Below are 144179 nucleotides of genomic sequence, written 5' to 3' on the forward strand. Positions count from 1 at the left end.
CCAAACCTGTGCTATCTTAAATTTAAATTCTTCATCTGCATCAGATGATTTTTAAGAGGTAAATTTTACTATTTTATTAAAGAACACAAAAGAAAGTATGAATAAAACAAAATTTTTGTACACTAGGACTAGACTATATCAATAAGTTAATTAAACTTAAATAAGATCTATCTTGTATAAGTGTAACTTTGTTAAAGAATACAAAAAAAAAACTTTAAATAAAATCAAGCAAAAAAAAATCAAAGTATGAGGGTAAAAAATTATAGTAAACATAATGAAACTAAAATGCTTGTAAAATCTTAAACTTTCTGTGCAGTAAAAACTAAAATTATGCAGAGTTTATGCATTTTTAATAAATAAATTTACAAAAATTTATTTTGCTATCAAAACGTATTTCAACCAAGTATATTGGGTACTGTTTACGATCATACAAATATTTTATCCTTTTAACTAGCACAGAGCTAATGCTAAATATATGCATTTGTTTTCTGAAATATATTACTTAAGCTATTACTTATATAATAGTTATTTTTACAGGTACTTTAATTTTAAAATACCAGGTCCAAATAAAAAATATCAGTCTTAATGGGAGCATTCAAAAGTTAACATTTACAACTAGATTTGTCAGAATTCCATACATAAATAGTTCTAAATTCTGAATAAAAATTTTGTTTTAATTTTAAAATTTCATACTGGAGTATTTGTGTAGGTATTTGCTATCAGACATTATGCAAGTTTGATTATAACTTTAAACAAACTTAAAAAGCTCTGTAACGCAGTTCCATCATTTTAGCTAATTTAAAACTTAAAGACTTACATTAAATTAACAAAACTCAATAAATCCAACATGAACGTTTATTCATAATTCTATAACTTTTGAAGACAGAAAATAGAAGTAAAACTTCAAACTGCTAGTATGTCTACGAGAATACAGTAAATAATAACCTTGCAGTAAGTAACCAAAAAAAAATTAAGTGAAAATTAGTGGATTAGACATACAAGTTTGCGTACAGTACAATAATATATTTACCATTATTGTTTTGTAGACTAATTTAGTAAAATTTATACTAAATTTAAACATTGCTTGTTTCATTTAAACTTTCTTTTGTATACTATTCCCATCTAAGTTGAAAGAGTAAAAATTAACTTATCAAAAATAAAAATGATTTTAAATTGTGCTACTTTAGGACATCCAGAAATTAGTTTATTTTTGTGCAGTGTTACAGAAAATGAAGTTTTACTTAGCTTATATTATAAATTTTAATAAAAAACTTAACAGACACTTGTTGCTTGGATAATTATGTTTGTTCGGTTGATATTACATACTTAGTGTTTCTTAAATTTATTCTGTTCAGAAGATTAGTTTTGTCTAAATAAAATACTTTTATAAGTTGTAAAACAGGTTGTAAAATATTTTAATTCATATGTGTTGTAGGATAATAATAAGTTACAAACCAAAATTGTGTAAATAGTTTCGGACAACCTTACAAGTAAACTAAATTCTATGTTGTTTAAAATATCAGTCAGTAAACTTTTATTAGATGAAGCGCTTAGTTTAAAATGCTTTTTAACTTACTTTTTTGTTTTTTCTATGGTTTAAAAACATAATTTAATTAACACCATAATATTTATAGCATCTAAAAACACAATTGTTAGTCTATGTTAATCGCTTTATTAAAAGAAGGCAAAGTTATTTATTTTATAATTAGTATGGAATTTCAAAGCCTAGTTTACCTATCAAAACTAATTACCTAACATTAAATAATTATGCTTTTTATAATAAATAAGTAAACATATTTTCCATCTTACGTTATCAATACTAAAATACTTAAGAATTATATAATTTTTTTTTAGAACTTATTCAAGTTATCAAAAAACCAGCAGAAAAAATTACTCATCAAATCTACACATTTATTGTTGTATAGCGTTGCTTGTTAACGTTGTAATTTGTTTAGGTTACATTAGAAAAAAAACTTATTTATGAAAAGATTACTTTTCAATATATTACTGAAGTAATGGGTTTTAATGCTTAACTGAAAATTAAGTTTTGATTTTAATTAAATAAAATATCACATAAAAAACTTATGGTTTAATATGTAAATAGGTTTAGTAAACCAGCCTGTTTATCAGTTTTATGAGAAAGCTGTTAAAATTTAAAAACCATTTAGTACAGCGGTTCTTAACTTTTTTTCATGTTTCACCCTTTTTTGGACTGTAGTTTACCCCTATTTGAAAAAAAGAAACTATATTTTTTTGAATATTAGACTTAAAAAATGTAAAATTCAACAAATTTATTTAACTATAAAATATATAGTCAAATACTATCTTACAAATTAAAAAGACACTTAATAAACATTAGTTTACATAACTTGTAATAAAGAAAATATACCCCCTAAAACAAAGAAATTTATCCCCAGATTAAAAATCACTGATTTAGTATATTGTATTCGAAAAATAACAACAACTGAAGTTATTTAAACAACGCTATTTATAGAGTTAAGTAAAATATATATAAGCATTTAATTTATTTCTAACAATATAAGGTTGTTAAACTAAATCTAAAAATTTTACGTCAATTGTTCTTTCAGTTATTTTCACATAGCATAAGTGTTTAATATGTGTTGTGTTTTTTTTTATAAAACAAGGGAAATTCTTCAACTATATAAATGCCAAACTAAAATTTAACACATCACTTTTTCGCAGGATAAAAGGAAATTCTAATTAAATTAGTGAATTACTGCATTATTTTAAGTAAGAATAATTAGTAGATCAGTCAACATGCACATACTTACTTCATAACCGTAAAAACTGTTTGGTAAATGCTAGGAATTAAAAGCCATACATATCTAAGGTTAAAAAAATTAATATAAACATTTTCATTTAGCTAGCAAGTTTATTGAAGAAAGAAAACGAAAGTTTAAAAATATCAACATATTTATAAATACTAACTAAGTTTCAAATTTCCTAAAATACATAAAGTAATTATCCTAAAAAAACATGTGCTCAATGGAATTAAAGTAGCAAAAACGTTATAAGACTCAGCAACGCCATCGAGCAGATAAAATTTGAAGCTTTTAATCGACTTCTTCCATGCGGCCGGCGTCTTCCTCGGCGTCTCCCTCCAGTGGTGGCATCTCGACTTCTTCTTCAGTTTCCTCCACCTCCATGTCAATTCCTAAAGAAAATTTTAATGATGAAACTCAACAAACACGCACAAATAAACGAGCTTAGATAGATTATTGTATATAAATAATACTCCTAAATATTAAACCTAAACTCCTCCATAGTAAAACGTAAAACCTGTTAACATACTAAACACTAGCATTTAAAAAAGAGAGAGAAAAGAATTTGAAAAGACTTCGATTACGTCTCGTAATTTTTTTTATATAATTATCAAAATTTTCTTACCAAGACCGAGTTGGATCATCCTGTGAACTGAAGAGGCGTGTTTTGAAGGATCTTGAAGTGAAAATCCGGATGCGAGAAGAGAAGTTTCGAACAAAAGCATCACCAAGTCTTTAACTGATCTGTTTTTGATTTATTAATAATATGTCAATAAACTTAAAAGTACCTTAGTTATATACTAAAACAACAATAATAAATTTTCAAGCAAAAATCTTTTTTTTAATTTAGGTAATGAATATATGCTTTTATGATAAACTACACACATACGCTTACTTTTTGTTTAGAAGTCTATGATGAACAGATTTTAAAAAGTTTTGAAATCACTTAAAATGAGCAGCAATTCATGTTTAGAGTATTGAAAAAAATATATAATAAACAAACTTGTCGTTCTTGTCAGCTTCGGCATTCACTCTCAACTGTTCCATGATGGGATGATCGTGATTTATTTCCAAATTCTTCTTAGCTGCCATGTACGCCATCGAGCTTGAATCTTTCAACGCCTGAGCCCTCATGATCCGTTCCATGTTGGCAGAATATCCGTGTTGTGACGTAACAATGCAGCAAGGCGATTGCACGAGACGGTTTGATACCACCACCTGTGAAGAATAGGAAAATAATTGTATAGACTAATAGGAAATGAAAATATAAAAAGGAGTAAGTAGATTACCATAATATTATTTCAAATTGTCGCTTTTCAATATCTTGTCATATTTTAAAACAATCCAATCACTATTAGCTTGAAATTACTTTAAATAACGATTTCTATTTTTATTTTACTTTTATGATCTGATGATGTAGCCACCAGTTTATTTTAAATATCAATATATTTATTTAATTATAATTTAAAAGTCGTAAAATTTACGCTTTATAACGTTAAATAGTATTCAAATATACTATCATTGTAATAAACTGATTTAGAGTTAATACCGATAATTAACCTTTTCAACTTTTTTGTCCAAGATTTCCTTCATGACGGTGCAGAGAGGCTCGAACTTCTTGGTGGCTTCTTCGAATTTTTTCTTCTCTTCTTCATCTTCTGGCAGTTCGAGTCCTTCTTTTGTGATGCTGACAAGATTCTTGCCTTCATATTCTTTCAACTGCTGCACGCAATACTCATCAATCGGCTCCGTCATGTAGAGAACCTAAATTGGTATCATTTATTTAATACAATTGGTTTGTTTATGATTTTTATTTTGAGATGCTAATGCTACTTTTGTTATTTTTTGACATTTTGTTAAACTTAATAAATAACTTTATTCATTTTAATTATTTTTTTTATTTTTTAAGTCATTATTTAGTAGCTACCTCGAATCCTCTCTTGACAACTCTTTCGACAAAGACAGAGTTTTGAACTTGTTCTTTCGATTCACCGGTGATGTAATATATGTCCTTCTGATTCTCCTTCATCCTAGTGACGTAATCAGCTAGTGACGTCATCTCTTCAGCTGTAAAAAAAGTTTTATTATTTCTACTTGATGTTGCACGCATTTAAAAAACTTTTAAAACTTGTGTTAATAATTATTTGATTTCAAGTTTCGTGTTACACAACTTTTTTAAATTTTAATGAACAATCAAGTTACTGAAAGGAAAACAGAAAACAATAATCAATAAGTAACATATACAAACTTGTTTGAGAAGAGTGATATCTGAGGAATCCTGACAATTTCTTCCTGTTTTGCGAATCCTCGTGGATTCCCAACTTCAAGTTCTTTCCAAAATGCTCATAAAATTTCTTGAATTGCTCCTGATCTTCGCTGATCTCAGTGAACAATTCCATGCATTTCTTCACAATGTTCTTGCGGATGACCTTCAATATCTTCGATTGCTGAAGAGTCTCTCTTGAGATGTTCAAAGGAAGATCTTCGCTATCGACAACACCTTTGACGAAGTCTGTGAAAATTGAGTTGTTAATAATAAATATTTTACAAAATACCTGTTACCTAATTTATGCGTCAAAAATTAGTTTAGATGAGTTCATATCGTTTAGTATAATTTATTAAATTATATTGTAAGTCTTAAATTTCCTTCCAATTTAATGCATATAGTTAATTTAAACACTAGTTTAATGAGCTATATTTTTACATACCATATTTATTTTAGATAAATGTTTTAATAAGTTTTTTTACTAGAAACTAACTGAGGTATTCAGGAATGAGTTCTTCACAGTTGTCCATGATGAATACCCTACGAACGTACAATTTGATGTTGTTCTTGCTGTTTTTGTTCTCGAAAAGATCCATTGGCGCGCGTTTTGGCACAAACAGAAGAGCACGGAACTCGAGTTGTCCTTCTACTGAGAAGTGCTTTGAAAAGAAGAGAGTGTTTAACAAGGTTTAAATTGTTTGTTTATTTATTTTAAGTTTATCAGAAACTGCTCAGACATCCAAGGAAGATTTTCGCTGTCATTTACAAAAAGTATTCAGTGGAAACTGCGAACGTGGAAACATCATCATTGTAGTTTTTTTTTTGTATAATTATCTTGAGTTTAAAACAATAATTATAACTAACCTTTACAGCAAGATGATCTTCCCAGTCGTTGGTCAGACTCTTGTAAAATTCTCCATACTCGTCACCTGAAATATCAGCAGGGTTGCGAGTCCAAAGAGGTTTGGTCTTATTGAGTTCCTCTTGATCAATGTATTTCTCCTATTTCATAACAAGGTATCATAAAAGTGTTGAGGTTATTTTAAAATGTGGCAGTTATAACAAGTTGTAATATAACACTCCAAGTTGAAACATTTGTTAGAATTTTTTGTATTAAATTTGATAAACTATTCGTATTTAAATATAAAAAGACAAGAAAATTCTATTACATTAGACTTTGTTAAGAATTTAAGAATATTGATTTGAACTACAATTAACTTATGTATAAAATTTCAAACTTCTTAGAAACATAAGAGCCAAAAAATTTACTATATGATATTATCTAGGTACCTTGATTTTTTTCGTCTTTTTCTTCTTGTCAGCAGATTCTGACTCTTCGTTCTCGTCGAGATCTTCCACTTTGGGCTGATCATCTCCAGCTCCTTCCTCCTGTACCTCTTCTTCTTCGTCGTCGCTCACTTCCATTTCCCTCTCCTTTTCAACGTGCATGATGATCGGGTAGCCGATGAACTGGGAATGCTTCTTCACGATGTCTTTCAGCTTCTTCTCCTCAAGGTACTCCTTCTGATCTTCTTTGATGTGAAGGATGATTTTGGTTCCTCTGGTAAGATCGTCTTCGCATTCCCTGATGGTAAAGGAACCTCCGGCTGAAGATTCCCAGCAGTAGAGTTCATCGTCGTTGTTCTTAGAAATAACCTGAACCTTGTTGGCCACCAGGAAAGCTGAGTAGAAACCCACACCAAACTGACCAATCATTGAAATATCAGCTCCTGACTGTAATATTATTTGTGCATTACTTTGTGTTTACTGAGAAATTAATATTTATTACTTAAAACTAAACATAAACTTAAATAACTGCGTTTTAATCTTCTTTCAAAACAAAATTGAAAATTAATAAAATAGATTAGTTTCTTAGTAATTACAATCAATATTTAAATGAAACTTACATTGAGAGCTTCCATGAAAGCCTTGGTTCCAGATTTGGCAATTGTACCAAGGTTGTTGATCAAGTCAGACTTGGTCATACCAATACCCGTGTCAATCAAAGTGATGGTCTGGTTCTCCTTGTCTGGAATCACCTCAATCTTCAAATCCTTGCCAGAGTCTAACTTGCTGGCATCCGTGAGACTCTCATATCTGATCTTGTCAAGAGCCTGTGAAATTTGTGATTATATATATTTTTTTTAATTAAAAAATTATCATATAATTTAAAAAAATTATTAGATTAAGTATACAAATAAGGTATTTTTGTTATATTATTACAAATTAGTATGGCTTCCTTATTTTAGAATGTTTAATAAAGCATGTTGTTCTTATATATTCAATTTGATTTTTTTTTTTAATTACATATAAATTGAGGGTTTTAATTTGTACATAACCATATTAAAAGTTTTATTCTGAAAAACTTGTTAACTTGTCATACTTATTTAAACAAAATGATTTACACATTTCTTGCTCAAAATATTTAGTCGTTTAATGTTAGAGTCATTTATAAAACTAAATGAATAACAAACATCAGAAGAGTTGGAGATAAGTTCTCTAAGGAAAATTTCCTTGTTGCTGTAGAAAGTGTTGATGATGAGACTCATCAATTGGGCAATTTCTGCCTGGAAGGCAAAAGTTTCTGTATCTTCTATGTTGGACACTAGAAAATATAAAATTTTCTGACTACTAATTATAAAACTTATATGTTTTATCTCAAATTAAATACTAGATAATTATAATAATTTGAACAACTATATTCAGCTGGATAAGTACAGGTTTCAAGCAAATTTTCTCCAGGTTTTGAAAATTTTCTCCAGATTTTTAAGAATACACTTTTTTGGGCCTATTTTTAGTTTAATGTTAAGTTCAAGGTAACAAACTGTGTTAAATAGTATAAAATATTGAAAAGATACTTTTAAGCTACTTTTAATGTATTTTTTAATAAAAAAGCTTTTGATGATGACAATTTTTTTTTATCTATATGATTAAATTTTTGTGTCAAATTGAAACTTTTCTACTTAACATCTAAACAACTATTTAAATTCCAGGTTTTAAAGTTTTTTTTTTGGTGGTGATTGTACAAAATTCCAGATTTAGATTGTTCCAGGTTTTTTAGCTTAAACTGTCAAATTCTAGGTTTTTCTAGAGATACAGGTTTTTTGGTCAACCTTTAAGTAGTTGTACTATTTAATATTTATATCTTTAAAAATTGAAAACCTTATTTATGGAAAATTACTAAAGTACTAAACCAAAACTTTTTAGCAGTAAAATATTTAACTAACTTACTTTTGTTTTTTTGTTTACTGGATGAATTTTAACTAGATCTGAAAGATAAATATAATGGTTAACTCTTAGATAATAATATTCTAAGCTATATCAAAATTGGCTAATTAATAGGAGCTAAACAGTAAAAATAGATAGAAAACTAATTCTTAAAACATTCTACAAAAAAACATTAATCATTATCCAATATAAAGGTATTTTTTGTATGCAATCATTATCTGTATGAGTATTAAGCTTTTAAAAGACTAACATCAACAGCTTTTGATTTTTACAGGTCATTATAAAACAGAGACAATTTAATTTAAATGCTCTCAAAAATACACACATGCAACTTATATCACACATATTAAATATAAAAATATTTATTCTTTTAAACTTATAAACCACACAGACAACAATATCAACTGGTAAAAATATAAAATATAGCTTATGGTGTTATGGATTTTTTGGTTTTTTTACCTCTGAGAAATGAAAACAAAGTACAGAATGAATATAATAATACTAAGTATCTTAATAAATGTCACTACACCCATCTTAGCATGTTTAAAAACTCTTAGCATTAATTATTCATTAAATATTCAAATACTTTACTGTACTTGGTTTTATAAATTACTTATACTTTAAATCAGTGCCTTTTACAGATTAAAACAATTCAAAATAGTTTTTGAGATATAGCCGGTCAAAGTTAGAGGCAACAATAGGATCCTTATGGGAGGCGCAACTAAAACAGCAAATAACTAGAAATCACTAAAAATCTATCTTCTCCTACGTTTTTTGGGATAACTACCACAAATTTTCAGGAAATGTTCCTTGCAATATTTAGAAAATTCTGTTGGAACAGATTTTAAAAAAATTAAAAAATAAAAGTTTTATAACAAAAAAACAAAAAAAAACATTTTTTTTTTGTTTTTTTTTTAAATAAAATATTTATTTTTTAATTTTTTAAAAATTCCTTCCGACAGAATTTTCTAATTATATCAAGGAACATTTCCTGGAAATTTGAGGAAGTTATCTTAAAAAATGTAGGAGAAGATAGATTTTTAGTGAAATAGTCTATTTTTGCCGTTTTAGTTTGCGCCTCCCATAAGGATCCTATTGTTGCCTCTGACTTTGACCGGCTATATCGCAAAAACTATTTTGAATTTTTTTAATCTGTAAAAAGCATTTTGTAGCTTAGTAAAAACTAAATAAAATAAGATCAAAAATCAAAAAAGGGTGTTTACCCCCCCTATGCCCTTAAATATTTAAATACTTTACTTTACTTGGTTTTATAAATTACTTATACTTTAAATCAGTTTTACATCTTAAGCTGTTACTCCAAACTCTCTTAGCCACAACTGACTTTATTTGAAACCATCTGCTTTAATAGTTTTACTGTTAAAATAATTCAGATTTAACCTTCTAACTTGTTCCAATAAATATATATTTATTTTCACTTAACAAAGCTTAGTAGCTTTATAGTGCTTCTTTAGATTTAATTGAAGTTACTACTCTTTGAGAAAAAAAACACAACCTAATTAATTTTTTTCAGTAAAAGCCAAAGTACAGATGAAATACTGTAAATTAAACTTTAATAAAAAAAAAATTTACTAACAATTAAGAAAAACTTAAGAATATCCTGTTAAATCCTGAGATTTTCAAAAATTTAAAAATGTATTGAGTTATTTTTAGTATACAGAGTATCCTAAGTGAGTAGCAACCCTAATATATACCATCAGTAATACTTACAGATATACAGTATTACTTACAGTAATACTTGAAGAAAAAACTAGAAATAGCTTGAAAATACATGTTTGGAAAAATGTTATATTTAGCCCGAATTTTGCACAAAACTTCAATCAAGCTTGATTTTTAAAATAGCCCTAAAAATATAAAACATGTACTGATAATTTCTTGAACTACAAACAGTGTTTCTTAATCTTATGTGACTCTTAAGAACAAAAAATTTTTCATAAGTTTAAAATTTAGTAGATTACCATTTATAAAATATTTTAATAACATTTTAAGTAATTTTTTCCTACCAAGGTACTAAAAAGTTCAATTAAATTTTATTTATGATGTAAAGAATATGTCCTGATACCTTTAAAAATCTTAAAACTACCCTGAGTTATTTATAAAAAACAGAACTATATTAAGTCAGCTGGAGTTTAATAAAAAAATCCCAATACCCTGAGATTTTCAAAAACTTCAAGTTATCTTGAGTGAACTTAAGTATACTGAGTATCCTAAGTAAGTGGCAACCCTTATATATATCATCATTAAAACTAACAGAGACTTATGGAAAAATCTAGATATAGCTTGAAAATATTTCAACATTAGGAGAAATGTTATATATAGCCTACATTTTAAACAAAACTTTAAACAAGATTGAGTTTTTAAAACAGCCTTAAAAATATGAAATAGGTACTAATAATTTCTTTGAGTATATCACATGTATTTTATGTAACTTTTTTGAAAAAATAAATTTTTCCATAATGAGTAGAATACCATTAAATAAAGAATTTCATTTGAAGGATTTAAGTTTATTTTCCTGAAAAGATAGAAAAAAGTTCAATTAAACCTTATTTAAGATCTAATAAATCTGGCCTGAGACTTTTTAAAAAATTTAAAAGTACCCTGGGTTTTTATAAAAAACAAAACTATCACAATTCAGCCTAAATAAAAAAAACATAAATCTTGTTTTATCCTGAGACTTTAAAAAATTTCAAGTTATTTTGAGTATAGAGAGTATCTTGAGTGGCAACCCTAATATATACCAAGAATAAAATTTATAGAAAACCTATAAAAAGATTTTGAGAAGTGTTACACATATAGCCTGAACTTAAAGCAAAAATTTAAACAAACTTGAGTTTTTAAAACAGCTTTAAAAATGTCAATTAGGTACTGGTAACTTTGTTAACTAAATCCAATGTTTCTTATATAACCAAAAAAAATATAAGTATAAAATCTAGTAGATTAGCATTATATAAAATATCTTAATTGGAAGGATTCAAGTAATTTTTTCTTACAAAGGTACAAAAAAGTTCAATAAAATCTCATTTATGATATAAAGAATCTGTCAAAGAGAGTAAAATTAATTTCAGTTTCAGAAAAAAAAAAATATATTATGTCAGCCAGAGTTGAAAATTTATATTATCTTAAAATTAAAAAAAAATTGAAAATTTCTCGAGTAATCTTGACTACACTGAGTGTATAAGTGAGTAGCAACCCTTATATATATATATCATTATTAAAACTTCTGGAAACTTCTAGAAAAATCTAGAAATTCCTAGAAAGTACTTAAATATTCATGAAAAATCTAATCTTTTTTAAGCCCAGCTTAAGTTCTTCAATTACTTAAACTTTAAAACTGAAGTTTGAACTTTCTTTTTTAATATATTTTTAAAGATTTAGTTAAAACATTTCTCAATAAGTTTAAAGAATAAAAAATAAACTTATTAAGAAATGTTTTAACTAACAATTCTAAAGAAAATATTTTTTCATATACAAGATACTAACAAAAACACTTTAACAGTTAAACTAGACTGATTAATTTAAAATGTTTTTTTTTTGCAAGAATTTTAAGCAATAACTTTCTAATAACATACTAATAGTTTTGTTATTTTTTGTTACTAACTTTTACATTGTATCTATGATTGCATCTAACTGCTCTTTTAAGAAGTACATTAACTTTATTAAGTTTAATGTGTCTTACCACGACAAAATCAACAATATCTAGTTTGATTAATTAATAGTGAACTAAAGACTATTAAATTTAAACATTTCTCATCTAAATTTTACATCCTCTTAATATTAAGATGTTTACTAGATATTTAACTGATATCTGTAACAACTTAGATTAGCAAATTTTTGCTCAAGTTTTAAGCTAAAACTTATTGTATAAACCTTTACAGTAGTCTTCTGTTATTCAACAGGACTAGAATCCATCAAATTGTTTCGTTTTGTTCTTTTTGATCAAATTATTGTTTTTTGAGTTTGCAAACCTCCTCAAATTGTAATGTTTTATAATTCCCAGACCATTAATTGTTCAAGATCCACACAGTTTATTGCTTTGTCTTCCATATGCATCATTAACAAGTTTATTTTTAAAATTAAACATTGTTGTTTACAAATCTGTTTTATGTATTTATCTACCTCATAAGTCTATACACTTAAGAACAAAGTCAACCAGCTTTAATTGAGATTGTTCTTAAAAATCTTGAACTTTGACAATCAAAAACCATTGTTTAACATATTTGTAATCTAAAACAATTAAAATATAAATTAATTTAGTTTTAATTAAACAGTAATATAATTAAGTAGAAAAATCCTTATTTTAATCTATATTAATGAAATTTTAGTAAAAGTACTAATCTAAATCAGTATGGTAAGGTAAGATTTTATAACAGTTTCTTTCTATTTTTATAACTTATGTTAACTGTAATGAAAATAATTGCAAAAATTTAAAACATTAAAAGAATAAATAAGTATTTAACACCCATACTGTAAAATACATAAATAAAGGTTTGTTAAATGATTTCTGGAAAAGTTAATATTGCAAAATGATTTTTTCTAACACACTAATTTTTACTTGTATATTACATACACTTTCAGTATACCTTTGTAATGATTGTAAACACCTGTTCTACAAATTAGTATGTACATTAATTTTATTAGTTGTATATTTAAGATTACCACAACAAAACAGTTTGTGTCTTTTGTTGTATACAAAAAGTGAATTTGAAGTTATATAACTAATGTAAATACTTATAGTTTTTCATTATATAAAGTTTATTCAGTTTATACAATCTTTACTCATTAAAAATACACCTAAATGAACTTTTCAAATGCATATACGTGAATACTATTTTTAGGTTTTTGTAAACCTAGTATTTGTAAATGCTATGGTTTCCTAGTTTTTTGATTATTAGAATCAAATTTTACTATTTAACTGCAAATAAGACCAATTTTAGAATTACTGGACTAAGAGAAGTTTTATTGTGAACTACTCTATTTATTAAAAAACTTTGATTTCTAGTGTTAAGATTTAGATTTAACCTTGTGAGTGTTTGTCAAATTATGTGTCAAAAAGGATTTTTCAATTAAATAGATAATTTTCAATTTGGTGTTATTTGTTTTTTAAGAAGTAGTAGAATTAGAGGTAATGGAACTTACTTGCCTTTCATAAATGATATCATTGTAGAAGGCTAAGTTTCTGATACAACTTATAGTTTTTTTTTGAAATAAATTAAGAGTGGTATATTTAAGATTGTCTGTTAGTTTTTTATTTAGCTTGAATATTCGGCTGAAGCTTATACTTTATAATATTGTTTATCTAATGCGCTCAAAAAATTAGTCTAAATACCTGGTGTAAGATCAAACCTTTTAATTATCAAGTCGTACACAACATGCTTATACAACTTATTATGATCTAGTAAAATAAGTTTGTTTTTTATCTTCAACAAATAACACAAACAAAAATTAAACTAAGAAATAGAAAATTCTGAATAGTATGGTAAGGTAAAGATGTATATTATAAACAAAATGTATAAAAAAAGTTTTCTAACAACATTAAAATTAAAAAAGAGTTAAAAAAACAGTCGTGCCAAATAGGTGTATATATTGTTTGATTACAGTTAAGTATGTGTGCACCGACTGGAGTCTTAATACAGATGTACAGTTAAATATGTTTAAGCTTATTCTTTACTGGTTTAAAACATATATTAAAACTATTAATGAAGTTAATATCAATACCTATTAATAGATTAACCTGTTTATTTCAATCAAATATATTCTATACTAGTTTACTTTTACACTTTTTAATAATTTTTAGTTGAGTTTTATATTAAAAAACTAGCTTTTTCATATAGAGCATAAGTTGGTCTTAATCTTGGTCAAAAGAGTCAAAAAATCAAAACTTTATGTTAACTTGAGCTGGTCTCTCAGCCAACAAAAATCCAGATTTCGGCAATGAAATATAATTTTTGCTGATTTTTTTTTGATTTAAATTGTTAACATTTGAAAGAATATAACTGAAAGAATTCTAAACAATTTATGCTACATATAATTGTTATTTTTGTTTAATTTCACTTGTTTTATGATCCTGTGGTTAAAATGGTAAAACCTTAATTGTGTAAAAACAAAAAACAATAATCAAACTCATTTTGTGTTAATATAAAAATACTTATGTTAAATAAACTTGTGTTTATATATTTGATTAGTTGTTATATTATAGTTGTTTAGTGAAATCTTGTACCGCTTTGATTAAGGTTTTTCCTGACAAAAATTTATGAATCAATTTTGAAAATTAAATTCAAGTTGTTTACTTATTTAATTAAAAAAATGGTCTGTAGTTAAAACTTAAAAAGTTGTTATACTTTATTTAAGTTTGATAAATTGTAGAGTTTCATTTCTTTTAAATATTTGCATTTTTATCTACTGATGAGTATAATTAATTTTATATTTAAAACAGTTCTAGTACGAGTTTGACTAAACTAATTTAAACTTATTATTAAACTTTTTTTTTTGATTTTATTTGGTTTTAATCAAGCACATGTTTCATAAAAACAATATTTCTTATTTTTTTGACAATAAAGTTTTAATATAGTAAAAATGTCAGACGTAGTTGAAATGTTGCTAGTAGTAACAGTTATCTATCTTTGCTTTAAATAGCTTGTCTTCGTCTCTGATAACACGTGTAAAAAGTTTATAAATATTTAGTTTTAAATAAGTATATCATACCAATTATAAGTAGTTAAAAAAAATAAAACAAATATTGCGTACCTTAGCGGGTGCGTACCTCTAAAAGTGCGTACCTTACCAATGTCTTTACTTTTTAAAAGGTACATATTAGAAGTTTGGACCTGTTAGTAAATATATATTGAATATCATAAAAAGTAGAAAAAAGTTCCTGCAAATAATGCTGTGCCCTGATTTGTATGTAAAACCGAAACTTCATTACTTGATTAAATTTTAATAGTCTTGGGTAAGTTGGGTTAGGGAAAGGGTAGAAATAAATAAAAAAATGAAAAATCTTAAAATAAAAATTGCTTATTAAGCATATATGCAAACGATTTGTTGCATTATGCTAATGATTTGTAAAATTATCAAGCTATCCTGACCAACAAATCTAAATAAAATGTTTGCTGTAAAATTTGTTAATCATTTTGAATTAGTTTCAAGCTATAAAAACTCCCTAAAATAAAACCTTAACTAAAAAAATCACATATATGGTCAATAGTCAATAAACTCTAGGGTGCTATTATTACAGCTACTTCTGATTTACCGGCTCGAAAAAGTTTTATGTTACAGAAATATCATGAAAATAATTTAAGATGGTTTGAAGAAATTTTTACTTTGGTACCAACCGATTTTCTAAAAACCAACCCCAATGCATAATGTATGGGATCCAAAAAATGCGACCTCAAATTTTTTTGTTGAATTTCTTATTATGTTACCAATTATTACACAAATACATTGTGAACAATTTAAAACGATTTATAGAAAGTTTTGTGGTTGCATTTATTGATTTAATATGTTTTTTATCACTATTTGTAAGTTTTCTTGAGTTTCGAACTTTTTTTCAAGTTTTAAAGTTGAAATTTTTAGATTCCATTCATTTTGCATTGGGTTTTAGTCCTGACGAGGGTTTTCTAAAATGGGCCATTTCGAATTTTAGGAATCCATTAGCTGCAAAGGGGCTAAAGAGGGGGGCGTAGAGTGGCTTAATGCCATAATTTGAAACTTACACTAGATAATTTATGTTGATGATATAGAGCAAAAATAAAGGTTTTACGTGTTTTAAATGGTAGTTTTTAACTTACACTAGATATTCTGGAGATAATGATGAAAAGAAAAAAAAAGTCTCAGACGTGTTTAAGGTAGTCTAACTAAAGCTTATACTACATATTAGGCGACAATTTAAGAAATTTAGTTGGTATAAAAGGCATTTGGGGAGACAAGGTCATAAATTGAAACTTACCTATTAAATATTCTGGATGTTATGATGAAGAAAAAAAAATTAAAAGGGTTTTATACGTAATTGAGTTGTTTTTTAATTTTTTCGAAGAAGGCCATAGCTTTTTAATTTCTTCGAAGGGTCCTTATGAAAAAAAGTTTATGAAACCCTGGTCTAGACAGTCAAAATAAATATATTTTAAATCGTTAGGAATATATCATATTTGAGTTTTATAAAAATATATTTTTTGTAAATTTCCTGTTGTCATACCTTCATAAGAAAAAAAATTAATTGTGTTTACATCTAGTTAATAAAGTTCACTACAACAAACTAATCATAATTGATTTTGTGGGCTAGAAATTTGGTTTTTATCATATTTTCTTTACTGTATATCTCGGCATGCGATAAAATTGATTAATTTTTGTTTTAAAATCTATATATTTATGTTTGACACACTAATAATTAAATTTAAAACATTTTTTTATGCTTGTTATTTAAATTCAAAAAAAAAAGTTGTTTTTGGTTTTAGTTTATATAGTATTTCTTCATATTTGTTCAACTCTTATTGTAGTCATTTAGTTTACAGTCTAAGAGTAGTATAACTATAAAAATACCTTATACAATTTCGAGGATGTCAGACTAATACAAGAATATTATATTTAAAACAAAACACTGGTAAATTAAAACGGATTAAAAGTTTGAGAAAAATGCTAAGTTTTTATGAATTAAACGCCACAATTACGATTAAATAAAGAAAAGCACATAATTACAAATGCAAAAAGAAAGAGAAAATTAGCCATTTTTTTACTAAACTAGTATATTTCTACCATTGTGCCTTTATGTTTTTATTAAGTTACCACTTTAGTCTGACATAGCGATAGTTCTTATAAAAGGTGTGTAACTAGCATGCACTTAACGGTATTTAGGTCGTCCCTTAAGAACATTCTTAAGAAAAAAAAGCAGTCTGCATTGCAATTAAGTCGGCTCCGTAAACTGAACCGCTAAGCTACCCATGCCTAAATTTGAGTGTAAAAACAGTTTTCAGTACTAATTTTGAAAATTGTATTATTAAACTTTAAAACACTTTGTTAAAAACTAAAAAGCCATGGCAAGCATTGTCTTTTGAATAATCAAAATGAAATTAATAAAAAAAAAAGGTATTGAGTTTTTCTAACATAAATTCTAAAATTTAAACATTTTAGCAAAGTTTGTGACAAAACTGAAGTAGTCTTATAAAGAAAACAAACGAAAAGGTTTGTCAAAAGAAGGCCTCGGCGAGCGTTAAAGCTAATTAGGAAAATACTACATAAGTTTTAGTTACAAAAAAAAACAGTTCTCAAGCGTAATTTTTATGAAGATGTATTACAAACCTTGAAAAAAAAAAGAGGATCTGCTTAGATAACTATTTAGTACTTAATTTTAGTTAGTCATACCAAAAAAAAAAGAAATATTTTAAGTTAAAAAGTATAAAAGATTTATGTTTTCATAAGTAACAATTAGTGTTACTTTGCCTTATTCAACAAGATATTGTACACTTATTAGTTTAATTTATAACTACCTTAAATTATTCTTTATAAAGTTTATATTGTAAATGATGCTTTTTCTCACTTGCTAAGTCATTAAGTTGTTAGTTTGACTTTAGATAGAAAACACTTTTAAAGCCTAGTACTGTTTTAGTTTATGCAAAAGTTAAATACTTTTCTTTAATGTGCCTGCCAGAAATTTCTCAGGTCATATTTCTCTACCATGGTAGGTAGGTAAAAAAAGAGTGTGGTAAATCTTAATGGCTAAAATTATTACAATCGTTGCAAGAATTCTATACAAAAAAATTATAACACAATTACTCGAGCATCACATTTAAATTTAAACAATTAAGCGTAAACTTTATATTCAAAACGATAAGTTAATAAAAATTTTACAACTTTTATTGGTAAACTTAAGCTCGAAGCTTCTAATTTTATTAACACATAAGAATTGAATTTGATACTAATAGTGAGGCTAACTTTTTAGGTTTAAATTTTATACCCTAAAAACTAATGAATTCTTAGACAAATTACAGCAACCAGTTTACTTCAATGTTCTTTTAAAAATAAGCCTAAGCCATTAAGTTAATTTTAATAAAAGTAAGAAGTATAAGCATAAAAATAATTCAAAAGTTATACCATTAATGTTTTAGTTATCAATAAACGAAATTAATTTTTACAGTGTATTAGTTAATAAAGTTATAGTAAAAGAGAGGCGGCTCGAGGTACTCTTATTTTACTTACTGAAAAATGATATACGAGTTGTAAGTAAGTAAAATAAAAGTTACTACTTTTTTAACTTTAGCTAATGTCTATAAAGAAAAGCATTCAATTTGTGGTTCAAAAAGAAACTTGATATTATGTGCTATCCTAAATTAAGTACGTAGGACCTTACCTGGTTGAAAAAATATACAAAGAAAAGCAAACTCAAGATCCTTTTTCAAGTTTTTTGAACAGTACAGTGGATACAAATCAGACAGCAAACATGAAAGTTCAGACTCACTTTTACCAAGTGCTCACTTCACACAACTACTGAGATACAAGTACCAACTAACTTCTTTCTTTTCTGCATAAATAAATAACTGTGATGTGATAGTTGTGTCGTTGCGATCTACTGTGATGTGGTAGTTGTATCGTTCGGATCTACTGTGATGTGATAGTTGTAGTGTTGCGGAATACTGTGATGTGATAGTTGTAATTTTGCGGTCTACTGTGATGTAATAGTTGTATCGTTCGTATCTACTGTAATGTGATAGTTGTAGTGTTGCGATCTACTGTGATGTGATAGTTGTAGTGTTGCGGTCTACTGTGATGTAATAGTTGTATCGTTCGGATCTACTGTAATGTGATAGTTGTAGTGTTGCGATCAAATGTGATGTGATAATTGTATTGTTGAAGTCATAATTTGAAACTTTTGAAACTTATATTACTTATTCTGAAATTCACAGTGAAAAGTAGAAAAAAAGGTTTTACGCTAATTTAATGGCAGTTTTAAAAGACTTGTACAGATATTATAAGAAAATTCAGAAATTTAGTTGGCAATAATTTGCAAAAGGGGTAGCCACAAGGCCATAATCTAAAATTTACACAAGATATTCTGGAGTTGATGATGAAGATCAAAAAAGTTCTTAGGCGTATATAATGATAGTTTTTCTGAAAAACCTTGTCGGAGGGAGCCACAGCTATTTTTATTTCTTTAAAGGGGGCCTTATGACAAAAAAATTTGGGAAACCCTGATCTAGAAGTTAGAACATTGTAGTTATGACTTTAGATCTTATAACTTATAATTCTGCTTAACTTTTAAATACTTTATAACAATGTTTGTCCTGATTTTTTACTTAGTTTATAACTTCATTGATTTGATGCGTCATGCTTTCTAAGACAAACTATAAAACTGTTATTTTTATACTTTTTTTATCATTTATTTTTATTGAAATAATCTTCAATCACTGTAAATTACTAACATTTCTACACCTAATATGGTTTCAAACTAAAATAGGCGAAATCTAGCTATCAAAAACTTTTAGTAGCTTTTACAAGAACATCACAGTGGTAGTTTTGAAACTATATCTGATAATTTTGTATTCAATGTTAAAAGTTCTAAAATCAGTTCGGAAAAATAGTTTATACTTATCTGTAACTTCCAATTTAGAAACAAGCACTGTGCAAGCTTAGTGTTTAAAAGTTGCTCGTATCAAGATCAACAAAAAAATCGGCGAAAGTCTGCTTAGAAGAAGCCTGGACTTTAGTTTGCCGTGAGACAAGCTCAAGTTTAACAAAGGATTGATCGTACCAATTCAATATTGATACGAGCGTACCGGTGTCTTGCATAGTGGACAGCATCTTAAACGTTGCACGGCAAAAGAAAATGCTAACGTCACTGATCATTGCAAATGGTTGCTTCGCTGGAAAGTTTCATAAACCGTTTGTAGATTGACGACTGCAAGTTTTCCGGTTGTGACTGACTGATAAGTCCTAATAAGGACGAAACCGGTCTCAGTCTACCGGAAGCTTTTGGTCTGATGATCGAATGGGCATGATCAACCCTTTGCTTACCTAATAGTCAAATAAGTTTTTTATCTTATAAAACTATATCAAACAGTTCTAGGTAGTGGTAAAGTACAGTAGGAATATCGATAAAGTATGCACCCGAAAAAGTTACGCACTAAATCTCGAAAATAAGTGGGATCTTTATAAAATATTATTAAACGAACGAACTTAAACGTAAAAAAAACATTATTTTAAAACTAATAATTCTTATATCAAACAATTGTTTTTTTTTAACTAAGTAAATCTAAAAACAACTATACTAGACCTTATTTGTAACTAGAATATGTAGGTTATATCTACTATTCGGTGTGAAAAGAGCTAAATTCCTTTCAAAACTTTAAGGTACGCATTTCATGTAATAAAGACACTTTTGCCTTGGTTCAAGGTACGTACTTTACAGATTTTCCAACTGTAGTTATTTCTGCAAAATATTTTTCTTCAAAATTATTTTAAATTATGGTAATATGCTTTTAATAGTTTATAGTATTGTAAATATTAAACATCATACACGTTTGTTTTTACAAAAGTATTTCAAGTTTTCAAACTTTTAATACATGCTTTGTATCTTTTCTTGAAAAACAATTTCCAACACTTTTTAAGACTTTAAACCAGGGTTTATTAAAGTGGGCGATTTTAATAAGTCGAGAGCAACAACTAGTAAAACGGCGGAAGGGGGTGTTTTCAAATTTCTGACAGTCATAAAATTTTGAAACTTATACTAGATATTCTTAAGTTGCAGATGAAGCGCAAAAAAAAGGTTATAGTAGTTTTTATTAGTAATTTTGAAACTGACACTAGATATTCTTGGGGTTGTTTTTAGTCTTAGGTGTTTTTAAACCGTAGTTTTTTGAGTAGTCTTATTGAAGGGGGCCATTTAAAAAAAAAATCTTGGAAACCCTGCTTTAAACAAACAAAAATAAAATCAGCTAATTGATACAACTTTTAATAAAAATGACTTAATTTTCTTAAGAAGGTTAAGAAAAAGGTTATCCATAGTAAGCTTACAAATAAGTGTTTAATTATTTTTATCTTAAGCTTAAATTTTGTTTTGTGGTGTACGACTTGAGGTCTTTTCGTACACCAGGTCTTTAGACTAAATGTTTTTGAGCTTCTTGTTTTTTTTTGTTTTTTGCACGTGTTCACGCAAACTTACACAAACGAGGCCAACTTGGCCCGGCAGGACATCGATCTTCAGCACTTCAAGTCCGCACTGCTCAAGTTCTTCTTCATATTTACATCGGTGGTACTGGCTGCATTGTTCGCCAACAGCCTGCAAGGTTACATGAACCTGCAGCTTTACACCATGAACGTTTGAATGGAATTTTTGTGTGCAAAAGAGTTTTTTGAATGATAAAGTATTGTTTTACCTGGTTATTGTTTTTCTTTTTAGTTTATATGACAAACTTTATTTTTTTTTAAATGCATTAGTAATTGCGAAGTTTTCTGTTCGATCTTAAGCTAGTTATTCTTTAAAAATTCAAGTGTTTATTGTTACTTATAAGTGTTTTAGTTCTAAGAAAAACTTTCAATAGTTTTTGTTTAAACTGATTAATGTTTAATTAGTTATTTTTATTTTTGTCATTAAAGCCAAGATTTTATTTATAAATGTTTTAAATAAAAACAATTCTAACAAACTTAACCAAAAACATAACACTATGGTACTAAATAAATGGACAAAGGTTCTTCTTTTATTAAACTCAAAATATAAGATTATAACTCAACAGAATTTACAGAGTTGTTAACGTAATACTTGCTTTTTTTATGCATTAAAACGCGAATAGCTAGTTAAAAAAAAATTGCAAACTGGCTATACTATTATTAAACACGTCCTTATTTTTAAAATATTTAATTTCTTAAATAGTTTAGTTAGTTTACTTTTATGGCTCTTGAAATCTGAAAAATTATATTAACATAATACTTGAAATACAAGTCCATACAAAATGTTATAATTATATTTTTTAAAATTATATGTTTGTGCTAAGTTTTGACATTAACTTAGTTATTTTGTAATATATTACGAAAAATTAAAGCTATAAATTATTGTGCAACAATTTTTATTGACATAGAATAAGAAGTTTACGAATACTAATTACCTTGGTATGCATAGAAAACTGCTTAAATAACAATTAAAAAAAGTTATTATTATCATACTAGACAATCACCAAACCAACTAATATGAGATACCTTTAAAAATTTAAAAATTAGATCTTTAAAACTTCAAAATTAACAAGATTTTATAATTTAATTATTAGGAAATACCCTAAAAACATTAGTAATTGTAAAACAAATTAATCGTTAGTGGATATAAAATTACAATAAAACAATAAAAAATCAACAATTAACACAACAAAACACAAAATATATTTTTGACGAAAAAATAAAGAGTAAATGTGTAAATTTTTTTAAAAGTTCTTTATATTTAAAAGAAGCACTAAGAGTAAAAAAGTGAAACCTTATGCATTTTAAAAAGTGTTTCAGTATTTAGTTGTAAAGTACAACTAAGATATGAGTTTCTAGAATTATCTATGTTGTATATGTATATTTATTTACTAGATAAAAAAAGATAGTCTAAGAGTCCTAGAGCCAATGTTACAAATTCCTCTATTTAAGTTCATTTTAATATGTTTTGTTCATTGTAAAATATTTTGTAGAAGCAAAACGAATCAAAATAAGATCATCTTCTTGTTTTAAACTTTCTGAAATGTTGTTAAAACTTTCATAATTTTCACTTTGAAAGATCTTAAAAACTATTCTGTATTTTCCACTATTGAAATCTAATCTAATTGAAGAGTTAGAACAAATTATCAATTTAAGGTGTTTAATTGTTTTTTCAGTTTCTTCACTTGAAATATATAAACGCATGTTTATGATGAGTTTAGCAGGTAAATTCAAGAGCATTACCGTGTCATTTTCTTCAACCAGCAAATCGTAGCATGAGCACCAACATTCTTTACCCTCATCTAAAGCACACCAGGGATCAGTAAGATCAACCAAAGTTTTTATTTGCGGCATTTCAAACACCTTGTTGTCAAAATAACAAATTTCAAAATATTTCAACAGATGAAAGAAAAAATCTTTGTACACGAGTTCAATTTTACCGCTTACGTCATACACTTTTACAAAATCCTTGCTCATGTCAATAACAGTGTACGACACCCCAGCTCTTAATTCAACTTCACTTGATCCCTCTCTAAAAGTAACGCACATCAATGAACCAGTGTTCAACCCGTGTCTGATGACATCGTGGATTTTATAAACAGAACTGTGGTAACCCACAAACAACTCGTACAAAAAATTAGTCAAGCTCGTTAAAACAAAAGCTTGGCAAACTCCCTCGGCAGGTTGGTAGTTCCCGTCAAAATGCAATTGAACCAACGCTTTTTCCAGCAACGGACCTACATAATTTTCATCCGAACTTCGGGAGTAAATCAGCTCGTTGTGGGAAAACGCCAAGTTGTCGTTGACAACAACGTTGCAAACTTTTCCGCTTTTAAAAAGACTGAAGAGAACATGCAATTTATTTTCAACTTTAATCTTTACAACTCTTTTGTACACTTCAATGTTTGTTGCCAGCGAAGCCATGGCGGCTATCATAGCAGAGTTTTCTAATTGTCCTTGTATGAAGTTGCATACTGTTACATCGTTACTGACTTTGGCGTCTTTGTAAATATTTCCTAATTTTTTCGTGCACAAGTTTTGATCCTCTAGTTTACAACTTGAATTTAGAAGTTGTTGCTTTGTTTGGTTTTTCTTTTTGAAAATATTTTTTATGAAGCTCATGTTATTAAGTAATTTATGTAGTGTATCTAAAATTTAAAATTGTTTTAAATAGTTGTAAACTTATTTTATCAAAAAGTAATTTACATTGGTCGGATTTAATCTGATAAAATTAAAAATGGTTTCAGGATATTATTTAACAAGTATTACAAAATCATTTTAAGTTTTATTCTTATTCGTCGCGTTTAAACAACTTTAATGTTTTTGAAAAAGGTACATCTACTAGTTTATATAGAGTTTTGGTATAAGAATAAATAAGTTAAATTTAAATTTAGTAATCTGACTGCAAATTACGTTAGTCAGCTATTGAAGTAGTATAAGACACACTGCGCCAAAACTTAAACTTATAATTTGGTTTATAAAATTCATTATAATTAAAAAAAAAATTAACAGTTAAATTTACTCTGGATTTTGATAGATAAATTTATCTCAGTTTATAAATATTTTTACTAGCCTGAATAACAACTCTGTATTGTAAGTATTCTTTTATTATAATATATATTAAAATTAGTGGTGTACCGGACCCGGTCCCGGACTTTTTTTTCAAATTAGAATCCGGCCGGACCCGGATCCGGACTTTTTTTTCAAATTAGAATCCGGCGGGAACCGGATCCGGATTTTTTTTTTTAAATTAAGATCCGGCCGGAACCGGACCCGGATATTTTTTACAAATTAAAATCCGGCCGGATCCGGATTCTTAATACTCTAAGTTATTTGTAATGTAAGTATTATAGAAACTACTATGTACGATAATGCAAAATATATATATATATAACTAACTACTAACTAAGTATAATTGAGTGAAGTTTATCTTTTATGTGTTATATCTAACTATATACTTTTGAATTGTAAAAATTATCATTTGAAAAAAATTAGACTAAAACATATAGATGTGCTGCTAAAATGATTAAATAATAAGAAAGTTTATGATATGTTATTAAGGTCTAGTAAAGATTAACAGTTAAAAATAGTAGCTGGTATGTTTGCTAATTTTCTGAACAATATTTACATTTAAATTTTATTAAGATTGAAAGAACAAAAGAAAAACTTGAAATTGATAGAACAGTAAAAAAAAACTTCTAATTGAAAGAACAATAAAAAACACTAAAATATCTTTTTTGCTAAACTTATAAGCTTTCCATGATTTTTGGCAACCAGAATATCACCTAATTTTAGCAAATATCAGGGTTGTTACTCTTTGATTCAAAAAAAACTAACCTGAGTGATTATAAACTTTCCTGAGTCAGAATGAGATTTTGAAAACCAAAATAATAATTTATGTAAGCTAATAATCGGTAGAACAGCTAGCCACAAGGTTGAACATTTTAAGTAATGTTTACAATTAAGGCTATAGGGGGGTTAAACACTTTTTTTACAAGTTGATCTTATCTAATAGAATACTATCTTAGCTACCAGATGATTTTTATAGCTTTACAAAACTCAAAGTAGCTTTTGATATATAAGCGGTCAAAGCCGAGGAGTTCCATAGGGACCTAATGGAAGGCGCAAGCTAAAAACGCGGAAATATCCATTTCACTAAAAATCTATTTCCTCCTAGGTTTTTTAAGCTAGGTACCTCAAATTTTTAGAAAAATATTTCTTACACATTTTAAAAGCTTTTGAGTGTTGGAATTTCAAATAATTGAAATTTACAAATTTAAGGTCTAAAATTCAAAAAAAAAAAAAACCTTTTTTGAAAAAAAGGGACTTTTTCTAAAAATAAAAAAAAATTCTACACTAAAATGATAAAAATTTAATAGAGTTAACTGTGAAAATTTGAATAAGGGAGGAAAACTGGGAGAAAGAGATAGATTTTTAATGAAATGGTTTTTTTTTCGACTTTTTAGTTTGCATAAGGAAGCTATTGAGCTGGCCGGCTTTGACCCCTTGTATCTCGAAAACTACTTTGAATTTTGTTAAGCTGTAAAAAATATCTGGTAGCTAAGGTTAAATTCTATCAAATAAGATCAACTTTGAAAAATCAAGGTGGACCCCCTTATAGCCTTACCAATCTAAAATCAATTAAAATCAAGTTCTTGAACAAAACTAACTAGAAAATCACAAAATATTGAAAACTGGATCATCTCAAACTCATTCAAAATCTAAAAAACTAAACTAGCCTGAGGCAGCCTTAGATTTTCAAAAATTCCCAAAAATTTTCAAACTAGCAGGGTTGCCACTGTTTAAGTCAAAAAAAAAAAACTAGCTAGAGTGAGTATAAACTAGCCTGAGTCTAAAATTACTTTAATCAAATAATCAGTAGAACAGCTAGCCATAAGGTTGACAATTTGGTAGTAAATTTTTTAATTTTACAACAGAGGTAAAGAGTTGCATTTCTGAAATGTTTGTTTCATAGTTTAAATGTAAACAAATGTATATTAGTCACGTGTACGAAATGAGCCAATCACGGTAGGTGTTTAATTTTCTGACAAAAATGGCTCCTTTTAATTTACACAGGGTTTGTTTTTGAAAAAATTCTTTTCTGTATGCTCTTTTTTACTAACTAGATCCGAACCGGCCGGATCTCTGTTAGGATCCGGCCGGACCCGGATCCGGACTTTTTTTTTCAAATTAGGATTCGGCCGGACCCGGATAGTGAGTCCGGTACATCACTAATTATAATATATGTTCTATTATTATTTTACACATTGTTTTTATATTTAAAACTGAGAATCGAGTGTCATTTAATTTTATACTAAACTAAACAAATAATGCTAAATTATTCGCTCAAGTTCACGTTTTAATTAACAATGGTTAGTACTTGTTGTTTTTTTGATTGATTTTTTCTAGTGGTGTAGGTAAGATTATTGAACAAAAACTAATTTGCTCAAACTTGTATAACTAAAACGTATGAATCAATGACTGAGAGACCTTTTTGTACACCAGGTCCTTCTACCAAATGTCTTGAACATTTCTTCTTTTTCGATTCTATTTAATATACTTATTACTATGAAGCATAAAACAGTAATTTAAACCTTTTTTTATAATGAAAAAAGTTCTTAAATATTAGATTTTGAATCTTTTTGAAGGGCGGTTCAAAGCTATGTTTCTGGAGTCTGTGTTACCCGTAAAAAAGTTTAAAAAAGACTAATAACTGAAAATATTTAGATATACAAAATAATTAATTTTGTTTTAAATTGTTTTTTTTTGTAAAAACACTTAATGTTGAACATACAAAGTATTAAAATTATTTTAAGTGTTGAAAGTTAATTAAAAAATTATTTTAACAACAGAGGATAACTACAGATTATGAATTTTAGGTTAAAGGAGCCTTTTTGATCAGTTCTCTTTGGTATCTTGCATTTATTTTTTTTCGAGAACAAAAACTGTTTGAAAAAATTATGAAATTGATCTAATGTAAAACTAAACTGTACTTCATCGAACTTACTATGTTTTTTTTTGTGTATTTAATATATTATATCTACAGGCATTTTCTAAACCAGTGTTTTCTTTACTTATTTTTATAGTCTCCTGTTTTGGAGAAATTTAAATAATAGTCATCCCTTTTCCAATTGTCTATTCATTAGTTTCTTATGCCCCTGATAGCTAAAATCTTCTTCCTTGGAAAACCAAGACCTAAACAGACTTTGATGAAATAATCTTTCAAGCTATACTTAAAAAAATCATAATAATTTTTATTATCAAAGTAGACTAACTTCTTTTTCAAATAATATTTTTAGCTTTTTTTAACTTAAAAGCAATAAAAATATAAACTTTAAAATACAAATAAAATTATTAAGTTAATTTTGTATAATTTTATAGTTATTGCTTAACTATTATTTACAAAACTAGTAGCACTAGGATAATTACAGTCTGTTTTGCAATTGTTATCAATATGTAACAACATTGTGTATAAAATTAAATGTGTTTCAACTAAAGCAAAATAATATATGTTAGTAAAATCAAATAAATTTTTAAGAAAAAAAAAATTAATAAGAAAGTAGACAAGTTTACAATGAGTTGAGTAAAACTGTTTGTTACCACCCTACCTGTTTCTTTAATGGTTATAAGGAATCTTCAGTTCAAACTAATCTTTTTTAAAGTATTTAAGTATTATTTTTATTCAATATTAGTTTATCACCAAACCTGTGCTATCTTAAATTTAAATTCTTCATCTGCATCAGATGATTTTTAAGAGGTAAATTTTAATATTTTATTAAAGAACACAAAAGAAAGTATGAATAAAACAAAATTTTTGTACACTAGGACTAGACTATATCAATAAGTTAATTAAACTTAAATAAGATCTATCTTGTATAAGTGTAACTTTGTTAAAGAATACAAAAAAAAAACTTTAAATAAAATCAAGCAAAAAAAAATCAAAGTATGAGGGTAAAAAATTATAGTAAACATAATGAAACTAAAATGCTTGTAAAATCTTAAACTTTCTGTGCAGTAAAAACTAAAATTATGCAGAGTTTATGCATTTTTAATAAATAAATTTACAAAAATTTATTTTGCTATCAAAACGTATTTCAACCAAGTATATTGGGTACTGTTTACGGTCATACAAATATTTTATCCTTTTAACTAGCACAGAGCTAATGCTAAATATATGCATTTGTTTTCTGAAATATATTACTTAAGCTATTACTTATGTAATAGTTATTTTTACAGGTACTTTAATTTTAAAATACCAGGTCCAAATAAAAAATATCAGTCTTAATGGGAGCATTCAAAAGTTAACATTTACAACTAGATTTGTCAGAATTCCATACATAAATAGTTCTAAATTCTGAATAAAAATTTTGTTTTAATTTTAAAATTTCATACTGGAGTATTTGTGTAGGTATTTGCTATCAGACATTATGCAAGTTTGATTATAACTTTAAACAAACTTAAAAAGCTCTGTAACGCAGTTCCATCATTTTAGCTAATTTAAAACTTAAAGACTTACATTAAATTAACAAAACTCAATAAATCCAACATGAACGTTTATTCATAATTCTATAACTTTTGAAGACAGAAAATAGAAGTAAAACTTCAAACTGCTAGTATGTCTACGAGAATACAGTAAATAATAACCTTGCAGTAAGTAACCAAAAAAAAATTAAGTGAAAATTAGTGGATTAGACATACAAGTTTGCGTACAGTACAATAATATATTTACCATTATTGTTTTGTAGACTAATTTAGTAAAATTTATACTAAATTTAAACATTGCTTGTTTCATTTAAACTTTCTTTTGTATACTATTCCCATCTAAGTTGAAAGAGTAAAAAATAACTTATCAAAAATAAAAATGATTTTAAATTGTGCTACTTTAGGACATCCAGAAATTAGTTTATTTTTGTGCAGTGTTACAGAAAATGAAGTTTTACTTAGCTTATATTATAAATTTTAATAAAAAACTTAACAGACACTTGTTGCTTGGATAATTATGTTTGTTCGGTTGATATTACATACTTAGTGTTTCTTAAATTTATTCTGTTCAGAAGATTAGTTTTGTCTAAATAAAATACTTTTATAAGTTGTAAAACAGGTTGTAAAATATTTTAATTCATATGTGTTGTAGGATAATAATAAGTTACAAACCAAAATTGTGTAAATAGTTTCGGACAACCTTACAAGTAAACTAAATTCTATGTTGTTTAAAATATCAGTCAGTAAACTTTTATTAGATGAAGCGCTTAGTTTAAAATGCTTTTTAACTTACTTTTTTGTTTTTTCTATGGTTTAAAAACATAATTTAATTAACACCATAATATTTATAGCATCTAAAAACACAATTGTTAGTCTATGTTAATCGCTTTATTAAAAGAAGGCAAAGTTATTTATTTTATAATTAGTATGGAATTTCAAAGCCTAGTTGACCTATCAAAACTAATTACCTAACATTAAATAATTATGCTTTTTATAATAAATAAGTAAACATATTTTCCATCTTACGTTATCAATATTAAAATACTAAAGAATTATATAATTTTTTTTTAGAACTTATTCAAGTTATCAAAAAACCAGCAGAAAAAATTACTCATCAAATCTACACATTTATTGTTGTATAGCGTTGCTTGTTAACGTTGTAATATGTTTAGGTTACATTAGAAAAAAAACTTATTTATGAAAATATTACTTTTCAATATATTACTGAAGTAATGGGTTTTAATGCTTAACTGAAAATTAAGTTTTGATTTTAACTAAATAAAATATCACATAAAAAACTTATGGTTTAATACGTAGTTAGGTTTAGTAAACCAGCCTGTTTATCAGTTTTATGAGAAAGCTGTTAAAATTTAAAAACCATTTAGTACAGCGGTTCTTAACTTTTTTTCATGTTTCACCCTTTTTTGGACTGTAGTTTACCCCTATTTGAAAAAAAGAAACTATATTTTTTTGAATATTAGACTTAAAAAATGTAAAATTCAACAAATTTATTTAACTATAAAATATATAGTCAAATACTATCTTACAAATTAAAAAGACACTTAATAAACATTAGTTTACATAACTTGTAATAAAGAAAATATACCCCCTAAAACAAAGAAATTTATCCCCAGATTAAAAATCACTGATTTAGTATATTGTATTCGAAAAATAACAACAACTGAAGTTATTTAAACAACGCTATTTATAGAGTTAAGTAAAATATATATAAGCATTTAATTTATTTCTAACAATATAAGGTTGTTAAACTAAATCTAAAAATTTTACGTCAATTGTTCTTTCAGTTATTTTCACATAGCATAAGTGTTTAATATGTGTTGTGTTTTTTTTTATAAAACAAGGGAAATTCTTCAACTATATAAATGCCAAACTAAAATTTAACACATCACTTTTTCGCAGGATAAAAGGAAATTCTAATTAAATTAGTGAATTACTGCATTATTTTAAGTAAGAATAATTAGTAGATCAGTCAACATGCACATACTTACTTCATAACCGTAAAAACTGTTTGGTAAATGCTAGGAATTAAAAGCCATACATATCTAAGGTTAAAAAAATTAATATAAACATTTTCATTTAGCTAGCAAGTTTATTGAAGAAAGAAAACGAAAGTTTAAAAATATCAACATATTTATAAATACTAACTAAGTTTCAAATTTCCTAAAATACATAAAGTAATTATCCTAAAAAAACATGTGCTCAATGGAATTAAAGTAGCAAAAACGTTATAAGACTCTGCAACGCCATCGAGCGGATAAAATTTGAAGCTTTTAATCGACTTCTTCCATGCGGCCGGCGTCTTCCTCGGCGTCTCCCTCCAGTGGTGGCATCTCGACTTCTTCTTCAGTTTCCTCCACCTCCATGTCAATTCCTAAAGAAAATTTTAATGATGAAACTCAACAAACACGCACAAATAAACGAGCTTAGATAGTTTATTGTATATAAATAATACTCCTAAATATTAAACCTAAACTCCTCCATAGTAAAACGTAAAACCTGTTAACATACTAAACACTAGCATTTAAAAAAGAGAGAGAAAAGAATTTGAAAAGACTTCGATTACGTCTCGTAATTTTTTTTATATAATTATCAAAATTGTCTTACCAAGACCGAGTTGGATCATCCTGTGAACTGAAGAAGCGTGTTTTGAAGGATGTTGCAGTGAAAATCCGGATGCGAGAAGTGAAGTTTCGAACAAAAGCATCACCAAGTCTTTCACTGATCTGTTATTGATTTATTAACAATATATCAATAAACTTAAAAGTACCTTAGTTATATACTAAAACAACAGTAATAAATTATCAAGCAAAAATCTTTTTAATAAATTTTGGTAATGAATATATGCTTTTATGATAAACTACACACATACGCTTACTTTTTGTTTAGAAGTCTATGATGAACAGATTTTAAAAAGTTTTGAAATCACTTAAAATGAGCAGCAATTCATGTTTAGAGTATTGAAAAAAATATATAATAAACAAACTTGTCGTTCTTGTCAGCTTCAACCTTCACTCTCAACTGTTCCATGATGGGATGATCGTGATTTATTTCCAAATTCTTCTTCGCTGCCATGTACGCCATCGAGCTTGAATCTTTCAACGCCTGAGCCCTCATGATCCGTTCCATGTTGGCCGAATATCCGTGTTGTGACGTAACAATGCAGCAAGGCGATTGCACGAGACGGTTAGATACCAACACCTGTGAAGAATAGGAAAATAATTTTAAAGACTATGAGCATGGTTGCCACTCATCAAGCTGAGAAAAATTTCCTGACTTTTCCTGACTTTTTACCAAAATTTTCCTGACTTTTCTAAATCCAACTCTTAAATTAAACTTATTTTAAAATACATAATCTAACACTTTAAACTATATAAAGCTTCCAATCTAATTTTTATACAGGTTAAAAACAACAGTTTTTTGCTGAATTCTATCATCAAACTTCCAGTAAATCACTTAAACCATCTGTGTATGATTGATGTTTGTAATAAACAGCTCTATCAACAAAATACTTGTATTATTACCTTATAAACACAGCTTGTCTGAAAAAATAAACATTTTTTTAGCAAACCCTAGCATAAATGTATCTAGGTAAACGAACAACATATAAGGAACTTTTACAATTTAAACCTTGAATTAATAACGAACTTTCCCAATTAAAATCTTGAAACAATAACAAGTTTTTACAGTTGAAACCTTAAAACAATAAAGAACACAATTTTTTACAATTTCCAGGTATAAATGTATCTAAATAAACGAAACGACATATAACGAACTTTTACAATTAAAACCTTGAATTAATAACGAACTTTCACAACTCAAACCTTTAAACAATAACGAACTTTTACAATTAAAACCTTGAATTAATAACGAACTTTCACAACTCAAACCTTTAAACAATAACGAACTTTTACAGTTAAAACATTAAAACAATAAAGAACTTAATCAAATACTGTTTTTTTTAAATGTATGTACTAAAATTTATTTTCTTAGTTTTTTTATTAGCACTTCAACCTCTTCATCTAATACTAAACTAGTATAAAATTTGTAACAAATAGATATACTCTTATTTAATTTAAAAACTTGAGTTACTCTACAAAAAATACAAATAATAAGTAAACTTAATCTTTGCATATACCTCTCTTATAACTTATTTTATAAATTTAAACAAATTTGGAAAAATTAAAAAGAGGTAAAGTATACACACTAACTTGTTACATAAAATACTAAACTAACTGCTTAGTTATAAAGAACTCAATTGTTTACTTAATCAAAAAACTCTTTGATTCTAAAATTATGCTAGATAAACTTTTGTGTATATATCACAGTTTCACTATGGAAGTGTCCTTGCTACAGATCATCAAAACTAAAAAGCTTACAAAATCTGCTTGTTCAAGTAGGGTACTTGTTCAATATTTAATAGAAAATTTTTGGAGTTTAATAAAGGATATTTTACTAATTTATACGAGCTTGAAGGCATTGGAAATAAAATTAAATATTTTTGTAAATTTCTAGGAAAATTTTGGAATTTTTTTCTGACTTTAAAGGACTTTTAATTGACTTTTACCATTTGAAGGCTTTGGAAAACAAGGAATTTTGTAAATTTAAACTGACAAAATCTGATATTTTATTTTTATCAAATTTCCTGACTTTTACTGACTTTTTTTCAAAACCCCCCATTTTTTCCTGACTTTTGTAATTTTTTCAAATTTTTCCTGACTTTTCCTGACCGAGTGGCAACCCTGTATGAGTATATATAATAATAAACAATGAACTTTACCGCAAGATCAACAACAACAGCATCCGAGACAATCCTACGACCGGTTTCGTCCTTATTAGGACTCATCAGGCAGGAATAGTCGCGAGAAACCGCTATTGTGATCTTAAACAAGCGGGCTTAAGTACTAAGCACTGAAGCGAACGTTTGTGGGTAAAGTTGAAAAAATGACACAGCCATATCATTCACAGCTCAACGTCTCAGACATTGTCAGCTTGTTGTGAGATTGTAGTCTGCGCTCGTTTGATCAGTTTTAGCCAATATTTATTTCGGCCATCATCAACAATGTTGAGGAAATGAAAATATGAGGAAATTTTACTACTATGAGGAAATGAAAATATAAAAATGAGTAAGTAGATTGCCATAATACTATTTCAAATATCGCTTTTTAACTTCTGGTAAATTTTCTTTAAACAATCAGTATTAGCTTTAAATTACTTCAAATAACGATTTCTATTTTAATTTTACTTTTATGATCTGATGGTGTAGCCACCAGTTTTTTTTAAATATCAATATATTTATTTAATTATAATTTAAAAGTCGTAAAAGTTACGCTTTAATACTTTAAAAAGTATTTAAATTTACTATCATTGTAATAAACTGATTAAAAGTGAATACCGATAACTAACCTTTTCGACTTTTTTGTCCAAGATTTCCTTCATGACGGTGCAGAGAGGCTCGAACTTCTTTGTGGCTTCTTCGAATTTTTTCTTCTCTTCTTCATCTTCTGGCAGTTCGAGTCCTTCTTTTGTGATGCTGACAAGATTCTTGCCTTCATATTCTTTCAACTGCTGCACGCAATACTCATCAATTGGCTTCGTCATGTAGAGAACCTAAATTGGTATCATTTATTTAATACAATTGGTTTGTTTATGATTTTTATTTTGAAATGCTAATGCTACTTATGTTATTTTTTGAAATTTTGTTAAACTTAATAAATAACTTTATTCATTTTATTATTTTTTTTTATTTTTAAGTTATTATTTAGTAGCTACCTCGAATCCTCTCTTGACAACTCTTTCGACAAAGACAGAGTTTTGAACTTGTTCTTTCGATTCACCGGTGATGTAATAGATGTCCTTCTGATTCTCCTTCATCCTCGTGACGTAATCAGCTAGTGACGTCATCTCTTCAGCTGTAAAAAGAGAGAGTTTTATTATTTCTACTTGATGTTGCACGCATTTAAAAAACTTTTAAAACTTGTGTTATTAATTATTTGATTTCAAGTTTCGTATTACATAACTTTTTAAAATTTTAATGAACAATCAAATTACTGAAAGAAAAACAGCAAAGAATAATCAATAAGTAACAAATACAAACTTGTTTGAGAAGAGTGGTATCTGAGGAATCCTGACAATTTCTTCCTGTTTTGCGAATCCTCGTGGATTCCCAACTTCAAGTTCTTTCCGAAATGCTCGTAAAATTTCTTGAATTGTTCCTGGTCTTCGCTGATCTCAGTGAACAATTCCATACATTTCTTCACAATGTTCTTGCGGATGACCTTCAAAATCTTAGATTGCTGAAGAGTCTCTCTTGAGATGTTCAAAGGAAGATCTTCGCTATCGACAACACCCTTGACGAAGTCTGTAGGAATTAAATTGTTAAAATAAAGTATCTTACAAAACTCTGTTTCGTAATATATGCGTCAAAACAATTTTAATTGAGTTTATAATTTTGAGAATAATTTACAAAATTATATTTTAAGTCTTAAATTTCCTTCCAATTTAATGTATAAAGTCAATTTAAACATTAATCTAACTATTTAAATTTTTACTTACCATATTTATTTTAGATAAATACTATGTAACAACTTTTATTAGAAACTAACTGAGGTATTCAGGAATGAGTTCTTCACAATTGTCCATGATGAATACCCTACGAACGTACAATTTGATGTTGTTCTTGCTGTTTTTGTTCTCGAAAAGATCCATTGGCGCGCGTTTTGGCACAAACAGAAGAGCACGGAACTCGAGTTGTCCTTCCACTGAGAAGTGCTGTTAAAAGAAGAGAGTGTTTAACTAAATTTAATTTTTTTTTATTTATTTTAATTCAACTAGAAACTGCTCAGACATCCAAGGAAGATTTTCGCTGTCATTTACAAAAAGTATTCAGTGGAAACTGCGAACGTGGAAACATCATCATTGCAGTTTTATGTTTTTTGTATAATTATCTTGAGTTTAATAAAATAATTATAACTAACCTTCACAGCAAGATGATCTTCCCAGTCGTTGGTCAGACTCTTGTAAAATTCTCCATACTCATAACCTGAAATATCGGCAGGGTTGCGAGTCCAAAGAGGTTTGGTCTTATTGAGTTCCTCTTGATCAATGTATTTCTCCTGTTACATAATAAGGTATTATAAAAGTGATGTGGTTATTTTAAAATGAGGTAGTTATAACGAATTGTAATATAAAATGCCACGTTAAGAAAACATTTGTTAGAATTTTTTGTATTAAATTTGATGAATTATTCGTATTTAAACTTATCAAGACAATAAAAATTAATTATATTAAACTTTGTGAGAATTTAAGAATATTGATTGGAACTACAATAAACTTTATGTATAAAATGTTATTCTTCTTAGAATAATAAGAAGCAAAAAATTTACTATATGATATTAATTAAGTACCTTGATTTTTTTTGTCTTTTTCTTCTTATCAGCAGATTCTGACTCTTCGTTCTCGTCGAGATCTTCCACTTTGGGCTGATCATCTCCAGCTCCTTCCTCCTGCACCTCTTCTTCTTCGTCGTCGCTCACTTCAATTTCCCTCTCCTTTTCAACGTGCATGATGATCGGGTAGCCGATGAACTGGGAATGCTTCTTCACGATGTCTTTCAGCTTCTTCTCCTCAAGGTACTCCTCCTGATCTTCTTTGATGTGAAGGATGATTTTGGTTCCTCTGGTAAGATCGTCTTCGCATTCCCTGATGGTGAAGGAACCTCCGGCTGAAGATTCCCAGCAGTAGAGTTCATCGTCGTTGTTCTTAGAAATAACCTGAACCTTGTTGGCCACCAGGAAAGCAGAGTAGAAACCCACACCAAACTGACCAATCATTGAAATATCAGCTCCTGACTGTAATATTATTTGTGCATTACTTTATGTTTACTGACAAATTAATATTTTTTACTAAAACTAAATATAAACTTAAATAACTTAGTTTTAATGTTCTTTTAAAACAAAATTGAAAATTAATTAAATAGATTAGTTTCTTAGTAATTTCAATGAATATTTAAATGAAACTTACATTGAGAGCTTCCATGAAAGCCTTGGTTCCAGATTTGGCAATTGTACCAAGGTTGTTGATCAAGTCAGACTTGGTCATACCAATACCCGTGTCAATCAAAGTGATGGTCTGGTTCTCCTTGTCTGGAATCACCTCAATCTTCAACTCCTTACCAGAGTCTAACTTGCTGGCATCCGTGAGACTCTCATACCTGATCTTGTCAAGAGCCTGTAAAATTTGTCATAAAAAGTTGTGTTTATTTTCATTTAAAAAAAATTATCATATGAATAAAAAAATTCTTAGATAAATTATACTAGATAGGTATTTTTGTTATCTTATAACAAATTAGTATAGCTTCCTTATTTTAGTATGCTTAATAAAGCCTGTTGTTTTTTATATATTCAATTTGAATTTTTTTTTAAATTTTAAATTACATATAAACTGAGGTTTTTTGATTTGTAAAAAACCATATTTAAAGTTTTATTCTGAAAAAATTTGTTAACTTGTCATACTTATTTAAACTAAATGATTTACACATTTCTTGCTAAAAAAATTTAGTCATTTATAAAACTAAATGAATAACAAACATCAGAAGAGTTGGAGATAAGTTCTCTAAGGAAAATTTCCTTGTTGCTGTAAAAAGTGTTGATGATGAGACTCATCAATTGGGCAATTTCTGCCTGGAAGGCAAAAGTTTCTGTATCTTCTATGTTGGACACTAAAAAATATAAAATATTTTGATTAGTAATTATAAAACTTTTATGTTTTATCTCAAATTAAATACTAGATAAATATATTCATTTGATTAACTATATCCAGCTGGATAAGTACAGGTTTTTAGCAAATTTTCTCCAGGTTTTGAAAATTTTTCTCCAGGTTTTCAAAAATACACTTTTTTGGGCCTATTTTTAGTTTAAAGTTAAGTTCAAGGTAAAAAACTGTGTTAAATAGAACATTGAAAGGATACTATAAGCTATTTTTAATTTATTTTTTTTTAAAAGCTTTTGATGATGACAAAAAATTTTATCTATATGATTAAATTTTTGTGTCAAATTGAAACTTCTCTACTTAACATCTAAACAACTATTCAAATTCCAGGTATTCCTGGTTTTTTTTTTTGGTAGTGATTGTTCAAAATTCCAGATACAGATTGTTCCAGGTTTTTTAGCTTAAACTATCAAACTCTAGGTTTTTCTAGAGATACAGTATTTTTGGCAACCCTGTAAGTAGTTGTACTATTTAATATTTATATCTTTAAAAACTGAAAACCTTATTTCTGGAAAATTACTAAAGTACTAAACCAAAACTTTTTAGCAGTAAAATATTTAACTAGCTTACTTTTGTTTTTTTGTTTACTGGATGAATTTTAACTAGATCTGAAAGAAAAATATAATGGATAATAATGATATAATATAATAATAGATAATAATGTTCTAAGCTATACCTATATCAAAATTGGCTAATTAGTTCGAGCTAAATAGTAAAAATAGATAGAAAACTAGATTTTAATAACATTCTACAAAAAAACATTAAGCATTATCCTATATAAAGGTATTTTTTTATATGCAATCATTATCTGTATGAGTATTAAGCTTTTAAAAGACTAACATCAACAGCTTTTGATTTTTACAGGTCATTATAAAACAGATACAATTTACTTTAAATGCTCTCAAAAATACACACATGCAATTTATAACCCACATAACAAATATAAAAATATTTATTCTTTTAAACCACACAGACAACAATATCAACTGGTAAAAATAAAAAATAAAGCTTATGGTGTTATGGATTTTTTTGTTTTTTTTACCTCTGAGAAATGAAAACAAAATACAGAAAGAATATAATAATATTAAATATCTTAATAAATGTCACTTTACCCATCTTAACATTTTTAAAAACTTTTAGCATTAATTATTCATTCAATATTTAAATACTTTACTGTACTTGGTTTTATAAGTTACTTATACTTTAAATCAGTTTTACATCTTAAGCTGTAACTCCAAACTCTCTTAGTCACAACTGCCTTTATTTGAAACCATCTGCTTACATAGTTTTACTGTTAAAATAATTCTGATTTAACCTTCTAACTTGTTCTAATAAATATATATTTATTTTCACTTAACAAAGCTTAGTAGCTTTATAGTGCTTTTTTAGATTTAATTGAAGTTACTACTCTTTGAGAGAAAAAACACAGCCTAATTAATTTTTTTCAGTAAAAGCCAAAGTACAGATGAAATACTGTTAATCAAACTTTAATAAAGAAAATAATTTACAAACAATAAAGAAAAACTATAAGAACATCCTGTTATATCCTGAGATTTTCAAAAATTTAAAAATGTATAGAGTTATTTTGAGTATACAGAGTATCCTAAGTGAGTAGCAACCCTAATATATACCATCATTAATACTTCTAGAAACTTCTAGAAAAAACTAGAAATAGCTTGAAAATACATGTTTGGAGAAATGTTATATTTAGCCTGAATTTTGTACAAAACTTCAAACAACCTTGAGATTTAAAAATAGCCTTAAAAATATCAAACATGTACTGATAATTTCTTGACTAACAAACAGTGTTTCTTAATCTTATGTGACTCTTAAGAACAAACATTTTTTCATAAGTTTAAAATTTAGTAGATTATCATTTATAAAATATTTTAATTTGAAAGAATTAAGTAATTTTTTCCTACCAAGGTACTAAAAAGTTCAATTAAATTTTATTTATGATCTAAAGAATATGTCCTGAGACCTTTTTAACATCTTAAAACTACCCTGAGTTAATTATAAAAAACAAAACTATATTAAGTCAGCTAGATAAAAAAAAAATTCTAATACCCTGAGATTTAAAAAAAATTCAAAATATCTTGAGTGAACTTGAGTATACTGAGTATCCTAAGTGAGTGGCAACCCTTATATATATCATCATTAAAACTAACAGAGACTTATGGAAAAATCTAGATATAGCTTGAAAATATTTCAACATTAGGAGAAATATTATATATAGCCTGCTTTTTGAACAAAACTTTAAACAAGATTTAAAAACAGGCTTAAAAATATGAAACAGGTACTAATAATTTCTTTAAGTATATCACATGTTTCTTGTGTAACTTTTTTGAAAAAATAATTTTTTCCATAATGAGTAGAATACCATTTAATAAAAAATTTCATTGGAAGGATTTAAGTTTATTTTCCTGAAATAGTAGAAAAAAGTTCAATAAAACCTAATTTAATAATTAAGAAATTTGGCCTGAGACTTTTTAAAAATCTTATAACTACCCTGGGTTTATATAAAAAACAAAACTATCACAATTCAGCCTGAATAAAAAAAAAACATAATATTTTGTTATTTCATGAGACTTTCAAAAATATCAAGTTATTTTGAGTTTAGAGAGTATCTTGAGTGGCAACCCTAATATATACCAAGAATAAAATTTACAGAAACCTATAGAAAACCTAGAAATAGGTTTTGAGAAGTGTTATATACAGCCTGAACTTTGAAAAAAAATCAAACAAGCTTGAGTTTTTAAAACAGCTTTAAAAATGTCAATCAGGTACTGGTAACTTTGTTAACTAAATCCAATGTTTCTAATATAACTATAAAAAAAAAGAGTTTAACAACTTGTAGAATGGCATTATATAAAATAACTTAATTGGAAGGATTCAAGTAACTTTTTCTTACAAAGGTACAAAAAAGTTCTATTAAATTTCATTTATGATCTAAAAAATCTGTCCTGAGAGTTTTAAAAAATCTTAAATTATTTTCAGTTATCAAAGAAACATACAATTATATCTTAAGTCAGCCAGAGTTTAAAAAATTATAATATCCTAAAGTTAAAAAAACTTAAACACATCTTGAGTAATCTTGACTACACTGAGTGTATAAGTGAGTAGCAACCCTTATATATATCATCATTAAAACTTCTAGAAACTTATAGAAAAATCTAGAAATTCCTAGAAAGTACTTAAATATTCATGAAAAATCTAATCTTTTTTAAGCCCAGCTTAAGTTCTTCAATTCCTTAAACTTCAAAACTGAAGTTTGAACTTTCTTTTTTAATACATTTTTATTTTTTATTCTTTAAACTCATTGAGAAATGTTTTAAATAACAATTATAAAAGAAAAATATTTTTTAAATACAGGATGCTAAACAATAATTATTATAATAATATCATACAATGCTTTTAAAAAACTAAATAGAAAGATAAAATTAATCACTTAAATAGTAAATTACAAACTTAAAAAACTCTAGTTTAGTTGCTGTTAATGTATTAATTGAAACTAAACAGATGAAGAGCTTTTTGTATTAAGGTTTCTTTTAAATAAAAAAACTTGAACAGTTAAAATACACTGATTTATTTAAAATGTATTTTTTGCAAGATTTTTAAGCAGTAACTTTCTAACAACATACTACTAGTTTTGTTATTTTTTGTTACTAACTTTTACATTATTTATGTTTGCATCTAACAGCTCTTTTAAGAAGTACATTAACTTTATTAAGTTTAATGTGTCCTACCACAACAAAATCAACAATATCTATTTTGATTAATTAATAGTGAAATAAAGATTATTAAACATAAACATTTCTCATCTAAGTTTTACATCCTCTTAATATTAAGAAGTTTATTGGATATTTAACTGATATCTATAACAACTTAAATTAGCAAATATGTGCTCAAATTTTTAAGCTAAAACTTATTGTATAAACCTTTACAGTAGTCTTCTGTTGTTCAACAGGACTAGAATCCATTGTTTCGTTTCGTTCTTTTTGATCAAATTATTGTTTTTTTGAGCCAGCAAACCTCCTCGAATTATAGTGTTTTATCATTTCCAGACCATTATTCAAGATCCACACAGTTTTTTTCTTTATCTATCATATGCATCATATACAAGTTTATTTTAAAATTAAACAATGCTGTTTACGAACCTTTTTTATGTACTTGTCTACCTTATAAGTCTATACACTTAAGAACAAAGTCAACCAGCTTTAATGAGATTGTTCTTAAAAGTCTTGAACTTTGACAATCGAAAACTATTGTTTAACATATGTATTTGTAATCTAAAACAATAAAAATATAAATTAATCTAGTTTTAATTTAACAATAACTTTATAAAGTACAAAAATCCTTATTTCAATATATATTAATGAAATTTTAGTAAAAGTATTAATCTAAATCGTATACTAAATAGTATCTTGTGAGAGGGTAGAATAATTTCGTTTAAAGCTAAAAAGATTTGATTTAAATACAATAAATACCAGTAAAATTCACTAATTTTCCACTAAAAACAAAAGAAAAAATATTTGTTTCCCTACGCCTCCCCCCTACAAACTAACAGTTTACTTATTTATTTTGTAATTATGAATGTTGTTTTATAAGCGATGATTTTAGACAAACTTCTTTATTGTGTGTACTAAGTAATATATAAGTTTAAATTTTTTGAATTGAATTTTTTATTTAGTTCATTTGTATATCATATTGTGTTTAACTTTGTTTTTTCATTTAAGTTGTGTTTATATATATGTATATAATTTATCTTAAAGTTTTGAATATAAGTTAATTTTCTTTTTCTCTTTTTGTGTGTCCTGTTTAAGTGGCTCAGGTTTTGATGCCTGAGTCCAACATTGCATAATAAACAATATAATAATAATAATAATAATATAATAATAAATCAGTATGGTAAAGTAAATTTTATAACAGTTTCTTTCCTTTTTCTAACTTATGTTAACCGTAAAGAAAATAACTGCAACAATTTAAAACTTTAAAAAAATCAACAAGTATTTAACACCAATACTGTAAAATACATAAATAAAAGTTTCTTAAATGATTTCTGGAAAAGTTAATATGGTAAAATGATTTTTTCTAACACACTAACTTTTACTTGTATGTTACATACACTTTTAGTATACCTTTGTAATGATTGTAAACATCTGTTCTACAAACTATTATGTACATTAATTTTATTAGTTGTATATTTAAGATTAGACCACAAAAAAACAGTTAGTGTATTTTGTTGTATACAAAAAGTTAATTTGAAATTATATACAGACAATTAGTGAAAATACTTTTAGAATTTTATTATTTGAAGTTTATTCACTAGCATGAAGTTTTTGTGATATTCGATATCAAAAAAATTAGATTTTCTATAAAACCTAATACAAAACATTCAATTCTAAATTTAAAAAAAGTCGATACTTATACTTTTCTGAAAACATTGAAACTTTGTATTTAAGTTCTTAAAGGTATTATTTATATTGAATATTTTTTAATTTTTGCTATTTGACCGTTTTTTATCAGCAGTAACATTTTTAATACAGTGATTTTTCATTGTACGTTAAAATGTTTATACACAGCTTCATACATAAAAATTTAAAAAAAAGTCGATACTTAAACTTTTCTGACAACATTTAAACTTTATATTCAAGTTCTTAAAGGTATTATTCAAAATGAGTATTTATAATTTTTGCTATTTGACCGTTTTTTATCAGCAGTGACATTTTTAATACAGTGATTTTTCATTGTACGTTAAAATGTTTATACACAGCTTCATACATAAAAATTTAAAAAAAAGTCAATACTTATACTTTTCTGACAACATTGAAACTTTATATTTAAGTTCTTAAAGGTATTATTTTAATTTTTCATTTCTTAATTTTTGTTATTTGACTGATATTTATGAGCAGTGATATTTCTAATATAATACATTTTAACTAAAACTTTCTTCGTTGGATTAAAACTTTTCATTTTAGTATACTAAGTTTGACATGTTTTTAGCTATTTTTTAGCCGTTTAGATGTAGTAATTTAATGAAACTACTTAAATCACATCTACTATAATGTTTATTCTTAAGAAAATTAGAAAGCCTAATTAAGCGATTTAACTTTTAAACGCAGTTTATGTTAATTTGCACTGCATACTGCACCCCGTGACTTCACTGATAACATCTATCAAAGTTTATACTAAATATAAGTAAACTGAAAAGTAAGTAAACTAGGTTTAAAAAACATTGGTGTTAAACTTTAACAAAGTTTTTTATTTTACCATACATAAGATACAAGTATTTTATTATTTTATTGCTAAATTAAAGAAAAAAAAGAAAAAACTAATAATGAAATTTGAAAATATTTGTTATATAAAAATGAATTTTTGTAATTCATGATATGTTTGGCAAAACTAGTGTTTCTTGGAAAAATAAAAAGTTTTACCTAATTTAAAAATATTATTGTTAAACAAACGAAAAGCATATAAAGTAATTACAATTATGTTTATAGCAACTTTGGTTATACACATCTTTAAACTAAATAAAAAAATAAAACAAAGAAATTACAGTTGTTAATAAAAACTTTTCATAGAAATTAAAACAATAAATAATGGAGAAATATGATGATTTTTCAAACCAAGCTTAAAACTCTTCACAACTTCTCACAAAAATTCATTTTTATTAACCAAATATTTTCAAATTTCATTATTAATTTTTTCTTTTTTTTTTTCAATTTAGCAATAAAATAGTAAAATACTTATATCTTTTGTAAGGTAAAATAAAAAACTTTGTTAAAGTTTAACACCAATGTGTTTTAAACCTAGTTTACTTACTTTTCAGTTTACTTATATTTAGTCTAAATTTTGATAGATGTTATCAGTGAAGTCACGGGGTGCAGTATGCAAAGCAAAGCAACATAAACTGCTTTAAAAAGTTAAATCGCTTAATTAGGCCTTCTAATTTTCTTAAGAATAAATATTATAGTAGATGTGATTTAAGTAGTTTTATTAAATTATTACATCTAAACGGCTAAAAAATAGCTAAAAACATGTCAAACTTAGTATACTAAAATGAAAAGTTTTAATCCAACGAAGAAAGTTTTAGTTAAAATGTATTGTATTAGAAATATCACTGCTCATAAATATCAGTCAAATAACAAAAATTAAGAAATACTTAATTTAAATAACACCTTTAAGAACTTAAATACAAAGTTTCAATGTTGTCAGAAAAGTTTAAGTATCGACTTTTTTAAAATTCTAATGTATGAAGCTGTGTATAAACATTTTAACATACAATGAAAAATCACTGTATTAGAAATGTCACTGCTGATAAAAAGCGGCCAAATAGCAAAAATTTAAAAATTACTCATTTTAAATAATACCTTTAAGAACTTAAATACAAAGTTTAAATGTTGTCAAAAAAGTATAAGTATCGACTTTTTTAATTTAGAATTGAATGTTTTGTATTAGGTTTTATAGAATATCTAATTATTTTGATATCAAATATCACGAAAACTTCATGCTAGTAGTTTATTCAGTTTATACAATCTTTAATCATTAAAATTACACCCAAGTGTACTTTTCAAATGCATATACGTGAATACTATGTTTAGGTTTTTGTAAACTTAATAGTTGTAAATGCTATGGTTTCCTAGTTTTTATGATTATTAGAATCAAATTTTACTATTTAACTGCAAACAACACAAATTTTAGAATCACTGGACTAAGATAAGTTTTATTGTGAACTACTCTATTTATTATAAAGTTTGATTTTTAGTGTTAAGAATCAACCTTGTGAGCGTTTGTCAAATAATGTGTCAACAAGGATTTTTCACTTAAAATAGATATTTTTCAATTTGGTGTAATATATTTTTAAGGAGTAGTAGAATTAGAGATAATGGAACTTACTTGCATGACTTGTAAAATTGTTATCGTTGTAGAGGGAAAAGTGAGACTTATGTTTTGAACTACACATAAGAACATGCTTACCAAATTGTAGGTATGATCTAGGTGTAAATGATCTAATTTGTTGTTAAAATCTATTTTTACACTAGTAATCAACTTGTATGGTCTGATTGCTTTGATTACTCTCTGCTGAGTCATATGAGGTCAAAACCTTGTGACCAACGAGTAGCTTGAGAATTGTGCAATCATAAGTATAATGTAGTAATTAATTTTTGTAGAGACAGCATAAAAAAGTTTTTTTTTATGTAAATTTTTATCATTAAAACTATTTGAATTAATTTTAATATTTTTGGGTAAGGTGGGTTAGGGGTAAGGGATTGAATAAATAAAAAATCTTAAAAAGAAAATAGCTGATTCAATAATTGTGCAAACAATTTGCTACATTATGCCTACAATTTGCAAGTTATCATGCTATCCTGACCATCACATCTAAATAAAATTTTGCATGGTAAATAGTAAATGTTTTTGAATTAGTTTCAAGTTATAAAAACTCCCTAAAACAAAAGCTTAGCTAAAAAATCACATCTATGGTCATTAGGCAATGAACCTTAGGGTGCTATTTTTACAGCTACAGTAACCTCTCGCATATTTACGCACATTGTGTCCACAGAAAAACTGCGTAAAGATACGAGAGATCGTAAAGATACGAGATACACCAAATATAGAGTCATTTTGTATAAATTCCGGAAATCCCCTATTATCATAAGTTGATTAAAATATAATTTCAGGGACAAAACAAGCTCAAAAAATTCAAATCAGTGACAAAACTTCAAATGTTTAAATAGTAAATTATAACTGAACAATCAGAGACAAAAAAATAATTATTATCTATTGCAATTTTTATCATCATATTGCAAAATCTAATCTGAAAACCGCTTATCTACCGAGAAAAAAAATAAATTCGAAAGGTTAAATATACAAACCGATAGTACACTCAGTTTGCATATTTCACTTATATCAAGTTCATACTATGATACAAAAGTATTTACTATTTTATTAGGGTTAAATTTTTAAAATAAGTTTAACTTAAACTAAAAAAATATATATATAACTAAACAAAATTATATATTAATAGTTTGATCAGATAATAAGGATGAGTAAAAATTATATTTTAGTTTTAAAGTAAAATTGCAATTGACAAACAAATTTTAAATCAACGATAATTTTTTAAAGCAAATATTATAACATAGACTTAACATTTCTATTAAAGATATAAACTGACGTTTAGAAATTAAAATTATTGGTATTTACGTTATAAAATCGATTTTCATCAATAAATACTTTTTTATAGTAAGAACTTAAGAATTAAGATTAAATTTATTTTTAATTATAAAGCTAATTAAATCAAGTTTGTAGTAATTTAAACAAAAATCTTAAAATTTAATATACAGTCTGAAATTTAATAAAATTTAGACTTTTATTATTATTTTACTTATTTTCTATAACTAAAACTGTATAGTTTATGAAATAAATAGCCAAGTCAACTTAAGCATATAAAAATACAAGCCAGGCTAACTATTGAACATCTAAATTATCATAAAACTACAAATTTTTAGTATTTTTTTATAGAATTTGTAAAATTTGTTTTAATTATTTTTAAAATCGTTATAATACTTAAAATATACTTAACATTTACACTTTTTACACTATGACTATACTATATATTTTTTACATAAACAACTTTATATTAAGTTTATTTTAATATATTAATAAAAGGAAAAGTTTAGGTTTCATTTTGGCCGTAATAATTGTATAATGATTAAAATTTTTAATTTATAGCTTGCAGCTTGATAGAAAGAAAAGCATTTAATTTTTAAATACTCCTAACCGGTTTTTTTTTTGGAATTTTGACACCAAGATCAATGGTTATCGATCGATTTACATTGTAAAAGGTTAAAATTTTGTCTTCCTTTTTCCAAAAGCTAGTTTTTTGTTAACATGAAAAATTTATAACATTAATTTTGAAAGAAGTAACTAGCAAATATAAATTATTAAATTTTTTAAATGTTATAGGCATAAGGGGTTCTAACATTTTAAATAAATAAATAAGCCTTACATTTCAAAGCTTAAGTTATATACTATAAGATAGTTTTTTTAAAACTAATAACTAATTACTTTTGAGATATAACAATTTTTGTAAAATAATTCGGATACAACCATATAGAATTTAAAATTTTAAGGGCAATTTTCTCATAAATAAAACAAATTCATTGAAAACCTATCTCGTCCTTCATTTTAAAGGCAATATAATTTAAAATATCATGAAATGTATTTTAGAACAAACTTGGTTAAAATTTGATCAATAATTTTTTTGGTTTAATGACATGGATAGCAAAAATACCTCTCGGTCATCGAGTTGCATATCCAAACTTAATAAAAATTAAAATGAGCTAAAAATGAAAAAGAAATTTAAACTCTAAAACGAAGAGCTCTATGAAAAATGAGACTATTAAACTTTACAACCAACATTTAATAATTTTCTCAAAAAGAAAAAAATAAAATAAAATAAAAATAATTGATGTTTTTATTTTTTTTATGTTTGTTTAAGAATTTCGACTCTACTACCAACTTATTTTAAATTATCGAAAAATAATTAACAGTAAATTAAAGCTATAACATTTAAAAAAATAATATTAAAAATAAAGCTGAAATACTTAAAAAAAAGTAAAATAAAGGTGTTTTCATAAAAAAAAAATTAAACTAAAAAATAGTATAAAACAAATATATCATTTTTATTTTTTTTTTTACAAACTTGAATAAATGTATAAATATATGAGTTTGACTATACCAAAATAATAATGTAAACAACCACAAAAAAACACTGAAAATAGTAAATAACTTTTTCCTTTTTGAAAAAAAAATAAATAAATAGTAAAAATATATAAATAACAATATTATTAAGATAAAAAACAATAATAATCATAAAATAAGTCAACTTATTACTAGTTTAAAATTTTATCAGTGATTTTAGCTCATAATTTAAATTTTTAATTTTCTTTGTTTAAAACAAAATGGCATTAAAAATTTTATGATAGAAATTATTAAAAAAAAATATTTATTATTAAAAAAAAAATTATAAGTCTGTTTCTAACAAGTTGTTTAAAATTTATAAAAAACTACTCTGAATCTAACTTTGGTCCCTTATATCTTCTTAGCTATTTTTAATCCAACAAGCGGTAAAGTGTAAAAAGTATATTATCTGATTATAAACAAAAAAAGACAAAATTTGAAAAAAAAATGTAGTCCCCCTATGCCCTTAAATTAGTTTACTGGAAAATTTATAAAATATTTGATAATATTTTTTAATTCTATGAGTCTATTATACAATTCGGTTTTGTTTAACATAAAAATGTAACAAGGTTGAAAAGTACCCTTTAAAAATATGAATCATATTTTTTAAATTAAAACAGTAGGGGTGGGGGATCCACCAATAGTTTATCAAATTTTAAGAGTTTCAACTTAGCTACCAGAAGTTTTTAAAAACTTAAGAAAATTCAAAGTAACTTTTGGTTTATGAGCGATCAAAGCTAGTGAACTCAATAGGTTCTAATAGAGTTAATACCATCCAACTTTAAATTAAGGAAAAAATGTAGTACTCCAATTCAAGAAAAAATATAACAAAAATCACAAACATAATAACTTAAAAAAAAAGTAATTCATATTAAAAAAATACAGAAAATCTTTTCAGTTAAATAAATATGCGCTGTAGTTTATAGTTGAATTTTGCATATTATAACTATTATTATTTTATATTAAATAAATGTTAGACTACTCTATGACCATAAGAAAAGCTTGCTTTACAAGTTTAAAAATTAAGACAAAAAATTTTATTAAATATTGTAAGTTATTAATCAAGTGTACGAGAAAAATTTATAGAAAATATATAACATGCATAGTCTTTTCAAATAAATATAATTTTTTGATTAAATTAAAATTAATCAAGACCATTGTTTTGATTAAAATTATGTTAAAACAAAATTGTATTTACAAAATGAATGAAAAATTTTGTTAAGTAATCTCAACTGTTCATTTGTTCAGAAAAATAACTATAAATTTTTTTTATAAATATTTGATGAACTACAACTTAGTAAGTTTTTCAAAATAAAACATAAATAAACAAAATTATAATTCTTAAAATTTTAGATGACAAACATCCTTTTTTAGTCTTTTGTACTTTAGTTGTTTCGCTGCTACAAGGAGGAGCGACCATAGAGATGGTCAAAGATTTGCTTCTATAGTCTCCCTGCCAAATTGTGATTACAAATGCTGACTGTACTCTGTATTCCTCGACTTGCTTTGGTGTTTTAGTCATGTCCATTTGTTTTATACTACAATTAATTAGTATAAATCTGAAAAACATTGAAGTATAAAATATGGTGCAAGTTATTACTTTTTTTTGAAAAATCCCATGGTGGGAACGTTATTCTGTAGATAATCCTTGGTTAAAATTTCAAAATTAAAATCTACTAAGTGTGGGAAAATCATTAAGCCCAGAACTAAAAGTCAAAATAGAATTTTGGTAGAAAGACATCAGTCTCATTGTTCCTTCTACAACGATAAACGTATTTTGAAGTGAGTTGTCATCACCTGTAATTCTACCTTCCCCTTTAAAATTAACATTAAACTAACCAAAAAAAAAACTATCTATTTGAATGAAATAAAAATCCCTTGGTGACACGTCATTTGGCAAACACCCACAAGGTTATAAACTCAACATTAAAACCACAAAGCGTGGGAAAATCATGAAGATTAAATTCCCAAGCAAGTATATGCCGACACTGAAACAAAAAATACATCAACAATCCAATTGTGTGGTCACTGCCACCAATGTGAACTCACAATCAGCTGTTGCAACTTTAAACCACCAAATATCTAACTAAAACTATTTAAAACTCTACAAAAATATTTTTAAATTCTAAAATACTAACAAAAATCAAAATTTGTTTTTATTTTTAACAAATAAATATAAGAAATAAAATAGAGTGCAGCAAAATTTTTGAGTGCAGCAAATACAGGTCACATTCTATTTGAATCAGATTTAAAAATAAGGACTCAACAAATAGCTTGTACCTACTTAATTTGGACCTGAGACTTTTATTTTAAATGGACCTAGACCGCTCCTACCTAAAGCATTCAGTGGCTCAAAGACATTAAAAGAGTTGACTAAATTTGGTACCAACCCTTTCTTAACCAAAATTGGCCCTGGGAAATTTATTTGACTATTTGATGTACCTAGAACCCTCTTACCCAGAATATTCAGTGGTTCAAAAACTTTAGAAGAGGTTGGAAAATTTGGTACCATCCCTTTTTTAACCAATTTTAATGGACCTGAAACATGACCACCATGTGTACTAGGTAAACTATTTGTTGAGTCCTGGTGAAGGAAAAATGAATAATCTTTAGTAAAATCTAAATGATGTGTATTTTCAAGATTTTTAACTATTTTTTTTATAAAAAGAAAAGATTCATTATTTTTTAACAATAATTTTTCAAAATCATTATTTGAAATACCATCTGGAAAATTTTCTTTAATTTCAATAATAAATTTAATGAAGTTGTTGGATATTTTTAATTCTAAACAAAATCTGAAAATAAACAAAGCTATGATAAAATTTTCTATTTAATCATAGCTTAAAAATATAAATGTACAATCTTGTATAGAAGATAAATAGTATGAGGGTCAATCTCACATTTATATTTGTTTGATTAGTGTTTATTTTTTAATTTTTCATTATATCACTCTGTTGTTACTAGGATGACTAGTTAATACTTCTTGTTTTTTATTTTTGTTTATATTATTTTGTTGTTACTAGGAACAATTTGTTGAAAGTTTTAAAGTTGAAAGTCGAAAGTCAGCAAAAAACTGGGAATTCCGGAACATGTACAATCGGACCCCCAAATATACTTACTATAATGGCTGTTTTTTTATATTGCTTCTAATTAAAACCAGACTGGGGACTTTCTCACTTTATAAAAATTTTTTTGCTCTATTCATAAATATGAAAACCAAAGATAAAACTATACATATATTAAAATAAAAGTATTTAAATTTATATAAAATAATGGTACTTTTATAAAATGTTTAACTATTTCAATAATAAGTAAATTTTTTCTTTAAATATATGTGATCTATTTGATACTAAACATTTATATTATATTCTATTTAGCAAATTCAATTTATAATTAAGCATTTGTGTTAAATGTAAACTCTATATTTATTAAGTATCATTACTACTTTTTGCTAGGAAGTTTCATAAGATTTCTTTTTTAGATGTTAGTTCATATATAGGGCAAGAGTGCTGTATTGTTGGTTTGTGTTTTAAACTTTCATTATTTCATTATACTTCCATTATTTAACACAGTCATATTTATTTCAGAATTTTAATTTAAACTCCTATTGTTAACAAAACTTCTGATATACTGAGGTATAACTAAGTGTTTATCAATTAGTCAAGGAACATAAGTTTTCAAAGTCTAAAGATATAGTGAAGTAAGTTAGCATTTAAAAACATATTTTACATTAAAAATATAAAATAAACCTAATTTGTGCAATATTAAAAAATATTAAAACTTCTTTTTTGAATTTTTTTGAATTCTAAAATGCGTAACTAAACGAGAGTGCGTAACGTCACGAGTGCGTAAAGATGCGAGAGGTTACTATACTTCTGATTTTCCGGCTCGAAAAAGTTTTATGTTACGGAAGTATCATAAAAACAAAACTTCAGATGATTTTAAGAATTTTTCACTTTGGTATCAACGTGTTTTCTAAAAACCATCCTAATGCTAAATGTTTGAGATCCGAAAAGTACAACTACAACCATACATTTTTTTGCTGAATTTTTCTTATTATTTCGCCGAAATTTACACAAACTTATTGTGAACAATTTAAAATAATCTATAGAAAGTTATATGGTTCCAGGTATTATTTTATGTATTTTTTATCACTTTTTGCAAGTTTTCTTGAATTTCGAGTTCATGATATTAGATAGGTATCTTTTTTCATTCATTAATAATACGGTTTACAAAAAAGGTTTGTTTATTTTCGTTGTTTTAGTTTGTTTACTTAAGTGTCAGATAAGTAATTTTTATGTAAATAGTATGATATATCTGATTAAATTATCAAAGTTACGAGCTTTGTTTCTTTATCGTAACTTTAGTTTAAAATAAATACAAACTTTCATACTAAGAATTACATGTCTTGCAAGTAAAATATCAAAAGTAGTTGAAAAGTCAGCAGAAGTTGCAGCATTCCATTTTTTTTTTTATTTTTTCAAAGGTAGCAATTTTGCTCTAAATAGCTTGTCTTCATTTTTATCTGTATATAACAAAAGTTATTTTGTATTTAGTAGATGTCCTAAACACAACACTAGATACAAATAATAATTGTGCGTGCCGAACATGTTAAAAAGCATAGCTTTGTGTGCTCGAGCGTGCAACTACTAACTTAAAATACAAAGTTTATACGCTTTATTGCTGAATTACCAGTAACTCTTAGCATTTTCACAAGTCTGGTGCGTGCATTATTTTAATCTTTGAAGTAAATAAAATTTTATTCACAAAAATAAAATAAAAACTTAAAATAAAAAAGAAATAGTGCGTACCTTGCGCGGGTGCGTACGTTAAGCTGATAGGTACTTCATTAATTTCTTATCGATGTGTTTATTTTGTTATAAGCACATTCTAAAATTAGGTAGTTTAGATTTAGACCTTTTCAATATCAAAGTAAAACTATTTTTCATTTTGATATTGTTGCGACATCATCCTAGCTAGGATCAAGGTAATTACCAATTTTTGTATGAAATTTTGTTTTTGAATAATAAAAAATAAATAAATCTTTTTTTGCTTTTTGGAAAAGTGCATACTTAAGCGGCAAGCTACTGTAGTTAAAAACTTAAATACTTACCTTAAATTAACAAAACTCAACAAATCTAACTGAAAAGTTTATTCATAGTTCTATAACTTTTGAAGACAGAAAATATAAAACTACAAACTGCTAGTATGTCTTCGAGATTACAGTAAATAATAACCTTGCAGTAAGTAACCAAAAAAATTCAGTGAAAATTAGTGGATTAGACATACAAGTTTGCGTACAGTACAATAATATTTATACTCTTATTGTTTTGTAGACTAATTTAGTAAATTTTATACTAAATTTAAACATTGCTTGTTTCATTTAAACTTTCTTTTGTATACTATTCCCAATCCAAGTTAAAAGGAGTAAAAATTAACTTATCAAAAATAAACATGGTTTTAGATTGTGCTACTTTAGGACATCCAGAAATTAGTTTATTTTTGTCCAGTATATACAGAAAGTGAAGTTTTACTTGGTTTATATTTTAATAAAAACTTGTTGCTTGGATAAGTATGTTTGCTTGGTTGATATTACGTATTTAGCGTTTCTTAAATTTATTCTGTTCAGAAGATTAGTCTCGTCGAAATAAAATACTTTTATAAGTTGTAAAACAGATTGTAAAATATTTTTAATCTTCATACGTGTTGTAGGATAATAATAATAACTAATTACAAATCAATATTGTATAAATAGTTTCGGACAACCTTACAAATAAACTAATTTCTATGTTGTTTAAAATATCAGTCAGTAAACTTTTATTAGATGAAGCGCTTAGTACAAAATGTTTTTTTAACTTACTTCTTTGGTTTTTCTATGGTTTAAAAACATAATTAAATAAACACCATAATAATTTTTAGCATCTAAAAACACAATTGTTAGTTTATGTTAATCGCTTTATTGAAAGGAGGCAAAGTTACTAATTTTATAACCAGTATGGAATTTCAAAGCTTAGTTTACCTATCAAAACTAATTACCAAATATTAAATAACTATGTTTTTTTATAGTAAATAAATAAACAATTTTTCCATCTTACGTTATCAATACTAAAATACTTAAGAACTATATAACTTTTTTAGAACTTATTTAAGTTATTATAACACCAGCAGAAAAAATTACTCATCAAATCTATACATTTATTGTTGTATAACGTTGCTTGTTAAGGCTGTAATTTGTTTAGGTTATATTAAAAAAAAAAACATTTTTAAATTTATGAAAAGATTACTTTTCAAAATATTACTTGAAGTAATGGGATTTTATGCTTGATTGAAAATTACGTTTCAATTTTAATTAAATAAAATGTCACATAAAAACTTCTGGTTTAATACATAAATTGATTTAGTAAACCAGCCTGTTTATCAGTTTTATGAGAAAGCTGTTAAAATTTAAAAACCATTTAATACAGCGGTTCTTAACTTTTTTTCATGTTTCACCCTTTTTGGAAAGTAATTAACAAATCTAACCTTAATTGAAAAAAAAAATTATTGAACTTTATGCTTATAAAACGTAAAAAATTGTAAAACTCAAAGAGTTTATTTAACTATAGAAAAAATATTAGTTAAATACTTACAAATTAAAACACTATTAATAAAAATTAGTTTACATAACTTGTAGTAAGGAAAATATACCCTTTAAAACAAAGAAATTTACCCCCATGGGAGTTTTAAAAAGCACATAAAAAAACGTTCCTTTTTGACCTGCCGACCCCTGATTTAGTATATTATATTGGAAAAATAACAACAATTTAAGTTATTTAAACAAATTTATAGAGTTAGGTAAAATATATATAAATGCATTTAATTTATTTCTAACAATATAAGGTGGTTAAATTAAACCTATAAATTTTACGTCAATTGTTATATCAGTTATTTTCACAAAACAAAAGTGTTTAATATGCGTTGTGTTTATTTTATAAAATAATGGAAATTCTTCAACTATATTAATGTCAAACTAAAATTCAACACATAACTTTTGCAGGATAAAAGGAAATTCTAATTAACTTAGTGAATTACTGCATTATTTTAAGTGAGAATTAGTAGATCAGTCAACATACAAATACTTACTTCATAACCGTAAAAACTTTTTGTTAAATGCTAGGAATTAAAAGTCATACATATCTAAGGATTAAAAAAAAATTAACACAAACATTTTTATTTAGCTATCAAATTTATTGAAGAAAGAAAACGAAAGTTTAAAAATATCAACAAATTTATAAATACTAACTAAGTTTCAAATTTCCTAAAAAACATAAGTAAGTATCCTAAAAAATAGACATGTGCTCAATGGAATTAAAGAAGCAAAAAATTTTTACGACTCTTCAACACCATCGAGCGGATAAAATTTGAAGCTTTTAATCGACTTCTTCCATGCGGCCGGCGTCTTCCTCGGCGTCTCCCTCCAGTGGTGGCATCTCGACTTCTTCTTCAGCTTCCTCCACCTCCATATCAATTCCTAAAGTGAGGGGAAAATTTTAATGATGAAACTCAACAAACATGAACAAATAAACGAGGTTAGATGGATTTTTGTATAGTAAAAATACTCTTAAATATTAAACCAAAACTCCTCAATAGTAAAACTTCTTAAAATACTAAACATTAACATCTAAAAATGAGAGAAAAGAATTTGAATAGAGTCCGATTACACCTCGTAAAATTTTTATGTATTTATCAAAATTTTCTTACCAAGACCGAGTTGGATCATCCTGTGAACTGAAGAAGCGTGTTTTGAAGGATCTTGCAGTGAAAATCCGGATGCGAGAAGTGAAGTTTCGAACAAAAGCATCACCAAGTCTTTCACTGATCTGTTTTTGATTTTTTGATAGTTTGTAATCAATTTAAAAGTAGTTTTGTTATATACTAAAACAACAATAATAAATTTTCAAGCCAAACTTTTTTTTAATAAATATTGTTGATGTATATATGCTTTTAAGATAAAACTACACAAATACACTTTTTGTTTAGAAATCTAAGATGAACAGATTTTGTAAAATTTTGAAATTACTAACCACGAGCTGCAATTCATACTTTTAGTATTGAAAAAAATATATAATAAACAAACTTGTCGTTCTTGTCAGCTTCGGCATTCACTCTCAACTGTTCCATGATGGGATGATCGTGATTTATTTCCAAATTCTTCTTAGCTGCCATGTACGCCATCGAGCTTGAATCTTTCAACGCCTGAGCCCTCATGATCCGTTCCATGTTGGCCGAATATCCGTGTTGTGACGTAACAATGCAGCAAGGCGATTGCACGAGACGGTTCGATACCAACACCTGTGAAGAATAGGAAAATAATTTTATAGACTATGAGGAAATGAAAATATAAAAATGAGTAAGTAGATTGCCTTAATACTATTTCAAATGTCGCTTTTTAGCTTCTGGTAAATTTTCTTTAAACTATCAGTATTAGCTTTAAATTACTTAAAATAACGATTTCTATTTTAATTTTACTTTTATGATCTGATGGTGTAGCCACCAGTTTTTTTAAAATATCAATATATTTATTTAATTATAATTTAAAAGTCGTAAAAGTTACGCTTTAACACTTTAAAAAGTGTTTAAATATACTATCATTGTAATAAACTGATTTAGAGTTAATACCGATAATTAACCTTTTCAACTTTTTTGTCCAAGATTTCCTTCATGACGGTGCAGAGAGGCTCGAACTTCTTTGTGGCTTCTTCGAATTTTTTCTTCTCTTCTTCATCTTCTGGCAGTTCGAGTCCTTCTTTTGTGATGCTGACAAGATTTTTGCCTTCATATTCTTTCAACTGCTGCACGCAATACTCGTCAATCGGCTCCGTCATGTAGAGAACCTAAATTGATATTGAATTTATTTAATACTTATTGGTTTGTTTATGATTTATTTGGAATGCTAGTGTTATTTTTGTTATTGTTTGAGAATTTGTTAAATTTAATAACCAACTTTGTTCATTTTAATTATGTTTTTTATATTTTAAGTCATTATTTACCTCGAATCCTCTCTTGACAACTCTTTCGACAAAGACAGAGTTTTGAACTTGTTCTTTCGATTCACCGGTGATGTAATAGATGTCCTTCTGATTCTCCTTCATCCTGGTGACGTAATCAGCTAAAGACGTCATCTCTTCAGCTGTAAAAAGGGAGAGTTTTATTATTTATACTTGATGTTGCACGCATTTAAAAAACTTTTAAAACTTTTGTTATTAATTATTTGACTTCAAGTTTCGTATTACACAACTTTTTAAAATTTTAATGAACAATCAAATTACTGAAAGAAAAACAGAAAAGAATAATCGATAAGTAACAAATACAAACTTGTTTGAGAAGAGTGGTATCTGAGGAATCCTGACAATTTCTTTCTGTTTTGCGAATCTTCATGGATTCCTAATTTCAAGTTCTTTCCGAAATGCTCATAAAATTTCTTGAATTGTTCCTGGTCTTCGCTGATCTCAGTGAACAATTCCATGCACTTCTTCACAATGTTCTTGCGGATGACCTTCAAGATCTTCGATTGCTGAAGAGTCTCTCTTGAGATGTTCAAAGGAAGATCTTCGCTATCGACAACACCTTTGACGAAGTCTGTGAGAATTAAATTTTTAATATAAAATATTTTACAAAAACTCTTTTACCTAATTTATGCGTCAAAAATAAGTTTAAATGAGTGAAATGAGTTTTTTAATGAGTTAAAAACTTTTAAAAATTATTTATTTAAATATAATTAAATTCTTAAACTTCCTTCCAACTTAATGCATATAGTTAATTTAACAATAGTTTAATGAGCTATATTTTTACATACCATATTCATTTTAGATAAATGTTTTTAATAGTTTTTTTTTACTAGAAACTAACTGAGGTATTCAGGAATGAGTTCTTCACAGTTGTCCATGATGAATACCCTACGAACGTACAATTTGATGTTGTTCTTGCTGTTTTTGTTCTCGAAAAGATCCATTGGGGCGCGTTTTGGCACAAACAGAAGAGCACGGAACTCGAGTTGTCCTTCCACTGAGAAGTGCTGTTAAAATAAGAGAGTTTAATAAGATTTAAATTGTTTTTATTTTTTTATCTTAATTCAATTAGAAACTGCTCAGACATCCAAGGAAGATTTTCGCTGTCATTTACAAAAAGTATTCAGTGGAAACTGCGAACGTGGAAACATCATCATTGCAGTTTTATGTTTTTTGTATAACTATCTAGAGTTTAAAAAAATAATTATAACTAACCTTCACAGCAAGATGATCTTCCCAGTCGTTGGTCAAACTCTTGTAAAATTCTCCATACTCGTCACCTGAAATATCGGCAGGGTTGCGAGTCCAAAGAGGTTTGGTCTTATTCAGTTCCTCTTGATCAATGTATTTCTCCTGTTGGCAAAACAAGGCATTATAAAAGTGGTGAGTTTATTTTTAAATGTGGTAGTTATAAAAAGTTGTAATATAAAACTCCAAGTTAAAACATTTGTTAGAAATTTTTCTATTAAACTTGGTAAACTATATTTTTTTAAACTTATTATGACAAGAAAATTTTATCATATTGGACTTTGATAAGAATTAAAAAATATTGATTGGAACTACAATTAACTTAATGTATAAAACTTCATTCTTTTTAAATTGTAAGAGCCAAAAAATTTACTATATGATATTATTTAAGTACCTTGATTTTTTTCGTCTTTTTCTTCTTGTCAGCAGATTCTGACTCTTCGTTCTCGTCGAGATCTTCCACTTTGGGCTGATCATCTCCAGCTCCTTCCTCCTGCAACTCTTCCTCTTCGTCGTCGCTGACTTCCGTTTCCCTCTCCTTTTCAACATGCATGATGATCGGGTAGCCGATGAACTGGGAGTGCTTCTTCACGATGTCTTTGAGCTTCTTCTCCTCGAGGTACTCCTTCTGATCTTCTTTGATGTGAAGGATGATTTTGGTTCCTCTGGTAAGATCGTCTTCACATTCCCTGATGGTAAAGGAACCTCCAGCTGAAGATTCCCAGCAGTAGAGCTCATCGTCGTTGTTTTTGGAAATAACCTGAACCTTGTTGGCCACCAGGAAAGCTGAGTAGAAACCCACACCAAACTGACCGATCATTGAAATATCAGCTCCTGACTGTAATATTATTTGTGCATTACTTTATGTTTACTGACCAATTAATATTTATTACTTAAAACTAAATATAAATTTATATTACTGCATTTTGATCTTCTTCCAAAACAAAATTGAAATTAATAAAATATATTAGTTTGTTAATAAATACAATCAATATTTAAATGAAACTTACATTGAGAGCTTCCATGAAAGCCTTGGTTCCAGACTTGGCAATTGTACCAAGGTTGTTGATCAAGTCAGACTTGGTCATACCAATACCCGTGTCAATCAAAGTGATGGTCTGGTTCTCCTTGTCTGGAATCACCTCAATCTTCAACTCCTTGCCAGAGTCTAACTTGCTGGCATCCGTAAGACTCTCATACCTGATCTTGTCAAGAGCCTGTGAAATTTGTCATAAAAAGTTGTGCTTATTTTCATCAAAAAAATGTTATCACATAACTTTAAAAATTCTTAGATAAAGTATACAAATAAGGTTTTTTTGTTATACTAATTTTTGTTAATAAAGTCTGTTGTTTTTTATATATTCAATTTGATTTTTTTTTAAACTTAACTTACATATAAATTAAGGTTTTTTCATTTGTACAAAACCATATTAAAAGATTTGTTCTGTAAAATTTGTTAACTTGTCATACTTATTTAAACAAAATAATTTACAGATTTCTTGCTCAATAAATTTAGTCATTTAATGTTAGAGTCATTTTTAAAACTAAATGAATAACAAACATCAGAAGAGTTGGAGATAAGTTCTCTAAGGAAAATTTCTTTGTTGCTGTAGAAAGTGTTGATGATGAGACTCATCAATTGGGCAATTTCTGCCTGGAAGGCAAAAGTTTCTGCATCTTCTATGTTGGACACTAGAAAATACAAAATAATTTGATTAGTAATTATAAAATTTTTATGTTTTATCTATAATTAAATACAAGATAATTATATTCATTTGATTAACTATATCCAGCTGGATAAGTACAGATTTTTAGCAAATTTTCTCCAGGTTTTTAAAAATACACACTTTTGGGCCTATCTTTAGTTTAAAGTTAAGTTCAAGGTATAAAACTGTGTTAAATAGAACATTGAAAACATACTATAAAGCTACTTTTAATTTTTTTTTATAAAAAAGTTTTTGATGATGACAAAAAATTTTATCTATATGATTAAATTTTTGTGTCAAACTGAAACTTCTCTACTTAACATCTAAACAACTATTCAAATTCCAGGTTTTTCAGGTTTTTTTGGTGGTGATTGTTAAAAATTCCAGATTCAGATTGTTCCAGGTTTTTTAGCTTAAACTGTCAAATTCTAGGTTTTTCTAGAGATACAGGTTTTTTGGCAACCCTGTAAGTAGTTGTACTATTTAATATGTATATATCTTTAAAAACTGAAAACCTTATTTGTGGAAAATTACTTAAGTACTAAACCAAAACTTTTTAGCAGTAAAATATTTAACTAACTTACTTTTGTTTTTTTGTTTACTGGATGAATTTTAACTAGATCTGAAAGAAAAATATAATGGTTAACTCTTAGATAATAATATTCTAAGCTATACATATATGAAAATAGGCTAATTAGTAGGAGCTAAATAGTAAAAACAGATAGAAAACTAGATTTTAATAACATTCTACAAAAAAACATTAAGCATTATCCAATATAAAGGTATTTTTTTGTATGCAATCATTATCTGTATGAGTATTAAGCTTTTAAAAGACTAACATCAACAGCTTTTGATTTTTACAGGTCATTATAAAACAGAGACAATTTACTTTAAATGCTCTCAAAAATACACACATGCAACTTATATCCCACATATTAAATATAAAAATATTTATTCTTTTTAACTTATAAACCACACAGACAACAATATCAATTGGTAAAAATAGAAAATATAGCTTATGGTGTTATGGATTTTTTGGTTTTTTTACCTCTGAGAAATGAAACGAAGTACAGAATAAATATAATAATACTAAGTATCTTAATAAATGTCACTACACCCATCTTAGCATGTTTAAAAACTCTTAGTATTAATTATTCATTCGATATTTAAATACTTTACTGTACTTGGATTTATAAATTATTTAAACTTTAAATCAGTTTTACATCTTAAGCTGTTACTCCAAACTCTCTTAGCCACAACTGACTTTTTTTGAAACCATCTGCTTTAATAGTTTTACTGTTAAAAGAATTCAGATTTTACCTTCTAACTTGTTCCAATAAATATATATTTATTTTCACTTAACAAAGCTTAGTAGCTTTGTAGTGTTTTTCTTAGATTTAATTGAAGTTACTACTCTTTGAGACAAAAAACACAACCTAATTAATTTTTTTCAGTAAAAGCCAAAGTACAGATGAAATACTGTAAATTAAACTTTAATAAAAAAAAAATTACAAACAATTAAGAAAAACTTAAGAATATCCTGTTATATCCTGAGATTTGCAAAAATTTAAAAATGTATTGAGTTATTTTTAGTATACAGAGTATCCTAAGTGAGTAGCAACCCTAATATATACCATCATTAATATTTACAGAAACTTGAAGAAAAAACTAGAAATAGCTTGAAAATACATGTTTGGAGAAATGTTATATTTAGCCTGAATTTTGTACAAAACTTCAAACAACCTTGAGATTTAAAAATAGCCTTAAAAATATCAAACATGTACTGATAATTTCTTGACTAACAAACAGTGTTTCTTAATCTTATGTGACTCTTAAGAACAAACATTTTTTCATAAGTTTAAAATTTAGTAGATTACCATTTATAAAATATTTTAATAACATCTTAAGTAATTTTTTCCTACTAAGGTACTAAAAAGTTCAATTAAATTTTATTTATGATGTAAAGAATATGTCCTGATACCTTTTAAAAATCTTAAAACTGACCCGAGTTATTTATAAAAAACAGAACTATATTAAGTCAGCTGGAGTTTAATAAAAAAATCCCAATACCCTAAGATTTTCAAAAACTTCAAGTTATCTTGAGTTAACTTGAGTATACTGAGTATCCTAAGTAAGTGGCAACCCTTATATATATCATCATTAAAACTAACAGAGACTTATGGAAAAATCTAGATATAGCTTGAAAATATTTCAACATTAGGAGAAATGTTATATATAGCCTGCATTTTGAACAAAACTTTAAACAAGATTCAGTTTTTAAAACAGCCTTAAAAATATGAAACAGGTATTAATAATTTCTTTAAGTATATCACATGTATTTTATGTAACTTTTTTGAAAAAATAAACTTTTCCATAATGAGTAGAATACCATTAAATAAAAATTTCATTTGAAGGATTTAAGTTTATTTTCCTGAAAAGGTAGAAAAAAGTTCAATTAAACCTTATTTAAGATCTAATAAATCTGGCCTGAGACTTTTTAAAAAATTTATAAGTACCCTGGGTTTTTATAAAAAACAAAACTATCACAATTCAGCCTAAATAAAAAAACATAAATCTTGTTTTATCCTGAGACTTTCAAAAATTTCAAGTTATTTTGAGTATAGAGAGTATCTTGAGTGGCAACCCTAATATACACCAAGAATAAAATTTATAGAAAACCTAGAAAAAAATTTTGAGAAGTGTTATATATATATATAGCCTGAACTTAGAGCAAAAATTCAAACAAGCTTGAGTTTTTAAAACAGCTTTAAAATGTCAATCAGGTACTGGTAACTTTGTTAATAAAATCCAATGTTTCTTATATAACCAAAAAAAATATAAGTATAAAATCTAGTAGATTAGAATTATATAAAATATCTTAATTGGAAGGATTCAAGTGTTTTTTTCTAACAATGGTACAAAAAAGTTCAATAAAATGTCATTTATGATATAAAGAATCTGTCCTGAGAGTTTTAAAAAATCTTAAAATTATTTTCAGTTATTAAAAAAAACTATATTCTGTAAGCCAGAGTTAAAAAACTTATATTATCTTGTAATTTAAAAAAAATTGAAAATTTCTCGACTAATCTTGACTACACTTAGTATCCTACACTAAGTGTATAAGTGAGTAGCAACCTTTATATATATCATTAATAAAACTTCTGGAAACTTCTAGAAAAGTCTAGAAATTCCTAGAAAGTACTTAAATATTCATGAAAAATCTAATCTTTTTTAAGCCCAGCTTAAGTTCTTCAACTACTTCAACTTTAAAACTGAAGTTTGAACTTTCTTTTTTAATATATTTTTAAAGATTTAGTTAAAAAATTTCTCAATAAGTTTAAAGAATAAAAAATAAACTTATTGAGAAATGTTTAAACCAACATTCTAAAGAATTTTTTTTTCAAATACAGGATACTAAATAATAATTATTTTAATAAAATTATACAATATTTTTAATATATTAAATAGAAAGATAAAATTAATCACTTTAATAGTAAATAACAAACTTTAAAAACTCTAGTTTAGTTGCTGTTAATGTATTATTTGAAACTAAACAGATGAAGACCTTTTTGTATATTAGGTTTCTTTTAAACAAAAAAAACTTGAACAGTTAAACTAGACTGATTTATTTAAAAAGTAGTTTTTTGCAAGAACTTTAAGCAATAACTTTCTAATAACATACTACTAGTTATGTTATTTTTGTTCCTAACTTTTTCATTATTTATGATTGCATCAAACTGCTCTTTTAAGAAGTACATTAACTTTATTAAGTTTAATGTGTCTTACCACATCAAAATCAACATTATCTAATTTGATTAATTAATAGTGAACTAAAGACTATTAAATTTAAACATTTCTCATCTAAATTTTACATTCTCTTAGTATTAAGATGTTTACTGGATATTTATCTGATATCTGTAACAAATTAAATTAGCAAATTTTTGCTCAAGTTTTAAGCTAAAACTTATTGTATTAACCTTTACAGTAGTCTTCTGTTATTCGACAGGACTAGAATCCATCAAATTGTTTCGTTTTGTTCTTTTTGATCAAATTATTGTTTTTTGAGTATGCTAACCTCCTCAAATTATAATGTTTTATAATTCCCAGACCATTAACTATTCAAGATCCACACAGTTTATTTCTTTATCTATCATACAAGTTTGTTTTTAAATTTAAACATTGTTGTTTACATTTTTTTTTTATGTATTTATCTACCTCATAAGTCTATACACTTAAGAATTGTTTCGTTTTCAACCAGCTTTAATTGAGATTGTTCTTAAAAATCTTGAACTTTGACAATCGAAAACCATTGTTTAACATATGTATTTGTAATCTAAAACAATAAAATATATTAATTTAGTTTTAATTAAACAATAATATAAGTACAAAAATCCTTATATTAATCTATATTAATGAAATTTTAGATTGAGATCTTAATTGGCTAAGATTTTTTTCTGGCTAAGATTTAAAAAAAGTCTGAAAACGTTCTGCTTAAATAACTTCATCGCGGCTAATGTTGGCTAAAGTAAAACTTGGCTAAGATTGGCTAATTTTGGCTAAAGTAAGAATTCGAATAAGTAAGAATAAACTAAAAAAACCAAAATAAAAATTAATAAACTCAAGTTCAAAAGTTAACAAAAAAAAACAAAATCAAAAAAATCAAGAAAATACTCTTGATTGTTAATATTTATTAAACAAAAAAAACGCTTATAAAGTATGTTTTAAGAATCTCTTACATAAATCAAAAATCTTTAAGATATCGAGTAATACATCATCATACTACAATACATTTTATTACAATATACTTAAAAAGCTAATAACAATTTAAATTAATTAGAATAATAATAAAAACGTTATAGTCACGTACAAATTAAATGAAAAACCTTCTATTTAAACTGCGCGTTATTTGTAAAAGTATTTGTTTTAGAGCTTAAAACTATTCTTGCATAAAAATCTCCACAGTTAAACACAAATTTATTTAAAACTTTATACAAATATGTTGGATTAAAAAAATTAGAACTTTAAACAAATCACTTTTATATATTAGGTAAAGTTGGCAAAAGTATAAACTTTCAATAAAAATTAAACATTAATAACATTTTATTCATAAAATTAATCAGTTTAATTTGAAAGATGTTATTACTCAATGTAAACCTCAGTGAAAGAGGTAATCATGGTGTTAAAAATAGAGAGAGTAGCTCTTTAACGCTGTATCCTAAAATGGTTTGGAATTTGAAGTATCAGCAGAACAACAACCTAGAAAATATTATATTTTAAGTTGGTGAAACAGAATATAATTTGGTAAAGAATTTTAATAAGTAAAATAAATAAGTAATATGTATTAGAATTTTAATTTAAAAAAATAAATTAAACTAATATAATTTATATACATTTAAAGTACTGTAACAGTAAAATTATAATTAATTTATACTGTTAAAAAAAAAACTTTATAATAGTCTCATAACCGAAACAGAATAACTCTAGACCATTTCAAACGTTACATTAAAAGAGTTATAGAGTTAAAAAAGTACTAAGAGAATAAAAGATAGACTATGTCCTTGCCATAATCATTACCTTATCAGTTTTATTTAAAATCTTGTCAAACGTTGTAAAATCCTTTTTAAATGTTAACAAAACATCCCATTTAAACAAAATTTGTATATATCATGTACTTAAAAAGTTATTGTCTTTTTAAAATTACCTTTTTTACGTGAATGATCTGCTATTAAACTTAGCGCTGTAACAAAAAGCATATATTTAAGAACTTAACACTTTGTTTCTAGGGCTCATAACTTCTATGTTTTTACTTAAAATGTTGTCAAACTTTGTGAAATCGTTTTTAAATGTTAACAAAACAACCCATTTAAACAAAATTTGTATATATCATGTACTTGAAAAGTTATGGTCTTTTTAAAATTACCTTTTTTACGTGAATGATCTGCTATTAAACTTAGCGCTGTAACAAAAAGCATATATTTAAGAACTTAACACTTTGTTTCTAGGGTTCCTAACTTCTATGTTTTTACTTGAAATCTTGTCAAACTTTGTAAAATCGTTATTAAATGTTAACAAAACAACCCATTTAAACAAAATTTGTATATTTATTGTACTTTAAAAGTTAAGGTCTTTTTAAAATTACCTTTTTACGTGAATGATCTGCTATTAACTTAGCGCTGTAACAAAAAGCATGTATTTAAGAACTTAACACTTTGTTTCTAGGGTTCATAAGTTCTATGTTTTTACTTGAAATCTTGTCAAACTTTGTAAAATTCTTTTTAAATGTTAACAAAACAACCCATTTAAACAAAATTTGTATATATCATGTACTTGAAAAGTTATGGTCTTTTTAAAATTACCTTTTTTTCGTGAATGATCTGCTATTAAACTTAGCGCTGTAACAAAAAGCATATATTTAAGAACTTACACTTTGTTTCTAGGGTTCATAACTTCTATGTTTTTACTTGAAATATTGTCAAACATTGTAAAATCGTTTCTAAATGTTAACAAAACATCTCATTTAAACAAAATTTGTATATTTATTGTACTTGAAAAGTTATGGTCTTTTTAAAATTACCTTTTTACGTGAATGATCTACTATTAAACTTAGCGCTGTAACAAAAAGCATGTATTTAAGAACTTAACACTTTGTTTCTAGGGTTCATAACTTCTATGTTTTTACTTGAAATCTTGTCAAACTTTGTAAAATTCTTTTTAAATGTTAACAAAACAACCCATTTAAACAAAATTTGTATATATCATGTACTTGAAAAGTTATGGTCTTTTTAAAATTACCTTTTTACGTGAATGATCTGCTATTAAACTTAGCGCTGTAACAAAAAGCATATATTTAAGAACTTACACTTTGTTTCTAGGGTTCATAACTTCTATGTTTTTACTTGAAATATTGTCAAACTTTGTAAAATTCTTTTCAAATGTTAACAAAACTTCTCATTTAAACAAAATTTGTATATATATTGTACTTAAAAAGTTATGGTCTTTTTAAAATTACCTTTTTACGTGAATGATCTGCTATTAAACTTAGCGCTGTAACAAAAAGCATATATTTAAGAACTTAACACTTTGTTTCTAGGGTTCATAACTTCTATGTTTTCACTTGAAATATTGTCAAACTTTGTAAAATCGTTTTATTTAATATATTTTTGTGTTTATTTTTGTGATACTTTTAAAGTCTTCATAGCTTGTTAATATTTACAACTTCTTAAGATAAAGATTTTGTTTATTTTAAACAAAATCTTTTTAAAACAAGCTTAGTAGCGCAAGTAAGTGGAATTAGGCGGAGTTGTGCTCTTAAGCATAGCTATCACAATATAAGTTATTATGCATAAATAATTTTGAAAAACCAAAATTTTACACAAAAATCCTCATTCGAATAGTCTGAATAAAGTATTCAATTTTGCGAAAATGTTTTAGTTTAGGAACTGTTAGGAAGTAAAGTTTTGGTTACATGACAATCCGAATTCTACTCAAGAGGTCATAGGTCAAAAATTATATATTTTTTAAAAGACAGTTCAGATGTGATAAATAAGATTTAAAAAAAAAACATTCGAAAAAAAAACATTGAACTATAATTTTTTAAATTAGTATATTTTAAACCTTATTTTGGACATATCTTAATAAGTATATAAGACTTTGCAAAAGAAAAACTTTAAGAACATTAAGAAAACATTAAGAAACTTTTGTTTTTCAGCTAATAATTTGTATTTTAAATTAAAAACTTTATTTACGCTAATAGTTTTGCAAAATTTTACAGTATGTCAACAAAAACCTGAAGTCTTTAACCATTCTCAATCCTTTTGCTAACGAAGAACCAAACGAGGAAAGAACAAAGTATATAGGAGATTTAGTTGGCATCAAAAACATAATCAAATAAAACGTTTCATCAAGAATACTTGTTTAAGGATAGAGTTAATGACTCTGAATTAGCTATATTGAAAGTGAGTCTTCTACATATATTAAACGTGACAAAAAAGTATTATATATATTAAAACGATTTCAATTATTATACTTAGTACGCCTAGCAACTTATGAAAAATGAAGAGGCTGGGCAATTGCAAGTTTACGAAAACTCTAGAGAGTACAGACAAGAAGTCGCCTTTGATATTTTATTATGCGGTGGACCGTCAAACTCTCTAGAGGACAGAAATGTTTGTTTTGATTGTGGAAGAAAAACTGTCGAAGAAAGCAAAAAGTTAAAAAATTCAAAAACAGACACTTGGGTAATTTTTGTTAAGCTTTATTATTAAAATATAGAAATTGATAATTTTTTGACAAATATAAAAGTTGTCTATGAAAAGCATAGAATAATATTTAATTAAAAAATATCAATAACCTTACGATACGTTTACTGCGGTTCAACAAATATCTACTGCTGTTGTTTTCTTGCTAAAAAAATTAGCTTACACAGAAGTTGTTTTTTAAAGGAGGTCCCTAAGTTTATTCAACTTAATTTGATATTCAAAATGTGTAATTTTATTTTGCTTAAAAACTTGCTAATAATCAACCTTATTGTTTTGATTATTTGTTCAACACTTTAAAACTGCAGTAAACATACCGATAACTTATTTTTTGGTATTATAAATAAATGTATACAATATACTCTGGTTATTTAATATTGAAATTACATTAAGATCTTCTGCGAAAGAAAAGAATGTAGGCGTTGGTTTCATTTTGAATGCTTAGGTTTAAGAAAGAACCCACCTAAGACTAAAAGGTGGATTTGCAATATGTGCAAAACGAGAAGATAGTACTATTTTTAAACATTTTTCTGTTTTTTATTTCGTTAAAATAGCATAAATTATAACTTAAAGTTTGTATCAGGTTTATAGTAATCTATGTTTATTTGGTTGATGATCAAGAGTTTTTTGCAATTTTGTGTTTTTATTTTTGTGTTTTAAATAAAAAAAAATTTCTCAAAGAGTGTTCTACAAAAGTATTATTTTATTTATGAAAGACTTTGCAAAGCTAGATAAAAACACAAAGGTTATTCAAAATAATCAATAATGTTACATGATATACAAAAAATTTAAGTTTCTAAAACTACTATTTATGCAAACAGAGCTAAGTTTTAAACGCAGATCATTCATGTAAAAAAGGTTGTTAACATTTAAAAACGATTTTACCAAGTTTGACAAGATTTCAAGTAAAAACATAGAAGTTATGAACCCTATAATAAAAAAGTGTTAAGTTCTTAAATATATGCTTTTTGTTACAGCGCTAAGTTTAATAGCAGATCATTCACGTAAAAAAGGTAATTTTAAAAAGACCATAACTTTTTTAGTACAATATATATACAAATTTTGTTTAAATGGGTTGTTTTGTTAATATTTAATAAGAATTTTACAAAGTTTGACAATATTTCAAGTAAAAACATAGAAGTTATGAACCTTAGAAAAAAAGTGTTAAGTTCTTAAATATATGCTTTTTGTTACAGCGCTAAGTTTAATAGCAGATCATTAACGTAAAAAAGGTAATTTTAAAAAGACCATAACTTTTTAAGTACATGATATATACAAATTTTGTTTTAATGGGTTGTTTTGTTAACATTTAAAAACGATTTTACAAAGTTTGACAAGATTTCAAGTAAAAACATAGAAGTTATGAACCCTAGAAACAAAGTGTTAAGTTCTTAAAAATATGCTTTTTGTTACAGCGCTAAGTTTAATAGCAGATCATTCACGTAAAAAGGTAATTTTAAAAAGACCATAACTTTTAAAGTACATGATATATACAAATTTTATTTAAATGGGTTGTTTTGTTAACATTGAGAAACGATTTTACAAAGTTTGACAAGATTTCAAGTAAAAACATAGAAGTTATGAACCCTAGAAACAAAGTGTTAAGTTCTTAAATATATGCTTTTTGTTACAGCGCTAAGTTTAATAGTAGATCATTCACGTAAAAAGGTAATTTTAAAAAGACCATAACTTTTCAAGTACATGATATATACAAATTTTGTTTAAATGGGTTGTTTTGTTAACATTTAAAAACGATTTTACAAAGTTGACAAGATTTCAAGTAAAAACATAGAAGTTATGAACCCTAGAGACAAAGTGTTAAGTTCTTAAATATATGCTTTTTGTTACAGCGCTAAGTTTAATAGCAGATCATTCACGTAAAAAAGGTAATTTTAAAAAGACCATAACTTTTCAAGTACATGATATATACAAATTTTGTTTAAATGGGTTGTTTTGTTAACATTTAAAAACGATTTTACAATGTTTGACAAGATTTTAAGTAAAAACATAGAAGTTATGAACCCTAGAAACAAAGTGTTAAGTTCTTAAATATATGCTTTTTGTTACAGCGCTAAGTTTAATAGCAGATCATTTACGTAAAAAAGGTAATTTTAAAAAGACAATAACTTTTTAAGTACATTATATATACAAATTTTGATTAAATGGGATGTTTTGTTAACATTTAAAAAGGATTTTACAACGTTTGACAAGATTTTAAATAAAACTGTTAAAGTTATGATTATGGCAAGGACATAGTCTATCTTTTATTCTCTTAGTACTTTTTTAACTCTATAACTCTTTTAATGTAACGTTTGAAATGGTCTAGAGTTATTCTGTTTCGGTTATGAGACTATTATAAAGTTTTTTTTTTAACAGTATAAATTAATTATAATTTTACTGTTACAGTACTTTAAATGTATATAAATTATATTAGTTTAATTTATTGTTTTAAATTAAAATTCTAATATCTTTGATTACTTTCTACTGAGTGATACGAGATCAAAACTTTGTGACCAACTGGTAACTTGGGAATTGTGCAATTATAAGCAAAATTAAGCACAACCTCAAAAAGATTTGAGGTCTCATTTTTGGATCCCACATATTATGCATTGGGATTGGTTTTTATAAAATTGGTTAGTAACAAAGTAAAAATTTCTTCAAACCAACTAAAATTTTGTTTTTATGATATTTCCGTAACATAAAACTTTTTCGAGCCGGAAAATCAGAGGTATCTGTAATAACAGCACCCTAAGGTTTATTGACTATTGACCATAGATGTGTTTTTTTTTAGTCAAGCTTTCATTTTAGGGAGTTTTTATAACTTGAAACTAATTCAAAAATACTTACAACTTTTAAAGAGCTTTACCTTGACTCAAATAGAAATTTAATAAAAAAATTATATACAAAAATGCTATTCGAGCCAAAGTAACACTCGTAATTTCTAATGCTAAATTTTTATTTAGATGTGTTGGTCAGGATAGCTTGAGAATTTTACAAATCATTAACATAATGCAGCAAATTGTTTGCATATATTCTGTATCAGCAATATTTTTTTGCTTTTTAAGATTTTTTATTTATTTATACCCTTATCCCTAACCCAACATACCCAAAAGTATTAAAATTAAATCTATAATGAAGTTTTAATGATTAAAATTAGTAATTATTATGTAAAAAAACTATATTTGCTAACTAAACATAAATACATTATGATTATAATTGCACTATTCTTAAGCTACACTGGCCACAAGGTTTTGATCTCATATCACTCAGTAGAGAGTAATCAAAGCCATCAGGCCATACAAACTGGTTATTAGTGTAAAAATGAATGCTAAAGCCTTATTTAGGTCTTTTGCCCACAATTTGGTAAGCATGTTCTTTTGTATAGTTCAAAACATTAGTCTTACTTCTCCCTCTACAATGATAACATTTTTGAAAGTCATGCAAGTAAGTTCCATTACCTCTAATTTTACTACTTCTTAAAAAATATATTACACCAATTGAAAATTATCAGTTTAACTGGAAATCCTTTTTGACACATTATTTGACAAACACTCCCAAGTTTAAATTTAAATCTTAACACTAGAAATCAAAGTTTTTTAATAAATAGAGTAGTTCACAATAAAACTTGTCTTAGTCCAGTGATTCTAAAATTGGTTTTACTTGCAATTAAATAGTAAAATATTATTCTAATAATCAAAAAACTAGGAAACCATAGCATTTACAAATACTAGGTTTACAAAAACCTAAATTTAGTATTCACCTATTTGCATTTAAAAAGTACATTTAAGTGTAATTTTAATGAGTAAAGATTGTATAAACTGAATAAACTTTATATAATGAAAAACTTTAAGTATTTACATTAGTTATATAACTTCAAACTCACTTTTTGTGTACAACAAAAGACACTAACTGTTTTGTTGTGGTTCAATCTTAAATATACAACTAATAAAATTAGTGTACATACTAATTTCGAGAACAGGTGTATACAATCACTACATAGGTATACTGAAAGTGTATGTAACATACAGGTAAAAATTAGTGTGTTAGAAAAAATCATTTTACCATATTAACTTTTCCAGAAATCATTTAACAAACCTTTATTTATGTATTTTACAGTATGGGTGTTAAATACTTATTGATTATTTTAAAATTTTAATTTGTTGCAGTTATTTTCTTTACAGTTAACATAAGTTATAAAAATAGAAAGAAACTGTTATAAAATCTTACCTTACCATACTGATTTAGATTAGTACTTTTACTAAAATTTCATTAATATAGATTAAAATAAGGATTTTTGTACTTATATTATTGTTTAATTAAAATTAAATTAATATATTTTAATTGTTTTAGATTACAAATACATATGTTAAACAATGGTTTTCGATTGTCAAAGTTCAAGATTTTTAAGAACAATCTCAATTAAAGCTGGTTGAAAACGAAACAATTCTTAAGTGTATAGACTTATGAGGTAGATAAATACATAAAAAAAAATTGTAAACAACAATGTTTAAATTTAAAAATAAACTTGTATGATAGATAAAGAAATAAACTGTGTGGATCTTGAATAATTAATGGTCAGGGAATTATAAAACATTATAATTTGAGGAGGTTTGCATACTCAAAAAACAATAATTTGATCAAAAAGAACAAAACGAAACAATTTGATGGATTCTAGTCCTGTCGAATAACAGAAGACTACTGTAAAGGTTTATACAATAAGTTTTAGCTTAAAACTTGAGCAAAAATTTGCTAATTTAATTTGTTACAGATATCAGATAAATATCCAGTAAACATCTTAATACTAAGAGAATGTAAAATTTAGATGAGAAATGTTTAAATTTAATAGTCTTTAGTTCACTATTAATTAATCAAACTAGATAATGTTGATTTTGATGTGGTAAGACACATTAAACTTAATAAAGTTAATGTACTTCTTAAAAGAGCAGTTAGATGCAATCATAAATAATGAAAAAGTTAGGAACAAAAATAACATAACTAGTAGTATGTTATTAGAAAGTTATTGCTTAAAGTTCTTGCAAAAAACTACTTTTTAAATAAATCAGTCTAGTTTAACTGTTCAAGTTTTTTTTGTTTAAAAGAAACCTAATATACAAAAAGGTCTTCATCTGTTTAGTTTCAAATAATACATTAACAGCAACTAAACTAGAGTTTTTAAAGTTTGTTATTTACTATTGAAGTGATTAATTTTATCTTTCTATTTAATATATTAAAAATATTGTATAATTTTATTAAAATAATTATTATTTAGTATCCTGTATTTGAAAAAAAAATTCTTTAGAATGTTGGTTTAAACATTTCTCAATAAGTTTATTTTTTATTCTTTAAACTTATTGAGAAATTTTTTAACTAAATCTTTAAAAATATATTAAAAAAGAAAGTTCAAACTTCAGTTTTAAAGTTGAAGTAGTTGAAGAACTTAAGCTGGGCTTAAAAAAGATTAGATTTTTCATGAATATTTAAGTACTTTCTAGGAATTTCTAGATTTTTCTAGAAGTTTCTAGAAGTTTTATTAATGATATATATAAGGGTTGCTACTCACTTATACACTTAGTGTAGGATACTAAGTGTAGTCAAGATTAGTCGAGAAATTTTCAATTTTTTTTAAATTATAAGATAATATAAGTTTTTTAACTCTGGCTTACAGAATATAGTTTTTTTTAATAACTGAAAATAATTTTAAGATTTTTTAAAACTCTCAGGACAGATTCTTTATATCATAAATGACATTTTATTGAACTTTTTTGTACCATTGTTAGAAAAAAACACTTGAATCCTTCCAATTAAGATATTTTATATAATTCTAATCTACTAGATTTTATACTTATATTTTTTTTGGTTATATAAGAAACATTGGATTTTATTAACAAAGTTACCAGTACCTGATTGACATTTTAAAGCTGTTTTAAAAACTCAAGCTTGTTTGAATTTTTGCTCTAAGTTCAGGCTATATATATATATAACACTTCTCAAAATTTTTTTCTAGGTTTTCTATAAATTTTATTCTTGGTGTATATTAGGGTTGCCACTCAAGATACTCTCTATACTCAAAATAACTTGAAATTTTTGAAAGTCTCAGGATAAAACAAGATTTATGTTTTTTTATTTAGGCTGAATTGTGATAGTTTTGTTTTTTATAAAAACCCAGGGTACTTATAAATTTTTTAAAAAGTCTCAGGCCAGATTTATTAGATCTTAAATAAGGTTTAATTGAACTTTTTTCTACCTTTTCAGGAAAATAAACTTAAATCCTTCAAATGAAATTTTTATTTAATGGTATTCTACTCATTATGGAAAAGTTTATTTTTTCAAAAAAGTTACATAAAATACATGTGATATACTTAAAGAAATTATTAATACCTGTTTCATATTTTTAAGGCTGTTTTAAAAACTGAATCTTGTTTAAAGTTTTGTTCAAAATGCAGGCTATATATAACATTTCTCCTAATGTTGAAATATTTTCAAGCTATATCTAGATTTTTCCATAAGTCTCTGTTAGTTTTAATGATGATATATATAAGGGTTGCCACTTACTTAGGATACTCAGTATACTCAAGTTAACTCAAGATAACTTGAAGTTTTTGAAAATCTTAGGGTATTGGGATTTTTTTATTAAACTCCAGCTGACTTAATATAGTTCTGTTTTTTATAAATAACTCGGGTCAGTTTTAAGATTTTTAAAAGGTATCAGGACATATTCTTTACATCATAAATAAAATTTAATTGAACTTTTTAGTACCTTAGTAGGAAAAAATTACTTAAGATGTTATTAAAATATTTTATAAATGGTAATCTACTAAATTTTAAACTTATGAAAAAATGTTTGTTCTTAAGAGTCACATAAGATTAAGAAACACTGTTTGTTAGTCAAGAAATTATCAGTACATGTTTGATATTTTTAAGGCTATTTTTAAATCTCAAGGTTGTTTGAAGTTTTGTGCAAAATTCAGGCTAAATATAACATTTCTCCAAACATGTATTTTCAAGCTATTTCTAGTTTTTTCTTCAAGTTTCTGTAAATATTAATGATGGTATATATTAGGGTTGCTACTCACTTAGGATACTCTGTATACTAAAAATAACTCAATACATTTTTAAATTTTTGCAAATCTCAGGATATAACAGGATATTCTTAAGTTTTTCTTAATTGTTTGTAATTTTTTTTTTATTAAAGTTTAATTTACAGTATTTCATCTGTACTTTGGCTTTTACTGAAAAAAATTAATTAGGTTGTGTTTTTTGTCTCAAAGAGTAGTAACTTCAATTAAATCTAAGAAAAACACTACAAAGCTACTAAGCTTTGTTAAGTGAAAATAAATATATATTTATTGGAACAAGTTAGAAGGTAAAATCTGAATTCTTTTAACAGTAAAACTATTAAAGCAGATGGTTTCAAATAAAGTCAGTTGTGGCTAAGAGAGTTTGGAGTAACAGCTTAAGATGTAAAACTGATTTAAAGTTTAAATAATTTATAAATCCAAGTACAGTAAAGTATTTAAATATCAAATGAATAATTAATACTAAGAGTTTTTAAACATGCTAAGATGGGTGTAGTGACATTTATTAAGATACTTAGTATTATTATATTTATTCTGTACTTTGTTTTCATTTCTCAGAGGTAAAAAAACCAAAAAATCCATAACACCATAAGCTATATTTTCTATTTTTACTAATTGATATTGTTGTCTGTGTGGTTTATAAGTTTAAAAGAATAAATATTTTTATATTTAATATGTGGGATATAAGTTGCATGTGTGTATTTTTGAGAGCATTTAAAGTAAATTGTCTCTGTTTTATAATGACCTGTAAAAATCAAAAGCTGTTGATGTTAGTCTTTTAAAAGCTTAATACTCATACAGATAATGATTGCATACAAAAAAATACCTTTATATTGGATAATGCTTAATGTTTTTTTGTAGAATGTTATTAAAATCTAGTTTTCTATCTGTTTTTACTATTTAGCTCCTACTAATTAGCCTATTTTCATATATGTATAGCTTAGAATATTATTATCTAAGAGTTAACCATTATATTTTTCTTTCAGATCTAGTTAAAATTCATCCAGTAAACAAAAAAACAAAAGTAAGTTAGTTAAATATTTTACTGCTAAAAAGTTTTGGTTTAGTACTTAAGTAATTTTCCACAAATAAGGTTTTCAGTTTTTAAAGATATATACATATTAAATAGTACAACTACTTACAGGGTTGCCAAAAAACCTGTATCTCTAGAAAAACCTAGAATTTGACAGTTTAAGCTAAAAAACCTGGAACAATCTGAATCTGGAATTTTTAACAATCACCACCAAAAAAACCTGAAAAACCTGGAATTTGAATAGTTGTTTAGATGTTAAGTAGAGAAGTTTCAGTTTGACACAAAAATTTAATCATATAGATAAAATTTTTTGTCATCATCAAAAACTTTTTTATAAAAAAAAATTAAAAGTAGCTTTATAGTATGTTTTCAATGTTCTATTTAACACAGTTTTATACCTTGAACTTAACTTTAAACTAAAGATAGGCCCAAAAGTGTGTATTTTTAAAAACCTGGAGAAAATTTGCTAAAAATCTGTACTTATCCAGCTGGATATAGTTAATCAAATGAATATAATTATCTTGTATTTAGTTAGAGATAAAACATAAAAATTTTATAATTACTAATCAAATTATTTTATATTTTCTAGTGTCCAACATAGAAGATGCAGAAACTTTTGCCTTCCAGGCAGAAATTGCCCAATTGATGAGTCTCATCATCAACACTTTCTACAGCAACAAAGAAATTTTCCTTAGAGAACTTATCTCCAACTCTTCTGATGTTTGTTATTCATTTAGTTTTAAAAATGACTCTAACATTAAATGACTAAATTTATTGAGCAAGAAATGTGTAAATTATTTTGTTTAAATAAGTATGACAAGTTAACAAATTTTACAGAACAAATCTTTAAATATGGTTTTGTACAAATGAAAAAACCTAAATTTATATGTAAGTTAAGTTTAAAAAAAAATCAAATTGAATATATAAAAAACAACAGACTTTATTAACAAAAATTAGTATAACAAAAAAACCTTATTTGTATACTTTATCTAAGAATTTTTAAAATTATGTGATAACTTTTTTTTGATGAAAATAAGCACAACTTTTTATGACAAATTTCACAGGCTCTTGACAAGATCAGGTATGAGAGTCTCACGGATGCCAGCAAGTTAGACTCTGGCAAGGAGTTGAAGATTGAGGTGATTCCAGACAAGGAGAACCAGACCATCACTTTGATTGACACGGGTATCGGTATGACCAAGTCTGACTTGATCAACAACCTTGGTACAATTGCCAAGTCTGGAACCAAGGCTTTCATGGAAGCTCTCAATGTAAGTTTCATTTAAATATTAATTGTATTTATTAACAAACTAATCTATTTTATTAATTTTCAATTTTGTTTTGAAAGAAGATCAAAATGCAGTAACATAAATTTATATTTAGTTTTAAGTAATAAATATTAATTGGTCAGTAAACATAAAGTAATGCACAAATAATATTACAGTCAGGAGCTGATATTTCAATGATCGGTCAGTTTGGTGTGGGTTTCTACTCAGCTTTCCTGGTGGCCAACAAGGTTCAGGTTATTTCCAAAAACAACGACGATGAGCTCTACTGCTGGGAATCTTCAGCTGGAGGTTCCTTTACCATCAGGGAATGTGAAGACGATCTTACCAGAGGAACCAAAATCATCCTTCACATCAAAGAAGATCAGAAGGAGTACCTCGAGGAGAAGAAGCTCAAAGACATCGTGAAGAAGCACTCCCAGTTCATTGGCTACCCGATCATCATGCACGTTGAAAAGGAGAGGGAAACGGAAGTCAGCGACGACGAAGAGGAAGAGGTGCAGGAGGAAGGAGCTGGAGATGATCAGCCCAAAGTGGAAGATCTCGACGAGAACGAAGAGTCAGAATCTGCTGACAAGAAGAAAAAGACGAAAAAAATCAAGGTACTTAAATAATATCATATAGTAAATTTTTTTGCTCTTACAATTTAAAAAGAATGAAATTTTATACATTAAGTTAATTGTAGTTCCAATCAATATTTTTTAATTCTTATCAAAGTCCAATATGATAAATTTTTTTTGTCATAATAAGTTTAAAAAAATATAGTTCACCAAGTTTAATAGAAAAATTTCTAACAAATGTTTTAACTTGGAGTTTTGTATTACAACTTTTTATAACTACCACATATAAAAATAAACTCACCACTTTTATAATACCTTGTTATGAAACAGGAGAAATACATTGATCAAGAGGAACTCAATAAGACCAAACCACTTTGGACTCGCAACCCTGCCGATATTTCAGGTGACGAGTATGGAGAATTTTACAAGAGTCTGACCAACGACTGGGAAGATCATCTTGCTGTGAAGGTTAGTTATAATTATTTTTTTAAACTCTAGATAATTATACAAAAAACATAAAACTGCAATGATGATGTTTCCACGTTCGCAGTTTCCACTGAATACTTTTTGTAAATGACAGCGAAAATCTTCCTTGGATGTCTGAGCAGTTTCTAATTGACTTAAGATAAAAAAATAAAAACAACTTAAATCTTATTAAACACTCTCTTGTTTTAACAGCACTTCTCAGTGGAAGGACAACTCGAGTTCCGTGCTCTTCTGTTTGTGCCAAAACGCGCCCCAATGGATCTTTTCGAGAACAAAAACAGCAAGAACAACATCAAATTGTACGTTCGTAGGGTATTCATCATGGACAACTGTGAAGAACTCATTCCTGAATACCTCAGTTAGTTTCTAATAAAAGTTGTTACAAAGTATTTATCTAAAATAAATATGGTAAGTAAAAATTTAAATAGTTAAATTGACTTTATACATTAAATTGGAAGGAACTTTAAGACTTTAAATATGGTTTAATAAATTATACTAAACGATATGAACTCATCTAAACTAATTTTTGACGCATAAATTAGGTAACAAAGTTATTGTAAAATATTTAATATTAATTATTCAATTCTCACAGACTTCGTCAAAGGTGTTGTGGATAGCGAAGATCTTCCTTTGAACATCTCAAGAGAGACTCTTCAGCAATCGAAGATCTTGAAGGTCATCCGCAAGAACATTGTGAAGAAATGCATGGAATTGTTCACTGAGATCAGCGAAGACCAGGAACAGTTCAAAAAATTTTACGAGCATTTCGGCAAGAACTTGAAGTTGGGAATCCATGAGGATTCGCAAAACCGTAAGAAATTGTCAGGATTCCTCAGATACCACTCTTCTCAAACAAGTTTATATTTCTTACTTATTGATTATTCTTTTCTGTTTTTCTTTCAGTAAGTTGATTGTTCATTAAAATTTTTTAAAGTTGTGTAACACAAAACTTGAAGTCAAATAATTAATAACACAAGTTTTAAAAGTTTTTTAAATGCGTGCAACATCAAATAGAAATAATAAAACTTTTTTTTACAGCTGAAGAGATGACGTCACTAGCTGATTACGTCACCAGGATGAAGGAGAATCAGAAAGACATCTATTACATCACCGGTGAATCGAAAGAACAAGTTCAAAACTCTGTCTTTGTCGAAAGAGTTGTCAAGAGAGGATTCGAGGTAGCTACTAAATAATGACTTAAAAAATTTTAAAAAAATAGTTAAAAAGAACTAAGTTATTTATTAAGTTCAACAAAATGTCAAAAAATAACAAAAGTAGCATTAGCATTTCAAAATAAAAATCATAAACGAACCAATTGTATTAATTAAATAAATGATACCAATTTAGGTTCTCTACATGACTGAGCCGATTGATGAGTATTGCGTGCAGCAGTTGAAAGAATATGAAGGCAAGAATCTTGTCAGCATCACAAAAGAAGGACTCGAACTGCCAGAAGACGAAGAAGAGAAGAAAAAATTCGAAGAAGCCACAAAGAAGTTCGAGCCTCTCTGCACCGTCATGAAGGAAATCTTGGACAAAAAAGTCGAAAAGGTTAATTATCAGTATTCTATTTTAATCAGTTTATTACAACAATAGTAAATTTAAACACTTTTAAAGTAGTATGTCGTAACTTGTACGACTTTTAAATTATAATTAAAAAATATATTGGTAAATTAAAAAAGCTCGTGTCTAATCATCAGGTCATAAAATAAAAATAAAAATCGTTATTTTAAGTAATTTAAAACTAATAATAATTGTTATAACGAAAATTTACCAGATGTTATAGAGGCACGTTTGAAATAGTATTATGGCAATCTACTTACTCATTTTTATATTTTCATTTCCTCATAGTCTATAAAATTATTTTCCTATTCTTCACAGGTGTTGGTATCAAACCGTCTCGTGCAATCGCCTTGCTGCATTGTTACGTCACAACACGGATATTCGGCCAACATGGAAAGGATCATAAGGGCTCAGGCGTTGAAAGATTCAAGCTCGATGGCGTACATGGCAGCGAAGAAGAATTTGGAAATAAATCACGATCATCCCATCATGGAACAGTTGAGAGTGAAGGCCGAAGCTAACAAGAACGACAAGTTTGTTTTTATATACATATGTTTTTTCAATACTAAAAATTGCAAGTATGAATTGCAGCTCATGTTTAGTGGTTTCATAACTTTCAAAAACCTGTTCATCTTAGATTTCTAAACAAAAAGTGTATTTGTGTAGATTTATCATAAATGCATATATACATCAACAATATTTATTAAAAAAAAGTTCGGCTTAAAAATTTATTATTGTTGTTTCAGTATATAACAAGATACGTTTAATTTGATTATTTAACTATCAATAAATCAAAAACAGATCAGTAAAAGACTTGGTGATGCTTTTGTTCGAAACTTCTCTTCTCGCATCCGGATTTTCACTGCAAGATCCTTCAAAACACGCTTCTTCAGTTCACAGAATGATCCAACTTGGTCTTGGTAAGAAAATTTTGATAATTATATAAAAAAAATTTGAGACGTAACCGGATTATTTTCAAGTTCTTTTCTCTCTTTTTTAAGTGCTAATGCAGGGGTCGGCAGGCAGTTGGTGGTCGCGGGCCAAATTTCAAGTTTACAAAGTCTTCGCGGGCCGCAGTTTTAGTTTTAGTGACATTTGAAAAATCTTATGGTTTTAGTTTTAGTCACACTAGAGAAAAGTTTTACTTTTATTCACCTTATCATTATAAATAACTTTTAGCTATACATAGAGTGACTATTTAAATTAAATAAAATTAGAATAAAATTTACATTGACTAATATACTTAAGTGTTAATAAACTATGTACTTTCATAAGCACTTACTAAGTTAAATTTAATACTTTTGTAATTTTACATACAATTTAACTCTATAAAAACTAAACTTAAAAGACAATTTATTAGTTACTTTTATATATTTGTTATATTATCAACCCCTTTTTTCATATTTCTAAGAATATTAACTTCAAAAAAAAGTTTTTGCGTGTTAAATAGTTTACATTCATTAAAAAATTAGTAATTAGTTAAGTTAATAAAATTAATACCTGTTTGTATTATAGAAAGCTAGAATAAATTCTTTAACATAATTAATTCTCGAATACTTAAATAAAATGTCTTATAAGTAACTAGTATTTTACATGGTTGTCACTTAAAAAGCAAAAATGTCTGAGTTGTATCAAACCAGCCTAAGTTCATTAAAAGTTTAAAAAGCTAGTAAATCGTTGTAAATCTAGCTCAAGTACCTAGTAAAAATATCATCATCATTAAAAAGTACACAAAGTGTAAAAAAACAATAAAAAACTACAATTAGTAAACTACACTACAGTCATAAAAACTATTCTGGGAATTCTAAGATTTATATAAAGTGTTTGAAATAAAAGTTTCACACACATCTGAGTTTACAAGCTGTTAAAATAGACTGTTTGTGTAGCAACCCAGTTAAAACAAAGTTCACAACATAAAGAAATAACAAAACTTATTAACAGTAAACAAATTACATGCCAAAAAAATATAAGTCAGCTGGAATGGACTTTCTTAAACATTTTTAACAAAAGTATAAAACTTAATTGAGTCATTAGCGAAGAGTAAAACCTCTTTTTTATTAAGCATTACAGCAATTCTTTATCTGCAACAAGAATTTAAAAATATTAGTTGTAAAATAAAAGACGAGCAACAAAAAAAAAACGTTAGTTAGGAGTTATTGCGAGAAACGATAAAAAAACAAATCACCAAAGTCAGTTCTAACAAAACACATGATTATCTTCAGTAACTACAGAATTATCAGAAAAAAGTTGTTAGGGCAAGTTATAAAGTAGCAAAATCTATTATTAATAATGAGATACCGTTTATAATTGAAAATTTTTTTAAAGAATTTTTGTTGGCAGTAATGAAAAACTTTTGTTTATTTCTTCAATGACAACTAAAAGTCCTATTTAGGAAATGCTTTAAGGTTATAAAGTCGTATAAATCAAATTATGACTTTAATCAATATGTTAAGATGAGAGCACTGATAGAAAAACTATTGCTCATCTGAGAATTTTTATTAGAGATGTTTTTTTAACTTTGAAACTTTAGTATAATTTCTTGGTTTAGTTCAAACACGAAGCACAACAATCGGTGAAATTTTACAAGTAAAGGTGCAATGCACCAAAAGTTTTTAAAAGTACAATTTCTTCTTTTATATTTAGTATAAAGTTTAATAAGTGTCTTATAAAATATATCAATATTAAAAAACACTGTTAAGCTACTTTAGTATATTTTTTAATAAAGAAATGTTTATTTGCTAAATTTTTTGTGTCAAATCGAAATTTCACTACTTTACATGTAAAAATTGTTTGAAACTCCAGGCTTTTTAAAAATTCTCAAATTCAAGTTTTTTTCCAAAATTTTTAAGCATAAATTTTCAAGTTCAAAGCTTGAACTTGATATATTATAACATATATTATAACTGAAACTAACACTTTGGGTTGGGCAAAACTTACATCATAAGTTTAATTTGCCACTCTTTTAAGCAAAAAAGCCAGCCTGAATTAACAAAAACATTCCTGATATTTTTGTATACAAAAAGCAATTCTAGCCAAAAACTTATAAAATGACTTAGTTGGCCTGAGATTTGAAGTCTTCAAATAGTGATAGTCTGAGTGTGTGTCAATGTTTATAAACTATCCCTAATTCCCTAAGTCTAGTTTATATTAAATAGGTAGCTCCAAAAAACAGCAAATGTGTGTATTGATATGCAAAGCATAAAAGTTAACTTAATTTGACAAAATCAATGTTTGAAAAATGAAAATGTATACCTACTAACTAAAAACTATATTAGTTTATGTCATATATATTGTTTTAGTTGTGTCTGTACAACTTTAGATATTACATGTAGAAAAAACAAACTTAGAAAGTTATGCATAAACTAAACTTAAACTAACTAAAGTATTAAATAAAAAGTGGTTTAAAATATGAGCATTGTTTTAAGTTGGTGTGCATATAAATTAGTTCAAGTGCAAAGAAAACTTCTAAAAAATTAAAATGTGTCAAAAAAAAATTTAAATAAACCTTTTTTTCTTATTACTATGTCATTTTAAATGTTTTTACACTAAAACATAACATTTACAAATAAAAAATATATAAAAGAAACTTAGGTATAAAAAATATTGGAAAGAATATCTAAGCTATAAAGAAATGACACTTTAGTTAATTACTGTGCATTACTTTTGTACAAAACGGAAAACATTTGCATTTAGTTTATTTGATAAATAGGTATAATATAACTAACTTATTAAATTTAAGCACTCTTTTTTCAGATAATTACTTGCTGTTGTAAAATAGAAGTTATTATGAAACTCAGAAAAGTATCCTGTTAGAATGCTAATCTGTCTTTTTCACATTTTTAAATTAAAGTAGCAACTTCTTCTAATTATTTTTAAATGTTATACAGAGACTTAAAACCAAACTAAACAAGTTAAATCGAATTACCGAAAAAAATTTTACTTGAAATATATTTTTGCTCAGCGGGCCACTTTTACATGCTCGCGGGCCACAAAATTTTCTTTCGCGGGCCGCATTCCATTCAAAAAAATAACGTGCTCGCGGGCCGCAGATTTACCCTTCGCGGGCCGCAATTGGCCCGCGGGCCGCAGTTTGCCGACCCCTGTGCTAATGTTTAGTATGTAAAGAAGTTTTACGTTTCACTATAATGGAGTTTCGGTTTAATATTTAAAGAGTATTGTAAATATACGAAAAACTATCTACGCTCGTTTATTTGTTCATGTTGGTTGAGTTTCGTCATTAAAATTTTCTCCTCACTTTAGGAATTGATATGGAAGTTGAGGAAACTGAAAATGAAGACGAGATGCCACCACTGGAGGGAGACGCCGGCCGCATGGAAGAAGTTGATTAAATACTTCAAATTTTATCCGCTCGATGGCGTTGCAGAGTCGTAAAATGTATTTGCTACTTGTTTCCATTGGGCACATGTTTTTTTTTAGGATACTTACTTTATGTTTTTTAGGAAGTTTGAAACTTAGTTAGTGTTTATAAATTTGTTGATATTTTTGATCTTTCGTTTTTTTTTTTTAATAAATTTGCTAGCTAAATAAAAATGTTTGTGTTTTTTTTTTTTATTCATCATTAGATATGTATGAATTTTAGTTCCTAGCATTTAACAAAAAGTCTTAATAGCTATGAAGTAATTGTTTGTGTGTTGACTGACACACTAATTCTCTCTTAAAATAGCGCAGTACTTCGCTAAATTAATTAGAACTTCGTTTTATCCTGCGAAATAATGGTGTACTAAATACAAGTTTGACATTTATTGACTAGAAGACTTATTTTATAAAAACACAATATAAATTAAACACTTTGACTGTGTGAAAATAATTGATTGAACAATTTTACGTAAATGTTTTAGGTTTAGTTTAACAACCTTATATTATTGGAAATAAATTAAATACTTATATACTCTACTTAACTCTACAAACAGGATTATTTAACTAACTTCAACTACTGTAGTTTTTCGAATACAATATACTAAATCAGTGATTTTTAATCTGGAGGTAAATTTCCTTGTTTTAGGGGGCTAGTTTTGCAAGTTATGTAAACTAATGTTTATTGTTGTCTTTTTAATTCATAAGTTAGTTTTCAAGTATAATTTTATATAGTTAGATAAACTCTTTGAGTTTTCATTTTATGAGCCTAAAGTTCAAAATATAAAACTATATTTTACAAATAGGGGTAAATTTGTTAACTACTTTTTAAAATAAGGTAAAACATGAAAAAAGGTAAAGAACTGTTGTACTAAATAGTTTTAAGATTTCAACAGCTTGTTTATAAACCTGATACACAGGCTGATATACTATAAAAAATTTATATATTAAACCAGAAGATTTTTATGTGACGTTTTACTTGATTAAAATTCAAATTTAATATTCAGTATAGTAAAAAAAATTAAAAAGTTTTATATTGATCTTTACAAAAATTTAAGTATTTTTCAGTATATACTAAATAATTGAGAACCATACAAGCAACACTACAAAAGTATTTTTGGTTATCAATATGCCACGAAATCAATATGTTTAGATTTCAATAAAATGATAGGTTATTTCTTGTGCTGGTGTTTTAACTATTCAACTTTGTAAGGTTCTACAGTGTTATTTAGCTTTTAGTGATTTAGTTTTGATAACGTAAGTTGAAAAAAGTTTACTTATTTATTATACAGAAATATGATTATTAAACATTTGATAATTAGTTTTGTTAAGAAGATTAAGGTTTAAGACTCAATGCTGATAAAAAAATAAGTAGCTTTGCTTGTCTTTTAATAAGTGATTAACATAAACTAACATTTGTGGTATAAGATGCTACCAGTCCATATATTACTTGGTGTTAATTAAATTATATTTATAGATTCTTAAATTATAACAAAAATAAAGAAGTCACCTAAAAACATTTTGAACTAAGCGCTTTATCTAATAAAAATTTACTGACTGATATTTTAAACAACATAGAAATTAGTTTACTTGTAAGGTTGTCCGAAACTGTTTATATAACTTTGGTTGATAGCTAACTTTTCGTTATTTTATTATTATTATCCTACAACACATATGAAGATTAAAGATATTTTACAATTTGTTTTACAACTTACAAAAATAATTTATTTAGACAAAACTAATCTTCTGAACAGAATAAATTTAAGAAACACTAAATACGTAATATCAACCAAGCAAACATAATTATCCAAGCAATGAGTGTCTGTTAAGTTTTTTATTAAGGTTTAAATATAAAAGAAGTACTTTCTGTATATACTGCACAAAAAATAAACTAATTTCTGGATGTCCTAAAGTAGCAAAATTTACATTTTTTTTTTGATAAGTTAATTTTTTACTCCTTCAATTTAGATTGGCAATAGTACACGAAAAAAATCCTTAATAAAACAAGCATTGGTTAAATTTAGTATAAATATTACTAATTTAGTCTACAAAACAATAAGAGTATAAATATTATTGTACTGTAAGCAAAATTGTGTGTCTAATCCACTATTTTTCTTTAGTTATTTACTGCAAGGTTCAAGCTGTAACATGATCTCTTGTAATCTCGTAGATATACTAGCAGTTTGAAGTTTACTTTTTTTTGTTGTTTTAAGATAAGTCTTTAATTTTAAAACTAGTTAAAATAACGGAAATTCATTCAAGAGGTTTTTTAAGATTTTTTTAAGTTATAATAAAACTTTCATAATTTCTGAAAGCAAATATCTACAAAAATACTTAAGTATGAAATTTTAAGATTAAAACAAGTTTTTCATTCAGTATTTAGAACTATTTATATATGGAATTCTGACAAATCTAGTTGTAAATGTTAACTTTTATTATATTTTATTATATTTACAAACCTTTTATTTTCATTACGTTTACTAGACTTTTTTACCTTCGTTCTTTAAATTTTGGTAGCTTGATTTTATTTTAAATTTATTTTTGTACTCTCTAACAAAGTTACACTAATATAAGATAGTTTTTATTTAAGTTTACTAATCCTTTTTGATCTAGTCTAGTGTACAAAAATTGTATTATATTCACAATTTATGTTGTGTTCTTTAAAAGTTATTAAAATTTATCTTTTAAAAAGTATCTGACGCAGATGAAGAATTAAAATTTAAGATAGTAGAGGTTTGGTGATAAGAAATGCTAAATAAAAAAATAAAACTCAAGTCTAAAAAAAGTACTTAAAAAAAGATTGGTTTGAACTGATATAAATACTTATATCATCATAGAAACAGGGAGGGTGGTTTTAAACAAATTTTACTCAACTCATTGTAAACTTGTCTACTTTCTTACTAAATCTTTTTTTTCAAAATTTAATTAGGTTTTTCCTAAAATTTGTGATTTTGCTTAAATTCAAATACATTTAATTTTATACAATATAATTATATAATAATAAGAATTGCAAAACAGACTTTAATTTTCTCAAGTGCTACTAGCTTTGAAAAGAAAATTTTAACCATAACTATAATATTATATAAAATCCATTTAATATTTTTATTTGTACTTTAAACCTTAAATTTATTATTGCTTATGAGTCTAAAAAAACTAATAACATTAGTTGAAAAAAGTCTATTTTAATAATCGAAAGTATTGTGAATTTTTAAAATTTTGAAAATAATTTATTAAAGTCTGATTAGGTCAGGGTTTCCCAACGAAGGCGACTTTAGCTATCAGGGGCAGAAAAAACTAATGAATAGATAATTGGAAAAGGAATGACTACTTGTTAACTTTCTCCAAAACAGGAGACTATAAAAATAAGCAAACGAAACACTGGTTTAGAAAATGCCTACAGATACAATTTATTAAATACACAAAATAAAGCATAGTAAGTTCGATGAAATACAAGTTTAGTTTTACATTAGATCAATTTCAGAATTTATTCTCAACAGTTTTTATTCTTAAAAAAATGCAAGATACTAAAGAGAGTTATTCAAAAACAGGTTACTATTAATCTAAAATTTTAAATTCATTATCTAAAGTTATCCTTAGTCGTTAAAATAATTTTGAAACAAAATTTCAATACTTAAAATAGTTTTAACACTTTGTATGTTCGACATTAAGTATTTCGGTAACAAAATCAATACAAAGCGATATTAATTGTTTTGTATTTTTAAATACTTTCAGCAATTAGTCTAAACATCCTTTTTTAGCTTTTTTATGGGTTACGCAGACTCCAGAAACACAGCTTTGAACCGCCATTGAAAAGTATTCAAAATAAAACATTTAAGAACCTTATTCATTGTCTCAAAAAATAGATCCAAAGTACTGTTTTATGCGTATAGTAATAAGTATATTTGATAAAGTCGAAAAGAAGAAAATATTCAAAATATTTGGTGTAATGACCTGGTGTACAAAAGGATCTCTCGGTCGTACTTTTTAGTAATGAAAATTTGAGCAAATTAGTTTTTGTTCAATAATTTTACCTACACCACAAGAAGAACTCAATAAAAAAAAAGCGACAAGTATTAATTGTTATCAATTAAAACTTGAAATTGGATGAATAAATTAGCAATATTTGTTCTGTTATAAAAAGTATAAAATCAAATGACACTCGATTCCTAGCGTTAAATATGAAAACATTATAATAAATGATGACAATAATATTTTTTTTACAAATACTTAGAATACAGAGTTATAAATCCGGCTAGCTAATTTTTTTATAAATAGAGATAAATTCTGTCTATCAAAAACCAGAGTAAATTTAACTGTTTAAAATTTGTTTTTTTTTTTTGCATTATAATGCCTTTATAAACCAAAATATAAGTTTAAGTTTTGGCGTAGTTTGTCTTATATTACTTCAATAGCTGACTAACTTAAATTTCAGTTAGACTATCAAATTTTAAGTTAACTCATTTATTTCTTATCCAAAAACTCTATATAAACTAGTAGATATATCTATTATAAAACTAGTAAAGTTGCTATACACAACGCGACAAATAAAAATAAAACTTAAAATGATTTTGTAATATTAAAAAACATAATCTGAAACAATTTTTTTTACTTAATCAGATTAAATCCGATACAGTTTAGATTACTTTTCGATAAAGTAAATTTACAATTATTTTAATATTTTTTAAATTTTAGAAACACTACATAAATTAATTGAAACATGAGCTTTATAAAAATCTTTTTAAAAAGAAAAAACAAACAAAAAAACAAGTTGAAAATTCAAGTTGTAAACTTGAGGATCAAAGTTTGTGCACGAAAAAGTTAGGAGATAACTACAAAGACGCCAAAATCAGTAACGATGTAACAGTATGCAACTTCATACAAGGACAATTAGAAAACTCTGCTATAATAGCCGCTATGGTTTCGCTGGCAACAAACATTGAAGTCTACAAAAGAGTTGTAAAGATTAAAGTTGAAAATAAATTTCAAGCTCTCTTCAGTCTTTTTAAAAGCGGAAAAGTTTGCAACGTTGTTGTCAACGACAGCTTGGCATTCTCCTTCAACGAGCTGTTTTACTCCCAAAGTTCCGATGAAAATTATGTAGGTCCGTTGCTGGAAAAAGCGTTGGTTCAATTGCATTTTGACGGGAACTACCAATCTGCCGAGGGTGTTTGCCAAGCTTTTGTTTTAACCAGCTTGACTAATTTTTGTACGAGTTGTTTGTGAGTTACCACAGTTCTGTTTATAAAATCCACGATGTCATCAGACACGGTTTGAACACTGGTTCATTGATGTGCGTCATTTTCAGAGGAGGATCAAGTGAAGTTGAATTAAGAGCTGGGGTATCGTACATTATAGTTGACATGAGCAAGGATTTTGTAAAAGTGTATGACGTTGTAGTCCTCCAGGGCCTGAGGTAGGAACTACCTTTAATTAGGGGAAGCCCCTATTTTTGTGCTAAACGCTTAGCGCGTTCACCTCTTAAGGCTTTTACTGAATTTACCTTACTCATTAGGTTTAACTTAGTAATTAATGAGTATGTAATAAACTTAATATATATAATTTCTTTAATGAAGTGAGTTTTTTGAAAACGTGATGTTAATGTGAAAATTAGGAAGTAGAAATAATAAAGCCGCCATTTTATCAGTAGAATAAAACTGCGAATATAAACACAACAAGTAAACACCAAATTCTACAAACTAAAATGTCTTAATAATGTTCTTAAAATTTCTGAACATTACAATCTTAAAATACAAAAACAGGATTTTATTAATAATACTACTAATAATACAGAGTCTTAATATATGTCGTGCATCTTGCACAACGATGGCTAAACTAATCAAAATATAATACGATAATGCAAATAAACATCAAGATCTTATAAAATGCAAATGATAAAAAGTTCTTATAATCAATTTTGTGCCTCTCGCACGGTCTTATGGCTTAACTGAGCCCAATACAGTAATACAAATAAACATAAAGTTCTTAAAAAATGACAATCATAACAAAGTTCTTAAATTCAATCAGTGTCTTTAGTTCTTTTTATAATTAGTGTGCTTTTTGCACGATCTTATGGCTAACTGAGCCAAAAACAAAATAAAGAACAACATAATCGAGCTGCGCGTAATGCGCGAGCTAGAGGCTAATGAGCATACAAACATTGTTATGGTTTTATAGTGTTATTTGATAAAAAATCGTCTAACTCCCCCTGGCGGTCATTTAAAATACAACAAAAATGCATATTTTGTTACAACATAAGCGGTAAAATTTAACTCGTGTAGAATTAATTTTTCTTTCAGCTGTTGGAATGTTTTGATATTTGTTATTTTGAAAACAAGGTGTTTGAAATTCCGCAAATAAAAACTTTGGTTGATCTTACTGACCCCTGGTGTGCTTTAGATGAGGGTAAAGAATGTTGGTGCTCATGCTACGATTTGCTGGTTGAAAAAAATGACACGGTAATGCTCTTATACTTACCTGCTAAACTCATCATAAGCATGCGTTTATATATTTCAAGTGAAGAAACTGAACTTACAATTCAACACTCTGAATAGATAATTTGTTCTAACTCTTTAATTCGGTTAGATTTCAATAAAGGAAAATACAGAATAGTCTTTTACATATTTCAAAGTGTAAATTATGAAAGTTTTAACAATATTTCAGAAAGTTTAAAACAAGAAGATGATCTCATTTTGATTCGTTTTGCTTCTTCAAAGTGTTTCGTAATAAACAAAGCAATAAAATAAAGTTATTTAGAAGATTTTAAAACAATGTCTTTAGGGCCATTTGACTATTTTTTTTTATCTCGTAAGTAAATGTAAATATATAACATAGACATTTCTATAAATTTTTATCTTAGTGCTTTACAACTTAGTAGCAATACCAAAACACTTTTTAAATTACAAAAAAATTTAATTTTCTACTTTTAGCGCTTATTTTTAAAATTTTAAACTTTAAGAACAATTTAAATATTTATACATGTTTTTTTTTCGTTAAAAAACATTTTATTGTGTTTTTTTATTTGTTGTGTGTTTTATTCTGATTTTTTATCCACAAACGACAGTTTTTATGAATTTTTTCTACAATTAATAATAGTTTTATTGTATTTCCTAATAATTAAAATATAAAAATCTGTTAGTTTTGTAGATTTTCAAACCTATCTCATATTAGTGTGTTTCGTACTTGTCTAGTATGATAGTAATAACTTCTTTAAGTTAATTTTAAAGCAGTCTTTCATGAATATTCACGTAATTATTATTTGTAAACTTCTTTTTTTATGACAATAACATTAAATAAAGTTTGTTGCACAACAGTTTATATCTGTAATTTTTATTATTTTTTATAATATATTACAAATAACTTAGTTAATCTTAAAACTTAGCACAGATTTATAAATTTCTTTAAAGTAATCATAACATTTTGTTCGGACTTATTTGTCAAGTCTTATGTTAATAAAACTTTTTCAAGCTTTCAAGAGCCATAAAAGTAAACTAACATAACTATTTAAGAAACTAAATATTTATAATAATGTACGTATTTAATATTAGTAGAGCCAGTTTGTAATTTATTTTTAATTAACTAGCTATTCGCATCTAAATACATAAAAAAGCAAGTATTACGTTAGCAACTCATTAAATTAAAAACAAAAAGTACAATATTGGCATTAATAACAACAATAAGTATAACTAAGTAAATATAATTCAATATAAAAAAAAATAATTGAAAGTTATTTATAGAATCATAACACTTGTAAGTAACGATAAAAACTTTTGGAATTTAAAAACAATAACTAAACTTAAGGTCTTACAGAAATCTTCGAAATACTAATACATTTCAAAAAAATTGTTTCTTTAGTTTTTCTCTTTTAACAACAAGTTGATCATATAAACTAAAAAGAAAATAAAATTACTAAATAAAACAATTCTTTATCATTAAAAAACACTTTTGCACACAAAAATTCAATTCAAACGTTCATGGCGTAAAGCTGCAGGTTCATGTAACCTTGCAGGCTGTTGGCGAACAATGCAGCCAGTACCACCGATGTAAATATGAAGAAGAACTTGAGCAGTGCGGACTTGAAGTGCTGAAGATCGATGTCTTGCCGGGCCAAGTTGGCCTCGTTTGTGTAAGTTTGCGTGAACACGTGAATGTAGGTGAACAGGTAGGCGGCAAAATACAAGCAGAAACGAACCTTTAAGAGGAAAAAAGATAACTTTAATAATATAAATAATGAACACAAGCAAAAAAAAACTAAAAAAATCCTTTTAAAGACCTGGTGAACGAAAAGACCTCTTGGTCATCAAATAGTACACTGAAAACAAAAGTTAAAGCTTAAGATAAAAAATATTTTAATACTTATTTACAAGCTTTGCAGACCTTTTTATGAACCTTCTTAAGAAAATTAAGTCATTTTAAACGAAAGTTGTATTAAGTAGCTAGTTTAATTTTTGGTTGTTTAAAGTCTTAAAAATTATAGTAAAGTTACTTGTTGTAAAGTTACTATACTTTAAAATAAGTTTGTAGAAAAATATTTTGCAGAAACAACTACAGTTGGGACATCTGTAAAGTACGCACCTTGAACCCTGGTAAAAAAGTCCTTCTATGCGTACCTTACAGCTTTAAGAGGAATTTAGCTCTTTTCACACCGAATAACAGATTACACTTACATATTCTAATTACAAATAAGGTCTACTATAATTTATTTTAAATTCACTAATGATTTTCATAAAAATATCGTGTTATATAAGTATTAGTAGTTTTAAAAATAATATTATTTTTTGTAGTTTAAGTTCGTTCGTTTAATAAAATTTCATAAAGATCCTATTTATTTTCAAGACTTAGTGCGCAACTTATTCGGGTGCATACCTTATCGATATTTATACTGTACTTTGAATACTATCAATAACTTTTTAATATAGTTCTGTAAGATAAAAAACTGTTCAAAAAACTCCCTCAATCAAAACTCACTTTGGTCTGCTTCCAGCCTTCCTTGACTATTAGGTGGTACCATTGCACCTTGGACGTGTTGTGGAACAGATCGTACCTCGTCCTGCAAATCTCGCATTTCATGTTCCCTCCCGTCGTCTGTATCCACCTGTACATTTGAAAATTATTTAAGTTTTATTTAATATATTAAGGCATTTAACTAATGAAACTTTTATTAATAAAACAAACAAACTTCAACATTTTAGTTCTTTAAAACAAGTCATTGTAGTTTCATAGTTTAACAACTTTTCTCAAAACGGTCAAACTAATTATGATGTCATACCTGTACAGGCACTCCTTGTGCACCCACCTCATGCTACCCCGGCACATGCACGGCTCCATCAGCGGGTTCCACGGCTCCTCCTCCTCCATGAAGCAGATCCTGCATGTCCGATCCTCCTTGCTGACTGTTGGGCAAGTATTAAGCGTGAAGATAAATATCGTATATGTAGGAAGTTTCAACGGAAAGAATTAGTTTTCAGTGAAATTACTAACTCCAGGCCTATCAAACTATAATCCCCTATGAACTTTTCAGCTAAAAGCTTACATTAAAAAGCAACGTTTTTATAGTAAAAGCGTACAACAAGGCTCTTAATTTAATAACAAGTAGTGTTTTGCTATAGAATTTTAGCTCGCGATGTACTTTTCAGCTAAAAACCTACTTTCTTTTGAATAAAAAAAAAACTTATGCGGTAAAAGTCTACACTCTACAACAAGCCCTAGCATTTAATAATTAGTAGTTACTAGTTATTATTGCATTTTTGTCATATTTTTGGCTTTAAAGTAACATTTAATTTGTTAAATATTGTAAATTTTTTAAATAACTGCGGCCCGAGAGCAAGTTTTTTAGCATCCGTTATTTTAAAAAAAGTTTCACATATTCTTAATGGAAGCTTACGGAAATATTTTTTGAATGGTAACACATTGTATCTGATTTTTCAGTGTAAAATAGTAACAGAGGGGTTAATTATAAACTGCATAAGTTTTATTAAATATGCTTCAGAACGCAGTGAAATTATGTTTCGAAAGCTACTTTAAATAAATTTACTAACATTTACAAAAATCAAAAAATATTAGATATCTATGTTGTCAAGCATAGCCTGCTTTACCATTAATTTTGAATAAAAACTTCAACTTTTTAACAAATTCTATTCTAATTAAAAACTCTGTTTGTTGTTGTCTTACTTTTTTGAGTTTTAATATGTTTAATATCTAGAGTAAATGTATATTTTTTGTTTTTTATCTTAACAACTCATTAAAAGTTTTCTTTCGCATTTTATAATTTTTATTTATATGATCTATCAACAACTTTATTAACTATTAAGTTTGGAAGATCTTAAACCTAAATAAGACTAAACAGTTTAGTTAAACTTTAGTGTCTTATACATTTTTACCAAGTCTAGCACTGATCAATACATGTTCAAAAAATTCCATTATAAAAAGCAGATGTTTTTAAAGTTAAAAAAAAGATAGAACTGCTATTGAAAGGCTTAAATTAAAAAGTATAGGTAAACATAAATAACTTTAGAAGTGTTTATATTTTAAGAATATTTTTAATCTTATAATTACTAAAGCTTGCAAGCAATATGTTCAAAACAAATTTTTTAAATTTTACTTAATATATAAACATTTCACTGTATTTACTTTATGTTATTTATTTTATTGACCTGTATTTATTCACTAAAACTTAAAATGTTTATCATAAAAAAGAAATATATAGATGTTTAATAAAGTATTTCCTAAAAAGTTTTATTGAGCAAACAAACTAACAAAAATAGTTCATTAGTCGAAGCTTTTTTCGATTTTGTTTCAGTGGCTCATTAAAAAACATTTATCTTAAAAATAACAAATCATTTCAAAAAAACTAAAAAAAATAAAAACAATTTAACTTAAACTAAAAGAGAATCAGCGTTACAAATAATTCTCTAACTAAAACTGATGTTTCATAGTGAAATTTTATTTTTGTTAAAAAAATAGTATTAAAAACACACTGCAGTTATGACTGTAAAGTACAAGTTCAATTTTGCTATGTATAGAGCGTAAGCATTACAAATAGTTAGTAATATGTGCTAGCTATATATAATTATTATCAAAAGCTATTTTTAAAAACAAGCTTGTTTTAATTAAGATTTTGCTATTGAGTTGAATTAATGAGTTTTACAAAATACAAGTTTTATATTAGTTTCAAAAAAAATTAAGATAAAAATTTAGGTTTTTTATGTTGCAAAAAAAACATAGTATAATAACCTAGGCTAAACTTAGACAAATAAGTATTTACAAAAAAAAATATTATAAACGCAGAAGCCTTCAAATAAAAGACGAAACTTATAAGTATGATTGCAATTAAACTTTTTAAATGGCATTTTTAATTTTATTTTTTTTTTAAATTAAATAATAAGTTTTTGTTAGCTTTAAAGGTCTTAAACTAAAAATTTCATTTACCGTTTTATAAAAGATATAAAGGCTAACTTTCATAAGTATTAAATATAAGCAAAAACATTTTTTTTCTCCTGTTTATTTAAAAACATACTTTCGTTATTTTAACGACAATCTAATTAAAGTTACCTGCCACGTAATTTTACTCCTACATATTTACTTATATGAAAAATTTAATCTTTTAGCTTGTAAGAAGTTGTAAAAGCATGTGGTGTACGACTCGATAACCGAAATGTTTTTTCGTACACCAGGTCTTTAGACTAAACATTTTGAGTGTTTTTTTATTGTTCAATAAAAAGTATATGTCGGAAAACTACGCATTTAAAATGAAATAGAGTTTAACACATAGTTTTATTCGAACTTTTGGACTGTATCTTGACTAAAGTTGCTAAACAACGTTTTAAACGATTTAATATACTATGAAATTAATTACTTCAAGTATTTAACCTATAAATGTTTCTTGAAATTATTTTTATGTAATATTATTATAACACAAGTTGTAACTAAAGTAGAGATTGAACACAAGTAAATAGGGAAGTACAAAATTTTTAGGAAAAATAATTAAAACTTTAGAAAAAAGACTTTTACTGTAAGAGGCAAATAACTGAGTAAATCTAATAAATGGTTTCTATAACTTAATGAATAAATTAAAACACTATAAAAATTACATCGAAGATTTTTGAACTAAATTTGTTATCTAGTTAGAAACCAGGTAAAATTATGTTTTTTTAAATATACTGACGTTTTTATCTGAAAGTGTTACGCAAAACGTTGTAATTTTTAAATTTACAAATTCGGAAAACTAGCTATAGCTTTATAATGTAATTAAATAGTTACTGTTCTAAAAGTGCTTCTGTTATTAATCTTCTACTATTAAATACTGTACACTTTGATAGCTCGATATTAAAATAAGTTATAAGAAAATACAAGTAAACCTATAAACATGTGTAGAGTTTCAGAATAATGAAGAATCATTTATTGTATATTGTGGAATTCTTTTTAAGTCGATTATACCACTCTAACTTTTGTTTACTTATTATTATTTTCAGTTTATTTATAAGTATTGTTTAATTTGACGAGTGTTTTTGCTTAGTCTTTATTTTTCAAATATTTAGTCTCTGTTATACCTACTAAATACATAATTGTAATGAGCAATTAATTTCTAATTAATTACTTTTTCATTACTTGATCTTATCATATATATTTGTGTGCATCTTCTACATTCTACCATAGTTTTGTTAGTTTTACATAGTTAGTTTTAAATAACATTAACGTCATCAGTCTTATCGTCTAGTTAAAGTTTTAATGAAATCTTTTAAGGTAAAGAACTTGATTTCTTAACAGTGTATACATATTTTTTTAAATGGCTTCTAAAAAAGCGGAATCCCGTAATGACGGCCATGCAGAGGTCACAATAAAACGAAAGAGGTATGTCAACAATAAAAAGATTTTAAACAAGTTTTTTTGATCTGATGACAACAAAGTTCTCAGTTTGTCCAAAATAAATACGTTGGATAAATTTGATAAAAATGTGCTAATGGATGTTACAGCGTCTTTTGAAAATGGTGCGTTCAGAGCTTTTGTTTACTTACTAAAATTTTATTTTTATGTTAAGTTTCTAGTTCTACTAACTTTTAACAGTTAAATTTAAAAAAGATTAGGTAGCAAAAGTATACTGTACTTTAAAATGTCCGCCAAACTGTTTTTCTTTTAACTTTGATAGCGACTTTTATTATGGGTTTAAGGTGGTCAGTAATTTTTTTAGAACTAAATATCGTTTTAAGAGAAAAATAATTGCAATTTTAAACAAAAAATATAGGGCTACAGAACTATATCAGCTATTTCCTTATTGCAAAGTAACTAAAAATGGAAGCCAGTTTTACCAAAACAACTTATTTTTAACTCATTCTTGCATATTCAACTACCCTAGCTTAGCTTTATACTTGAGCTTTAAATTGTTGAATTAATTAAAATAACAAAAATAACAAGCTTTGTTAAACAACTACTACAAGTAATGTTTAATTTTTGACTAGTGTTTTGGTATTCCAAACTAGTAAACACAAAACCATATGCTAAATACTTTAAAAGATATTCTTAAGACTATTGCATACATTTGGCTCATGTTACAGCTGCAATATTAAACTTATAATTGTTGTTTAGTTTTTTCGATTCGTATTTAGTCATCTAATCATACACGCTTAGGTGCTCCTCTAAAACTAAATGCATTGCTGCAAGCATGGAAAATAAACAAAGTGTTTCCAATGACAAGTTGAACAAGATGATAATGAAAAATGTTGAAGATAAATTGAATTTTGAAAACGCAGCTACGTACTACCATTTAGCAACTGTTTTTAATTTGCATCCATTGGAAATAATTAATTATATTGAACGTCATTTTATAACCGTTGCTGAGTCTAAAAGCTTTTTGCAACTAAATTTCAAGGTTGTAAGGAAAATTCTTTCCAGTTCTAAATTAGATATCACGTCGGAATTAGAGGTTCTGAAGGCGTTTGAAAAATGGGTAGCAAGCGACTGTGTCAGAAGAAACTAGCTTCTGCTGTGCGTTCGTCTGCCTCTTTTATCTATCGCTTTGAGAGAAGTTTTAACACCTGAAAATGAAAATCGTTCTGACTTGATCCTAAGCAATAAAGAATGTACTGCTTTAGTAAATAAAGTCATACAAAAGAAGGAAGAAGTCACCGGTCATGAAGCTTGTTTGCAATGTGAAACCAGGTATTGTGACCAAAGAAGGTAAACCCTTTTCAATATGCACAGCTTTATTCAATTTAATAAATTTGTGCAAATTGATGGAAAAAACATCAAAAACGTTCACAGTCTCGCATAAAACCTTTTAGAATTTCAACAGTGTTCGGTAGTTAGAGTCATTCACAAGTTTTTCATTGTATATCAATCTGTCTACTACCTGGAATTGCATGTTTATAGATATTGCCTCATTGATAACAAGTGGTTAGAACTCCGCACGTATGAAAGCAATCGATACTCATTCAGTGTTTGTGGCTTTGAGGATAAGATTTATATAATCGGTGGATACGACCGGCAAAACTTGGAATTTGTTAATTCGTGTCTAGAGTTCAACACATTTACTTGTAAAATAAAGAGTGTAGAAAATGTCGTAGAGGCCAGACTAGGCGCAGCTAGTGCAGTGTCTAAAGGCAGAGTCGTTGTTTCAGGAGGAATCGGAAACGGAGATTTCCAATTTGACAGCGTTGAGGTGTTTGATCATGTGGAGAACACGTGGTTCTTTATGCCAAATATGGCCCATTGCAGAATTGACCACAAAATAGTGGCAGTCAAAAACAAGCTTTATGCATTGGGAGGAATCTTGAATGATACGTATGAAATGTATGATTATTACGACAACAGATTTTCGATTTTAAAACATCCCCGACTGACAAGTAACATGTGGGTTTCTTTCAGCATATGCGACGCAGTTGCGATGGGCAGCAAAGTTTTGATTTTGAGAGAAGGTTGAAGAAGCGTGCTCACTTACGATTTTGTGAAAACCGAATGGAGAGAGGTACCGTTTGATGAAGCTGAAGATGAGAAAGAGCTTTTCGGTTTGAAAAGTATTGAACTTAAAAACAATCTTACGTAAAATTATAATTTTTGATTTTTTGATTTTTTTAGATATAAAAATCATTTTAGTACTTTTGTTTTTTAATGGTATATAATGGTTTATGGTCGCTTATCGATATAATGAGCTCGTTCACGAAGCAATTCTAATTAGACTGACCTTGGACTAATTGTAAAACTGAAAAAGATGTTTAAATTATTTTTTATACGCAGTTTTAATTTTTAACTTATTATGTTAATTACTTAGTTTGCGTGCTAAATAAATTTAATATGTTGATTCAAATCCATTTGTTTTTAATTAAATAGTTGAAAAACTTCTTAATATATATGTATACAAGAGTAGATTATCATGTTAACAAAACTTATAGATGAAATGAAAAGAATAAACAACGTTAAGACTCTCTTACACAACGTTTTTTAAGACTTCAATTGATAACCAACTTCAGAAGTTTTTCAAAAAACTTGAAAAAGAAGAGTTTTTTTAGCTCAAATAAAAGTATTGATATTATAACAAATAAACGTCCTCTGGTCATCTTAACCGTGAACTTTTCGATTAACAGAATAAGACGTTAATTGTTCGTACAAAAACTCCAAGTAAGAATTTTGCGTAGTTTTCAGTGGAAATAGTTACCCTACAACTGTAAGTAGGTAGCTGCATAGTTTACCTAGTTTTTTACAAGTTTGTATAAGGTTTCAAAGCACTGACTAAAGTTTACCGGATAATATATTTATAAGAACTGCATAAAACCACATAAACAATTATAGTTCAAAAACTTACAAATATTTTTTTTTGGCCAAAATGTTTTAAAAGCATGCTCAATTAAATGGGTAACTTGATAAACGTTGGTTAATTATATTTCGTAAAGTTTTTTAATTTTACAAATGTATCACGTATCTTGCGACGTGAACCTTAAATCAATCATAAGTTTAAATTATAAATTTAGTTAGTTGTGTGTTGTAAAAAAGTTAATCTTTTTCTAAAATAAGTTTTATTAAAACAATCAAAAAAAAGCTGTTATTTGTTTTTTATTATCAGTTGGTATAGTTCACAATAAAAAATTACTATAATACAAAATATTTTATTTTCAAAAAAAAAACAAGTTTTAGTTATGTTTTAGTTACAGTTACAACAAGCATCACCATACATTATTAAGTTAAGTTATGTAAATAACATTTAAAATTTTGTCGAACAAAAAATTTACACAATTTCAATTATGATAAGATTGTTTTTGTAAATAGAAATAACTAACTAAGTGCATTAGAGTATTTTTTTAATTTCAAAAATTAACTTATAGCGTGTTATTTAAATAAAACATGTTTGTTTAAATTTAATGTTTGCAAAAAAATAGTGTTTTAAAACTTGAGCTTGTCTCAAGGCACACAAAAGTTTAGACTTTGGCCTAATAGAATTTAGCCGATGTTTGCTTTGAAGTTTTACAACAGTGACACATTTTATTTAAATTTTGCTTTGTTTCAGGGTTGCCAAAAAAATTTAAAAATTTTGAAAAAAACTTGGAATTTTGATCAAAAATAACTAAAAAAAAACCTGGAATTCTTAACAATTTTAAGATGTTAAGTAGTAAAATTTCAATTTGACTCAAAAAATCCATCAAATAGATAAAATGGGAACGAGTCAAAATCGCACGAAGACAAAATCGCACGAGGTTACTAAATTGCATGAGCATACTTTTGCATGACGACAAATTTGCATCAAAACAATTTTGCACCGAGGGTCAATTTTGCACAAGTTACATTTTTGCACGTATATAAACTGAAATCGGATAAAAATATTATAAAAAAAACTAAAAGATAATATAAAAAGAAAATAAAGTTAATGATCGAGGGTAATGGTAAGTTGTAACAGTTAAAGTAAAAATAACTAATAAAAATCATTGTAAAAAAACAAATACAAAAAATAAAAAATTAACCCGTGCTAAAGTGTCTTCGTGCAATTTTGTGCCCTCGTGCAATTTTGACAGCTATCCAGATAAAATATTTTTGTCATTAATAAAAACTTTTTTTAATCAAAAAACACGTTTAAAGTAGCTTTACAGTACCTTTTCAATGTTTTTACACTATTTAACACAGTTTCTTATCTTAAACTTAATGTTAAACTAAAAATAGACCCAAAAATGTGTACTTTTAAAAACCTGGAGAAAATATTGAAATCCAGGAGAAAATTTGCCACAAACATTTTGCAACCCTGTTTTTTTTTTCAAAAAATTGACATCAATAATAATATTAAGCAAACTAAGGATCTAAAAATTACATAGAACAAGAAATTTAGACTCAATAGAGAATATATTCTTTGTGCTATCGTATGCATTTTTAGTTGTTTTTATATTGTTATATAGATTGATTTCTGTATACTTTTTTCTCACATAATTTTACTTACAGTAATTTCGATCAATTTTGTACGTCATGATGAACAAAACTAAGCTTAGTATATAAAGTCTACAAAATGTTTCTTTATTAAAAAAAATGACGACGTCAAAAAGTAGTTGTTTTACACATTTAATGATAATTTTTTGAAAAATTTAAATTAATATTAATTATCTTTTACTTAAACAAAAAACAAACAACTAAAAAACACCATAGCTTGACAATGATACCTACGTTATTATGTTTTAAACCGAAAGTATAAAATTCTTTTGTTTGAGTGAGTAACTTTTTATCACAGCTACAAAACTCTTACAAGTTACAAAAAGAACGAAGCAACTAAAATCAGGTAACATTTATTTACACCTAATAATTCCTAAAAATTTTTAAAAAATATTTTTTTGATTTTATTAAATTTAAAAAAGTGTGAACTAATTTTAAAATGATACAGTTTTTTGGTAAAAGGAATGTATTTTTTAACTATTTTGATTTAAGAAAGATTAAATCAGGATTTCTCAAAACTTTTTTTTAAGGTTCTTTGAAGAACCCTTAAATACGCCTAAGTTTTTTTCTGCTCTTCTTCATCATCTCCAAAAAATTTAGTTAAACTTTCATATTAAAGTATTAGGACCCCTGTACTACTCATGGCTTCCCTCCTTCAGACTCTTTGCAGTTTGTGGCCACCTAAATTTCTAATAGGAAACTTGTTCTAGGTTGAGGAATACTTTTACTCATAGGTTTCATTTAATTTCTTTCGTAAAATTTTAAACGTTATTTTACAAAAAAGTTTATGTAACTTGTTATTAAGTTTAGTTTAAATTACTCTCATAAGATAGATTATAATTTAATAAGTATGAACTGCAAGATTTAATGTAACATTTTATTGCTAACAACCATACTTTTTCCATTAAACAGTTTTAATTGAGCAGTGCTTTCAAAGTTTAACTAATTTATTTTTCAAAGCTAAATACATACTAACAAAACTAAGTAATCAAACAAAATACGAGTAAACTTAAGAAACAATCAATTTAAAACTAATCAAATTGTTCATAAAAACTAAAAAAGATAACTAGAACAGAAATAAACTTTTTAAAAATTTCAAATTTAATTCTAGATCCTTTATCAGGACCTAGTTGATAATTAAGTTTTGGTTTATTTTTTTGAACATAATTGCTTCTACTGCTAATAAAATACTTCAACTTAAATAAAGTTTAACTACATCAAAACTATTAAAAATACTATCATAATTTGGCAAACCTTACATTGTTCAATATGTGAGAACACTGCACTATTTGTGGGCCTTGTGTGTTCTTTAACTCTGACAAACAGTTGTCGCTTTGTTTCTCCAATATGTTGGGTATCTAGGACCTAGGTCACCAGTTCAACTTTGAAAGCACTGCTCAAATAAGATTATTTAATGAAAAAGTATGGCTATTAGCATTAAAGTGGTACATTAGATCATATGATCTACAAACTTTATATATATAATCTTTTTAAGACAATACTTATTTACCTTTTTGTTTATATTTACATTTATTACTATTATTATCAAAGAGTAATTAATATTTTTATTGTAATAAATGAACAACTTAAATAATTTGTGTATTCATCATGGTTGCCACAAAATCAGAAAAATCAGGAAAAACTAAACAAAAAGAGAAAAACTGAAGAAAAGTCAGGATATAATGGGGTATTGTTACCCGGACTAGGAGCCTCACTGATTTCCTTCGAAATTGCCTCGGTCTCAGGCTCGACAGTCTCATCAGATTCCAGGTTAGCTGTAGTCTTGGAATTACTCATTTCGGTGCACGAATGTGTGCGTGGCACTTTCAAGACTAATGCCTTTTTTAGGGGTTTTAGGGACATAACTATATAATTTAGATAACTAAATATAATAAAACTAAGTAATGTTGTTTTATTATGTAAAAATAAACGCAATGACAGCTCACAATAAGTCTAAACACTTAAAGTTAACAATTAGAAGGAAAACGTGCTCTGGATTCCCTGTTTGACGTGTCACTGGTCTCCGGTCGCTCAGTTTCTTGCACTCGACGTTGGTCCGTCTAGTTTAAAGAATCTTGATGAACGTGGCTTGATCTTCTTTCGTTTCCTTTCCGTAATCGGAGCATGGCGATAAAATACAATATAAATAGGCACGATGATATAAATATGTATAAATATTACAATACAAGTACAATAATAGGTAGATACGATAATATAAATATGTATAAATATTACGACAGAATTATTTAAAAGTACGAAAACAACTTGTTCGTAGAAGTGTAGCTAAGGTTGACGCCACAGTCTGTGTGGGCTTGCTCGATAATATGAATGTTCAAGTTTGTTTCCTTGAACGCTGTGGACTCAATCGTGGAATTCAGTGTTCAAATTGATCCAAAGAAGTTGTCTGCTACAGTATGCGTAGGCTTATGAGTATGGCGCGTTAACAACTCAAATCGAGTTGTTCGCTCCGTCGACGTTGTTGAATAAGAAGGTTTTCTCGGGCGTCATCTAGCTTTTCTAAGATGGCGACTTATGTTCAGAGCGCCAAGAGAATGTTTTTCCAAAGATTAGCTAGCTTTTCCAAGATTGCGGCTAACGCTCAAATGTGCGAGCAGCAGAGTGTCGCTTCGTGCTTGTTTCGAGGTAAATGACCTGCTTCACGCTCTGATTGGGCGTATTTATAGTTTTTCGATTCTTTTTTCTAGAATTTCTGATGGACTTTGGACTGTAGATCACGCGCTCTCTCATTTGATTCTCTCATTTTTTCTTAGCTAACAAGTTATTTCCAGTTCAATCAAGAAATCAGAAACACATTCGTTATAAATTAACACTTATTTTGTTTATGAAAAATAGTTTTTTTGGGAATTAGTTTTATATTTTTATTTGTTGTTTTTTAAAGGAAAAACATAATATCAAGTGAAAAACATTAATTTCTTTAAATTATCAAAATTTGGACACATAAGGAAAAATAGAATTTTGCATAAGTGTCCTACAGGGGGTTTCCGAAAGAAAATCCGAAAACTTGAAGTAAACATTCTTACTAAGAACGTTTATTATCACTAAAGAATATACTTAAAAGAAAAATTCTAAAGAATAAAGCTTTAGCAATTCATCTCTTTTTAGGGTGTAATTGAATTTTTGGAATAGATTAAAACTTATATATTTTTTTGTAATTTTTTGTAAAATATTTTTCTTAAGACTAATGTAGACTATTAACTTTTTCTCTTTTAAGTCAAGTCTAGTCAGATAAAAAACATAATTTTTTATAGTTTTTAAAATAAAATTTTAGAGTAAAAAAGTTTAATACTATAAACATGTCTGCACATATGTTTTCTCTACAGTTTCTTAACGCTGCGTACATACTTATTTTATAATCGTACACTCAACTTACATTAACTATCAATAACAGAAGAGAATAATACTTACATTAACTATCAATACTTAGCTTTACATACTTCGTTTTTTTTTGCTTTAAAAAAAGAATAAAAAACAAATAAAGAAACACTAGAGCAGTGTTTTATAATGTTTTAATCTTAGTAGTACGTTTATAAATACAATTGATAATAATTACAACTGGGTTTTCACCGCAAAACGTTTTTTTGAAATTAATTTAAATTTCAGTAGTTGCAGAACAGATTTCAGAGAAGTATGGTTAAAAGTACTGCTAGAAACATGTTTATAAACACTGTGATGTTTGAGGATATACTTTATTTTTTAGGAAAACTTCTAAGACTTTTTAATAAGTTTAATCATTTAAATGTCGGTCTTTTGGAGTAAATTAGATTCAACCCGTTTAAAACAATGACAAGGGTACATTAGCAAAAGGTTGTAAGAGCTTTAAGGGTCAAAGTGACAGGAAATGAAACAAATAAAACCGTTTTCTTGATGTTCATAAACTGATTTCACATTTGGTTTCTGTTGTATTTGATACTTTATTTATCGTTATTAACATTTACTTGCATTCATTATATCAATCAATACCTTTATTATGAGAACATTTAATATTTAGCAAATAATGCTGAAGTGTTTTGTTATGTTAGTAGTGTTTTAAACACAGCTGTCTTAAATTTATTACTAGTAATTTTTAGTTTATATTTATTGAATACCAATGACTTCATTAATATAAAACAGAGTTTTTATCAGAAATTAAAAAAAAAGTACCAAATTTAACTAAATACTTGTACCTATTGATAATTAAAGAATTTTTTAATTTAAACAACTTTTAAAACAAAAATGATTTTTGTGAAAGAAATTTAAAGTAGTTTGATAAAAAAAGCTGCAACAAATTTTCATTAAAAAAACTACTTAAGACTTTTAGAATTGTTAAGGAATTTAATAAGCAATCTTCTTATGCCTTATTTAGCACTAGTTTAAGAAAAAGTAAGATCTCGTTCTACTTTTAGATTTAAAAATTCAATTTAATAATATTAAGTAAGACAATTTTTTTTTTAAAGCTTACTATAAACTCTATTGTAATGATTTTGACTTACGTTTAATTGAAATTACGAATTTAAAATAGACAGTGATGCTAACTTAATGACCATTAAAAAAAAAAAAAATATTTTTGCAAATTAATGACTGCCCATAAAACATTTTATAAATTTATTAAATCTCTCTTTTTGAAATACTGCCGAACCTTTCTTAGATAAAAAAAATTGTATCTTATTTTCATTTCTTTTTGAACACTTATAACCTTATTAAAAGTTATATTATCAAAAGCATAAAATAAATGAATTGAACTTAAATTATAACTTATATACAAAATAGTTTTTTCGAAAAGTGGTGAAGACTAGAAGTTTGATTTTAAGTTTTATTTACTTGAGTTCAAACTCAATGAGTTTAAGATATAAAACTATTAAGTTACTTAACAACTATTTAAAATGTACAACTAGTATAACGTTTTTACACGTTTTAAACTCAACTTAAACATCTTTTAAACAATTACATAAGTGATTTTAATGTATTTTTATCAAAAAGTAAAAAAGTAACTGAAGTAAGAAGTACCTTTTAATTAATTAATTTATGAAAATTTTAATTTTTATTTATCATCGTGTAAACTATTTCCAGAACTATAACTACTGTTTTTTGTAGTTTTTATTATTAAATTAGTTGTTTTTTATTATTACTTAACAGTTTTAAAACCTAACTTAACTTTTGTAAGGCTTCGTGTAAATATTTTGAGTGTACCTAATGTAACCAACGTAAAGAATATTTCGAGAAAAAATGTAAACATGGTATTTAAACATATTATCAAACTTGTGTTTCATTTTATATGTTTGTACAATAAGTATTTGTAACTCCTAGGGTGTATAAAAAATAGAGTACTTAAAAAATAAAATTTAGATTTGTTATGATTAAGAGTAAATATATGTTTTAGAGTGTTGGATAAAATTACATAAACTAAACAAACCGCTAAAAAAAGTAAAAAAAGAGAAATTTTTGAAATTTATGTTTGTTTTGCTTCAGTTTTTTTTTTGTTCAGTTTTTGGTATCAAAGGTATGTTGAGTTTATTACTCTAAAAACTAAAGAACATTTTTACGAAAATGCAGAAATCATAAAACTATTTAGTGAGAAACTTTTTCTTTGTTTTTTATGTTATTGTTTATACATTTAGATTATAGAGTCTTAAAATAAACAGTGTTTTATTTACTACTTGATATACTGTTGCTTTTTAATTTAAAGTACGCTGTTATAAGATGAAGACATAAATACCTTGCTGACTGAGTTGCATATATTATAACCTATATTTTGTTATTTAAACCTTTTTTTTGTAATTATTAGAAAAATAAACGAAGCGTTTTGTGTTGATACAAAAAATTTCTATGCATTTACAAAGTAAACAAATAATTATGCAACGCTTGTTTACATTTCAAATTTTAACAACTACCACAGTATAATTTCTTGAAACAACAATAAAATAGTTCTAAAAAACAAACATTTAGGTTTTTTTTTATAATATGAGTTATTCGGATGTAAAAGCAAGCGAAAACCTCCTGTTATTTATTCACGACAAAAACCGGCTTCAAAAAGAAAGCGATGACCCAATCAAAGCAGTTGTGTATTTTTCCTCTGACGAAACTTTTCAACCTGACAAGATGTGTTGGTTTGTGAATTCAACTGTCACTTTGTGCTCCAGTGTTGCTTCGTTGGTCGGATCTGAAGCCAAAAGCATGACTTTAGACCACTACAAGCTTGTCGTGTATCAAGTTTTAAGTGTAACTGTTTGTATTGGGTGCAACAAATTATCTGGTTTGGAAGTCAGGCTTCAAGAACTGTTACAAAGTTTTATTAGTTTTGTACGTTTCAAGTTTTTTTCTGTTGAAAACATGATTGAAGAAACAAAAAATGATGTAAAACAAAGTTTTGATATGCACGAAGCAGTAAAATTTATTAAAAACTTTGATCATATTACTTCTACAAGCACTGTTTTTCTAAAAACAAAGTTACTTTTAGAACACATTTTAACAATAAATGGAGATTTTGGATGTATTTTGCTGAAAAATCAAAAAGTTCTTAACTCAACATTTACGAAAGAATTAACAACTCTTCTTGCTCTAATAAAAATAGCATCCGATATTGACTTAGTTGTAAGCAGCTTAGATGCCTTTTTGAATGAAAAATGGTTTAAATTGTACTATAGTTTGTATTTGAGTAGAACAAAAGTTATAAAAAACAACAAATTGTCTGAATATTTACAAATTAAAGTGTCTTCAGCTAAAACAAAACCAGACTCTGACAGTATTTCAGTAAAAATTGTAACTATAATCAAGAAAAGTTACACGTTGCTTATTCTAAGAAATACTTTTAAAATACATGATGAAACTGATGAAAATATGGACCAAATTGGAAAATATTTCAATTTGTACATTGAAAACAATTTTGAATAAAAGGAACAATTTAAAATAAACAATTTTTTAACACAGTTTTGATGACTACTTTATATGTATTTTAGGATGGTATGATTTTTAACTTGTTTACTTTTGTTTAATGCAGCACGCAATAACCTAAAAAAGCAAACAAATATTTAAACATTTTATGTACGGTTAAACTAAAAATAAAAGCAACTTATGTGTAGTTATACTTACGTTAAACATTGTGTTAGTTACCGAAAATTTATAAGTCTCAGTTAAAAAAGTCTGAACGGTTTTTAAATTTTCAGTAAATTAAGCTTTCATGTTTTAAATTAAAGCTTTTTTTTAATTAAAGAATAAAAGTACTTTAAGTATTTTATCAAAAAGCTGCTTATTCAAATTTCAAACTTTTTGTTTTTATTAACTTAGAGATAAAATATATAAGACAACTTTTGCTGTATATTCGTAAATAAATTTAAATTCAATATAAGTGCTTAAATTTTTTCAACTATACTCGTATAAAGCAGGTTTAAAACTTAAATGCTTTCAAATGTAAAAATTTAGTTTATTTTCTAATACTTACTTTTCTGAAGTAGTAATACTTTTAGTCGTTTATTTGAATTAAAAACATTACTTTTTAGTGTTAATAAAAGCATTTCAAACCAAAAGCGTAGAATATAATTTACATTAGTAAGCAACAAAACATAAATTTTGATACCAAAAAGTATTATAACTTTTTTAACTGCAAAATGACTATATTGTTTTAAACATAAATTTTGTGTAGTTAAAAAATGTTTATATTGTCAGTTACTTTGTACAGTAACTCTTTGTATGATAATAAGACCATCTTTAAATTTTAAGAAAATGCTTCTAGGTACATGTTATTGTAAAATAAGTTTTACTGTAACTAAGGTGTATCAAAATTTATCTGTTTGGCTATATTTTAAGCAATTGACAAATTTTAAGTTATGAAATTAATATATAGATATTAATATGTTTTTGTGTTTTTTACATATTTACAGATGTAAAGCTTAAATTTTTATTATCTTTTTTTTTTCAAAAACAAAATGTTTGTGAAAAATTTTAGTAGATTGACCGATACTGTTTGATGTTTTTTTAAACTAGAATTTAAATAATGTTAAACTAAATTAATAACAAAAACACCTGTTAGACAAATAATTCAAACATTATTAACTTTTATTTATATTAAGTAGTTTTGAGAATCACCAATGGAAGTATTTGATTTATAATAGCTTTAATATATATATTTTTCTTTATATGATAAAAAAGTATGATTATAAGACCAGCTTAAAATTTAAGAGAAAGTTCTTCTAAGTATTTTAAATTCTTAAGTAGATTTACTGTTTATAGGGTGTTTTTACATTTTTTAGTTTTGCTAGATTTCAAATAGTAGACTGCTTTTTTTTTCTAGAATAAATGTATGGACTTAGATATGTTTTTTTTATTTATATTTTTTTATGATTTTACTGTGATACAGCTTTAATTTTTATCAGATTATGTTAAACTTCTAATAGATAATTTTTTTAAGTAACTTACTATAATTCTAGTAGGTGAAAAAATACATAAATTGGCTTCAAAATATAAACTTTGTACTAGTAGATTTTTTTACATTTAAACATTTTCTCTATCCTTTACCCAAAATGCATCCAAAAAGCGTACTTCGAAATTATTTAAACTATTATAACTATTTTCTTTAAGTTTGTACAAAATATTTTTTGTTTCAATAATATATACTAATAAGATTAAAATAGAAGTTTTTAGTTCATAAATTGTTTTATAAAACTTTAAAGTAATATTTTCATTAAGTACACTAACACTAAATGTCGTTTTTTGGTCAATGAAAATTTGTTGAAAAATATAAATTTTAGTGCTCAATGGTAACAACTGTGTTTAATAAATAAGTTACTCTAATAAAAAAAACAAAAAGTTTTCTTTTATTCTCTATTGATTTTACTATTTAAACAAACTTTTACTACAAAATTGTTATACATGTTTATAACCAATCGTATAGTTTACTTTTTTTAAATCAAAAGTGTTTATCACTTTAGTTTTAAGACTGAATTTACAAAGACGACAAAAATTATGAACTAACGAATGACTTTTGTTGATAAGACCGTTTAATTTAATTAAAATTATGTTTTCACAACTTTCCTACATTTTTACATATTCAGATCAATTTTTTAAAAGAGTTCATTTAATTTATAATGATTTTGTTTTAAAACTAGTTTTCAGCTTAAGTTAATTAGGTTAAAATTAAAAATAGTTACATTTGAGCAAAATTTTTAGTTAAAAATGCACACTTAACCAGCAGTGGAAACTTAAAATTTGCAAAATTAACTGAGTGTTCTAACTAAAGAAATGCGAACCCAGATGGTAGACTGTCGGATTTGGAAATAATAAGTACTTTATGAATATAAAATTAGTTTTTACAAGTGACTTTTTAAACACCCAAAAAACAATATGGAAGTTTGTTCTGATCGGTTGAATAAATGTCTTTCAGCATAATTATTGTTTATTGAACGATAAAAAAAGCGCTAAAAAAGTTTGGTCTAGGGACTTAATATAATAAATAAAAATACATAATAACTATTAAAAAAAATAATAAAATAATAATAAGAATAAAAGTAATGGTAATAATAATTATAAAAAAAATGATAGTAGTAACAACACTAAAAGTATTAATAACAATAGAAAAAAAAAACTAATAATAAAAATAAATTTAAATTAAAATAATAAGATTAGTTATTCAAGATTTATTTGCAAAACTAAGTTTCACCCTTTAAGGATCTTTAGTTACAATTTAAATCTTAGACATATTTGAATAATATTTAAATTGCAAATAAAAATATCAAATAATTAATCTTGTATATCTGTCTCCTTATTTTTAAATAAGTTGAGAGCTATTTTTGTTAAATTTAGAACATCAAATATAAATCTACAAAAATGATAATAGTAACAATAATGATAATAATAACGATAATAATAACAATCTAGATAACATTTTAAAAATGTTTTACTGCAAAGCAAAGTTTACTTATGGCTCTTGTCACCATACAAAAACGTTTTTAAAGAAATGCTCGAATACATTTGTTCACAACAACTGAGTCCACAACAGTCACATCACGGTTGTCAGCAACATTAGAGAGTCAACAATTATCACATTATAGTTGTCAGCATTGTTATGGAGTCTACAAATGTTACATAACAAATATCTGCAACATTACGAAGTCTGCAAATTTAAAATCACAGTTGTCCGCAACAACTTTCTGCTATCACTAAACAGTGTGTTCAAAACTACAAAGTCTACAACTAGGACATTACTGGGCATGCTATATTGCAGGGTTACACTTTAGCACAGAGTGACACTTTAGTACGGGGTGACACTTTAGCACGGAGTAAAACTTTCGCACAGAGTGACACTTTAGCACGGAATGACACTTTAGAACGGAGTGAAAATTTAGCACGGTCGATACTTAAAAGTAAACAAAATGAATATTAATTACGAATATATGTAATAAAATATTAAAAAAATTAACTTTATATAGTCAGCATTCTGTTGTTTACGCATTTTAAGCACTTTAGAGTGTGAATTGAAAGGGAAGTATATCTACCAAAGTTATTTTTACTTAAAATTATAGTGAAATAAGGAGTAAATTGTAAGACAAAGCTTGACAGTCTTTTAAAGTAAATTACGAATTGTACTTAGAAAAATCACTTGTATTGTAGCAATAAGTTAGAAAACATCTTTAGTAGGCTTAGTTATTTGAGAAGAACTATACTTAGTAATAAAAATAAGTACTAAAAAACAAGTAATTGGTAAATTAAATGGTAACTGAACTATTAAATACTTAGTTAAATGTTTTTAAACTGTATACTATTTTAATTCACGTAATAAAATACTAATACTTTACTTAAAATTTAATTTTATTATATACTTAAAACTTTGCTTGGCTGACAAGGTTGTAATAAATACTCTAGTTATGTAAAACACCAGTTTAAACTTTATTAGATGAACGAACATTAAGGAAATTTAAAAAACTATATTAATGTATGCTAAAATTGTACTGTTGAACTAGTCAGCCAATATTGTTACTTAGTTTATACGAGGGCCTAGCAATTACTGACTTATACGCGCTATTATAACAATATCGGTGATAGTTACTTCAGCTGAAGTTTATAATGACTTGCTAAATTAATAAAGTTAATTTATCAGACGTATCTTAAGCTTATACTATTATTCGAATAGGTTATAAATGTTGATTAACCTAAGCTGTGATTTATAGAAATAGGTTTACAAGCAGTTAAATATTAAAACTTGGACTGTTTATTGAAGAAGTAAGATTGTTAGAATGCAAAAACTACTTATATATAGAAATCGAGTCTATTACTTAAAGTGTATTATATATGAACAAAATTGTGACAAAATACAAATGAAAATGCTAAAAAAATAACACAAAATCAACTACTTTGACCTAAAAAACAAAATGAAAAACAGTCGCCATCGTTATGCTAGTAACGATGGGAAATACATTACTCTATATAAAGACATCAATACTGATATTAATATAACACTGTGGCCTTTAGTGCGCCCAAACTACAAGTGACTAAAGCAACTAAAGCCTCGTTCGAGCATAGCTCGAACTCTTAAGGTATAATTTGAGAGAAAATAAAGAAACTTCTCGACTGCTAAACGTCGAAAGTGTTATACTGTATTCCGCGTAGTAATTTCAGTAAGTTATTGTTTTTATTAAAATTCGAAACAAGATGAAACAGCTGCTCCTCCGCTTGCCGATTTCTTATTGTTTTAGGATCTGGTTGTATCCCTGCCAAAAGGTGTTAAACACCCAAATCTCGAGAATTTTGGGTGGTTTCCGATATCAACGAAACTCCAAATAATAGAGTGACTTCCGTTGAGTACGGAGTATAATGCTTGGTGAGCAGCTTCTGCGATGTAATTTGTCATATCACTTCGCGTAAGGACTCGGTGGTATTGATTCCAGAAAGGGATTGGAAATAAGGGCTGGCCTCTAGCACCTATAAGTTTATTTTTTTTACATTATTTTCAAAAATAATAAAATCTATTATTTATGTTCAATTCATTATATGAGTTTATAAATTAGATTATAAGTATTACTTTTTGCCTTTTTGATTTGATATTTAACATTGTACCGTCGTCTGAAATAGTCGTGAATCGGATTTTGTTCTGAATCCGGATACGCTATCTTGATTTCCTAATTGTTTTTTTGTTACAATTAAAAGTTACTGGAAGTACTCTAAGATGTAACAATCAATACATTATAGGTACCGCCAGTTCTCTTTTTTGCCTATGACTACAACTACTTGTGAAAATTTTGGTGGAGAAAGCTTAAAGGTTCCATCGATTAACAAGCATTCACTTTCCTTTAGAACAGGGGTTCCCAACCAGGGGTGCGAGGCAGCACTCCAGGGGGTGCGAAATGGCTTTTAATTTTTGAATTATAAATAAGGAGATTTTCACTCTCTGATAAAGTTTATAAAGTTAAAAAGTGCATTTTGTTATAAAAAGAAGTTGGCGCTCATTTTCTGAATAAATTAACTTTATTAATACGTCATAGAGCAAGAGCGCTATTCTAGAAGTAAATTCATTTTACTAATTTCATTTTATAGCTGTTAGTTTAGAATTACCACTTCAGTAAAGCTTTCTTAGAGTTTTACACCTGTGATTTTTAATCATCTATTCTTTAAATATTTTAGTTTCTTAAGTGACCATTAATTGTTTAAAACTGGTTCTAAATTGGTTCTGTTAAGTTTATTACATTTATAATGTAATCGTTTATTAAGCTTCGTTGTGCAGAAAGTGGTGCTTAAAGATTTAACATCAGTAAATTGTAAAGTTCACAGGCAGCAATTACTGTATGTTATACCATTTAAGAAAACTAGTTTTTAGCTTTAGTAAAACCAATTTTAATAGATCAGCAAAAGTATTCAATGCATCAACTTTATTTTTATTCATTCCATTTTTGAACCTAAATAGTTTACCTTTTTCAATCTACTTTTTTTTATTTATGTTGTAAGCATGCAAATTTTTTTTGTATTTGCTTTTATACATATCTTTTAAATTTTAAAAATCTTAACTCAAACCTTTATTATTTTGAAAATTCCTAGCTGCTAATAGTTTTGAAAATAAAACTTAACATAAGCTTAACTTAGAACAGCTGATGTTTTCTACCTTATAAAAAATAGATAAAACTTGTTCGAATATAGTTTGCTATGTTTTATAAGTTTCCAAGTATTTTATTTTTGATAATATAGTACACTGTCATAAAAATTAAAATACAAATTATTAATTAATCAAACCAATGATTTTATAATAAAATTATTAATAAATAGTTATAGCATATAGTGTTAGGGGTGCGAAATCGAATTAAGAGACTTTAGGGGTGTGGGGCATCAAAAAGGTTGGGAACCACTGCTTTAGAATATCAAGTAAAGCTTTTATAATATAAGACATTAATAGCTAAAATTCAAACTATACTTTAGTTAATTTATATAAAAGATTAAATATTTTGCATTCGAAAAGTCAAAGTTCTGTTTTGGACATTTCCGCTATCCCCAAGCAGAAATTTTTCAGTAGTATCGTCCCCTTTTAATATTTTTAAGTATACTGGAAAATCGATATCTTTTATTCTATCTGCAATCGGAGAGTAAAGGTTATGTGATTTTATTGCACGTCTGAAATTTTTAACAAGGTTTCTATAGAAAGCTTGCTTTTAAAAATTTTTAGTAGTCCCAGTGTTTTGTTCATAAAAAAAGTACAAAAACTCATAATCTTTAATAAAATAAAAACTCTACATCTAAAGGATATTAAATAAATATCTTTCTTGGTTGAGTTTATTCACGAACTAATTACAAGAATAATAAAATTTGTACAACAAAATGTAATGAACGCTAGGTAAATACTTATATAGATCTTGACTGGTATAAGCTAAAACCTATACTAAAATGAAGTTTAATTCTATTAAAATACATAATCAGATGCACAAAAAAAAAAACACTTTATTAAAATATAAGCTCTACATACGTCTAAAAGATATTGACTGGTATAAGCTAAAACTTATACTAAAATAAACTTTATTTCTATACAATAATAATAAAAATCATACACTTTATCAAAATAAAAACTGTAGTTAAAAAAGATATTAATTTGAACAAGTTGAAATGTTTACTAAAATAAACTTTACTTACAAAATATTATATATAACAACATAGATTTAAAAACCGGAAACTTACCTAAATAAGTGACATAGTGCATTAAATTAAATTTTCCTTTAAATATAAGTTTAACAAAAAGTTTATTTAGTATTTATAACTCTTTATTTATGTAATTTTTGCACCTTACGGTCAGAAAAAAATATGACCTGTGATGTAACTTCAGCAGGAAAATAGTTTGTACAAATGAAACAAAATAAAAACATTTAACAAAATAGTGATTTCTAATTCTTTTTTTTTTCAGTTTACAGTCAGACTTGTCTAAAGTTTCTTTATTATAGTTTTTTCTTTAAAATAATTTTTAATTTAGTAAGTAGACTGCTCAAGTTAAGGTTTGTTTATTTATTTATTGTATTTAGAAAACTTCTTTAGCTATAAAATTTTCTGAAAATTCGTAAATTTTATGTTTTTAGTTTTTTTAGACTGTACATCTAGATGATGTAACTTCTTTTATATTTATTAAGCTTAAAAACTAAAAAATGAAAACAGGAGTCCTAAAACTTTTAAAACTATCGTCTTAAAATACTCAAATAAAAGTTTTACTAGTAAAACTTTAAGTTATGCAGGTTCTAAAAAATTTAAAAAAATGAAAAAGTTGCGACACACGTAGATGTAAGAAATAAGAGGAACTTAACATCTTTTTGTATTGCGACATTCCAACCTATATGTATTTTAAAAATGAATTAAATAAATTTTTAATAGTCTAATAGTTTATCGGAGGTTTAAAAAAACAAAAAAACCTATTTATAAGTATTTATTCATGCTAATATTTAACTAACTAAAATTAATCCAAGCTAATTAAAAATATTACAAAACACCTGCAGCTCGTTTATGTTGCTAGGTTTACACAAATAGTTTTATGTTGAAAATATAAAAGTAATAGTATTTAAATACCTTCGTAAAAAGTTTTGAAAAATGAGTTAATAGAGTTATTTTTTTAAATTTATTTTATATTATTATTTAAAATTTAAGGTTTGCTTTAAAATAACTAGTAGTATTTCATATTAAACACGAAGTTTTAATTAAAGCTTTAGCTTGTAACATATTTAAATCTTGTTAACTTTTAGTCTACATGTTGCATAGTTTGTTTTCAGATTTTTAAACATAACAGTAAAATTGTACCTGACATAAAAAAGAGTGTCAGTCCAAGCTAAAGTGACGTCGCGCTAAAGTGTCACTTCGTGCGAAATAGACGCCATGCTAAAATTTCACTCCGTGCTAAAGTGTCACTCTGTGCTAAAGCGTCACTCTGTGCTAAAGTGTTACTCTGTGCTCAAGTGACGCTCGTACTTTTCTGACCCGTTCCCATAAAGCTTACATATATGAGCACTTTTTGCCAAACCATCTGCTTGCAAACTGTACGTTTTACCACGGTCATGAAAGGTTGTGGAAAGTTGATTAGAACTAACACCATGCGCAAAATAGCCCCCAATATATGTTACAGCTTCTCCCAAAACTATACTTTCGCCGCCGTTAACAACATATCAGTTCTCAGTCGTTGGTGGTGCGTCACATTCTATCAGTAAATAGTATAGTTTAAATGTTAATAATTATACCTTTGAATAATTATATTACAAAATTAAATCTGTTTTGTATATTAGTTAATACCTAGACTCTAGAACTCTAGGCTAGACCTTCATAAGCGGTAGATTTAAATTTTACTTTATCTAACTTTTAAAGATCTAAATTAAATGTTATTTTTTCTTACAGTAATAATTTTGTATTTAAAAAATCATTCTAGTTGTTGACCAACGTGACATTCCTCGGTTACATTATTTTACAGATATCTAACCCCTAGTAGCGTACATTGTCAAAAAAATGGTGTATAAGTATTCGCTTAAATTGTTACAAGTTTGGTTTAAAAATTTATCTAAAGACAAAACAATCACTTTTGTTAAATTTGTTGTACTCTTAAGTTGTATGCGTGATTCAACTAAAAAACATACTTCAATTGTAATAAATAATAACTCAGGACAGTCTGAAATTTAAAAAACTAAGGATGACTCAGGCTAGTTTGACTTTTTTATAAAAACTCTGGATTTTTATACGAACTTTAAAATTCACAGACCATTTTTTTATAGATCTTAAATCAGATTTATATGTTCCAGTTTCAATATTTTGATATTTTACAACCAATTTTGTTCAAAAACTTGTTTTTTATTGATTTTAGGAAGTTCATTACTATTTTTATTTATAAGATTTTTTTAATGGATCTGAAAAGCTCAGGATGACTCAGCACAGTTTAAGGTCACTCAAAATAAGTTTTCTGACTTGTGCAAACTTTCCTTTTAAAAGACTTTAAAAGGACAATGTTCTTAACCTTTTCACTGACCTACTATGATGCTGCTTCTGCACTTGATTAAAGACTGTTTTTAGCAAATGCTTTTCAAAGTGTTATAGATATTACAGATAAATCATAGTCGCCATTGTGTATAGCTGAAAATTACTTAAACAAAACTTTGAAAACAGCTTTAGATATATTAAGTATTCAGTGTTTTTTTAAACAATATGTTGTCTACGATATAAACTAGGGGGAACCTACTTTTATAGTTATCTTGACAAGTTCACCAAAAAAATTCTTTTTGCAAGCCTTGTAGTTTTAAAAATTGTGCTGAAAAATAATTTAAAAGCAAAAGCACATTTCAAAATATTTATTATTATAAACACTACTTTTAATATTTATTATTGAAAACACTACTTTTGTGTGATTTGGATTCGTTTTTTAAGTAAAAAAAACATGGTTGCCTACCCCTACGATAAGCTAGTTAAAAAAGTAATTGCATTTTTGAAAGAAAACTGGTGAAAAGCAAAATGCTGAGTTTTCTTTCCATGTTTCGCTAATTAGGTGATTCAGCTCTACTAAACACAAATAGAGCTATAATCAAGCACATAAAACTATACAACCGTGAAACCTGGCAATTTCAATTAATACTTAAAAGAAAACAAACACTTAATTTATGATAATAACACTTGCTAAGTCCTAAATAAATAAATACTAGCGCACTGTTTAAAATATATAGAGTTTACTAACTAAAACTTTATCATTAACAACTAATGCGTTTACTTAATAATTTAGGGATTAAAAAATATTTTAGTTAGTTACCTACTTAGCTAGTAAATTTTAAGTGTAATATATATTAAAATATACATTAATTTTATACATTTTTAAGGTTTAGGAGATAGAGCACTTTTTTCAGTCTCCTTATCTAAAACATTTTTTTTTTTTAATTTTGTTAGTTTTTAACGTTGTTCAAAAAAATTAACTATTATTTACTTGATATCAAAAATTTAACATATGATTATGATTTCTTTAGCAAATATAATAATATTTGCAAAAAAATCAAATTCAGTCGCTTTTTTTATTATGTTTATTCCAGCTTTTTCAGTGGTCGCACAGGTGACAGGAAACCAGTCAAAACACGCCCCTGGTATATTTCAAAAGAGTAGAAAAACTATTAGTTTAAAAGTTATTTTATTTTATAACATTTTTTATTTATTTTTAATTAAAACTATCTTCAAAGACTGTTCTTTTGTACAAGTGAGTTGTTTGTATTAAAGTTTTATATATATTTTTAGAAACCTACATTTAAAGCTTAATTCAATACTTGGCGAAAATAACTTTTTTTTTTAAATAGTAATTTTTCAAAACTCTTATTTAATTGTTAATGCAACAATTAAAAAATATTTATATTTTAAATTTTTTGTTTCCCCTTTTTTTCACGTAAACTAGATGTAAAACATTTAAAAAAAAATTTATCAAATGGTAAAGTAAATTAGAAAAATGTGCTGTTTTACAGGTTGGTAAAAAACACATTTTTAGAAAATTTTTGTTTGAATTTTAAAAACATTATTTTTTTCTATTACATAAATATATAATTATAAAAAATTTATTTTACAAAAACAAAGTTTTTGATGAGAGTTTTAATAACAAAAAACTATAATTATCTGAATAAAACTTTTCTACTAATTTGCTTCAGAAGTTGATAACTTTTTGGTCGTAGGACCTGGCGCACAGAATTTCTTTCGGTGTAATTATTGTAAAATTATACATCCAAAAAGAATTATGTAGCACTGTTGTAATTTTTAACTAATGAATTAATAAGTTTAAAAAATAATAATCATATAAATATAGCATTAAACCAGAAAAATTTTTGGTAAATATAATTGTTATTAAAATTAATCTTTCTTATGTACGAAAATATTTATCTTACTGTTGCTACATTATACCAAGTTTTCCAAATTACTCAAAAAACAACTTATTTCTTACAAACTCATTTGAAAATCCTTTAAAACAAATTAAATATTGATAATATTAGATTTAATTGATATTGATATATTTTTGTTTTTACTATTTTTTTTATTTACTTACTGAACAAGCTTTTATCGATTTGTTTTACGAACAAATATTATGTTAAGATGCAGTTTTTCGCTGATTTAAATTTCAGTTTATTTTAATTACTTATTTTATACAAGCTGATCAAAACGTATTTCATTGTATTGAATAAGACTGAAGATTAAATGTATGGTGAGTATTGTTGTTTTTTTTTTCAAACGAAACTTAAACGCTGTCCTATTTTTTTTTTCAAATTGAATCAAAATTCCTTAAGTTTCAACTAGTTCTTATTAGCTCAATACTTTAAATTAATATTTTCAATTTTTTAACTGCTAATTTAAATTTTTTCCAAAATTGTTTTAAGCAAATAATTTATATTTTAAACAAAACACTATTTATGTTTCATAAAAAAGTACGAACTTCTGTTAACAGTTACAAAAGTTAGCTTCAACGGTCTGACAAAGCTACCACTATAAAAAATTTTATTTTAAGTTTCACAAAACTAAGCCTTACTTCTATTCTTTAAAACTATTTTAAATTAGAAACAATTCTTAATAAAAGTAGAATGTTTATAAATATTTAAAAATTAAACTTTTAATTAGTTTATTTTTTTTTAGCTTTCAAACAAATTAATAGCTAAAATATTATTTTTATAAAGTTGACATATATTGAGCAGTTGAAATTAAAATAACAAAAATGTTTTTTACTATTGAAATAAACGCCAGTCATTTGCTATGTAAAATACATAAAGAACAATTTGTTAACTAAAGTATTTAGTTTATAAAGAATTTAAACAGAATTAGAGTTAACTGTAAATAATTTTTTGTTCAAATTTAATTTGATATTAGACTTAAAAAAAAGTATTTGGTGCGTAGAAGCATTTCAAAGATTTAAGATGCTAAAATAAATTATATTGAATTTAATAGCTACTCCTCTATCGTTTTAAAAAACTAAAAACTTTATAGTTGTTTAATTATTCATCGAATACTTTAACAAATAAACTTTTCAATCAAATGAAGTTTCATAAAAATAAAATACGTTGTAATGCAATTTAATTTAACAATATGTTGTAGGTAAGTTAGTCATATTGAATATTATTCCAAGCTCAAGTTTTACTTTTTTGCTTCTTTTTGAAGCGTTAGCAAATAACTTCTTGAATATATTCAACTGCATATGATAGTCAACTGTTTTTTTATATGACAAGAATAGTATTTATAAACATGTATATTACTTTTAGGTCTAATACAAGTCAACAATATTAAAACCAGCTTAACTTGAAATTTATACAACTTTTTTTGAGTACTAAACATAGGGGACGGGTATATTATGCACAAAGATATTTTTGCACGAAGGGTAAAATATGCACGAAGGGACACTTTTCCTCAAAGACTTTTTTGCACGAAGATATTTTTGCACTAAAACCCTTTTGCATAAAGGATCACTTTTGCACGAGAGGTCATTTTTGCACGAGGGTAAAAAAAAATATTATAACAAAAAAAAAGTTATCGATCGTGGGTAAGGGATAACAGTACTAGTAAAAGAAAAAAGAAAATCAAGAGAAATAATATACTTATAAAAAAAAGTTACCGACTGAGGGTAAGGGTAAGGGGTAAGAGTGATAAAAATAATATATATACATACCTACAAAAATTGTTAAAAAATAAAAAACAAGTTATTAAAAAAAAAAGTCCGACCGAGGGTAAGGGTTAGGAGTAATAGTGATGGTAAAAAAGTTAATCATTAATTAAAATTAAAAAAAAGTCAAAAATGTTTTAAGTCGGGCAAAATTGACGCCGTGCAAAAGTGTCTTTGAGCAAAAGTATCCCTTTTTGCAATAGTGACCCTTCGTGCATATTAAACTCTTACCCCTAAACATAACATAAATTTCTCAGACTTTTAAAAATCTTAACGCAGTAAATCAAAAAATAAAATGCAGGTCACTTTGAAATTTTGTGCGTTGATTTATTTAATATTAAAGTTAATTATATTAAGGTTTAGTTTTTATCTAAGAATGTACAAAAGTAGCGAACAACTAACTAGCAAAATAAATATTAAAAAAAAGACTAAAGTATGTTAAATAAAAAAAAAAATACAATTAAGGATTTACTAAATTCCAAGTATACAATAATAAATATACTATAAATTTTATCCTTTTAGCTTAGTTTATATACTAAATCTCTTAGTTAGTAAAGTCTACTAACAAAAGTTTAGAAATTATTTTGTTTTTAGATGTATTTTAACATGGTTTTTAGCTTTAAAATAATCAAGCTATTTAACTGTACATAAAATTTGTTTTATGAAATTATTGTTTACCTAAACATATTTGGCAAAAAATTCATCAAAACCTAATTTTATTTTCAGTAAACATTTAAAATCAGATATCAAAATTTAACAACAATATGATTATTAAAGCTATTTAAAAAAAACTGTTTTTACGACATTAAAAACAATAGTTGTGGTTCAAAGCATGGTCTACATTGATTGAAGCATTATCATTTTATACCCTTAAAGACATTAAACTTTATACTTGGAGTATGACTCGGTAACCGAAAGGTTTTTCCGTAGACCTGACCCTTAGACCAAACTTTTTGAGCGCTTTTTGTCGTTTAAACAAAAAGTCTTTAAAATTTCGAAATTCTTTTTTTTTATATTGAAGTAATACCGTGTTAAGCTTAAAAACTGTATTTGTGAATGTTTCCAGTTATGTAACGTAATAAAAATAAACAATAATTTTAAAATTAAGTAAATAAGTACTTAATTTTTTATATCAAATGTTTAAAAAACACTTAGTATGAAAACAAAAAGTTATGAAAAAGTCAATCGAAATTTTAGAGCTAAAGTATTTAATTAACTCATTTATAATTCAGCAAACAATCCTAGTAGTTCATCTAAATATTAATATGATGTAATAATTATGTATTATTTTAATGTAATAATTCTATATTTTTATACTTTTTCAAATTGAATGAACTTTGAAGTTTATACAAAAACACAAAAGTATCAAATGCTGTTTGAATGTAAAAAATATTAGTTATAAAAATTTTTTTATGCTTTTATAAAAATAATGGTTGTTTACTAAACTCTTACTAACTGAAAAATATTTAACTGAACATTATTTAGTATAAAAGCGAGTTTTTTGTGAAATTTAATACTAGTTTTGTTTGTCAGATAGCAGTATACTGTAAATTTACTCTTAAACACAATATCTTTCAACTAAAGTTAATTTTTCTTTGCTTATTGTTATTTCGATATGATTTTACTTAATCAACAAATTTAGTCATAGTTTTAATAAAGCCTTTTCAAAATTATAGTTTTCCGAGAAATGTTTTTTTAGTAAAGAAAGCCAGTTAATTAATTAAACTTACTACCCCTGCAACAAACTTGTGTTGTTTAAAAAGACCACAAGAACATATCAGATGGTTTGTTAAGATTAATAATATTTATTTTTATTTGCTAACAAAATTGGGCAAATTTAGTTTACGTCTTTGTCGTTTAAATTGTTAAGTTAACTTAGTTCAATTTTTTAAATGTTGAATACTTATACTCTTCTTTACAACTAAAAAAAATAAGTAACTATTGTACAGACAAATATAAATTAAACTAGTTTATCCTACCTACTTGTTTGAAATGAAAATAAATAGTTGCTAACATTTTGCGGTGCCAAACTTACTTTATTTAGATAAACTTAAAATATACAACTACTTCTCTTCTTTTGAAGCATAATTAAAGCTTACAATGATAACTCGAAAATCAAATGACTTCATTGCAAGTATTAAATAAAAGGTTGGTAATAAGTAAACGTAGTCTACCGTGGACCTTTAAATGTTTTAACAAAAAAAAAATTGTTGTTTTGGAAAACATACACCGAGTTAATTATAAAGCTATTTAGTTTTTACCACTTTAAAAAAAAAACATAATTTTATTACTATTCTTTAAACATGTTTTTTTTTTAAGTTTAGGTTGTTTCAATTAAAAACAAGTCGAGAGCCGTGCATTTGTTTTTTGTTTTAGGAGTATAAATACAATAAAGGAATGCATCATTGAGTCATGTTTAGTAATAAGTAATTTTTTATAAGGAATAATATCAAAGTATTCACGCACAGTAAAGCTGTTTTGTGCACAAGTTTTGTGTATCTTACGGGATAAAACAACTAAAATATCTGAAACAAGAACGTGAATCAAAATTTTATTTTCACTAAACAACAGAAAAACATGCATAAAGCTTTAACTTTGAGATTTTACCTAAATGCGAAAATCAAGTCTTATTTAACATTTCAGACTAAAATATTAAACAGCGTTACGACGACTTATTTGGTAATTGAAAGAGGAAAACATGTTATATTACGGCACTTTATATGATATATAAAAATATCCAACAAGAGTTAAACTAAACTTTAAAAACTAAAAAAAAACGGAACTAAAAAACTTATATGAAAAAATGTATAAAATTCCTTTGAAACCAACAACAACAAAATAACTTAAAAACGGAAACTCATAGGAAAAAGTACAGGAGGCCATGCTTGCTGGTCAACAAGCGCTGTGCTCTGCTTGGCACAGTTCATAAATTATTTCATTTTCCGGGCAGCTGTATCTCGCACAGACCTAACTTGTCGCCTGCGTAAAAAGACGTGCAAGTTCCAGCCGGGACGTCGGTGCAGCAGTTGGTGTCGTCCATGTTCAGTGGGCCATGCAAACCGACGTACACGCAATTCTGGTCCACCCGGTCCGTGGCAGAATGACCACGGCCGTTATTCGGCTCACCCAAGCTCCACGAGAACACGTTTCCTGCCATTCCGGTGTCGAACTTCTCATCTGTAGCTGAAGATCCCGGTTTTCGCCACTCGTCCTCAACTACTTCGTCGGTCAGGCCGATCCACACATTATTATCCTGGACCAGACTCTCGATTTCTCTGTATTTCAATTTAGTTTGAGATTTACGCGGTGAAAACAGTTAGGACGAACCCGCTGTGGTTTTTTGTTCGGTAAAAGAGATCAAGAAAATATCAAATTAAGCATGTCAGTTGGATTTATTTTTACAGTAGACTACCGCTTAAGTACGCAAATTGAACCCGACCAAAAAGTGCGTACTTAGCACGGGTAGTGCGTACTTTTTGACGATATAGTATAATATGAAATTTAGTTGTTTTTTTTCTTTCTTACAACTAGCCACCAAATAATTAAGCCAAATAAACAAGTCTTTTTATTTCAAATAACATTTAATACATAATTCTAATCTGAAATTTTTTTTAATAGATTTTAAAATGATTTATTTTTTCTATAAAAAGTTTCTACATAATTAATACATTCATTTAATATAGAAAGTCAATGATATAAAAAAGAATATTAAGTCATATTTTCCATATCTTGTTTTGTTAGAGGGAAAGTACCAAACTACATTGTGTTTACAAAACATTTTCAAAACATCAATGTGTGTACATTTAAATTAAATTATTTTGTATTTTTAATTTTTTTAACTTTTTCATCTAGGTTTGTTTATTTTATAGCATTACAGCTCAAATATCATTATTCTTTTCACTTTTCTGCAACCACTACATAAGTATTTAGTTTATTAACATCTAATAACAGGACAAAAAAACTGTGAAAGCAATTATTCAGGTTATTTGTTTATTTAAATTTGATATATATAAAAAATTTATAAAAATTTAGAACTTTTTTTGTCCCTCTGGATAAGTGCGTACTTAAGGCGGGGTGCGTACCAAAAAAAGTGCGTACTTAAGCGGTAGTCTACTGTATATGCAAAGTTATGTACGTACTATAGCGTATTACTTAAAATATTTTGTTTGTTGTTCTTTTGCTAACTAAATCATAGCTTGAGTTGCTTATTAAATTCTTAGGATGTGTTACTAAAATAGTGAACCACACAGAGTTGATTGAGATTTTTTACGCTGGTAAAAAAAAGAAACATTTTTAACTGTTAACAAGTATTTTCACACTAACTTAGGTCATAAGTACGGCAAGTTGTCAAACGAAACTAGACATATGTACTTCTGAAACATAACTTACGGGTGGTATAATTGCCCGTCTGGTCCCAAGTTTTCATATACAAGGTCTCCATCCATTTCTAGACATTGCTGCCGAGCCTGGTAAAACGTTCCTACTCTTTTTGTTAATTCGAACTCGTATTCCCCTGTGAGTTGTTCGTGAGTTAAAAATTATTCAATAAGAAACCAACTTGTTAAGCATTTTGGTCAAGGTACAATTTTAGTAACGACGATTTAAATCTATACACCTTAAGCTTTTATTTAGTCGTTATATTTATGCAGTGTCTTTCGTAGAAATGATTTTTATGTTGGTGAAACTAAAAACCTTAGTTTAATTAATGACTTTTAACTTAAAATATACTTATAACCTAGTGATGATAAATGATAAATCTATAATGATTATGATAATACTATAACAGTCACAGGTTAACTGTCTACTAGGTAAGTGTTTATTAAACCAAATAAGTTTAAAAGACTTACTGAAAACTTTTGAAAGTTATTTTTTTTCCATATTTCTGTTTTTTATCTAAATTTATCAGAGTGTTACCATTGAAATATTTTTTTATAAAATCAAGAAAACTTGGTAAAGTTTTTGATATACTTATAACAAAAAGTAATAACAGTGCAGAAAGTTAACCAACTTCTAATACATGTTGCAGTTTGAAGCCATCCTGAATCGCCACATACAATCTGACCATCACTAGGCTGAGCAAAAGCTCTGTTCTCACAACTGAAAGTAACAGTAGCACCATGTATGTAATTGTTTGAAACTGTCTCATCATAACTTCCATCAGCTATTTCAGGAGGGGTTTTACAAGCTGCGTGGAAGTTTAAAAGATTAAAGTGTTCAGTACAAAACAACTCACCATTTGAAAACAAATTTAAAACCTTTGAAAACTTTTAAAACTGGTAAAAAATAAAAATGCTTTTTCAAACCTCCAAATTGTATACAAGTTATGTCATGCTTTTGTAAGATAATTTCGAACTGAATTTACTGCCTTCAAAGTTTTAAGTTATGTATTAAGGATTCTATTAAGGTTGCTATATCTTTAAACTGTAGCCTAGACGTAAGTAATCACACTACTTTACAACAATACCAACCGATTTTAGAACAAGTTGCTAATTCTCCTTTTTTCACACTGTAAGATCTATCATTAAGACATGTCGTTGAAAGTTGATCGGAATTATCTCCATAAGCGAAATATCCCTCATTGCATTGGTAATTTACAGTGTGTCCTACGACTACATTGTCTATTTTGTTAGTTACATTTCCGTTTTCGATTATTGGTGGGTCTCCGCATACTGTTAGTGAGAAATAGTTTAAAAATGACTTAAACATTTTAAAGTCTATGATACATAATCTTTAAGCTAAGAGTTACAATTATAGATATTAATTAAAAACTTTAAAATACTGGTATAAAAAGTTAAGATCTTTTGAATGATAACAAAATTTTGAAAATTTTTCAATTTACCAATAACTGGGGCTTATTTCTCTATGTTAAACTGATAGCACTGTTCGGAAGAGTTCTAAAATATTATAAATACTTAAAGAATAGAAAATAAAAGCGTGTAAGAAAGTTTATTCGCTGTTGGGATGTTCTTAAGAGAGCAAATATTTTGGATGTTTTTTAACGTGTTTCTTTAATTCTTGTTTCTTCAATACTACCAGGTTAAAAGCAACTTCTTAAACAAATATCTATGTACAATACTAAAAGATATGAAAGAGGCTTTACGCATGTAATTTAAACTGAACAAAGTGAAATAGGAAGTCAAATAAAGCATATTTCCTGGGTAGTTGACAACCGTTGGACTGAGAACATTTGAAATTGTAATTTAGTTTAGGATGTACACTTTTTTAGAACTTTTGATGCAAATAACAAAATAATGGTTTAATTTGTGTGTTTGCAACATGTAAAACGATTTTTAAACTAAATTTTAAATGATAAAATTACTAACTAAATAGTAAGCATATAATAAAAATAAACTATCAATATGAAAAAAAAGTGTTACATATTGAAAACTCTATAAAGAAGTTACTATAGCTTATATTATGTAATGTTTTTAGTTTCTAATAAGTAAAATGTGCACAAACAAATTATTATAAACAGTAATGTAGTGGTAAAAAAATCAGTGTGACAACATTTATAGTCTTACTAAGTTGACATTTAGGCCCTTCGTTTGTTTCCATTCCACTACTATCTGTCCATTTCTCGTCGCTTCCACACAGTCTTACTAAATCACCTTCAGGTGCATAGCTGGAATCGGTGCAAGAGTAATTAATTTCTGTATTTAAGAAATATTTTCCCTCGAGGTAGTATTCAGAACTTGAGACATTTTGTTCCCAGCTCACATTAAGACCTTCGGGAGGGCTTTCACATTCTAAATTGTTTAGTTGTTTGTAACACTCGTGTTTTAAGTTAAAATAAAGTTTTAAATTACCAGCTAAGTTTAAAAACTATAACAAACTTTCTACTACTTTTATATCTTGGGGTACTACCCTTTTTATAAATAGTTAAAATGTTAGGACAACCACAAGCATTTTATTTTTAAACAAGCGTCTCACCTTAGGTGTTTTTAACTGAAATGAAAACGTTTTAGAGCTAAAAACTCAAACACAACTTTCGTTACTTTTCGCTGTTCACACAAACGTCGCATTTAACAAACCTTTGAGGCAGTCCTTTTCGGAAACTTTTTTCCACGACAGCACTCCCTCGTACCAGTCGCACCTGAACGTCCGGGAAACACACAAGCGCTGGGTGGGATCGGCTCTGGCGGGAACTCTGCATTTCGCGAAGCCATAGTGTACATGGAGAGGAACTAGGCCTTTGCAGCTTTGAGATACTTGATGGCCTGCTAATCGCACCTTTGCTTCCCACATTGCCGGGCAGACTGTTGATCGAAAAATTAATTCAACTTGAAGGGAAGAGTATGCACATTTTTCAACAAAACATTATTTATTATTTTGAACAAAAAAAAAATTAGTTGTAAAAGATTTTACTTCAGAGTTTAAATGACGTAGAAGGGTAAAATAAAATTTTCAACATCTGGTAAAACACAACTAGATTGGTAGCAGTTTATTTTCTGGCTATTTTTTAAGTGTATGTGAAATCAGTAATGATACTTTAAGCTTTTGTATAAAATGCAACATTATTTTATGCTAAATAAAATACGTTTGTACTTTACAACATCTTTAAATATCAAAACATATGAAATCATCATTACCTATAATTTGTAAGGTAATTTGAAGTTTTAAAGTTTACTTTTATTTTGTTAGTTTTTTTCAATCTGGCTGAAAAAGCATAATTAAAAATTATGTTTATAGAAATAACAAGATTCAATAACATTAATAACATTTTATTCTACACTAAAAAACACTAGCAAAGGAAGTAAACCAACTTTTGGAACAAGTTGGATTTTCCACCCATCCGGAATCGCCACATAAAATTCGACCGTTATTTGGCTCAATCTTAAAGGTATCATCATTACAACTGAAACCAACAGTAGCACCTACTCTGTAAATTTCAGAAAGACCGACATCATCATAAGTTCCATTGACTAAATCAGGAAGCGTTGTGCAAGCTGTGTTGAAGTTAAAAAATGTAATATACAAAAAACATAGTTTTAAAAGACAAATTATTGAGTATGAAAACTTTTAAAACCTATTGTAAACACTAAAAACGTTTTTAATAATTATAACTTTAAATAACGTCACGTTTTTATAAACAAAACCGAAATGCATTTACAGTCTTTAAAATCGGTCACCGTCTTGTTGAACGAACTAAAGCAGTGGCCTTCACGGCAAATGAAATCTGGGTGCACTTATACTTGTGCTCTTCATAATGAACTTCGGCGTGTATATTGTAAGTTGTAATATTTACTTTGTGACCCCTAAATAAGTTTCGTCCAAAACAGTGTAGAGACCACTGAATTAGAGTATTAATGGTAGATATTTGAATGAAGACAAAGGTTTCCAAAAATCGCTTTTATAAATGCTCCCTTGGCGAATTTATTAAAATGGTTGCCCCAATTTTTTAAATACTTTTAAATAAATGCCTCTTTACTACTTAACGACCAATTTACTTTTTTGCCGCCTTACTAAATAACAATCCCTGATGAAGAATAGATAAGTATAAATAAAACTTATCTGTAATGAAACCAACATATAAAATAATCTTCAAGTCCAACTTCTGAAAATGGTAAAAAGTTAAAATACTTTTTCTGAACTAAAATCAATAAAAAAATATATATATAGAAGGAATCTGCTAAAAAGTTGAAGTTTGACAGCTTATAATCGAAAAAGGACAAATAAAATTTTTAAGACATTATAAAATTTTCATCAGTAAACAGGTAGGAGAAAAGTAAAACAATACTGGTTATTATCTTAGTATTGTTAAAGTCAACGGTATTAACTTTTAGATTATCTATAATGAGCAATGTGTTTTTTTATTAAACGCAAATGTGTTCAACAATATATTTAAAAAGTAATACGTATAAAAATAAAAGTATCAAAAATTTTATATGTCATATCAGTATTTTCTTTTTTTTTTTCTACGTTTGCGTCTTCTTTTAATGATTGAAAGTTACCATAGAAAATAGTTTATTATAGAATTAACAAGATTTAGTCAAGTTTTTGACATAACTAATACAAAAACGATATTAGTTTAGCAGGTAAACCAACTTCTAGTACATGTTGCTCTATCAACCCATCCAGAATCGCCACACACAATTTGACCATTAGTAGGATCAATGATATAAGTTGTTTCATGGCACTTAAAGCTAACTTTTTGGCCTTCTTTATATGTGTCTGAACGTGTTTCATTATAAACTCCATCAACTATATCTGGAGGTCTTATGCAAGCTGTGTGGAAATAAAAAACTAAATACTTAGTTTGAAACAAGTTATTACATTAAGAATTAAAAAAACACTTTGTAAACATTAAAACTAGTTTTTTGAAGTTTAAAATGATATTACTATGAGAAACGTCATGTTTTTGTAAGAAAAAATCTAACTAAGTTTACTGCCTTCGAAATTCGTAGTTTGTCTAATTCAATAAAGTAATGTACTAACATTAATGTAAACCAAGTATGTATAATCACACTACTTTATAACAACAATAACCGATTTTAGAACAAGTAGCTAAATCTTCCTGTTCCAAACTGTAAGATCTATTGTTAAGACACGTTGTTGAAAGTTGATCGGAATTATCTCCATAAGCGAAATATCCCTCATTGCATTGGTAATTTACAGTGTGTCCTACGACTACATTGTCCATTTTGTTAATTACATTTCCGTTATCGATTATTGGTGGGTCTTCGCATACTGTTAGTGAGAAATAGTTTAAAAATTACTTAAACATTTTAAAGTCTATGATACATATTTCTTTATGCTAAGAGTTACAATTATAGATATTATTTAAAAACTTTAAAATACTGGTATAAAAAGTTAAGATCTTTTAAATGATAACAAAGTTTTGAAAATTTTTCAATTTGTCAATAACTGGGGCTCATTTCTCAATGTTAAACTGATAGCACTGGTCTGATGAGTTCTAAAATATTATAAATACTTAAAGAATAGAAAATAAAAGCGTGTAAGAAAGTTTATTCGCTGTTGGGATGTGCTTAAGAGAGCAAAGATTTAAGATATTATTAAATGTGTTTCTTCAATTCTTGTTATTATCAAATATGATGTGATCTTCTAATAAGTAAAAGTTTAAGAAAAAAAGCAATATATAGTTGTAACTACCAGGTTAAAAGCGGCCTCTTAAACAAAAATCTATGTAAAATACTAAAGGATATGAAAGAGGCTTTACGCATGTAATTTAAACTGAACAAAGTGAAATAGGAAATCAAATAAAGCATATTTCCTGGGTAGTTGACAACCGTTGGACTGAGAACATTTGAAATTGTAATTTAGTTTAGGATGTACACTTTTTTAGAACTTTTGATGCAATTAACAAAATAATGGTTTAATTTGTGTGTTTGCAACATGTAAAACGATTTTTAAACTAAATTTTAAATGATAAAATTACTAACTAAATAGTAAGCATATAATAAAAATAAACTATCAATATGAAAAAAAAGTGTTACATATTGAAAACTCTATAAAGAAGTTACTATAGCTTATATTATGTAATGTTTTTAGTTTCTAATAAGTAAAATGTGCACAAACAAATTATTATAAACAGTAATGTAGTGGTAAAAAAATCAGTGTGACAACATTTATAGTCTTACTAGGTTGACATTTAGGCCCTTCGTTTGTTTCCATTCCACTACTATCTGTCCATTTCTCGTCGCTTCCACACAGTCTTACTAAATCACCTTCAGGTGCATAGCTGGAATCGGTGCAAGAGTAATTAATTTCTGTATTTAAGAAATATTTTCCCTCGAGGTAGTATTCAGAACTTGAGACATTTTGTTCCCATCTCACATTAAGACCTTCGGGAGGGCTTTCACATTCTAAATTGTTTAGTTGTTTGTATCACTCGTGTTTTAAGTTAAAATAAAGTTTTAAATTACCAGCTAAGTTTAAAAACTATAACAAACTTTCTACTACTTTTATATCTTGGGGTACTACCCTTTTTATAAAAAGTTAAAAATGTTAGGACAACCACAAGCATTTTATTTTTAAACAAGCGTCTCACCTTAGGTCTTTTTAAGTGAAAGGCAAACGTTTCAGAGCTAAAAACTCAAACACAACTTTCGTTACTTTTCGCTGTTCACACAAACGTCGCATTTAACAAACCTTTGAGGCAGTCCTTTTCGGAAACTTTTTTCCACGACAGCGCTCCTTCGTGCCAGTCGCACCTGAACGTCCGGGAAACACACAAGCGCTGGTTGGGATCGGCTCTGGCGGGAACTATGCATTGCGCGAAGCCATAGTGTACCTGGAAAGGAACTAGGCCTTTGCAGTTTCGAGTTTCTTCATGGCCTGCTACTCGCACCACTTCTCTCCACATTGCCGGGCAGACTGTTGATCGATAAATTAATCCAACTTGAAGGGAGGAGTGTGCACATTTTTCAACAAAATATTATTTATTATTTTGAACGAAAAAAAAATTAGTTGTAAAAGATTTTACTTAAGAGTTTAAATGACGTGGAAGGATAAAATAAAATTTTCAACATCTGGTAAAACACAACTAGATTGGTAGCAGTTTATTTTCTGGCTATCTTGTAAGTGTATGTAAAATCAGTAATGATACTTTAAGCTTTTGTATGAAATGCAACATTATTTTATGCTAAATAAAATACGTTTGTACTTTACAACATCTTTAAAAATCAAAACTTATGAAATCATCATTACCTATAATTTGTAAGGTAATTTGAAGTTTTAAAGTTTACTTTTATTTTGTTTATTTTTTTCAATCTGGCTGAAAAAGCACTATTAAAAATTATGTTTATAGAAATAACAAGATTCAATAACATTAATAACATTTTATTCTACACTAAAAAACACTAGCAAAGGAAGTAAACCAACTTTTGGAACAAGTTGGATTTTCCACCCATCCGGAATCGCCACATAAAATTCGACCGTTATTTGGCTCAATCTTAAAGGTATCATCATTACAACTGAAACCAACAGTAGCACCTACTCTGTAAATTTCAGAAAGACCGACATCATCATAAGTTCCATTGACTAAATCAGGAAGCGTTGTGCAAGCTGTGTTGAAGTTAAAAAATGTAATATACAAAAAACATAGTTTTAAAAGACAAATTGTTGAGTATGAAAACTTTTAAAACCTATTGTAAACACTAAAAACGTTTTTAATAATTATAACTTTAAATAACGTCACGTTTTTATAAACAAAACCGAACTGCATTTACAGTCTTTAAAATCGGTCACCGTCTTGTTGAACGAACTAAAGCAGTGGCCTTCACGGCAAATGAAATCTGGGTGCACTTATACTTGTGCTCTTCATAATAAACTTCAGCGTGTATATTGTAAGTTGTAATATTTACTTTGTGACCCCTAAATAAGTTTCGTGCAAAATAGTGTAGAGACCTTTGAATTATAGTATAAATAGTAGACATTTGAATGAAGACAAAGGTTTCCAAAAATCGCTTTTATAAATGCTCCCTTGGCGAATTTATTAAAATGGTTGCCCCCCATTTTTTAAATACTTTTAAATAAATGCCTCTTTACTACTTAACGACCAATTTACTTTTTTGCCGCCTTACTAAATAACAATCCCTGATGTAGAATAGATAAGTATAAATAAAACTTATCTGTAATAAAACCAACATATAAAATAATCTTTAAGTCCAACTTCTGAAAATGGTAAAAAGTTAAAATACTTTTTCTGAACTAAAATCAATAAAAATATATATATAGAAGGAATCTGCTAAAAAGTTGAAGTTTGACAGCTTATAATCGAAAAAGGACAAATAAAATTTTTAAGACATTATAAAATTTTCATCAGTAAACAGATAAGAGAAAAGTAAAACAATACTGGTTATTATCTTAGTATTGTTAAAGTCAATGGTATTAACTTTTAGATTATCTATAATGAGCAATGTGTTTTTTTTTATTAAACGCAAATGTGTTCAACAATATCTTTAAAAAGTAATACGTATAAAAATAAAAGTATCAAAAATTTTATATGTCATATCAGTATTTTCTATTTTTTTTCTACGTTTGCGTCTTTTTTTTAATGATTGGAAGTTACCATAGAAAATAGTTTATTATAGAATTAACAAGATTTAGTCAAGTTTTTGACATAACTAATACAAAAACGATGTTAGTTAAGCAGGTAAACCAACTTCTAGTACATGTTGCTCTATCAACCCATCCAGAATCGCCACACACAATTTGACCATTAGTAGGATCAATAATATAAGTTGTTTCATGGCACTTAAAGCTAACTTTTTGGCCTTCTTTATATGTGTCTGAACGTGTTTCTTTATAAACTCCATCAACTATATCTGGAGGTCTTATGCAAGCTGTGTGGAAATAAAAAACTAAATACTTAGTTTGAAACAAGTTATTACATTAAGAATTAAAAAAACACTTTGTAAACATTAAAACTAGTTATTTGAAGTTTAAAATGAAATTACTATGAGAAACGTCATGTTTTTGTAAGAAAAAATCTAACTAAGTTTACTGCCTTCGAAATTTGTAGTTTGTCTAATTCGATAAAGTTATGTACTAATATCAATGTAAACCAAGTATGTATAATCACACTACTTTATAACAACAATAACCGATTTTAGAACAAGTTGCTAAATCTTCCTGTTCCAAACTGTAAGTTCTATTGTTAAGACACGTCGTTGAAAGTTGATCGGAATTATCTCCATAAGCAAAATGTCCCTCATTGCATTGGTAATTTACAGTGTGTCCTACGACTACATTGTCTATTTTGTTAATTACATTTCCGTTATCGATCATTGGTGGATCTTCGCATACTGTTAGTGAGATGTTATTCGAAAACTCCTTAAAACTTAAACTGTTTTTTTTTTAGTTTTAAATGGAGTCAAAATAATTACAGACATTTCAAACTTGAAATTTTCAAGACTTTGATGGAATGTTTAGATCTTTGAAACAATGTTTACAGTTTTAGAGTGTATAAACATTAGTTATATAAAGAAATTTCACTTTAAACTAGCTCTATTTTCATTGTATTCGCAAATTTTTCAAAAAGACAAAAAAAAATTAAGATATTTTATTAAATGTTTTTTCTATTTCTGTACTTTTGAACCAATTTTTATTGTAAGCATTCTCTAGTAAAACTTTGAAAAATTTATTGAAAAATATTTTATTTTTGAGTAAAAAAGTCCGTTTTTCAACTATCCTAACTAATCTTATACATAAAATATTGTAATAATCAATTAGTTAGATATTTATAAATGAAGCTTGTTTTAAAATTTCACAACAACGAACAAAATAAAGTAAATGATATAAACCAACTTCTAGTGCAAGTAGCTTTGTCAACCCATCCTGAATCGCCGCATACGACTCGACCATCACTAGGCTGAGTCAAAGTTCTGTCGTCACAAGTAAAGTTAACTTTTTGACCTTCTTTATACTTGTCTGAAAGATCTTCAGCATAATTTCCATCAACTATTTCTGGAGGCGTTTCGCAGGCTGTGTGAAAACAAGTAAAAAACTAAATACTTGAATTTGAATTGATAATGAGTTTCTGAATGTTAGAATTTAAAACACTGCAATTAGAAATAACTTAATGTTTTTGTAAGAAACAATCAAAATAAATTTACTGCCTTCAAATTTTTAGATTGATTATGTAATTTGATGAAACAGAGTTGCTATATCTTTTAAATGTAGACTAAACGTAAACAATCAAGCTACTACACAACAACAATAACCGATTTTAGAACAAGTTGCTAAATCTTCCTGTTCCAAACTGTAAGTTCTATTGTTAAGACACGTCGTTGAAAGTTGATCGGAATTATCTCCATAAGCAAAATGTCCCTCATTGCATTGGTAATTTACAGTGTGTCCTACGACTACATTGTCTATTTTGTTAATTACATTTCCGTTATCGATCATTGGTGGATCTTCGCATACTGTTAGTGAGATGTTATTCGAAAACTCCTTAAAACTTAAACTGTTTTTTTTTTAGTTTTAAATGGAGTCAAAATAATTACAGACATTTCAAACTTGAAATTTTCAAGACTTTGATGGAATGTTTAGATCTTTGAAACAATGTTTACAGTTTTAGAGTGTATAAACATTAGTTATATAAAGAAATTTCACTTTAAACTAGCTCTATTTTCATTGTATTCGCAAATTTTTCAAAAAGACAAAAAAAAATTAAGATATTTTATTAAATGTTTTTTCTATTTCTGTACTTTTGAACCAATTTTTATTGTAAGCATTCTCTAGTAAAACTTTGAAAAATTTATTGAAAAATATTTTATTTTTGAGTAAAAAAGTCCGTTTTTCAACTATCCTAACTAATCTTATACATAAAATATTGTAATAATCAATTAGTTAGATATTTATAAATGAAGCTTGTTTTAAAATTTTACAAGAATGAACAAAATAAAGTAAATGATATAAACCAACTTCTAGTGCAAGTAGCTTTGTCAACCCATCCTGAATCGCCGCATACAATTCGACCATCACTAGGCTGAGTCAAAGTTCTGTCTTCACATGTAAAGTTAACTTTTTGACCTTCTTTATACTTGTCTGAAAGATCTTCAGCATAATTTCCATCAACTATATCTGGAGGCGTTTCGCAGGCTGTGTGAAAACAAGTAAAAAACTAAATACTTGAATTTGAATTGATAATGAGTTTCTGAATGTTAGAATTTAAAACACTGCAATTAGAAATAACTTAATGTTTTTGTAAGAAACAATCAAAATAAATTTACTGCCTTCAAATTTTTAGATTGATTATGTAATTTGATGAAACAGAGTTGCTATATCTTTTAAATGTAGACTAAACGTAAACAATCAAGCTACTACACAACAACAATAACCGATTTTAGAACAAGTTGCTAAATCTTCCTGTTCCAAACTGTAAGTTCTATTGTTAAGACACGTCGTTGAAAGTTGATCGGAATTATCTCCATAAGCAAAATGTCCCTCATTGCATTGGTAATTTACAGTGTGTCCTACGACTACATTGTCTATTTTGTTAATTACATTTCCGTTATCGATCATTGGTGGATCTTCGCATACTGTTAGTGAGATGTTATTCGAAAACTCCTTAAAACTTAAACTGTTTTTTTTTTAGTTTTAAATGGAGTCAAAATAATTACAGACATTTCAAACTTGAAATTTTCAAGACTTTGATGGAATGTTTAGATCTTTGAAACAATGTTTACAGTTTTAGAGTGTATAAACATTAGTTATATAAAGAAATTTCACTTTAAACTAGCTCTATTTTCATTGTATTCGCAAATTTTTCAAAAAGACAAAAAAAAATTAAGATATTTTATTAAATGTTTTTTCTATTTCTGTACTTTTGAACCAATTTTTATTGTAAGCATTCTCTAGTAAAACTTTGAAAAATTTATTGAAAAATATTTTATTTTTGAGTAAAAAAGTCCGTTTTTCAACTATCCTAACTAATCTTATACATAAAATATTGTAATAATCAATTAGTTAGATATTTATAAATGAAGCTTGTTTTAAAATTTTACAAGAATGAACAAAATAAAGTAAATGATATAAACCAACTTCTAGTGCAAGTAGCTTTGTCAACCCATCCTGAATCGCCGCATACAATTCGACCATCACTAGGCTGAGTCAAAGTTCTGTCTTCACATGTAAAGTTAACTTTTTGACCTTCTTTATACTTGTCTGAAAGATCTTCAGCATAATTTCCATCAACTATATCTGGAGGCGTTTCGCAGGCTGTGTGAAAACAAGTAAAAAACTAAATACTTGAATTTGAATTGATAATGAGTTTCTGAATGTTAGAATTTAAAACACTGCAATTAGAAATAACTTAATGTTTTTGTAAGAAACAATCAAAATAAATTTACTGCCTTCAAATTTTTAGATTGATTATGTAATTTGATGAAACAGAGTTGCTATATCTTTTAAATGTAGACTAAACGTAAACAATCAAGCTACTACACAACAACAATAACCGATTTTAGAACAAGTTGCTAAATCTTCCTGTTCCAAACTGTAAGTTCTATTGTTAAGACACGTCGTTGAAAGTTGATCGGAATTATCTCCATAAGCAAAATGTCCCTCATTGCATTGGTAATTTACAGTGTGTCCTACGACTACATTGTCTATTTTGTTAATTACATTTCCGTTATCGATCATTGGTGGATCTTCGCATACTGTTAGTGAGATGTTATTCGAAAACTCCTTAAAACTTAAACTGTTTTTTTTTTAGTTTTAAATGGAGTCAAAATAATTACAGACATTTCAAACTTGAAATTTTCAAGACTTTGATGGAATGTTTAGATCTTTGAAACAATGTTTACAGTTTTAGAGTGTATAAACATTAGTTATATAAAGAAATTTCACTTTAAACTAGCTCTATTTTCATTGTATTCGCAAATTTTTCAAAAAGACAAAAAAAAATTAAGATATTTTATTAAATGTTTTTTCTATTTCTGTACTTTTGAACCAATTTTTATTGTAAGCATTCTCTAGTAAAACTTTGAAAAATTTATTGAAAAATATTTTATTTTTGAGTAAAAAAGTCCGTTTTTCAACTATCCTAACTAATCTTATACATAAAATATTGTAATAATCAATTAGTTAGATATTTATAAATGAAGCTTGTTTTAAAATTTTACAAGAATGAACAAAATAAAGTAAATGAGATGAACCAACTTCTAGTGCAAGTAGCTTTGTCAACCCATCCTGAATCGCCGCATACAATTCGACCATGACTAGGCTGAGTCAAAGTTCTGTCGTCACATGTAAAGTTAACTTTTTGACCTTTTTTATACTTGTCTGAAAGATCTTCAGCATAATTTCCATCGACTATATCTGGAGGCGTTTCGCAGGCTGTGTGAAAACAAATAAAAAACTAAATACTTGAATTTGAATTGATAATGAGTTTCTGAGTCTTAGAATTTAAAACACTGCAATAAGAAATAACTTCACGCTTTAAGAAGAAAAATTAGAACAGCATTAACGGGCTTTAAAATTTTAGATTCATAATTCACTAAACTAAACCTTTTAAAATGAAGTTTTTCAAAAGCTAAAAACATGTAGCCTAATTCATTAGAGTAAAACTTAGTTATAAAAAACAAATATTTGACAACACAGCATGCCAATTTTATCTTTTCAAACTGTTATTTAAAAAAAATTATTTTTTTCTAGTTTACGGTCTAAAAAAGGTGAAAAATATAAATTTAAAACAAGATTTTTTATTAACTTATGACTTTCCAATTAAATTACAAAGTAAACTGTAAACTTGGGTAAAAAAAAATTTTTAAATGTATAAAAAAAGAAATATTTATTGTAATGTAATTTTTTTAGTTGTTTTTTTTTTATAGTTTGTTCTTTTGATTTAAATTTATCCGAGTTCAATTTAAACACAAACCCCTCAAGGATCTTGGTTCAACTGACATAACTTAGCTTAAACCATAACTTGGCTTGAATCTTTACCATTATATTTTCGGCTTCTAGATTACTAACTTCTCATAATATATATACCAAATTATTCGGTATTTATACAGACTTAAACTAAAATTATTTTTACTTAAACTGCTAGTCGAACTCAAAGTTACCGACACTTGAATAAGTACTCATTAGTAATAGGTGAAAAAATAATTATTTTTTTTTAAATTAGAACGTGTATTTTAAATAGTAGTTGTCCAATATAAATTTAAATTTTCCTACCAGGAACGCATTTCAACGGTTCTCCTTTCCATTCTCCGTACTCGCAATTTCTCGTGGTGGATCCACCTTGAGGAAAGAGCGCATAACCACCATTGCAACTGTACTCAGCTGCCTTGTTCCAACTACGGGTTTCAGTTACAAGTACTTTTCCGTTCACATCATCCGCAAGGTATGGACAATCTTTTTAAAAAAATTGGTATTTTATCATGAAATTGATAAAGTGTTGAAAAAATTAAAGCACTTTATTGTTTGTTTTAAAAAAGCATTAGGAGCAGTAAACTACCATTCTCATTTAAAATTAAACTGGAAACATCAATAAAACACCGGAATACATTGCTCTTAATGTTAAGAACCAGTATCGCAAACCTGGATGGCACTTTGGCTCGGTGTCTTCGCTGTCCCAAGAACCGTCGGATTTACAGGTGAGGCGACCAGCGCCGCTCGAAAGCCCGTAGCCACTATCGCACACGAAAGTCACTGTGTCTCTAGGAAGAAAGTGAGCGGGTTTCGGTCGGTAAACAGCCACCGTTCCGTTTTTTATCGTTGTGCTTATGAGCGGGCACTCTGTACAAGGTTTTTGTAAGGTGTTACTTGATATTGTGTACTTTAATAAATATTTTGTTAAGTTCATTTGAGTTCTTACTGCTCGTTATGAGTTGTTTCTTATTTTCAGTAAAACTGACTCGTTTACAAATTTTTGGAACATTGTAATATTTGTTTTTTGTTAATGTCTCTAACAATGGAAAAAAAAACCAAACAGCCCTTAATAAAATTAGTAACTAAATTTTTGAAACTTTTCAAAATTAACTGTTTTATGATACTCAAAGAAAAAAACGTTTATTGTACACTAAACTTATGAGGCATTTTCTTTAAAGAAAATAACTTTTAGTAAAAATATTAAAAAGTTATGATGTTGTATGCCTGGGTAAATTTTATTGACGATTATTAGTATCAACTACCAACGATATTTTAATAAAAATAAGCTATGCATCTGCTTTTTGTGAAAAATTTCATTGTTGTTAATCAAGAAAAACCAAAAAAAAAATCATTTTAAATTTTTATTATTTACTAAAAAAACTTTTCCTAGCAACAAAACAAAAAAAAATTAAACACTCAAACATATTGAAAAAGGTTTTGACTATAACCACTTTCGAAAAGAACAATCTAGTAGGACTTTTAAACATGAAACATTTTTACATATACTTTTAAACATTGCACACTAACAATCGAACACGTGTATAAAATACCTCGTACGCAATCGCCAGGGTGACCGTCCAGGTTGCCGTCTTCGGTGCAGTTTATGACGTCATGGTTGCCGGTGTACACCAGCCCGTCGTCGCACTTATACCTGACTTGTGTTTCGATGACGTAAGAGGAGTTCACTGTGACGTTGCTCAAACCTATCTTCGTGCCGTTCGAGATAGTAGGGAAGTCGCCGCAAGCTGGTGGAAAGTTTTTTTAGATGTTTTTTAAATTTAATTTAGGGTTTTGTTACATTTTTTGAAGTTTATCTTTGGGCATACTTTCAACCTTTATTTTTTCAAGTGTATTTTAAATTTAACATTTTTTAGTTGAATAACTATTTTACTGGTTGTCAAACTTTAAAGGTAAGTTTGAGACAAAAAGTAAAGTAAAGATAACATTGAACCAATAATGTTGTACAAAAAATAGTTATAAAACACAATTGAATTTCTTTGATTTTATCAAACTTCTATAAATAAAATTTAAGTGTATTAGTAACTTATGGTTAAGAAATGCATAAAACTAGGTTTATTCGTTGTTTGGACATAAAATAGATTTGTAAATACAAACTCTTTAAAGTTTTATAACTACACAAGTTTTACAGAGTTCATACATATATTTTTTAATTATAATGATTTGTATAAAAATGAAGTTTTACTAAATGTAAAATAACCATCTCGATGAACTCAACCATGAAAAATCTTACTCTCAAAAGCTTACTTAAATGGGGGTGCACGACTATTCAAATTCGGACAATTCAAATTCTTAAAAAAAATTGTAACGGCTACAAATTAAAAAATAAGGTATATTTGTGTGAAATAAAAAATGTATATGTAGGTCATATTAATATCTACATGCCATTTTTTACGTTTTGCAAAAAATTGAATATTTTTTGAGATATGACTTAAATAAATCATAAAAATCATAAATTTATAGTAGTTTTAAGATATATTGAAAAATATTTTAGATTTTACAAAAAAGAAAAAAAGTGGCTTGTAGATATTAATGAGATCTACATATACATTTTTTTAAATTTATCTTACTTTATGAGATACAATTTTTTTAGTATTTTTTAAGAATTTGAATTGTCGGAATTTGAGTTTTCCGAATTCGAATTGTCATGTAACATTTTTTTGTAAAAATATATTTTTTTTGAAAAAAAAACACTTTTTTTTTTAATTTTGGTAATAAAATTTTTATTTTTTTAAATTATTTAAATTCAAAAGTAGCGTTTTTTCTTTTTATTATAAGGAACGTTTCCTGAAAATTTGAAGAAGATTGCTTGAAAAATGAAAGAGGAGATAGATTTTAGTGAATTTTTAAATTTCCGAGAAAATTGACCCCGTAAAATTTGCGGTCTATACGTTTATATTGAAAAATTTTTTCTAAAAATTAAATATCTCAAAAGTTAAATGATATTTTTGAATTCTATAAAAACTGGCTTGTAGTTTATACTAAAAGCTTTCATATAAAAGCCAAAGTTAATATTTAAAAAAAAACATTGGACCCCCCCTATGGCCTTAAAGAAGCATAAATGTCTATTCACTACCAAAATAAGACAACATTTGTTATCTAAGTTTCGAATAAAAAAACTATTTGATTTGATTGGACACTGGACAGTCGGTAGTTTGTCGACACTTTGCTACAGCTAAACAGCTTTATACTTTTATTGATTACGACTAATCAAAACGCATTCACAAAACTAACGTCTGAAGCACGATC

At 26.6% G+C, this 144179-nt stretch overlaps 4 protein-coding genes across 4 annotated transcripts; 1 reads left to right on the forward strand and 3 right to left on the reverse strand.

Annotated features, from left to right (window-relative positions):
* Window positions 1-3074: 3074 nt before the first annotated feature.
* On the reverse strand, window positions 3075-23880 carry LOC145832429 (heat shock cognate protein HSP 90-beta-like). The gene is made up of 13 exons (XM_082939744.1): window positions 23188-23880; window positions 21436-21580; window positions 7524-7654; window positions 6957-7163; window positions 6340-6783; window positions 5914-6051; window positions 5543-5708; window positions 5032-5295; window positions 4711-4850; window positions 4344-4547; window positions 3787-4001; window positions 3409-3527; window positions 3075-3175 (listed from the first exon to the last, which is right to left on the reverse strand). The coding sequence occupies exons 1-13, from the start codon at window positions 23878-23880 to the stop codon at window positions 3075-3077; spliced, it is 2967 nt and encodes a 988-aa protein (XP_082795870.1).
* A 7306-nt stretch (window positions 23881-31186) lies between these two features.
* On the reverse strand, window positions 31187-49978 carry LOC145832430 (heat shock cognate protein HSP 90-beta-like). Its single transcript, XM_082939745.1, has 12 exons — window positions 49819-49978; window positions 37533-37663; window positions 36967-37173; window positions 36351-36794; window positions 35922-36059; window positions 35550-35715; window positions 35042-35305; window positions 34717-34856; window positions 34351-34554; window positions 31931-32145; window positions 31552-31670; window positions 31187-31318 (listed from the first exon to the last, which is right to left on the reverse strand). Exons 1-12 carry the CDS (start codon window positions 49976-49978, stop codon window positions 31218-31220), a joined length of 2289 nt encoding a protein of 762 aa, XP_082795871.1. The 3' UTR covers window positions 31187-31217.
* A 5802-nt stretch (window positions 49979-55780) lies between these two features.
* LOC145831509 (heat shock cognate protein HSP 90-beta-like) lies at window positions 55781-64525 on the reverse strand. Its single transcript, XM_082938786.1, has 13 exons — window positions 64435-64525; window positions 61042-61079; window positions 60313-60443; window positions 59762-59968; window positions 59146-59589; window positions 58719-58856; window positions 58345-58510; window positions 57811-58074; window positions 57486-57625; window positions 57126-57329; window positions 56573-56787; window positions 56197-56315; window positions 55781-55966 (listed from the first exon to the last, which is right to left on the reverse strand). Coding segments are annotated over exons 2-13 (2130 nt in total). The 5' UTR covers window positions 61043-61079; window positions 64435-64525; the 3' UTR covers window positions 55781-55865.
* An 8541-nt stretch (window positions 64526-73066) lies between these two features.
* Window positions 73067-85086, forward strand: LOC145831581 (heat shock cognate protein HSP 90-beta-like). Its single transcript, XM_082938882.1, has 14 exons — window positions 73067-73180; window positions 73249-73418; window positions 76775-76812; window positions 77411-77541; window positions 77886-78092; window positions 78266-78709; window positions 78998-79135; window positions 79346-79511; window positions 79746-80009; window positions 80192-80331; window positions 80501-80704; window positions 81035-81249; window positions 81518-81636; window positions 84977-85086. Coding segments are annotated over exons 3-14 (2118 nt in total). The 5' UTR covers window positions 73067-73180; window positions 73249-73418; window positions 76775-76811; the 3' UTR covers window positions 85066-85086.
* The last annotated feature ends 59093 nt before the right edge of the window (window positions 85087-144179 follow it).

The sequence above is a fragment of the Thalia democratica genome, chromosome 3 (genome assembly GCF_965202585.1).
Source record: "Thalia democratica chromosome 3, ktThaDemo2.hap1.1, whole genome shotgun sequence".
Taxonomy (NCBI): Eukaryota; Metazoa; Chordata; class Thaliacea; order Salpida; family Salpidae; genus Thalia; species Thalia democratica.

Coding starts and splice junctions, on each gene's coding strand:
- LOC145832430 (XM_082939745.1), bottom strand. CDS start 49,978: ATGACTAAAACACCAAAGCAAGTCGAGGAATACAGAGTACAGTCAGCA. Junction 37,664..49,818: donor ACAAAAGACTAAAAAAGGAT/GTTTGTCATCTA, acceptor TATATTTTTTAG/TGTCCAACATAGAAGATACA. Junction 36,060..36,350: donor AAAAGACAAAAAAAATCAAG/GTACTTAATTAA, acceptor ATTATGTAACAG/GAGAAATACATTGATCAAGA.
- LOC145832429 (XM_082939744.1), bottom strand. CDS start 23,880: ATGATAGCCGCCATGGCTTCGCTGGCAACAAACATTGAAGTGTACAAA. Junction 4,548..4,710: donor TTGTCAAGAGAGGATTCGAG/GTAGCTACTAAA, acceptor ATACCAATTTAG/GTTCTCTACATGACGGAGCC. Junction 3,528..3,786: donor GAAGCTGACAAGAACGACAA/GTTTGTTTATTA, acceptor AATCAAAAACAG/ATCAGTTAAAGACTTGGTGA.
- LOC145831509 (XM_082938786.1), bottom strand. Junction 58,075..58,344: donor ACTCATTCCTGAATACCTCA/GTTAGTTTCTAG, acceptor TAATTCTCACAG/ACTTCGTCAAAGGTGTTGTC. Junction 56,788..57,125: donor TGGACAAAAAAGTTGAAAAG/GTTAATTATCGG, acceptor TATTCTTCACAG/GTGTTGGTATCGAACCGTCT.
- LOC145831581 (XM_082938882.1), top strand. Junction 79,136..79,345: donor AAGATCATCTTGCTGTGAAG/GTTAGTTATAAT, acceptor TTGTTTTAACAG/CACTTCTCAGTGGAAGGACA. Junction 80,705..81,034: donor TGGACAAAAAAGTCGAAAAG/GTTAATTATCAG, acceptor TATTCTTCACAG/GTGTTGGTATCAAACCGTCT.